Here is a 136833-nt window from a genome sequence, read left to right as displayed (position 1 = left end):
CATCGCGGGCCGAGGACGAATTTCAACGGAAGCAGAAGAAATACGGCCAAGATGTTGAAAGGAGGCTGGTAGGCGAAAATAGCATCGCCCTTCACTCCCTCCAACGTTAACACAGCTTTCCGAAACTGAATTTCTGCTGTTGCGTTCTTGACGATTGTGCTGAAGGTGTTGGAAAGCATCGATACGAGAATCGTGAGGAAGAGAGTGTTTCCCAAAAACGCAAATGCTACCATCAAGACTGGACCCAACAGGGGGTGAAAGTCGGCCTATGTCGTGAGTCAATCGATGTGGTCCGGAGCACGTCAGTAAACTTACCGATCGCGATATGCCGGTGCCGTCGAGCCCGAACCAGATCCACAACATCCACTTGCCAATCAGACTACCCCGAGTATGTCAGTATGCATATTGATACAGCGTTGGTCAGGCTGGCTTACACAGGAGCATGCTCGCCTTCTCCAGGCGGGCCCTCGCCGAGCCATAGAAGTGACAGGAGAAAGCCTCCAAAACACCAAGCTGATAAGAATGTCAAGAGAACAAAGTCCGACATCATGGAGCGTAGAGAAAGGAAGACAAGGTTGTCTGAAAGCAGGTTAAAAGCAAGCCGCGGCACTAGAACGGGGGCACCCATGGCTAGCACGTCGAGCGCCTGTTGCTTCGGCACCAGCTCGCCAGTACGGCCGCCATGGATACGAAGAACCGCATATATGGCGTAAAGACCGATGAAGCCCACGTCGAGGAAGGACCACAAGTTTTGGGTGTAAACGTGCCTGTCTGAAAGTCAGCAACAACATTCTGTTCCCATGGGTCGTCCACGCACCATCCGTGTTCCAAGATGGTCGCGAATTGGTCAAGAGACCATCCAAATGCAAAGACGGCGAAGCACCCCTCCAAAAGAGTGAAATGTTCGGGATTGCGCTCAGCCATTACAGAAAGGTAGAGGGCGAGCAGAACCATAAACTGGAAGACCTCGAGAATGTTTCTTGTGCGAGGCACCAGCAGCCGATATTGGTCGAGCAGAGGCCCCTCTCGTGGATTGTACAGCGAGATAGGCTTCAGCTTGTAATGATCTGGAATGATGTCCATGAAGCTGGAAGGGGTGTAGACGATCCGGCCTTCGTAGATGGCATCGACGCTTGGGGGACGGATTAGACTCTTTCAAGGCCCGACGAGCAAAAGAATACTCACACTTTCTGACAAGGGGTGGCGCTGAGGAAGTGTTTACTCTCAGTCAAGATAGCAATTTCCAGCGATGGCAGCATGCGATTGTAAGACCGATAAGTCTCAGTCGAGGCTGCCTCGCGAATCCCAGCCGGAGCATTCTGAAAGGGTTCGAATCCGGCGACCAAAATGTGCGATAGCAAGACGAGACCCTCTGGGCCGTCATTGTCCTCGCTGAAGCGTCTCAAGATACGCGTTGCCACGAGCTCACACAGCGTTGCACGACTGTAGTTGACATTTTGACGGCTGTTGAGGTGTGACTGCTCATGGAGAAACTGAGCGCGGTTGACAAGCAAGCAATAAACTGATGTCGAAACAAGTTAGCCAAGTCAAGGAAGGAAAGTGATGGCAGCCAAGGTGTGCCTTTCATCCCCTGAGAGGCATGTGAAGATGGCACGCGGAGACATCGAGCTGGACTCACCTATGGATATGTCATCAAGCTCGTAGAGTTTGTCAACTAGCGGACGGACAACGGCAATGTTGATTCTCACGTCACGGAGCTGCTCCAAGCTGAGGTAGTCCTCAACAATGGATATGATGTCTCTCCTGATGCGGTGGATATTGGTGTACACAGGCAGATGATTGTGAGGGTTGGTCATGCAGCCATAGAGCGGTACTTGAAACTGAGAAGCATGACTAGGGCGGTTCCGTTGCAGAAGCGGCCGTTCTTCCGGAAGCTGAAGACGCGTCCGGCGGCCACGGTCGGACATAGTAGTTTCTCGCTGATATGTGAACCCGGCGGCGAGGGTATGGTAGGCAAGGCGAGAATGCTCGGGGAACGGGATGTAACGCGCCTAGCCAGGGGTGCGGTGCAGCAAAGATATGCGTACGTAATGGTTGAAGCAAAGGATGTTTGACAGGTGAGGCCGGCGAGGACGGCGAGAAAACCAAGTCGGCCAGTCGCTTGGTCAGAGACACCGGACCGGGCCGGACCCAGGAGGTGGTAGACACTGAGTGGCAAGCAGAAGAAACCCCCACGCGGGTCGGCCGCAGTCCGAACGGTGTGGCTCGGGCTCCGAGATGGCTAGGTAACGAAGGGGTTTATGTCTGGCAAGGCATTCAGCAACGCAAGTGTTTCTGTCCGACAGTCTGGACTCTGCAGCAAGGGGACGATACGGTTGACGTTGCTGGTCGGCGGAGAACAATGTTGATATAGATGGAGGATGGAAGGATAGACGTGGGTACGCTTCGGCAGGACAGGGGGCGTCTCGTCTCCACGACCCCAGCGGGACGCTAAGAGATAGCACGCCTGCGTTTTTATTTGAATGCAAGCGCACGCTCGCGCGGGAGCCCGACAAGGTGGTCTGGGGTAGGCGATATGTCAGGCCAGGCGAGGTGAGGTAAAGACCAACAACGTAGGGAAGACTCTGTGCTTTGCATTCGTCAAGGGAAGGGAATGGATGAGCCTCAGACCTTGGCGCGAGGGAATGAGGAGTAAAGATGTCATGTGTTTGACGGCCCGAAGTCAATTGAAGACTTGTAGGTTGGCTGATCTTCGCAGGGAACCTAAGAATAAGAACGCTTGGAACATTTTATCTCTCTCATCGTCTGGTCTGGAGTTTCATGAATGACGACAAGCGCTCAGCGCAATGCCACGCCACGCGAACCCCTGTCAAGTCCGGACTGTCTCGTCCTTTCCATACTAGGCGTGCACCAGTTGCGGCCCAGCAGTGCGGTCTTGTGCTTTTGCCAAGGATTTTCTTTACTGCGGTACGTATTCCGTCCCCCCTCTCGACGATACAAGGTAACCGAACCGGCATTGGCTGACACTCCACGATACGAATGCCAATGCCAACTTTTCGTCCTGGCAATTCAAGGCCACACGGCCTAAGAGGATGTCTGCCGCAACTTTCTCGCTGCGACATGGCTCACCTTGCACCACACAGCCTGAAGCTCGACTTGCTGGTCCACAAGCTGAGTTGGCGGCTGCCCTGTGCTCCATCTCATCCTCTGTCGTGCTCCACTGCAGTACATGCTAGCTGGAAAGGGACGATCGAGATTAGAGCGCTGTATTACCTAAGGCGACCTTAACCTGCCCATACCAAAGGACCGCCGATGCTGAAGCGCCGCATACTGCGCCTATCTTGCGGTGAGCGACTGGCGGGGTTGCCCGACTTCACGTGTTGCCAGCTTGCCGCTCTCCATGGACATCCCCTGGCCAGATGCGGAGGCGACGTTGTCTTGCACATCGACAATTTTGCATTGCTTGATTGGGGAAATTGTACTTTTAGCATTCAAGTTAGGTAGGTACGGTAAGCTACGAGTTTCATCATCGGTGCTCCCATCCATCCCTCGCGTCTTTCTTTCAGCGCCAGGCATGTCTCATCAATTTTTATCCCATCCCCCAAGGCATATTGAATGAAGGAATTAGGTTTCGGTTTTGGTATTCATGTCAGGAAAAACTGACCCAGCTTACAGCTGGACAGCCTTGCGGAAGTTGGTACCGGCGTAGACGGCGTTGCTGCCAAGCTCCTCCTCGATGCGGAGGATCTGGTTGAGCTTGGCAAGACGCTCGGAACGGGCAGGCGCACCGGTCTTGATCTGGCCAGCGCGGATACCGACGACGATGTCGGAGATGGTGACATCCTCAGTCTCACCGGAACGGTGAGAAACCATGACACCCCAGCCGTCGGCGTAGGAGTCCTTGGCGGCCTGGATGGACTCGGTCAGGGTTCCGATCTGGTTGACCTTGAGCAGGAGAGCGTTGGCGGACTTGAGCTCAATGGCCTTCTTGATGCGGAGGGGGTTGGTGACGGTCAAGTCATCACCGACAATCTGGATGTCCTGGGTCTTGTAGAAGTAGCTCCAGGCCTCCCAGTCGTCCTCGGCGAAGGGGTCCTCAATGCTGACGATGGGGTACTTCTTGCAGAGGTCCGAGTACAAAGCCGCGAGCTCCTCGTAGGTGATCCACTTGGTAGGGTCGCTCTCGGGGTTCTTGAAGTCCAGGTCGTACTTCTTGGCGTCCTCCTTGTAGAACTCAGAGGAGGCAACGTCCATGGCAATGTTCATCTTGCCAGTGTAGCCAGCCTTCTCAATGGCATCGGTGATGAGGTCAAGAGCCTCCTGGGCAGTCTGGATATCGGGGGCAACACCACCCTCGTCGCCGACGTTGCCGGCGGACTGGCCGTACTTCTTCTTGGCCAGGCTCTTGAGCTGCTGGTAAACCTCGGCACCCTGGCGCATGGCCTCGGAGAAGGAGGGAGCGTCACTGGGCAGTACATGTCAGCCGGAGATCACATCCTCGCCTGTTCAGAGCTCTCAAGTCAAACTTACGAGGGGACGATCATGAACTCCTGGAAGGCCAGACGGCCACCAGCGTGGGAGCCTCCGTTGAGGACGTTCATGAAGGGAACGGGCAGGACGAAAGGCTTCTTGGTTCCGGCCAGGTCGGAGACATGGGCGTACAGAGGGACACCCTAGAGACGGTCAGACGAGGCAAAGCACACGATATTATGACGAGACCAACCTTCTCAGCAGCACCAGCCTTGGCAACAGCCAGGGAGACACCGAGGATGGCGTTGGCGCCGAGTTTGGTCTTGTTGGGGGTTCCGTCGAGGTCGATGAGGAACTTGTCGACCTTGGTCTGGTCCTTGACATCAAGGTTCTCCTTGATCAGGGCGGGGGCAATGATGCTGTTGACGTTGTCAACGGCCTTGGTGACACCCTTGCCACCCCACTTGGTCTTGTCACCATCGCGGAGCTCGCAAGCCTCGTGCTGGCCTGTTTAATGGATACCATCAGCCTTTGATCACTTCCATCTCTTCTTGGGGTATGATGAACCGGGGGAGGGAAAACGGCGGGGACGACGACGTACCAGTGGAAGCACCGGAAGGGACGATGGCACGGTGAAGGCCGGTCTCGGTGACGACGTCAACCTCGACGGTGGGGTTGCCACGAGAGTCGTAGACGTAGCGAGCGTGGATCTTGGTGATGGCCATGGTGATAATATGTGTAGTGTGTGATTCCTAGCGGAAGGAGAGGAGAGATGTTAGTCGATAGTTTGGGGGGAGGAGAAGGCTTTATATTGCAGGGAGCAGGAAAAAGACAAGTGGGTGAGTCAACAAATGGCAATGATAGGACCGATTCGGGGAAATTGCTAAGCTTGCGAGTGCTCCTTGACCGGACAAAACAATTGCCTCAGGGTGGGATGGCATGGTGGGGTGATTTTCTCGCAAGCTTCACGGCCAACGGCATACAGCTTTGACATGGCGGGGCAGCTGGTTTGATAGAGGGGGCTTGGACGTGGATGGAACACGACTTACTTGGGTGATTTTAGGATGAAGAAGCCGCGAACTGTACCTCAGCAATTGAGTTGGTGTGCAAAAATGAGGCTGCAGTGATGGAGGAGAGGGATGGTTGTGCCAAAGCAGTCGAGGGGAAGGGGACGAAGGTGGCAGAGGAGTGTTCAGTGTTTTGGAGGGGTCTTTCCCTTCCCACCCCACCTTGCCTACCTAAGGTGAGGTGAGCCCAGAGCGTGTAGGTATTCCCTGTCCAGCCCAGCCCCGGTCAGGTCAGGGTGCAGTCCATCCGGTAGGTAGAAAGGTAGGTACTGTAGGTACCTGCAAAGAGGTATCATGCCTTACCTACCTGAGGTACACCACCTCCTCAGCCCGGGGCTGCATTGTTGCTCGCACCTTCTTTTTGGTGGGTATCTCGACATCGTCCAATTGCTCGTTGGCAGCCGGACCCTAGAGAAGGCGGGGCATCGGCCCTGTTAAAGCGCTACATGGGTCTGGAGCTCCAAACAGGCCAAGAACGACCACAAAACAGCTTCGTTTCATGGTACCATTCTTAGCACCACCACCCAGCAAACACGACGACTGCCACGGCTTCTTTGGTGAGGGCCGCTCCTCAACAAACCGCGCATTAGAAATTGCTGCCCTGCCAATGCGACCAGACACGTTTCCGCTGTTGTCTCTCGCCATTGGGTCCTCATCTATTTTCGTCCCCAGCCACAGATCCAGCTTCAAAATCTCGCTTCACCCGTGCGCCTCCATGTCAAAAATCCTCGGTCCCGAACAGTGGCAGAAAGCTTTTGCCATTGGGTGTCTTGTCGATTGACACCTTTATGTCAGAACCATCGTCTGATTGGCCGCCCACACCAACGTCGTCTGCACAACGGCTTTGCAACCGTCCATTGTCGGGTGTCCAGTGGGCTCAATCTGGGCCTGATGCGTAAAAGCGCGTCTTCGACAATCTCCAGGTCCCGATTCCCGATCTTCAAGACGTCTTTTCCCCGGACCCCGGTCCAACGACGAGATGCTCATTGGCAATTCCCATCAGTGAATGGTCGTTTTACTCCACAAAACGCCTGGGACGCGCTGGCCGCCATGGATTATCCCGAGGATGTTGCTCGGAATAGCCAGGTGCTAATGCGGTTCTTCCCGATCATGGATCCCGACCCCGTCACCCCGTCCGGTAATGCCGGGGTAAGACATCTGTAGGCAAGTCATAGTATGGGAATTGGTACTTTTGACCTCTTTCTTTGAAGCCCAAGTGGGATGACGTTTGTTTTCTGTCCCGGGGAAGTGGTCCTTGGCGTGGGGAGTGGACGTCAGTCGTGTTTCCTCTTGGACTAACACCACCAACATGACTTCCTTTACCCGCGACTCGGCCGTCCTTTCGACCGAGCCGAAACTGATAGACAAAAACACACAGCATAAATGCGTTTGCATCTGCGAACATCCTTACAATCTACAGTTCAGTATTTGAACGCTGGCCCCGTTCTTTAGGGTCCGCCAATGCTGCATTCATACGCACTGGTTGTCCTGTGGATGCACGATATCTGGGGAACACCTCTCAGCTGAACCGGGATGGTGGCTATCCAGCCTAGATTTCCTGTCTTTGGACCGAATCACCGGCAGAAATTCGTCCATCTCCCAGATGTACCACTGTCTGATAAAATGGTGTGACCGAGATTCTCCGGACTCACAGCCTACCCAGCCCATCTGCAAGCCCCGATTCCAACCATGTCGCAACGCCTTTTGCCGGCGCACAATGGTCACAACTGTACAAACACAGCCCAACACAAACACTGCTTGCATGATACTTTCAGGCATGGACATGCAAAGTATCGTTGCTTCGGGCAGCCATCCAAAGTTAGCACGCGCACGCCTAGCACCGCTGGCTCAACGCGCAGAAGTGGTCACTAGCATTGGTCGTAGAATGCCTGGTGCACTCGTTTCCGGCATGCCCACTGGGACAGAGGCAAAGTTAATGATACTTTTGGGGGCCTCCAGGTTGTGAAGGTGGGCAGCGGAGTTACTCGCTGGACACCAATTCTTCAAGTGTTTGGTTGTCTGGTAAATGTTTATCCTTGTGGATGTTTTCCCACGCCAATGGCCGCACGTGGTCATTTCCTGGATTTCGCCCGGGCGACTTTCCGAACGGCGCCGTGGGTTCGGACATGGAAAACGTCACGGGAGGACCAGGGCAGAATCCGGGAGGATGGACGCTCGGAACGGCTGTGGGCCGGATCGGGTGGACGCGGCTTGGCGTGGAGCTCGGGCGGAGCAGAGAGCAGCACGGGTCGGTCACCTGAGGCAGAAGGTGGGGAGTCTTGGATTTGCGCATCCGGGCGAGCAGCGCGGCCTGCATCGGCGCATCCCCATGGCTGAGACTGGAGCCTCTGGAAGCTTTCTATCCCCCTTCCCCTCTCTGGAATTGGACCCCGCGTTACATGTACCTTCCTTAGACGTGCATAGCTTACCTTACCTCAGGTAGCTGGGTGCCCGAACTGACCGCTTTCGTTCTTTTGTTGCTCTGGCCCCCGCCCCCTCCTTCATGGCTTTCCGTTTCGTAACCAAACGTACGGTCGATTTGACATCACGCATCACATCGACCAGACGGCCACTTGCGCGCATGTGGGTTCTCCAGCTGGATTGCTCACCGGCAGCATACACCGCAGCAGGTATTCATTGGCTAACAACGAGCGATACAGACCATACCAGCTGAGAACATATAGTGCATTCTCAGCGCAACAAACCTCCACCTCCCGAGCTACCCCTCCCAAACGAAACGTTCGACTCCAAAATCCCCAGCGCCTCGCCGCCACACGACACTGCTCATTCAAACGAAATATGCGCAGGCACGGAGAAGCTGCCGGCGCAGGCACGCTGAACTACCCCAGGGAGCAGCTGCCCACCAACGTCGTCCCGCGCCACTATGATCTAACCCTCGAGCCCAACTTTGAGACGCTCAAATTCGACGGTCACGTCAAGATCGACTTTGACGTTGCCGAAGACTCAAACACCGTGTCCCTGAATACTCTCGACATTGAAGTCAAGCATGCCGCCCTGTCTCTGTCGGCCGAAGGCCAGCAAAAGAGCCTCAGTGACCCGGTCATCACCTACGACGAGCCCAAGCAGACCCACACCTTCGAGTTCAAGGACCGTCTCACAAAGGGCGCCAAGGGTACTCTCGAAATCAAGTTCGTTGGTGAACTGAACGACAAGATGGCTGGCTTCTACCGCTCATACTACCCCAAGCCTGACGGCTCCAAGGGCATTCTAGCTACCAGTCAGATGGAACCTACCGATGCTCGTCGGGCATTCCCCTGCTTTGACGAACCTGCGCTCAAGGCAGAGTTTACCGTCACCCTTGTTGCCGACAAGAGCCTGACGTGCCTGTCCAACATGGACGTTGCCGAAGAGAAGGAGCTGCCCGCGGGAAAGAAGGCCGTTCGCTTCAACAAGTCCCCCGTCATGTCGACCTACCTCGTTGCCTTCATCGTCGGAGAACTCAACTACATTGAGAACAATGACTTCCGGGTGCCTCTTCGAGTCTACGCGCCTCCCTCCGAGGATATTGAGCGAGGACGCTACGCGCTGGAGATTGGTGTCAAGGCTTTGGAGTTTTACGAGAAGGCGTTCGGTCTCCCCTACCCCTTGCCGAAACTCGACCAAGTTGCCATTCCCGACTTTGCCGCTGGAGCCATGGAAAACTGGGGTCTCGTTACCTACCGTACTGTCGAGGTCCTTTTCGATGACAAGACGAGCGGTGCCGCAGCCAAAGAGCGTGTCTCAACCGTCATCACCCATGAGATTGCTCACCAGTGGTTCGGAAATATTGTATCTCCCGATTGGTGGCACGCTTTGTGGCTGAACGAGGGATTCGCCGAGTTTGCATCTCGCTACTCTCTGAACGCGTTCTTCCCTGAGTGGAAGCTCAAGGAGTCTTTCGTCAGGGAGGATCTTCAAGCGGCCCTTGGCCTCGATGGCCTCAGGAGCAGCCACCCCATCGAAGTTCCCGTCCACAAGGCCGAGGAGATTAATGAAATCTTTGACAGCATCAGCTACGCCAAGGGCTCCTGCGTCGTTCACATGATTTCAGCCTTCCTGGGCGAGGATGTCTTCATGGAGGGCGTCCGTAAGTATCTCAAGCGACACGCGTGGGGAAATGCCACGACAAACGACCTGTGGCAAGCTCTCAGTGAAGCCAGCGGCAAGGATGTCGGTTCCATCATGAACATCTGGACCCAGAATGTTGGTTACCCTGTCGTTTCCGTTACCGAGACGGGCAACTCGATCAGCGTGGAGCAGCACCGTTTCCTAACTACCGGAGATGTCAAGCCCGAGGAGGACAAGGTCCTCTATCCCATTTCTCTCAATGTCCGCACCAAGGGCGGTGTTGACAAGGACTTGATGCTCACGACCCGCGACGCCAAATTCGAGGTCGCGGACGCCGACTTCTTCAAGATTAACGCCGACTCCACCGGATTCTACCGTACAAAGTACGGCATTGACAGACTCGAGAAGCTTGGCAATGCTGCTGAGCTTCTCTCCGTCCAAGACAGAGTTGGCATCGTGGCTGACACCAGTGCGCTGGCTACTTCGGGTTACCAGAAGACGTCTTCTTGCCTGGGTCTGTTCAAGGCTCTGAGCAACGCCGGCGAGGCAGAGTACCTGGTTTGGGACCAGATTCTCACTCGCCTTGGGTCCATCAAGATGGCATGGATCGAGGATGAGGAGGTTGTCGACAAGTTGACCGAGTTCCAGCGCAACATTGTCAGCGGCATGGCCCACAAGCTAGGCTGGAAGTTTTCCAGCGCTGACGGCCACGTCGAGCAACAGTACAAGGCCCTCATATTTGGTGCGGCCGGTATGGCCGGCGACGAGAAGGTTCTTGCCGCGGCGCGGGAGATGTTTGAGAAGTTTGCGGCTGGAGACAGGACCGCCATTCACCCGAACATCAGAAGCTCCGCGTTCTCCATCGTGCTGAAGTATGGTGGCGAGAAGGAGGTGAGGTTCTGGTCCTTTTCTTGCGATTCATCAACTGACCAAAATGCTGTAGTACGATGCCGTACTCAAGTACTACGAGACCGCTGAGACGAGCGACGAACGCAACAGCGCCCTGCGCACGTTGGGACAGGCTCGTGACCCTAAGCTCAGACAACGTACTTTGGATATGCTGCTGAGCGGCAAGATCCGCGACCAAGATGTGTACATCCCCATCGGCAGCCTGCGGTCTAGCAAGAGTGGCATCGAGGCTCTGTTCGACTGGATGCAGACGAGGTGGGACGAGATCTACACCAAGTTCCCTGCCCAGTCTTCCATGATCGGTAGTATCGTTAGCTACTGCACCAGTGGCCTCACAAAGCAAGAGCAGCTGGACCAAGTCGACAAGTTCTTTGCCGCAAAGGACAAGAAGGGTTACGTTCGAGCGCTGTCGCAGTCTACCGATTCCATCAAGGCCAAGATTGCATGGACCGCCCGTGACACGGAGGATTTGCGCAAGTTCTTGGGTATCTAGGGTTGAAGACGCCGTGCTATGAGCGGTTTGAGTGTTATAAAGGTCATGCCGCACAGCTGTTCAGAGACAGCCAAATAACCAAAATAATGAATTCGTGTAATTGTTTGGATTCCCAGCCGTGCGACCCAATTGCTCGATGCCTAGTAGGGACACGAACAGTGCAGCCCTGGTCGTAGTTGCTCACTGTCCAATCTCGAGCAGAGAGCGCTGTAGTCATGATGTTCTTCACCGTTGTGGACTACACTCAACCAAAACCCAAGGTCGGCGGTGGGCCCCATACAGGCTTTGCGTCAGAGGGGCTTGTACCCAGTGCGCAAGACACAAATCTCTGGTGTGCACCAAATGACTCCCTCTCACAGACATCCATTCGTCACAACACTCGTCAACCTGGTTGAATACTCGGAGCGGCCGCTGTCAGATTCGCTGCAGGACCGTCCAACTGCTTCATTCCCACCATGGCAGCCCCTCGCCTAGCTTCCTCGTGGCAAGTCCGCGCCGAGGCCGGCGAGCCCTTCGCCGTGATCCGCGTCCGCGACCTGCAGGGCACCATCCAGGCCGGGACCGACGCCTGGGGCCGCGAGAACAAGTCGCAGCCGGTCCGCGTGTCGGCGGAGCTGTCCATGGCTAGCCCTTTTGACGCCGCGTCCTCCTCGGACCGTGTCAGCGACGACACAGTGCATTACGGCTTGCTCGCCAAGGCCATCCTCTCTAGTCTTGGGGGTATCAACAAGAAGGTACAATCAGCCGGCAAGCCCTCACATATTCGCCTCCGGGACGCAGTTGGTCAGATCTGGGCCGATCTGACCGGCCTCTCTCTCGATGGACAGTGTGTCCCTGCCGAGGAGGGAAGCGTTGGTTTCTTGCGGGATAGGCTCTCGCTGGTTCGGTTCATGAACCTGAACGTCACGATGCCCAAGGCGTCTCTCCTCGGGAGCGCTGTTAGTCTGTCAGCGTCCGCCGTCTTCAGTCCCCAAGGGGGCCCGTCACCGGTCGATGTACGCAGCTCTTGCCTTCGCCTTCACGATCTGCGGGTGCCCACTCTTATTGGTGTAAACGACAATGAGAGACTCGCAAGGCAGATTCTTGCGGCGGACGTGGAGATTGAGCAGTTTGACGTGTCCGAAGACGTGTACGTCGGCATTGAGTCTATTGTTGTAAAGGTCAGTCTATCTCTTCTCTCTTGTATTTCTAATCCCTGGTCGTTTTAAACATTCTCCTATGCCCGTCTACAGAATGATAGCCTAACATTATCCGGGGCAAAGACGCTATCAGACTCGTCCTTTGAGACTCTCGAGGCCCTTGGCCCCGCCATCACACAGAGCATCCGCAAGAATATCAAAGGCGTTGCCGCGTCCTCTGCCTCGCAGGCACCGGGCTGGGTTATCAAAGTGGTGATGGAAAAGCCGACGGCCATTACAATGGCCGAGGCCTCGCGCGTCGAGTACAGAGAGCTCGTCAGTGCCCGCGCATAGCAAAACGAACCTTTCCCCACCGAGATCTTTGTTCCCTCGTTTTGTGCTCTCTGAACGTAATAATGCTGAAAATGACGGCGATACCGTGTTTGCTCGCCGCCGTTGCGGATCGTGAACCTTGCTCTAATGCCCATCTCCTCACCATGCACGAAACTTTTCGCACTGCGGAACATCTCCGTTGGTGATGTCCTTGATGAATTCGGCATCCGGGTCGAAGAGCATAACGTGGAAATGCTCGACCGCATGGACGGACTTGAGACTTCTCCAATTCTTGAACCAGATGACCTGATAAAGTGATTAGCCATCCGAGACTCACCCGGGCCACATACGAAGCACTCACCGAATCAGGCTTCGTCCTCGACCGGAAGGTCCTGTCCACGTAGGCCTCAATCTCACCCCTCGCCACCTCGGTCAAATCACCCGTCGCCAGATCCTCTTCCAGCTCGAACTTGGTCCAGACAACGAGGTGCACAATCCGTTCGTCAATGCCGTACGGCCAATCATTCACCAAAATTTTCAGATCCTCGTCGAGCTCAAACGGCTTCCCCTGGGACACCAACGGCTCCTCCCACCCCAGACGGCGCCTCAGCACGAAGTTCATGACGCTGCCGTGTTCTTGGATCAGCTGGTGGATGAAGAGCCGGTACCGGCGCAGCTCCGAGGGCACCCGCTGGAACAGGTCCAGCCGGTTCGTGGCGACGAAGCGCCGCACGGTCTCCCACGACTGCGGGACGTACTCGGCGTCCGGCGTGCTGAGGATCCCCACGTCCTTGGCGGAGAGATTGCGGAGGCCCTCTGGGCACTCTTCGGTCCGGTGCTCCGGCGGCACATTGACCTGCCAGTACGGCAGGGCCGGCGACTTGTAGAGGCTACCCATTTCTCGTTCGCTACTGGTTCGCGGGTGTTGCGGAGAGAGAGGATCGATTGGGCTGGGGCTAGTGTGCAGACGAGGTGGAGTTGACAAGGTAGAGAGGGATTTGGTGTGTTCTCGAGCATAAAAGAGATCCCGAGTTAAGAAGGGGGACCAATAGGTCGGTGTCCTCCTGGTTGCAGGGTGATCCACGGTTGTCAAAGAATGGAAGAGACGGCGAATGAAGGTCTCACACCCAGCATTAGCCGGTGGGACTTGATCAGGTCTTTGTTCGAGGCTTAATATATCATCCAGTCTCCCCCCCCCCCCCGTCGGCGAATCCGGACCAAAACTTACAAGTTAGAACAGGGCCTCTTCTCAACACAAAAACGCATGAGATTGTAAATGCTGCGGCGCGGAAACCGGCAGACCCCCCAAGTCATGCAATATTACCCGCCTTCGCAGGTCCGGGACAGGGACCCGTCATGCAGTCGCGCGCGTCCTCGTTCCTTTTCCCGTCCCTCACCGCTAGTCGGCGCCGATTGATATGGACTGCAAGCCAGGTAGGCCAAAGGCCAGCCTCCACCCGGAGACGGTCGGTCGCAATCCGGCTGGTGCACGGCTGGCAGCAGTCGCTAACCTTCCTGGACATCATTGCCGTGTCAGTCGTATTCGCATCACACCTCACGCGTTCACATCACATACAGCCTACATGGCCCGAAAGAAATTCCGTCAAGAGCATGAACACGCAGTGCTGCCTATTAAAATGCTATCAAATTCATACTACTACTGCCTCGGGCATGCAGGTGTGCCGCCTTTTTGGGGAACGTTTTTATTTCTATTATCCCATCGCGTTTTCAGAATGTCATCCAAGATGCTTACCGCGCATCGTGACCTCTGCTGTAAAATGCTCAAAATACACAAACCCGCCAGAGCCATTTAGTGCTCAAGCAGACGCAAGCTACCCTGGACAACCACGTTCTCGAGGATGGATCCAGGAGGGATGTCGATGGTGCTGCCCTCTGTAGCGACGATGATGACAGTGCCCTTGAGCGTCACACCGCGGCCGAGGTTGACGGCACCGGTGATGGTCAGGTGGTCCAGCTCGATGATCTTGGGGATGGACGGGATGTGCTTGGCGAAGTCAGAGACCTTCTTGAAGTCGCTGCCCAGCTTGATGAGAGGGGCGTCGCCGAAGCGGCTGGAGCTCATCTGAAGCTGGCCATGCTTGACGGTGTAGAGGTCAGACTTGACGAGCATCAGGTCGGAGGAGGTCTTGACGGGCAAGAAGCGGCGACGGGGAACGTTGACACCGTGCGCGTTCTTAAAGTGACGGATGGCAGCTCCGACGGCGGTCTCCAGCTGGATGATGGAGATGTCGGACTCGCCCTTCTTGTCGCCGGGGATGGTCTTGCCATTGGGGATGATCTCCATCTCAAGCTCATCGTTCTCAACGACGCGCTTGATGGCCTTCAGGTTGAGCCAGATGTTGTTGGTGTTGAAGTACTTGAACTTCTTGATAGACTTGAACTCGTTGACGTGCTCCTTGGGGACCTGGGCGATCTCAAGGAGACGGACAGAGCCCTCGTAGTCGATGATGGTACCACCCTTGACGTCGGCCTTGGTCTTGTTGGTCAACTCCATGATGTACTCGGCCTCGGTCTCGACCATGTGCTGGAGGACGCGGAGATCGACGACGGCGCCCAGGTTGTCGACGTTGGAAAGGAAGACAATCTCGATGCCACGCTCGATGAGCTTGTCGAGAATGCCAGAGTTGTACAGAGACTCGAAAACGTCACCGTGACCAGGGGGGTACCAGTCGCTGATGGCGGAGTCGTACGTCTTGGGGACGGGGAGGAGCGAGTCCTTGAGGATTCTGGGGTATCTTGATTGGTTGAAGGTGAGGATGTCGACGTTGTGGCCCTCGTACTTCTTGATGATGGCAGCAGTGTCGTCATTGGTGTTGAACGAGTTCATGAGGATGAAGGGAACGTTGACGCCGTAAGTGCGGTTGAGGTACTCGATCTGGCGGACGGACAGGTCCAGGAAGGACATGCCGTCACGAACCTCAATGACGGACTTGGGGCCGACGCAACCCATGGAGGTACCGAGACCACCGTTGAGCTTGAGGACGGCAAGCTTGTTGAGGAACTGAACGGACTCGGAGTTGGCGAGGTCCTCGTAGTCAACAACCTGGCCCTGAGCGGGGGGAGCAATGCGGTCCCAGTCACTGCATATCGTTCGTTAGCCTGCTCGATGCTTGTCCTTCTTTTCCGCTGTAGACCTACACGGCGTTGCCCTTGGCCTTGTCGTTCAAGTAGCGACGGAAGAGGGCGAAGAAGTTGTCCATCTCGGTCTCGAAGAGCTGCGGCAGGGGTCAGCATTGGGCGTTTCTTGTACAGGCGCTTCAATTATGAGTACTGACCTTCTTCTGCTCGGGGTCGGTGACCGTCTCGGAGAGGGTGGTGAGAGCATTGCGCATCTGGGCAGCGGCGACGCTGGTGGAAGTGTTCTCGAAAGCCTTGGAGGGATATCGTCAGTCTTCCATTGGCAAGTAGGTTTTGGGTATAATTGCGGCCCCTGTTGGGTGGGGCTCCATGAAGCTGTCGTCAAGTGATCTGCGGCGGGGCCAGTGTGCGATTACGGCCAGCTTGTTGTTTTCCCCTGAGACGCCATGAAGTCTGTTGCGAGCCGAGCCGACCCAACCCAAGCGCGTTTTGCATCGTCCTTCAGATCGCTAGAATCCATCAGAGAGCAAAACCACGCCCTGCGGCTTGTTTCGCTATGCCACTGGCTTGAAAGGCCTTTGCAAGATGCACTGCTCATACTAGAGACAGGCGGACCAGAGGCACAGAAGTGATTAGCAATGGCGCGAGCAGAGTGACACAAAGCAGCCAGTAGCTACTCGTGCTCACATTGCACAATTCGTTTCATGGCGTCCTCGTGAGAGAAGCAGAACCCCATCGTCACACTTCAATTGGCACTGCCCGGGGCCGCGTGAGAAGATGGGAGGAGCAGAGAGCAGTATATACCATGTGAGACCTCGTCTTGCCGTGGTGGCGGGAGGTGAACTCGGCGTCATCAGCCTTGCCCTGGCCTCCAAGAGGAGACTTCAGGTGAGTAGGCAGGGCGCTCTTGATCGCTTGAGCCATTGCGGGCGAGTGTTTGGGTGTTTCGCGGTGAATGAGGTTGGACTGGGGAGAAAGAGTGTCAGTAAACGCGACCGGGCTGTGAAAGAGCTCGAAGAGAAGATTCTGGCGGGCTCTCGGGGAGGGGGCGGGGGGGTGTAAAAGGCAGAATATTGTGGAAGGAGGGGAAAAAACAGGATGGGAAATCGCAGACGGCGGGGTAGAGCCTACGGTGACAGGGAATTGGCCGTGGGATGGATGGGGAGAAAAAGGGCTGGGACTAGGAGCTCAAAGGTATCTGTGTAGCCTGACGTAATTCTCGAGCTTCTCCATGTGACGAGGAGCAAGAATTTCGGTAGAGGCACAATCGAGCAGGTACAGTGAAGCTTGGGGAAGGCGGGAGGAGGTGATATGGCGGAGGAAGGGGGCGATGTGAGGTGCTTCTCGCCATGGGACGAACGCGAGAGCAACCTTGGCTTTCGGTTGGAGTAGGAGACGGGCAGATCAGCGGTGACAATAGTGACGGCGGTTGTACAGGTAGCAGCAGCAGCAGCAGCCAGCAGACGAAGACGGACCCAACTTACTTACAGTAGCAACGACGGCAACGGCAACGACAACAAACAAAGAGCGAGTGTGGATGGTTGAATTGGATGCAGAGAGAGGAAAAAGGAGAGATCCCAAGGGCCAGAGATGGATGAGGTGGACGGGGATTTCCCTTTATGTAGCGGTGATATCACTGTGGGAACCCAGTTCGCATTTGCCAATTTTCATTTTATCTCGTTCCCCCCGGGAGCCAGGAGTCTGGAGGGGACGGGACATACGCTGCACATTCTCATCCATTCACCCACCCACCGCAGCTTCGGGGAGGGGACCTGGAGGGGAGGGGAGCCCTCGGAGCCAGGAGCCCAAGGGGAGCCGGACAAGAATTGGGGGGGAGGGGCCGCAGTGTTCCATGCAGGACGCTGGACCTGGACGCACCCAACACTGGACCTCCACCATCTGCACCTGCACCTGAACAGCTGGCCTGGGCTGGCCTGGTCCCGGTGTCTGGGCTGCCACCTCCATCAACGGAACTCGACGAGAGGAAAGCTTGGTTATGATTTTGCACCAAAATGTCCACCTCTTCGTATTCATCGTCTCCATTTCATGCGAGAATACAGAGCACCTACCGTCCAACTCGACTGCTCGACCGACGACCGCGTCCAGGTACCTGGAGCTAGAGGAGAGAGAAAAAAAATTACCTGACGCATGCCCTTGAGCCCATTCCAGTCCATCTTGTTGCAACCCTCCGATGAGCTGGCCTGGGCTGGCCACCGCCTTCTCGACGACCCCTGTGGCGTTCCAGACTAGCGACGCCCAATGGAGGGAAGGCGGCGGCAGCTGCAGCTTACGCGGGAAGAGAAAAAAAATGACAACGATGATGACGGCGGCGAAAGCAAGAAAAGTCCCGAGATACGACCCGGAAGCTGATATTTATCTACGCATGTCTACGAACATCGAACATCAACCACCGACCACCAGCTGGCCCTGAGCCCAGCCCGGTGCGTGGTCGCAAGATGCAGATCCTGAAGGATGCGGATATCTGCCGCACGTCAAAACTGTCATGTCAACTCTCAACTCAACTTGGACCGCAGAACGACCTCCCCTGCTCAATGCGGCAAGGCCAGCTTCAACTCGGGGCGAGACATTCGGATGCCATGCCATGCCAAAAAGTCTGAGCACATTTCTGTGTCTCGGCCACGACACGAAGCTTCCTCGAACCTCTCTCCAGCAACCAACAACAACATCATGCAGGGACAGCTCTCTCTCCCCCCCCCCCTCCCTTCCCCGACGCATCGCGGCTGCGGGAGCCGTCCAAGACCTTCAGACAGACAGCCGCTCACTAAGGCACCACAGAACAGCCATGCGTGCACTAAAAAAAGGTACCAATATCCATCGTCTGCGGAGCCGGGCAGTCTTCTCGCTACATTGACTCTCCGCTACGCTAATCATGATTGGGATCCTGAAATACCACAACCCCCACCACCCAACATCCCCGCCGCCTGTGAGATGAGCTGTCGAACAGAACACCCGCCACAGAATGAACACCTTGCCTGGTACCCATTCGCTCACCTACTTTACCTCTGAGCACTTACGACTCTATTTGACTTCACCGCGCCTTTGCGCGCATGCCCCAAGGCCTTCCAGTCCCACTCGCCCGGAGTGCACCGCCATTTCACATCTGCAAGCAGCAAACCGTCCGGACATCTATGCTTTCGGTACGCCTTCGTCGCACCTGAAAGAAAGTTGGCTGCGTTGTCCGCCCGCCCGTACGTCGGACTCGCCAACGACGACACGCTCATCGGCTATAAAATCTCGCCACCACCCTGAACTCTCCGACGTCGCTGAATTGATCGCGTCAAAAAAGGCTCAACCAGCGGCTGAAAATGCGTGTGCAATTTTGCCGTCTTCTCAACGCCATGAGATGGCTGCAACCATCACCTCTGCTAACACCATCGAGATCGGCGGCAACGAGTTGTCTTCCAATGGCAATGGCCTGCCCAGATCCCACCGGGCCTCTTCGGAATGTTTCCCGAACGCTCGCGCTTCGCGATCCCCGATATACGGGACAACGTGACAGGTAACAGGTTTCTTGTAAGTTACCGCTGTGAACCGCCGCCCCCTGAGTACCGGCATCTGCGCCCCGGGCGGGCCAATTCCCACTTGGTCTCGTTTGGGTCGGCTCTCAGCCAGGAGAGTCGACGGGTCCCCGGTGAAATCCCTCCCGTCTGGTCCCGTCTGGTCGGGAGTTTGATTACCTATTGCTTCGTGGTGGGGGAACTTTGGGGCCTTTGGAGTCAGTCCAAGGCAAAGAAGACAACCTCTGCAACTGCAGCTTCGAACACGATCGTTCCATCTGGCTCGGCTCGAAGGCCAGGGGAACAAGGTAGCACCGGGCTTCGCCGGCCAGCACCGGGCTTGGATCACCTCCGATCTTGGTTTTTGCCCACCACTTCAGCCCCGGGAGCCAAGCCCACCGCCGTCCGTCCAACGCCAACACTATTCGTACCGGTGCCACCACCATCACGCTGGACCCCTGCCGCCGCCCGTCCAGAAGTGTTCCATAGTGCAATTTGCCCTCTCGACGCCATTGTCAATAATGGCCGTCTCTCCTGGTCTTCCCGACGGGCCTCGACTTGTCTGTCCACCTGCTGAACCCTCAAATGGGGCAACTGGCAATCTGCTTCAGGTCGACCTCAATTTTCCCGGTGCAGGGGTGGGCAAAGGAAACGAAACACAATTGGCGAAATGTCATCGAAAGCCCCCCTGGAAAAGCAACGAAAATAGTTTATGCTGCACCTGAACCCCCAAATTCGCACCTCTAAAGGTGACCTATGCAGTGTGATTGGGAACAGACCACCATCAAATGAGGCTCCCTCATGCGTCCCACGTGGGGGCAGCCCAGCTGTCCTGCTTTGAGCTTGTGTACACACGGCCAAAGGATCGTCCTGGTGGTTGGGCTGAAGTTCCAGGGGCTGCGGCGCTTGAGAAGGTCTGCCATTCTCGGCGACGAATCAGCACTCTGCAAGGCAACATCACTGCGATTACACTTGTTTATCACGATGAAGATGAACAGGGTATTTGGTTTTCTTTCTTTCTTTTTTTTTGCTTATCGTATTTGTCTCGCTGTTTCGCTAGGCTGCTTCGTGGCTCACTCGTCAAAAAAACATGCATGTATCCGTACCATAACGCCGAATAGCCATCCACCACCGGCCGACACCCTCTCAGTTCGGCCTCCAAGGGGTATAATCACTCTTGAGCTGCAGCCTTGCCCGACGCAGCCAGTCTCATTTCTTCTTCTGCAGCTTTTCCTTCTCCATATTCTCCGAGCACACGGGGCAGAACCATGTCCCATTAGGCTCGCTCTTAAGGCCGACGCATGACCAGTGGAACCACTCATAAGGGCAATCCTCATTGTCGCACGCCACCATGTCGCCAAAGCTGACATTTTGACACGTGCAGTACTTTTTGTCGTCGCCGGCCTCGTCATCTTCGGCGTCGAGCATGCTGTCGTCCCCGTCCCCGTCTTTGCCGTTACGCGCTGGTGTACCGCTTGCCCGGTCGGCCCTGCTACGGTCGCCGTCATCGCCACTACCACTCTCGGCATCCGACAACTCGCTGTCTGCTGTCGACGCCGGAGAGTTGCGGCTCCCTGCCTTCTTCACGCGGGACAACGACGACTTGTTGCCATTGGCAATGCTGCCCTTTTTGCGGTTTGCGGCGCCAGGTGTTCCTTTCCTGATGCCAGACACGCTGGCAGCCTTGGTTGATGACGACCGCGGCCCGGCGCTACCAGCCCGCACAGCACCGCCAGGGCCCGGGTTCGTGGCTCCTTTCGGAGTGCCCGGGCCGAGGGAGGAATGCCTCGCCAGCCCGCTCGAGGTCGCCGGCAAGCTGCCCAGTCCGGAGTTGGACCGCGGGCCCCTCTTAGGCGCGCCGCTTCCTGGTCCTGCCGAGCTTTCTCTTGCCTGGCGATTCATTATCATGCTGGCGGCAGCCGGTGTCGCGGGCGCCGAGGAGGCGTGTTGCTGCGATATTGTGTTGCGAACCTGCGGGTTGCCGACGCGCACGGTAGCGGGGCTCGACGAGTTGACGATCGGGTTCAACGGGGTCGCGGTAATGGCCCCGGCCAAGTGGCTCGCCGGGTTGACGGCCCTGGCGGACGGAGCTGAATGGTTTGCCGCGCTTGGGCGTAGCAGCGACGGACACTCGTCTGGATCGGTGAACCCAGGCTCGCTTCGATCGTAGAGCATCTTGATGTGCTGGTCCAGGTTCCGCAGATGCTTGTCCATGATGAGCTGCAACTTCTGGGTCAGGGCGATCTTCTCGGTGGCCAGCTGGTCGGCGCGCATGTAGTTCTCGCGCATCTGTGTCCTCATGCCGTCCTCGCGAGGATTCGTCTCGTGGCTCCCGTTCGCCTTGATCCATTTCTGTATCTTCCCATCGCGGTCCTCGATCAGCTTGACGCAGTCGCCGTACTGACGGTCCTTGTCGGCGATCTCATCTTGCAAGAACCGGATCTCCTCGGGGAGGTTCTGGACGCGGTTGATCCAGTCGTCGAGGATGATGGCCGGGTCAAGAGCCTCGGCTGCCGGCATCCTCTTGACGAAGTCGATGGACAGGTCGTCTCTAGGCATCTTGAGTCAACGATGCGCTCTAAGTATGCAGAAGCTGACGTAGGCAACAGAGCGAGGCAACAAAACGGCGGAGGCGGCGATGATATGCTTGGACAAGGGCGCAGGGGAGGGCGGCGGCAGGTGGTGGGATGAGCGCGCAGTGGAGGTGCTCGCCAAGCGAGGCAGCGGCGAGTATTACGACGGCCGGAAGCAGGCAATGTGGAGGGCAACGACTGAAGGAAGGTAAAGAGTGCTGAGACCGTCGTGACCCAAGGCCATCAGAAGAAGGAAGAAAGGAGATAAGATAGATAGGCAGGGCAGGTGCGGAGTAGAAGTAGAGCAAAGGCCCAACAGTAAGGTAGGCAAGTGGGAATAGTGGCACGCAGTATGACGGTGATGGCGCGGCAGCAGATCGGGGACCGTCGTGTGGGCTGACCGGCGGAGGTTCAGGGCCGCGGTCGACGAACCACAGACTACGGGCCGCGATCACGATGTGCGTGCTCTCAGTATACCGCAGTTGAAGACAGTGTGAAGGGAGGGAGGATAGCAAGAATCGCGCTGCCAGGAGCGTCGACGACAACGGAGTGCTTAATGACTGGCTTGGCTCACCTGGTTGAGGTTGGACCGACGGGCAGTCGACGGAGGCTCCAGACCAAATCCAGATCACACGCAAGGCAAGGCAAGGCAAAGGCAAGGCGGAGCGAGGCGAGTCGCGGCGACGGTCGGGCCCTGCCTGTGATCCCGGAATGTTTTTATTAAATAGTACGTCCCTGCTGGGAAAGCGACGTGAATTTTTTTCGACGCGCGAGGGTGGGGTTGGAAGAGGCTGGAATCACGTTTGTGGTTCCAGTTGCGGGTGTGTGGTGTGGTGCGGTGGCAGCTCTGGGTTTCTGTGAGGGAAATCGGCTGGTGCGTGTCGCGTTGGGTTCGGCGGCGGGCAAGTTTGCGAACTCGTTTCTCCCATCCAGTCCAGTCCAGGGCACTGAGCCAGTAAGCTGAGACGGGACGAGACTGGCGGAGACGGGAGTTTTAGCCTCCGACTGCCAGGCCACCTTTGGGCTCTGGCACGGAGCCTGTGGACATGTTCCACTGGGCATTGCAGGTTTTTAGCGGGTCCGCGGTGGTGCCTTTGAAGGCACGTACCTCATTGAATGGGCAAGAGCCTACATCCTATTCTTGCTAAGTTGCCATGTGCAAATACACACAGCAGGCTGCGTACTCTGTTTGTAGGTACTGTTATGTGGCATGCAAAAATCATGAGAGGAAAACTCGCACCTTGGGTATCCGGAAGGAACCAGAAACCTCGAGATTGAGCCACACTGAGGCTGGTGCCCAAAAGCAGCTAGCCTCTCTGGGTAGAGTGTGTCCAACCACGAACTTTGGTGGTCCCTGCACGCCACCAGCCACTACGACTCGACCTTGGTGCCCTCCGGCTGGGCTCGAGCTGCCTTAGTGGCCAGTAGCGGCTTCGTCCCAAACGCCTGTCACATCTCATCCAATCGAACCTGCACTCATCCAGCCTTTCGACGAAATCTCCCATTCGCATCGCAATCAACAACAACGACACCACGGAATTATAGCATAGCTTTTTCGACACATGCGTTTTCTCAGAGAATCACGCACATCTCAGACAAGACATTACCCGGATCTCCCACGGCGCAACCTCCCCACCCTGTCAATTTGTCATCTCCATCGCCTTCACACCAGGGTCAGCCAGTCTTGAGCATTGCGAAGCATCACAGCCAACACCAGGGCCCAATATCGGGAGCCTCGGCGGTATAGCCGTCACCTTCACCTTCATCATGGACGCAAACGCCTACAGATTTCGTGCACCGAAGCCTAATTATCTTCCCCATCGGGCCGACAAAGACGACATTGTCGAGGAGTACACACCTCTGGGCAAGGCCAGCGAGCTCGATGAAGCCAGGTATCTCAACAAATGCAAGCGCACCGCTCTCGAATCGGGCATCACCCGCCCCAAGGGATACACCGTCTCTTTCCACTGCAACCCCGAGATGGAGAAGCATCACTTTGGGCAGACCCATCCCATGAAGCCATGGCGCCTCACCCTATCAAAAAGTCTCATCTACTCCTACGGCATGTCCTTCGCCATGGACAACTACATTGCCCGCGCCGCTACTTACGAAGAGCTTAACGATTTCCACTCCGACGACTATCTGGACTTTCTGGGCACCGTCCTCCCTGAGCCTGTCCCGCGGGATGTTGATAACGCCAACCCCGATCTCAAGTTCAACCTCGGCGGCTCCGACTGTCCCCTCTTCGAGGGTCTGTACGACTACTGCTCCATGTCAGCAGGCGGCTCCCTCGATGCCGCGCGGAAGATTTGTGCCCAGCAGTCTGACATTGCCGTTTCCTGGGGAGGCGGTCTTCACCATGCAAAGAAAGCCGAGGCCTCTGGCTTCTGCTACATCAATGACATCGTCCTCGCTATTCTGCAGCTGCTACGCTGCTATCCCCGCGTTCTCTATATTGACATTGACGTTCACCACGGAGACGGCGTCGAGGAGGCTTTCTACTCCACCGACCGTGTCATGACGGTCTCGTTTCACAAATACGACCCTCTCAACTTCTTCCCCGGCACCGGCGGTCTGGACGACAACGGGCCGAAGAATGAGCACAACCCAGGTGCCCACCATGCCATCAATGTGCCCCTCAACGACGGAATCACAGATGAGCAGTACAAGTGGCTCTTTGAGAATGTTATCGGCCAGTGCATGGAAAAGTTCCGACCAAGCGCCATCGCTCTGCAATGCGGTGCCGACTCTCTCGCCGGTGATCGTCTGGGTCGCTTCAACCTGCAGGTGCAAGGACACGGCGCCTGTGTCGAGTTCTGCAAAAAGTTCAATGTACCCATGATCCTCTTTGGAGGTGGCGGATACACGCCAAGAAACGTGGCCCGCGCGTGGGCCTTTGAGACGAGTATCGCCATCGACTGCCAGGACAAGATCGATCCCATCATTCCGACGCACGCCCCTTGGAGAGAGCAGTTCAGATATGAGGAGCTTTTCCCGACCCTCGAGCAAATCTTGGGCGAGCCGCGCGCGAACCGCAACCCGCAAAAGCGACTGAACGACCTCGTTCAGCATGTGACGGAGCAGCTGAGGTTTGTCCAGGCAGCTCCGAGCGTGCAGTATCAGGTTATCCCGCCCGATCTGGGCGGTCTTAGGGAAGACGTCGAGGAAAAACTCAAGGAGGAAAGGGAGGCCGAGAACGACAGCATCAGAAAAGCACGCGAAGAGGCCGTCGGTTCAGCCATGGAGTATTAAATAACCACAGGCAGTGCTATGCTTGAGGTTATTGGGACTTCGCGTAGCCCATGCCGGCGTTGGGGGCGTTTTATGATACCGTAAAGAGTTGTCTCTCGCAACGAAATATACCATTTTGTTCAAAATGACCATCTCTTTCTTTCTGCCTCTCTAGCCCAGCCACGTTCATTTGTGGGGTTTGCGAGACTGAAAATCTCCAACTCTACGTGCAATATCTGCGAAGAGCGATTCCATATCGACCCCATAAGGCGCGGTGTTGAGCAATAACTGTGCTTCGGAATTCGATTTATTACGTTACGGCCAATGCAAGGGGTGGGAGCACTTTTGCGGTGTAACGTGCCAAAAGCCGGCGTCTCATTCGATCTTATTTGGCTGCCTAGAGCGACGCATCCACCGCCGAACACGATCGGAAAACAAGTCCAGCTGCCGCCCCATCTCCAGCCAAAGTTGAACGCGGAGACGCACGAATTGCCCAATCACACCGCACCTCTCAATGAGCACTTAAGCTTAATCCCAGCTCCGTCATGCGATGGGCCTGCAACGGGGCACCAATATTGGGTTGGACAAGAGAATTTTGTTCGGGAAGGATCCTGGTCGTAGCCCATTTCTTACTCCCCCGGATACGATGGCCTACATGCGGCTTAGTCCATGCTTGGAGTGACATCGCCGCAACCTCGAGCCGCACGGCATGTCCGCCCTCATGGCATTTATCAGATGGCACATTGGCAAGAAAAGCATGGCTGTCTGCCGGCGGGCCTGTTGTTTTACCTTTGAGCGGTCACATTGAGAGACGATTGAGTATCCCGCCCGGCCAAAGACCCAAGACTGTGACGGCGAAGGATTCTGTGGCGCGGTCTGACCAGAATCGTCAACTCGTTTATTGTCTCAGGGGGGCATGTTACTCTTCTGCCTGATTTGACCCATCCACTCCAATTGCATATATTAAACTGACGGCACATTCCAACTCCCAATATTGGTCGGTACGCCAAATCATCAGTCTTCTTCCCTCCACACGGCAAGATGGTTCTCTCCACACTCTCCCTCCTGGCTCTGGCGCCGGCCGGTATCCTCGGCCTCGCCACGCCGTCAGCCGGTCTCAGTCGCCGCGCAGTTGACTGGAGCAAGTGGAAGCCCGGCGTGTCGTTCCAGATCATCCTCCACGAGCCCATCAAGCACGACAGCACCGCCGACATCGTGCCCGCCAACGCCGATGTATGGGATATTGACCTGCAGCATGCCGATACCTACCGGGACATGATTCCCACTCTCAAGGTGAATACTCTTCCCTTCTAGCTCACCCCAAAGAGAACGTATTGGCTAATCCATGATCGCAGGCTGCAGGGAAGATTGTCATCTGCTATTTCAACGGCGGTGCAGTCCAGGACTGGGACAACGATATCGCCGAGTTTCCGGAGGAAGCTATCCAGAAGCCCCTCGAGGGTTACCTGGACGAGAGATACCTCGACATCAGGAACAGCAAGGTCATCGACGTGATGAAGGCGCGTCTCGACTTGGCCGCAAGCCTCGGTTGCGATGGTGTTGATCCCGACAACATTGATGCTTGGGCTCAGGTAAGCACTGGAATGTTGCCCATGTGGAGAGAGCACTTTATCTAACCAGACATAAAAAAGGACGACGAGGACCCCACAGGCTTCAACCTCAAGGCTTCCGACTACGCCTCGTACCTCAAGGCACTGGCATCCCACGCCCACTCCCTCACCACGCAGGAAGGCCGGGCCCTCATGATTGGCCAAAAGAACGCGCCCGAAATCGCCCCGGACCTGGTTTCCACTGTCGACTTTGTCGTCCTCGAGACGTGCCTGGGCACCCGCACCTCTGACGAGGTCGAGCCTTTCTGCTCTGAGTTCCAGCCCGTCATCGCCGCCGGCCATCCCGTGTTCCAGATCGAGTACCCCCTCAGCGTCAGGAACGGTGTCGCCATCAGCCAGGTCGACTACAATTACTTCTGCGTCAATAAGAACGGCAACGAAGGGTTCAGCGAGGTCATCAAGCACGCGAGCGAGCAGGTTGACGGCTGGGGACAGTTTTGCGGCTTGGGCACGACGGGTGGCCGTTTCGAGACGCCTACTTTTGACGGATAGGATGGAACAGCATCAATGGCTAGAGCGGAACAAGACATGACAAATGAGGATGACTAAATCATGATTCAATTCCTGTACCTACTTTTCTCACACACGAAAGAACATACGAGACAACTTTTCATACGTTGACAAATTTCCTCGACACCTGCAGGCCATGCGATGATACAAAAGCGCCAATGAAGCAAACGATATTTCAAGGAAAACATCCGTCACGAGCCCTACCATCAGTTGTAGCCAACAGCCGATTCGGCTTCCTGTTCCAGCATTTTCCGCTTCAGCCCCCTCGCCCTAAGAGCAACGTATCCAACCATCATGATACCAACGGCGAAGCCGGCCGAGAGCAGAATGACATTGACAGGAACGGGATCGCCTCCGAACGTCTCGTGGAACAGGACGTCCAAGCCTGACTGGAAGAAGTTGAAGAGGCCGGAAAGGCAAATGATGGTGCCGTACACGGTGCCAAACGTCTCGAAGCCAAAGACCTTGGCGGTGTAGTCCGACACCGCAGTGTAGTAGAAGGGGCGGTAGAGCACAAAGAGACAGATTTGGATGTACGCCGCCCAGACGTTGTTGATGACGCCCAAAACGCCAATGGTTGTGGCAATGGTCACGAGGGCGGAGAGCACTGTAACGGTGCTCGTGTGGTCAAGGAGCACCCCGATAAATGGGATAGATAAGATGCCTCCAACAGGCAGGGCAATATCGAAAAAGTTGTTGATTTGGACGGCCTTGTCGTGGTCTCTGAAAATGACCTCGTACTGTGACCTAATGGTGGCCACAAAGTAGTTGATACGGAGCATCTGGATGACGGTGAACAGGCAGATGAGGATGAACCAGGGAGACGCAATCTGCCTCAGAGCCGTCCGGTTGTGCATTACGCCCCAGACTCCCGAAATCTCGTTCTTCTTCGCCTCGTGGCGCGGCTGCTTGCCCGCCTTCTGGGCGCCGATGAGTTGCTCAATGTCAGCCACGACGGAGTCGCGGTGCTGGCGGCGCTCTTCGCGGAGCAGAGCCGTGGTCTCGTCGACCTGGTCGTCGTACGGGCTCGGGTCGGCATCGCTGGCCGCCGCAGCCTCCTCCTGTTGTTCAACCAATTCTCCAACCGTCTTGTAGGACTGCTTCGGCATAAGCGTGAGCTGGAAAACGATGATCAACACTGGCACAATCAGGTACACCATGAAGAACTTGTCGTGGCCGAACGTGCCGTCGGTTGCTTGGAAGATCAAGCGATACACTAGGAACAGGGCACTCGAAGCGTCAAAGGCGCCCGTCAAAAGGGCGAGGATGAGGCCCGAGTGCCTGGGGAACGCATTGGAGAGCTGGAAGGATGAAATGTACGTAAACGGACCTCCCAGCGCAAGCGATAGGTATCCGATCAGGAAAGCATCGAAAGGCAGCCGCTTGGCGTATGCCATCAGAAGAGAGCCCAAAATCAGAAACATGCTCCCAATGATGCCGCATACTCGGGGGCCGAAATGGTCGAGGATGGCGCCGACTGGTAGGGCAGCAACGTTGGTACCGACAGCTGCCACCGTGAACATCAGGTTAAGATGAATCTCGACGCAGGTGTCGTCCGGGGACGCGCCGGGATCTTCGGCGGAGCAGATGTCGCTGTAAGCACCTTCACGCTTGAGGACCGGCTTCAGCGCTGCGAAGCCAAAGGCGACACCGGCAGCAAAGAGACAGTAGACAACAGAAACGGCAACTTGGACTGTGCGGGCGGTCAGCGGCTGCTTCTTCCAAGAGACAATTGTTACATGTCGTCGGCTGGATGCGCATGTAAGCGCGGAACTCACGGATTCTCTTCCATTGTGGGACCTCAAAGGCTCCAACAGCGTGAACGGTGTCGGGCTTGGCTGCGGCAGGATCCCACTCGTCGGGCAGAGGGTTGAAGCTCAGCCTGCCAGCCCGTACACTGGAGGCATCGCTACCTCGCCTCGACCTCTGGCCTGGAGGAAGGAATTGGAATGTCTCGACGGAGGCAACGCGATTCAGCGACATGGCGACGATTGCTGCGCCCGGGAAGCAAAAGCTTTCAAGACGACGAAGAATTCCCAGCGAGCCTCGATTGTCTGTGTGAGGCGCTCTTCGAGAACGGCGCCTATATTGGAATGCGACCAGAAGCCGGTAGGCTGCCGCTGTGTCACTGACGGCAGCTAGGTCTATCGTGGCTGAGCTGTCTCGCGAACTTGAATCGACAGTCGGGCTAAAGATGCGGGGTGAAACAGGGATTCCGCTGTCTAGGTGGCACAAGGTGCAATATGATCGTGGGACCAGGCGAGGAAGAGGGAAAGGGTACTGAAGAAATAAGTAGGTTGCCGGTCGGCCAGGGGAGAAAAAAATCGACGTTACGCGTGAAGAGAAAAAGGTTTCTCGGAGGACGAGAGCAGTCAGGTGGCAACGAAGAGAAGTTCCGGAAGGGTGGGGGCCGATGGTCAAAAATATCGACTTGTTCTTCCTTGCGAGAGCTACTGCAATGCGATGCAATGCAATGCAAGCTTGGAGAAATTCAACTGGGGCCAAGGGAATGAAAAGGTGGAAGAAGACTGAGGCGGACAATGGCAGCAGAGAAATAGATTTGCCAATGGCAAGGTGTAAGCTGAACCACCCAAGGCGTCATCAGCGAATCCAGATGCATTGCTGCTCGCGTTTCTGGTGTTGCTTTCCCCTCACTCGCACCTATTGCATGGCCCCTGCTCCCGCTTTGTTTAGCCTGGACTTGATCAGACGCTGCGCTTGGCCTGCCCAGCACTGCTCTCCTTGTCCGGGCTGTGTTGAGGGGGATTGCCCCGTCCAAACAACCGCCTGGGATGACGAACGCGCGCATGGATGAATGGAAGAGGGATCACTTCGTCATGTGGTCTCCAACACATGACGGTCCGCATGGGCCCGGCCGGCTCGGCTGTGGCTTGACGATTTGGAGATTTGGAGATCCATTGTCTTGCTGGAGAACAACAGATGAATTAGATGCCCAACCCGTGCCCAGCTGCCAAACAGGCGCCGTTCGCCGATGGCCTGCCAGTCCGGCTGGGACATCAGAGAGAAGGAGAAAAATTCAAATTGTTCCTTGTTCACTGGCGTCGTTCCCTGCTGGACATACAGGGTAAGTGGCCGGGGCAAACCAACGGCGGCAAGATAGTGGGCTTGCAGTGTGGAAGTCGATACCCATGCCTTCCGGGGCGGATTCTCCACCAGGCGCACAGCCAGCGGCATCAGTGGCTACCGGTTCTACTCAACTCATTGGCTCCCGCATTTCGAGATGCCGCTTGTACCCAAAGCGGCTCAATCTGATCCGTCAAGCCATGCCGAAAGGCTGGTAAAAACCGTTTTACATAATGCCATCGAGTATTCAAGTCATTCGGCGCCGCCAACGAGCAGCAGTCTTACCCGTGACCATTATCTCCGGGCTTGGTACTACTTGAGCGTTGCCCGAAAACGACGGCTGAAAACTCTGAACCCCTCCATCTTCTCAGATGGGCGCCTGGTTGCGACTTCGGCCCGGATCCGGGGGGCCTTACTGCTCTAGGCCTGGCGATGGCCGGGTTCTGATGTGGGCCGGCCGGCGTCGGCGAGTTGCGGCGGCGGCTGACCGGCGACGTCCGACCTGCAGCTCCGAGATTTCAACCTCTACTCTCAACCACACATCGGCCCGAAGCGGCGCATCACTCGCTGCTTCGATGGAAGACGCGCGGAAGAAAAAAAAGGCTAGGTCGATCGTGAGCAATGAATTAAAAACTAACGTTGCGTCGGCAATACACGAAGCGGCTATAAGGGTCCCCCCAACGCCCGCGGGCTGTGCTCATCCATCATGAGACCGCTCGCGCAAAAGGATATAAGCATGGCAGGGCAAACAGCGACAAAGGAAACGATGCGTCAAGATGGTAATGCGCCGGCGAGGGCTACCGTTCTGTCCTTCCCCAATCTTCCCGTCCATTTTTATGCAAACTACCCGAGTCGAGTATCCATCATTATATTCTCCATGTAATCTTGCTTTCCAGTAAGGTCGGCCTGGCTTCCTCCGTTTCCTCCTCCGCGCAAAAAGGTGTGCCTCGTTCTCGAAGCAGTCGTCGTCGCAGGAACGTAATTCGTTGGCATTGGTCCGCTTGCTGGTAGAAAAAGAGATGACCGTCCGTCTCGCTCAAAGGGTTTCCGGGGGGGTAGTTCCAATTGCGCCGTTTGGCCGGTGAAGGCCGCAAGGCTGTTGACCTCGCCTCCAATCACTCCAACTTTTCCTCTCCAAACCCTTCTCCACAACATGAATATTATGCACAATCAATTAAAAAAGGCCATCACAGATCGTGTGCGGAAATCAGGTCTTTAGTCAATCCGCTGGTCGCGGTCGTGTCATGGCGATCCGTCGATATTCTTTGAGGTATTCACGAGAATCAAAATGCCCAAAAACCTCGCCAGGAAATCCCTGGTCGTGGCTCGCTCAGTAGAAGCGGATGATGGCAGTGCCGTCGCCGGACATGGCCGTCTAAACAATTGCTGTCAGCATACGCGAAATCGAGATATCGCGAGCGGGTGTTCAACTTACAGTACAGCCAGTGCCACCACCAGTGTAGGAGCCGTCGACGAGCGCGCACTTGCTGTTAACATCGCCAGTGATTTCAATGTTGAAGTCGAGCTTGGCGGTCGAGGTCGGGGCATTGTTGAAGATGGAGAGGTAGGTGTTGCCGTCGGCGCTCTTGCCAACACCAATGTTGACGGGAGCCCAGTTACCGGCAGCGAGGGGGTCGGTGGCACTCTTCCAGACGCAGGCATCCTCAACAGCGACGCCCTGGTTGTTGACGTAGTACTGGGCGGTGGTAGGGCTGTTGTTCCAGACGTAGTAGTCGGGAGAGTAGGGGTTGGTCAGCTCCAGCTTCTGGCCAGGCTCAGGCACGGTGGCGATGACCATGGCCTCGTTACCGGGGTAGTCGGTACGGCATACGCAGGAAGACTTCTTGAGGTCGTTCTGGACGTAGACGCCGCCAGCGCCCTTCTCGCAAAGGGTCTTCTTGGAGGTGCGGGTGAGCTCGAGCTTGCCCTTGGAGTTGCAGTAAAGTCCACCAACGGACTGCTTGGTCGAACCCTGGGCGGAGGGCCACTGGGTCTTCTGGTAGCCAACAGGGCAGGAGTACGAGCAGAAAGAGTTCTTAGTGCATCCGCCGTCGCCAGAGACAGCCGTCTCGATGAAGGAGATGGCCAGGTCACCGATGCTGTAGTTGGGGGTTCTCTGGATGCCGGTCCAGCCGTTGGTGCCGAGGTAGTCGACGGGGACGGCACCATAGTCGGACGGGAACGTGGAGCAGTCAAGCTCGCCGCTGGGGAACTCAGCGTTCACGCCAGAGCCTCCAGAGGAGGAGCTGCCGCCCTTGCTGGCGGACGAGGTGGAGGCGGGAGGCGCCTGGCTCGAGGAAGAGGGCGTGGGGGTCGGGGTCGGGGTGGGAGTAGGGGTGGTAGAGGTGGAAGTAGTCTTGGCGACCTTAGCCTCGAAGAACTGAGCATCCTGGGAGCTGGACGGCTTGGGAGCCTTGGAGGTAGAGGCGGGAGGCAGAGGCGTCGAGGACGGGGTGGTCTCTCCGACGACAACGAACAGGCCGTCGTTGATACCCTGCTTGGCCTCGTCTTCGCTGATGACCTTTCCTCCGAGCTCGTAGGCGGTCACGGTCGGGCCGGATTCGTATACCACGACGACATCGGGGTCGCGCTTCTCAACGGGCGAAGCGGTGTCCTTCTTGACATGGCGGTGTCGGTGGTTGTGGGGCTGCGCGACGACACCGACGGCCAGGGAGGCCGCGATGGTGAGGCTGACGATGGACCTCATTTTGTATATTGAAGATGTTCTGGAGGCGCCATGTGTTAGCGCATCGTGGACTTAAATCATGTTGTTGTTGTTGTAAGTCGGCGATTCAGGGAGAATCGACACAGTGAAGCAGCGCAGCGCAAGCAGCGAAGATATCCAGAGGCTTTCGTGCGATACCCTCCCAACAAAATCGCGTTCGCCGTCTTGTTCCCCTGGTCGCTGACACAGTTGATCATCTTCGCTGTAGTTGTTGTGGTGGCTGTGGTGTTGTGTATGTCCTCCATTGTGCGGCGCCATGGCCGAGAATCGTCTGATGCTCATCCCCGGGGTCTCTCCTCTGTGTCTCTGTGTGTTCTTACCCTTTATTATTCCTCGCGAGGGATCAATTAGAGTCGGAGCGAATGTTTCGTTCTATTCGCTGTGGTTGTCGGTGTGCGGGAGTCGAGGCGGAACCCGTGTAGGTGGTTGAAGGTAACGAATGTAGGTGAATTTGTTAGATTCAAAAGAGTGTAAGTGAGAGCGAACTCTCTAGTTGGAGGAATCAACGCGGTGAACGAGAAGTCAGACCTCGAAGACCGGAGAGCTGAGAAGAGGGAGAAGGAGAGGATGAAGTGGAGGAAAACAGGGTAAAGAGGGCCATGTCGTGGATCCCCTGGGAAATTAGGAGACCAGGTACATGAGGTACAAGCCACCCGGACCCCCAGGCGCTATTAGCAGAAGACGATCCGCTGCAGGTACGGACAGGGCTTGCCAACTGCCTGCGAGGACCCAGGCACAACGTCGCCCAGAGGCGCGCCCCCGGGAGGGAGGGACTGCACGTTGAGGTGGGAGTTGGGGGCTTGGGCTTGGACTTGGGGGGGAGTCGACGCCGTTGGCGCGCCTCCCCGGGAAGGGCAAGAAAGGGGGTTGAAGGGGACGTTCCCAAACAAGACTAGCGGTCCTGGGCAATTAAATGAATGGTTCCTGCCTCCATTTATTTACCTTGCCTTGGACATGGCACCGCACCGTGCACGTGAACGAAGATTGGGGGATCCTGGCAGCACCGAACTGGCAGGCACAGGCACAGGGCAGAGCAGACCAGAAGGGAAGGCGCGAATTCAAGTCGGAGCCGTCGTACGAGGATGCGATGAAGACGAATGCTGGACGGGAATAATTGAGTTGATGCGCACCGCTGCCCGCAGGACTGCCCGCGACATCCCTCCCAGCTCCCGCCCCGGGTGCCCCAGGGAGACTCCCCGTCGCAGACTCCTGTGCTGCTCATAGCCATGTGTAACACCACCTGTTTCTGTCGCTGTCGTCCGATCCTGCTGAGCTTCCCAGGTCCAGCCAGCCAGCCAAGGCACGAACACGACCCAGGCCTCGTGGCGAAGGTCACTCACGCATTGAGGTGCATGCTGTTGTGCTGTGCGTGTGCGGTTCATCCCAACTGACAGCAGCTACCTAATCTAACCTACCTAACTATTTCTAGCACATACACCCACGCACATAACAACCTCCGCTACTTATGCATGACACGCGCGAAGAAGAAACTGGAAAAGAAAAGGAAGAAAATGGGAAACGAAACCAAACCAAACCTAACCATCAACAGCCCGCCATCGGATACTACCTACCTACGGATGCCACCGTCCTTGCTGTCCGGTTCTCGTTGCCGCGACCTTGCCGCTCTCCCTTCTTTTTTTCTTCCCCTCTCTGCCGCAGACACAGACAGACTCAAAGTCTGGTTCGCCTGCTCCCTTACATCAAAGGGTTGAAATGATCTTCACCAGAAAATCGACAACGGCGGGCTGCATAACCACACCCAACCAGCCCCTATCGTCGCTCGTCGCTTCGAGGAGCAAAAGCCGGCTTGCGGCGGTCAACTGGTCCAAAACAGTCTGCCCAGCTCGACAGGCCCGGTCGGCCGAATGAAGATCACCACTACCAGTGCATGCGACAGCGACTGGATCCATCCCAACCCTGCTGGATGCGACGCAGCAACACAGCCAGCCCGTCGCCCTGTCCATCAGAGACGGCTCTGTTTTCCTCGTTGGTCTTCTCCACGGCCCTCGACCACCAGCGGTCGAATCAGATTCGCTTGGCCTAATTAGAGATCCCTGGGGGAGGTAAATCCATCCTTGCCCGTCGCTGACCAGCAATTGGCCTTGGTCAAATCTCGATGCTCCTCAGCAATCAATCTTTCCCAGCCGCCATCACCAATCGAGCCTTTTAGCACACCTGTCACCCTCGCGCTTTCATGTCGTCGTCGCCCGTCGCTGTTGTCGTCGTCGTCGCGGCAGCCGTTGTCGTCGTCACCTCCCAATCTCCATCTGGAGGGAATAGCATTGTTGTTCCCCAGGAACCTATGCCTTCTTGAGCCAGCCCACTCGACCGTGGTTCCCTTTTTGATGGGTCTTTTTTTATCTTCCATTGTTCGAGCCCGGCTCCTCTCCACGCTCTGCTGCAGCTACCGTGCGCTAGCCGCCAAGTGCTCATACGAGGCTCGGCTCTAAGCGACGTAGCCGTTGACCATTGACCATCGGCGCAGGAACGACTGTTGTCCTGGGCCATGGCCACCCCTATTCGTGAATCGTTCACCGTCAGGAGACACTTTCTCATCAGTCTGTTGACGAGCGCCACAGGCCATGGATGGGTTCGAGATCCGTCAGATTGGCGATGCCTTGCCCTCGCTCAATGCACGTGCATATCCATGCACATGTCCGCGTCGTGCAAAAGACACTGGCTGACCGGTGTTGCTATTCTGTCCTCTTTTGCACTAATACGTTTCCTGCCACAGGCAGCAAATGTCCTGAGCCCGTCCAGATGATGCACAAACACGATGGCCTGCAGATCTTGCTAGCCTGGGCCGACTGCGGCGGTCTCGCTCGCTCATTTGAACTCAGGTCGGAGTCTACGACGATTCCTCACATACCCCACCAAATAACCAATCAATGACACAATCTCATCAGTTGCGCCGGCGTCTGTCACCCAATGTCCCGATATCCAATATTCAATTCCCAGAAGCCCCGGGTTGTCCACAAAAATAAAGGGGTGGGGAACAGGAGAGATTTCGGCTTATCGGCCGCGCCTGTCAGTCATTTCGCCAGCGGGTGCCCAGCATGTTTCTCCAGAACGCTGAAGAAGGAGAAGCCACAGACACCTGGGCAATAACAATGAAAGCCACCAGAAATACCTTGCCTTAACAGCTACAGACGGGCCGAGCGATCAGCCAAGGGAAATCAACTCATTAGGTGACCAAGCCGAGGGCTTCGGTAGTCGCCCGTTGCCTGAGAGTCGTCTCTGTTGTCTGCCACACCTCATTTGCTCTGGATTTTCTCAAGCGTCTGCTTCCATTGCTTCTGATTTTACCTCCCGTCAAATCGCCGTCGTCTTCTCTTTGCCGCAGCAGGTTTGCTGGCGCCAAGGCATCGAACAATAAAACATGGATATCCAATCAAGCTTTGGTCACGACCACAATACACATCCATGGACCGAGACATTGACAAGAATTTGAGAGGAAAAGAGAGCAGGAAAGAAAAAAAGACGCGTGCTGGCCAATCTCATTTAGGACGTATCTGCGTACCTGAATCCGCGCAGGAGACCCCTACCCGTCCGCATATATTCCTTGGGCTGTGCGTCTTCGACCGTGCGATTTCTTAAATCTCATTTCAACCATGACGTCCGCAAATCCACCCCAATTTCGGAGGATACGATCGATCTGCGCTAAGGTAAAAAGCAAAAGGCTGTGCAACCACTAACAAGCAGTATCTTTCCACCTGAAACGTTGAAACATCGACAGCCTTCTGGGTCCTGGCCTGCAAGCTGCGTCGCTCACGACAGGGAAGCCCTTTGAAAGGCCTTCTAAAGGCCCGTGGCAGAGAGTCATGCTTTAAGGCCTTGTCCGACCAAGGCCCTCCCCCTCATCGGCTTTACAATGCCGTATCTGGCGGGCTTGCGTAACATGTCGGCGTTGGCGACGATGCCCTCAATTCTCCCACTTTACGTCAAGATGCTCAGATGCGTCCACTGCTGGCCGACGACGAAGCTGAGATTTCTTTGTACAGACAAACTGCTCAGTCGGCCCGTAGTGGCGGGATACCGGGAGGTAAAGGACGAGGCCTCGTTCTCTCTTGGCTTTACCAATGGCGCACGCCTCCCAAGACAGAGCCATTCCTCGAGGGTCTCCGATCCATGCCATCGCGAACTTGAAAAACAACACCACTTGCCCGCGACGCCACGGAGCCCTCGTCCGCGACGGCGAATTCGCAGACCGCGGTCGCATTCCATAGCACCGCTCGTCAGGTCTCGATTGTTTGGCCGCGCTCCGCCCAGCCGTCCAACCCCTCCTTGCTGTGTCTGGCCTTCTGAGCCTCGCGGGACGGGACCACCGTTGTTTTGCTTCGAGACATTGTGCAGAATCAGGGTGTGATGTTCAGGTACCAAGAATGACTGTTGCGGCACTTGAATCATGGGCGGCGTCCCCTCTCCTCTTCCGTGACGGATGGCCGTCATCGAGACATGGCTTAGCTACCCGCATCTGGCCAAGCTGCGTTCCATTGTCGCTGCCAATTATTTCTTGCGCAACTGCCTTATTTTTATTTTCCGTGTTTTTTTCTTTTTGTTTCTTTTCTGTTAATCTTGCCGCGCGCATGGCCTGATGACTCAAGTGGTCACATAACATGATGCGATTTGCGACGTTTCGCCAAGCTACACAATGTTGTCGCTCGAGCTCATGATCTACGATTGACGATGATGCCGAGTGGAGAACCTCCATTGTTTACCATTGTGTCACGGCATCTAGAGTTTGCAGGGCGGCATTCCATTTCATCTCCCGGTTCTGCGAGAAACAGCATCTCATGTTGTTGACTTCTCTGGGATGTGGCTGCCGCTGCTCTTGGGCAAGTCGTGACAGTCCAATGTGCAATGAGGCGTTGTTGGTGGATTGGGGCATTCACGACAAGTTGGCGAACGCTAGACCGCACCTGATGGAGAGAGCCCCGATTTGCCGTTGTGGAAGATTGTTCTACTTGAGGCGTCGCTGGTGTGTGGGTGAGCCACACTTTCTGTCTCATTTGCCACGATGAATTTCACGATTCCTCGGCATGGCACATCGGGCCCAAAGGGACAGCACCATTGCGGGCCTGTGCCTTTTGAGAACCAACGCCCGCGCCGGTGGCAGATTCTCCATGGCGTTTGCCTGTTGAAGGACCCTGCCAAATCGATAGTTGGTGAGGCCTAGCAGTCACCCCCGTCGCTAACCAATATTGAGCCGGAAGCGCAGGACTGGATCACGGGCTAGAACTGGTGTGTCGAGTTCTTTGCGGTACACCGTGAACTATGGGGTTCCACAGCGCCTAGAGGGTGGTCTGGGTCTAGAGTTCTCGTGTGTCTGAGGGTCGAGTATCGTGGTCCATCTCTGAACGACCACTCTCCCGGCTGCTTTTCAAAGTTCAATCATCTGGTGGCGTTCAAGTGTTGGATATCATCCTTGACGCACTCGTCCGCATCGGACATCGTGTCCCGGCTGCATGGTTCCGAATATGCGTCTCTGAGTGATGGCCTTGACTTGAGCTCTACGGTAATCTTGGAGCCACTCCTTTCCCGACTGAGAATTTCATTGTCATACCGTCGTATCCGTACAGCCTGTGATAAACTCCTTAGCACCTTGGCAACGGCCGAGAGCCTTTTGCTGAAGTAGTAGCCACATGAACTTGACGTAAACTGCACGGAAGTTCCATATATATTCAAAGTTGTTCACCTAATGGCAACTCACTCGGCTTAATATCACGTCAAGACACGAGCTGCTTTGCGAAAAAGGCAGAACCAGCAACGTCTGTTGACCATGGATTCTGACGATTTATGAGAGCGCTGTGTATTTGTGCCGGCCTCAGTGTACTTCAGATATTTCTTCTCGCAACGCAAGCTGCCCGGTAGACGGACGGAAAACCTTGGGCTGGCCGTTCTTACTGCAATCTACTGCTAAACGTCTCTATTGAGCCATCTGCGCTTCAATCTAGGGAACCCGATCTCGAAACCAAAAAGGAGAAATAACTCCGCATGGATTTGAAGGACAGATGCAAAGTCGACGAGGTAGGTGACACACACACGCTACTGTCGAGTCTTCGGTCTGGATGTCCCGGCCTCTAGAGTCAGTCAGATCTTACAAGTCGATAGATTGATTCCACCCTAGAAAACGACATGGTACTACATGATCATCGTCGTCTAATTGTGCAGTGATCTTTGACATGACAACCCAATGGCGAACGACGAGGACGATCTACTAGAAAAGGGGGGTATGAAGAAACATGTAGAACGAAGAGACTACAGAACGCGCCTTCAGTCACACGTGGCGACAGAAGGGGCTGCCGAAAGGTGAACAGGCGTCATCCTATCGAGATCATCGTCTTGGCAAGAAACTCCTCGAGTCACCGTCCAAGCTGGGCCTGACGGGGTGTACACGAATCGCATCATGGGCAGCCTCACCCATCGCTGAGGCGACCCAAAGACATACAAACGCGAGTACGAGGGTGGGCACTTGCAGACTGCTTAAACATGTTTATCTACCCGGCATGTAAATTGCACTATTTGCCTCCTTTTCGGGGAGGACTGACCATGTGGCCTAAACTCTGCAACGAACGCTATAATACATGAGGGGGAAACCCCTACCGCCGATTTGCCTCCAGAGAAACGACCAGAACCGGAATTGGAATTACCGCGGTGAGCGCCAGGCATACTTCTGCGACATGCCTGACTGCGAGATGCGGCCGAGGGGAAACCAAAAACTTTTCGTGTCGAGGTCCGCCGTTGCACTTCTGCCAGTGCCCCAGGAAAATAAAAACGCCTCCCACCCCGGACAGGTTGTCCCGCAAATAATATGGGTCAGAGAGGCAGAAGTAATGGGAGTAAAAAAGAGAGATGAGAAATCGAGACGCCGACAATGAGTGAAAAACGCCAATTTATCCTCCAGCCGCCAGGTGAGGCTTCCTCTGATCCTCTCCCGCCAATAACATGTCGTCGTTGTTACATCGGTGATAGGTTGTAGTGAATGGCGTGTAGGAGCCACTTGCTTGTGTCTGGATTACGCCTTGACCTCGGTCGTTTCGGCCTCACGAGCCTCCAGCTGCTTCTTCAAGCCAGTGACCTCGCTCGTGAGCAGCCCAATCTGTGCCTGCTTGGCGGTGTCCGCCTTTTCGAATGCCGTGATCTTATCCGACAATTGTTTGACTTTCTCCTCCAGGTTCTGCACGTACGCCCAGAGGCCGGGATCCGTGGCGAACATGTTGTTGCCGTTCTCTGTCCCGCTTCCAGCGCCGCGGGGGTGGGCCCCAGCCGGAGCAGCAAAAACTTTGAAGCCGGTCAGTACACACATTGAGAGTCAGCAGAGTGGAGGGTGTCGAGGAGTACGAACCTGGGGAGGTGTTCCTCTCCGAGGGCCTGCGGCCGAATTGTTGCTGCTGGAATTGCTGTGTGAGACTTGGAGATCGCTGCCTCGCAATGTTGGCCGTGTCATGTGCAGTTCCAGGGCTCAAAGGCTTTGGACTCTCTGTCATGCCACTTTGCGAGTAGATGGAACCACCACTTACGGGCATGGAAGACACGCTCGTGTTCGGCGTGTGGCCTCCGGCAATGCTGTTCGGCATGCTTGGGGATGTGTTGGTACTTGATGCGCCGCGGTCGACGTTCGGCGGATACAGTCCGCCGGTCGTTCCGGGCCGTGGGCCTGCCGGGGGATATGTCCGGGAGTGAGGGGCATACCCTTCCATATTGCCCTGTCCTGCTACGTGCTGAGCCTTGATGCTGGGCAAGCTCAGGCGTCTTTCTTCTTCCGTCATGTCTTCCTCGTTTCCGTAGACCACGCCGGCCATTGAGTCGTCACCATCGGCCATGCTCGGCCCGTCCATGTCGTCCGTCTCGGCGAAGCTGCCCATACTTGATCGGCGGCCGGCGCATCCGCCTGCGCCTTTGCTGTGCCTGGCCAGCGCGTCGCCGCGAGCGAACTTGCGATCGCACTTGGGGCACACATGGGGCTTTTCGCCGGTGTGGAGTTTGCTGTGGCGCTTCAAATCGTGAAGACGGCGGAAGCGCATCGAGCATTCCTGGCAAATGTACGGCTTTTCCTGACTGTGGGTGAGTAGATGGCTCTTCAGGTTATGGTGGCGCGTGAACTCGGTGTCGCAGAAAGGGCATTTGTGCTTCTTGCCGGAAGACTGAGTAGGGGATTCGTGACCGGGCGACGGCATGGGAAAGCTCATACCGCGCGCCGGCGGTGCGGGCATCATGGCCGCGGCTTGAAGCGACCCGGGGTAGGATAGCGATCCGGGGGTGGTCTTGTCTTCTTGGGCAGTGGCCGGGTGCGGCGGTTGGGGGGTAGCCTGCAGCTGAGGCTGAGACTGCTGCTGCTGTTGGGGCTGCTCGTTGGTCTTGTGGTCGACCTCCATGGGACCCGGGCTGGCCGTCACCAACGCGCCAGCTATGCTCGCGACACTTGTTGCGCTCTGCGGGCTGATCTCCGCGTTCTCTGCGGGCGCATTGTTGGGTTGCGGTATCGAGACGGTTTGGGGTTCCTTGGTAGAGGCCTCCATGGAAGCTGTGGGCGCCTGGGGCGCGTCGTCCGGACGACTCATGGCGGCGACACTGCCGGCGAGAACAGAGAGAACCGAGTGGCCCGGGTTGTCGCTGGAGCCGGGAGGGTTCAGGCGCTGTTCCCGTCTTCGCTCTTCGTCGAGAGCTTCGAGGGCGGCGGCAGCTGTCAAGGGCGTCGGGGAGCGGCGTGAGGAAGCCAGGGCAAAGCGGGCGGATTTGGTGGGCGAAGGAAAGTCGAAGGGCGCGATGACAGGAGCGGCAGCGGCGGGATCGGCGACGGGGTCGACGGCAGCAGACGTAGGGGAGGTCGGGGTGGTCTCGCGAGCTCTCTTGAGAGACTTTGAGCGAGCGGGATCTCCTCCGAGCACGAATGCGTCCGATGCGACAGGAGCGGACGCAGCCAGAAGAGGGGCTTCGGTCGCGATGGGACCGTTATCCGAGGCCATGGGCGGGCTCAATCATCAAACAGGCTAATTGAGTGTTGGAAAGGAGATTCGGGAGGGCGTATCGCGAGGTGGTGGTGGTTTGTTGTTGATGGTCAACGAGGATTCATGGGAGCTTCGGGTTATTCAGCCACGTGTGGCGGATGTCTTTTGCTTCTAGACGGGTTCAGGACCCCGAATATGACGGGACGGGCGGACGAGTCACGGTGGAATGTGGCGGGAGCAGCAGGTGGATTGAAGTCGTGAGGCTGGTGCAGCAAGGTCGTGGATGGAATAAGTTTTTGGGAAAAACCCGGATGCGCGTGTATTCCCGTGGGTGCAGTGACGACAAAAAGACTGAGGAGGCGAATGTGATGTTGAGGAAGGGAGGGAAAAAGAAGACTGAATTCGAGGTGTGGCAGGAGCTGGAGGAAAAGGGAATGGGGTGGAGGGCGTCGGCGGCGGCGGCGCGGCGGGTGCAGCAGAGCAGCAGAGCAGCAGCAAGCATCAGCAACACAAGAAAGAGACTGGACGGGGAGCAGAGGTGAGGCAGAGGGCCGAAAGTGAGAGTGTGCGTGTGTGTGTGTGTGTGGTGTCCCCGGGTACCCTAGGTGAGGGAGGTAAGTAAGGTAGGTAGGTAGGCATACCTAGGTACCTGGAGGAGGGAGGCAGGTGTGGCAGGTACATGGACTTTGGCCCGGCCAGGAGCTGACCTATGATGCGGTGCGATGGTGCCCGCGAACAGCCACAGGCCCTCGGCCACAGCAGAGGAGGGCGGGTCACTTTTCGCTGAGGTTCCATGGAGGAGGTACATACGTAGGTGGGCTGCGTAAGACAGCTCCGGCTTTGACGGCGGAGGGGGGGAACGTACCGGGGACAAGAGCACAGTGTGGCTACGTGCCTTAGGTAAGCCAGGTACCTGCAAGGTATAGGTAGTGTGAGCCCGGTGGGTGGTGGACGATGACGGACGGGTGGAGCAAGTGAGGTGCGGATGTGGATGAACTGCAGAGGGCCGCAGCAGCTGGCGATTGAACGGGGGTGGGAGCTGCTGAGAGTGTGAACACAACCCGCCATTCGGCCCAGTATTCCCGCCGCCGGGAACCCAAGCTGCCCAGCAGCCAGGCCCAGCAGCCAGGTACCTCCCTCCACACGCGACGGGCGACGCTGGGTACCTACCTTGCCATGCCCTGCCGTACCTGACAGCGCCGGAAAGGCTAACGTACTTGGTCAGATGCCTTTGGTAGGGAAGGTAGGTAGGCAGGCAGGCAGGCAGGCTTCCTACGGCGACAACTATCTCCGTAGGTACCTTACCAGGTAGGTCTGGTAGGCAGCTCATGGAGGGATAGGTATGTAAACAACGCGGGCGCAAGTCGGCCAGGCGGATAGATGGGTTGCGGAATACGGAGCACGGAGTACGGGCTTACACACTCGTCCGCCGCATTTCCTCCAGGTTGCGCCACGATGCACTTTAGGTTCTCTCGCGAGTTCCAGCCTGCGACGCCACAGCTGTGGAATCCGTCTCGCCTCGACACCCGGGCAGCACCTTGAGAGGCAGAGAATTAAGAAGAGGGGGACAAAAAAAAAAAAAAAAAAAAAAAAAAAAAACCTGGAATATGACACGGGTTTCTTGGTCTGGAAATTCAAGTGCTGCTTCCCTGAGGAAACGGAGCCTGAGGGGGGCCCGAGGAGGGGGGGGCTAAACAGGGCTTGATGGCCCCCGCGGTGGCTGTGCAGAGCCAGAGCCCCAGCCTCTCGCAGACCTGTGCTGCACCGGTGCTAGGTGATGCTGGTGCTGGTGCTGGTGCTGGACGCTGCTGCTTTCTTGGGACACTGTTTCCGTCTCCATCTCCACCTCACCCCGTCCCACCCGCTCCGGCCTGAATGCACCGTGAACCTGCCCTGCCTTTCCACCTCACCCTTCCCGTCCTGAACCGAATGCTGAGGTGACTGTCGCGCGCCAAGGTTCCATTCTCACACCTCGTAAACCTACGTGGCTTTGCATCCATGGTGCACATGGTTGTGAGGTAAGGTAAGGTAGGTAGGTTGGTGAGGTACTCTGTACTGCCCACACGTACCGCCCGCCCGTCTCCCCGCTGAGGAAGCCGAGGTCACTCACACTCAGCAGTCCCGTTCCCGCCAAGTACAGACAGGCAGGCACCTTACCTTAGGTAGTACCTTACGCAAGATCCGCGGCGCAAATGCCATCCCCAGCATGCGAGGTCTTTTTTTCCCACCTCAAATTGCACCCCAAAGACGCTGCACTGCGTTGATGATCACCACCCACGGCTCAACCCCATTCGCCGTACGAATACGCCTGCAATGCTTAGCTCCCTAGGTAGTAAAGCTACGAAGAGCTAGCTATCAACTGTTGAGAAACAACTCGTTGCTTCTGCTTGCTTCAGTCATGCGATACGGACGGATAGGATAGTCTCTGGCAATGGAACCACAACACTAAACAATACCTAGCCACAGCCACCGGACAACAATAACTCACAAAGTATGCCCGGGCAGTCAACACGAACAGCGGACCCAAGGCACCTTGGCTTGGGTGGTAATCAGCCTCGAACGCCCTCTCTGCTTGCTCCCGAGCCTTGTTTGCTGTGCCTCACTTCCCACTTCCTCGCCTCGCCCTGCCCTGCCTTATTGCACAATGGTTGTCTGCGACCAGAGGCATCGACATCCAGCTCAGATCAAATTGAACCTTCTGTACGGCGTGCAGCAGGTATCGACTGAGTACCTGTACGAACGCCCCTCGTCTGTCTACTTACCATGAAGTCATCGCCGCATCTCTTTCATCTCTTCGAGTCGGCCATCCCACGACGCATGGAGCGAACTGCGAGCCCAAGCTTCGCCCACCCGCAACTCAATTAACACTCCAGCATCGCCTGCGGTAAACGCGCGCCCACACGTGAAGCCCGCCGGCATCCCGTCCGTCCCTCTTGCCCGGGCCAATCCTCACCAAGTCACACATGGCTGGGCCTGTCGATCCACGCCGGACGTTGAGATTCCCGCCGCATGCGTTGCAAACCTCCGCCTGTTGCCTCGCGCGTGTTGTCAACCTAAGCAACCAAGCCCATGCTCCAAACAAATCGCCCAGCCAAAGACAAGGTACCGAGAAGAAGAGACGGCCGAGGGACAGGGTAGCCGACCAATCGATGGCACCTCAAATGCCCAGGTACTGCGTACCTCAGCTTTTGTCAGCTCTTCAACTCGCGACGCATCATTCGGAGCCAGTTCCGTCCTCATTCGGTCGTCAATTTCTCTAGTTTGAGGAGCTAGAGCCCTTTTCGTCACCCCTGAGGCTGGCAAGTCGCCTGAACTGGGAACTGTCCTTGCGGCACTTCTCCCAGGCGATGCGATGCGATGCTACCGTCTAGTACCTTACTTACGTCCTTGTGGCTGACTCTTTCGCTTCCCTTTTCTCCTCATGCTTCGACAGCTACTGCGTCCGCGGTGCCGGGCATTCTTGTGAACCAAGGCGACAGCCCTCCGTCCGTCTTCCGTTGCCCGATCTCTCGATCGGTTGGCCATGAGGTCGTGCCATACGCAGCATCCGCCCATAAAAACAGGACTATTGTCCCTGGGTTGGTTTGCGCTCCCAGTTCGGCACAGCATCGTCAGCCAACCACATTATTGGGACACCTTGCGACCGCCGTCGTGCTGAGCAGTATCCCGCCCTGCCGCCTTTCATTCGTCATCTTCCGCTCTCCAAAGTCCAAGCACCTCGCCTTCAGCCTTGGAAACTGGAAAATGTAACTGGAAACATTGGAGGGAGAAGATGAAAGAAACACAACCTCGACGCTTGCTGGCCCCCAAAGACGCTGCGTCAGCTGAGCCACGACCTAATCACAGCTCGACCTGTCCCCTTGCCTTGCGCCTCCCATTGGCCACATCCACTTGCGTCGCCGATCCCATCCCTCCCAGTGCCTGCCACAGCACGAGTCTGGGCTCACCTGAACCCCCTCCAGCTCTCGGCCGCTCATCGTCATTAATCATCCTGTCCACAGGCGGGCAGGCAGGCGAACTCTGAGCGGCGAACTGAGGAACCGAAGAATGATGCGCGCTTGACGAGCCAACCGCCACGTCCGTATCGGCGATGATCCCGCAGTGGCCAATCCATCTTCTCCAGAGGACGCATCACGTCACTCGCCTTCCATCGCTAGCCATATCCTTCTCTTCGGTGTTGTCAACATGAAGACCGCCCATCAACTGCTGCTGCTTCGAGCCTCACCATCGGCCAATTCTCTTCGCGTGCGGTTGAGACACTCCGGACGCCTCAGCGGCGCCTCCAGAATTCCACCCCTGCCAATGTCGGGCGCTGCTCGTCATCTTTCACCCTTTGCATCCTTTTGCCCAATGCCGGCAGGTGTTATATCTACTAGGAAAAAGTTCGACTAGCAAATCAGAGACCTGTCAGCCCACGGGGGCTACTCCCGATCCTACTACACCCGACACGGCGAGGCTGGCTGAAAGGCTCCAATGTCGTCCGACTGGTTTCATGCCTTCACCTTTAGATTGGCAGACTATTATGATTGAGCATTCTTGTTTGTCGCGGACCAACGTCTGTTTTCCCTGCCCTTTCAGTATGTTGCCGCTAGTTACAGACGCCACAACGTGGCGCTGGAAGCATCGTCTCTCAATGCCTGACGACGTGAGAAATCATGCCATGTCCTCCGGTGGACAGTAGGACAGAGAGCCGGCGCCTGCCCATTGAGCTGCTCGGTCCGCCGTCAGAGGTTTGCGCCCTGCTTTCGATGGCTCTTGTTGGTCGTGTAGTGTCTCGGCGAAGCACCTGGGATTCACTAGACAATGTGAGTGGTCGGAGACGGCATTCTGGTTTGGATCCATCTCACGGTAAGCATCCGAGATCGAGATTGGAGCTAAAAGCATCACACACCACGCGAGAGTAGTAGCAAGCAGTTCCGACTTGTCTGCACTTCGACGATCTGTGGCAACCTGGGAATCAAGCAATTTGATATGGTTCCGATGCCGACTTAGATGAATACGAGTGTGACAGACATTTACGTAGATCGAGTTGGACCTACGGTAGCTTCTGAATTATTTACTGACCTACTCGCCTGAGACCTCTTTCAGGATCTGTATCCATTGTCAAACAATGAAGACACCATAGCTCTCTTCACAGATAATTAGGCACAAACGCAGCAGAACCTCGAGTTGCCGCCGACAGGTCTGGCACGATCCCACGAAGCCAGTCTCTCCCGAGAAAGCCCAGGACGGCGAGGGTCACGATGGCAACCAGTACCGCCGTGATCCAGACGCCAGAACCTTGGGTATGAATCTGCGAAGCATAAGCGGCTCGTCCCTGGAGTAGTCAGTTTTGCATGCTTCAAAATAGCCACACATGATGCGTCTGGGAACTCCACTTACACTGTATTGCCAGTCCGACCAGACGGGGAAGAGACAGCGATACCAGAAGTGCGGCTGAGAGTACGGGTAACCCATCGCGTTCCATCTCTTGGTGCCGTCTCTGGAGGTCTTGGTGTACCAAGCGCCGCATCCCGTGTTCCAGACCGTCTTCTGCAAGGCGTCTTGGATGTCGTCGACGTAGCGTTGTTCGGCATCGCTCTTGATCATCGCGGTGGCCGACCGTCCTTTCAGGACAGGCTTGATGACACGCAAGGCGTAGTTGATGCAGTTTTCCAGAGCCATGACGGTGGACGTGTGTCCTGTGACGGAATTGGGGCCTGTTATCAACGTCATTATCAGTTTGCTGGGCCTCGTCGTCTCGAAGCGACTCACCGAGAAGGAAGAAAAAGTTTGGAAACCCGCTCATGGCCGTGGTGTTGTACGCCCCCTCTCCCCCGAGAGCCTCCCAGCGCGACTCGAGAGTCTCGCCGCCGCGGCCACGGACGTCGATGCCTGCTGCGAACTGGTTGGTGTGATAGCCGGTTGCAAAGATGAGCACGTCGGCCTCGATGAAGCCGTTGGCCGTTCTGACACCGTCGGGCGTGATCTCGACAACCTTCTCATCCGTCAGGTCGAAGTTGTCGGCATGTATGCTCTGGAGGTAGCCCGGGTCAAAGATTCGTCTCTTGCAGTTGACCTCGAAGTCGGGTATCAGCATGTCATGGTACTTTGCGGGCGCCGCGGCCCTCATGTAGTCCTCCGACACCTTCCTCTGGCTGGCCCTGAACTTCTTGCCCCCGTCCGTCATGCGGAAACCTCGAAATGAGTTTTCCGCGACGCAGAAGATCATGAGCCGCTGGAGCCACGCCACGGCGGGCACCCATTTGAGAACCAGACGCACCCACGGCGGGACGTCGGCGTCGAGGGACGGCATGATCCAGTGCTTTGTCCGCACAACCTGGGTCAAGCTCTTCGTCTTGTGGACGATGGCCGGCACGACCTGGGAAGCCGTACACCCGTTGCCAAACATGATGACCTTCTTCCCTTCGAGGTCGATCGGGCGCCACTTGCCCGTGTGCACGACCTCGCCCCTGAAAGTCTCCACGCCCGGCACGTCGATCTCGCGGGGGGTGACGAGGCAGCCGGTGGCGGCAAACAGGAACTGCGACTCGTGGTAGTAGGTGGTGTCCGACTGGCGGTGGCGGATGGTCAGCCGCCAGCGGGATCGGTCCTCGATCCACTCGCAGCGCTCGACGGGCGAGTCGAAGGCCATCTTCCTCACGAGGTCGTAGTCGCGGGCCACCTTGTCGAGGTACTCCCAGAGCTCAGAGTGAGAGGGCATGACCTTGGTCCAGTCGGGGTTCGGCGCGAAGGAGATGCTGTACAGCGCGCTCGGAACGTCACAGGCGCAGCCTATGAGTGTCAGTCAAACGAAGTCCGCCACCGTGGGAGTGTATTCATACCTGGATACTTGTTTATGAACCATGTCCCGCCGAGCGAGCTGTGACGCTCAAAGAACTGGATGTCCTCGATTCCATACCACCGTTTGAGCTGTGCCCCGAGGGCAATGGCCGCGAAACCGGTTCCGATACAGGAGAAGAGGCTGTAGCTGACCTTTTCTGCGTCTGGATTCATGATGCTTCAAATCTGCTTGAGACTACGATTTTGGCAAGCAAGATGCTGTTGATACGGCAGTGAAGTCACGGGAGATGTGAGTCTGGGAGCGGGGTAGCATTTCGTGCTCGCGAGGGCCTGTTCCTCAGACATATATCTCAGATCTCGATACCAGTCACACGAGGAAAAGGTTATCCAAGATTATAACAAACTTGCACACGCAATACGAATGTCCCCCACCATGGACGTATAAGTGACGGCGGAGGGATTTTCATTGGACTGTCAAGACGGCTTGACTCCGGTGCCTCGGCAACTACTCGACGTGCTTCCAAATCAGTCGAGTCTGTCGACGAACAAGATACCTGTTGGCGTTGTACGCAAGACGTTTTGGTGTACGCATGCGTCTCATGACGATGAATTGAGGGGAAGGCATGCCGGTGCCAAGGTAGTTTGGTTAAAGTGACAAACGGCGATTGGCCTCGCCTCCAATGCTCAGCATATGCGACTGAGACAGTTTCGGTTGATTCAGCGTCAAAAAATGGAGAATACCAGTCCATCTTGCATTCGGTTTTGCGTTGGAAAGCTCCCAGATGTTCAATCATCCCCGCGACCCGTCCCGCTCTTGTCCCGCAAAGCCCACATCTGGTGTTTCCTCGGGACCCCCCCCTCTCTCTCTCTCTCTTGCCACCCGCATGCACCATGGCGGGAAGCCCCTCTTCTGCCGATAGTCGACAGTAGCCGAAGGCGACACATGCAGCCCGAATGCGACCTACCACAATTGATATGTGCTGCATAATGCATAGCGAATGGATTTTCTGTTTATAATCTTTGAGGAAAGCTTGGCAACTGTCTCGACGTCTAGCAGTACACATGAGCTCCCAATTCGGTTTGGTCATGATGATGGTAAAACTTATAGAGAACAGCAAGCTGACACTCTTCGCTGAACCATGATGAACTCATGGTTTTATGGATTGAAATCCACCATTTCTAGCACTTGAGTGATTAGTTCCTTTCAGGGTCAGCTCGATTGTAGACAAATTGTTGGGGTAAACCCGTCCAAGCAGACGAGACTGTGGATATGTTCTTGTTTTCTTAACCATAATCAGGTTGAACTCAAGAGCATGCTATATCCACAGCTGTTGTCTTATCGAGCCATCTGAGGAGGTGTACGAAGCAATTGTTATCCAGATGCCATGCGTGCAGGCCGTAATCCGCACCAATTACGGGGTGTCAGCTTGCTGACTGAACCCGAGGAAGCATGTTGACAATGAATCTATTTCGAACTGGTGATAACTGAGGCCCTCTGGTGTCAGCCTTAGTGACCACGAGAGGCGTTGCAATAGACGAGCGAGCTGGGGTGCACGCAGCTTCGATTCTGTTGATTGATAGTGATGTTCCATCTATGATGACAGTTCAATTTCTGTCAGAGGAGTTTGCTTGCTCTGTTAGGATGTTGCCTCGAGGAGTTAAGGGTTGAGACTGATACCGAAAAGCTGTCTACGGTTCTGAGATTCCCACATGCTGTTGATGTCAGCCAGGCACTTCAGATGCAGAGAAACTTGGGTGGAATAGGTAGAATGACGTGGCTTTGACACAGTCACTTGGCAAAGAGACTGTAACTATGCTTTGCAGCTAGGAGAAATATCCTCTTCTTCCAGAAAGCTTAACTCCTCTTTGCTTTAGATCGCTGCATGTCCTCTAAGGAAGGGTGCTATCACTATCTGGTTGGTCATGGCCATCTCTAGGTTATTCGCCACGTTGGTAAGACTGTTGGCTGTCGTGGACGTATTGGACATGTACCTCTCAATCAAGAACCAGGAATATGTAAATTATGGAGGAACAATAGCGTCAACCTCTGGTTTACTGCTGCGCTTGAATCTGGCAGTCGAAAACGACGCTCGACTTGAATATGATGTCTACACCACTCCTTCTGATCGAGGGTGTCAGTAAAAGAAACAGAGCAGTTTCCAGGGAAAATGTTAGTATTCTTCTATACTTCGAATCACGGGAAGCTGTTGGTGACATGCCAAGCATTTCTTGCGGTGATAACTAGCGCTTTGACCGGTGTACCTCTCGACATCAAATCAAGCCAAGTACATGAGTGACGTTTTCTTTATTCTAATAAATGGGTATCTAAAAAAGCATCTAGTTTATTGCAGGATATCTTAGTCAACCCAACAAAATCACCTTCAGTTCTGGCAACACATTGTATGTAAGGGCGAAAGATGTGGGCTTCCTTACAACTAGATGAGTTACCCAGGAGAAAACCTCGCTAATGATACTGAGCACGTAGAGAATCAGAGGGGCAGAAGCTATAAAAATCAAACGGAGTGATGAATTCGGACTTGACTCTGCAGGTTTAGCTAGCAACTGAATACGAAACCAACGGCGACAGCGGACTGCCTCCACAAAGGCCAATAGATGTTAGAAATTATTGATATGACATTTAAAAGCTCGGTGAGCAATCACATAATGAATAGATCACGACACACGCTCTCTGGAGATTCGTATCATTCTGGCTTACATTCGCGGAGGCGTGAGGGTTTTTTGACGCACTCTTTTGCCCTCGCTTTTGTAACCAAGCTGTTTCTGTTTCTGGCTGCTTAAACAGACAGCAAAACTCTGCAAAGACGACCAGCGTCTGATGATGCTTGCAATAAACTCCTTGAGCGAGTATCAGGCATGCTTCTGGATGTTGCGCTTGACGGTTATTTGGCAGATGAAGCTATTACTGTCGTCGAGCAGTTGGGGGGAATCGACCCAGATTGGTGCAATTGAAAAGTCATAAAAAGTGAGCCCATTCGCCAAGCAACTGAGGGAATCCAAGGCGTGGAACTCATTTCGCCATTCGAACTACGCGAACGGCGAGGGATGTCCGACTCCGGGCCGGACCTATCCCCGATGACCCACACTACACCGGGAGGACCGAGTGGATCCCGGCGAACCAAGACGGCCGTCCGAGTCGACCAGCTGGCACGGGCATGTCTCAAATCACAATGCATTTTTTCTCTGCTGTCCTTCCATGGGGTGCTTGGCAGTGCCACACTCAAAAGTTAAAGGACGAGGTGATGGATGTTAGTACCGGCAGTTGACTCGTGCCTCAAGGATGGGCCAAAGACATTGGGCAAGCGCCTACAGCGTTTGCAATCGTGCAGCAATCGGTACATGTGTCGATATTTTCAGACGCGGCGGCGTGATAGCCGACGTGCCAATGTTGCGGCAGCCGTGGCAAACACAAAGGGCCAATCACAGGGCACAGCAGTTACGGAGGAGGTGCGAATCATGGCCGTGGCCTTGGGCTGGCGAGTGTAATCTCCCAGGGCGCAGGAGGTGGTAGCAAGAGTGGTAACACGTGTTGCCGCAGGTGACCGGGAAGGGCAAGATGCAGTAGGCGGCAGCAGCACGATGAAGATCCCTGGCGGCGCTATGATGTTGTGCGATTGCGACGGGACAGGGTGGGATGGGTCAGACAGGCAGTGTACGGCGGCTCTTTGGTGACGAGTGAATCGGGTAGGGCGGTCTCCGGCGACAGGCAGCGTCGTGGGAGAAGAAAAGAGAGGGACAGCATCGGGAAGAGGCGGTAAAGATGCGTTGGCAAGGAATGAAGTCGCAGCTGTGGTGGTGGTGGTGCAGTTGAATGAGAGCTGCACATGGCGACATGGAGGGGGCGAGTCGAGAGCTGATGCCCACATGGATTGGAGGGGAGGGCGGGAGTGGCACTCGGTGGCACCGGCTCAGCGAGCTGGTCTGTTTCTGACCGATCAGAGCGGCGAGTGGGTGGGTGTGCGAGTGTGGCGGACGGCAGTGTGGGAGGTGTGCTGTCATCTGAGGTCTGAGACTCGGGGGGCTGCCTGCTCGGTGACGAGGATTCGTGATTCGTCTTTGCTGCTGTTGCTGGTGGTGGTCGAGGAAGGGTTTATGGTCGATGTGGTTCGAGCCACCTGTGATGTGGTGATGGCCAGCGTCTGTCGTACACAGGAGTCGAGAGTCGAGACTCGAAAAAACAGGCAGACAGCACGACGCAATATCCGTCCAGTGGTTCAAAGTATTGCAGCAATGGAGCCTGGAAGTGAGCAGTATCCGTACATAGGTACCTGTAGGTAGCTTGAGCTCGGAGGCCTGGAGGGGGTCTTGTTTCAACCAATCCTGGCTGTTTCCTCGCTTCTCCTGGTCCCCGGCTGCCAATTTTACGCAGCGAACATGTCCTCGTCTCGCCTTGTCCCGTCGCGGGCGGCGGACTGAGGTGCTGCTGGAACTTTTACAGTGGATTCAGCATCAGGCCCAGGTCTCCCCCTCCATCCCTCCCCCAAAAGGCTCCAACTTGCCCCAAGCCTGTCCAAGCAGACTCCTCCGCTCCTCCCACCCTGGACCCTGAACCTGGCCGATTACGAGCAGCGAGGTTGGCCCGACAAGTCTGGGTTAGTGCAGATTGCAGCTGCTTTTTCAGCACTCAGCACCCAGCACCATCCAGCACCACCCCCGGCGACCCTGACCCCTTCTCTTCCACCATCCAAACCATCCACCCACCCATCGTCCCAGAACAGATCCCCAGCCACCCTCCTCCCCCACCCGGCCTTTTTTTGCCAATCTTCTGAACCCCCAGGATGAGCTTCACGGCTTGTCCCGGCCGCTGCTTACTGTGAAAAACAAAACAATAACATCGCCAGATTATCGCAATCAGCCTTGCAACAGCCCCTCGAACATCGTTGCGCCGACCTGAAGGACCCCGCGCATACATCTAGCAACCGTACAATTAATTATCCCGTCATTCAATCGCGCGCAAACCAATCCACGACAAATGCGCACCACGGGGTCCCAATCGCCGCTTCAACCATGATGCGTGGTGATCCACGTCGCCGGAGCCCGGATAGCTCTAGGCGGCGAAGAAAGGACCGGCGTGATTCTCGCGAACAGCTTGCCTCCGCCGCCGACACCCCCTCCACTGTATCCAGCATGCCAGGCCCGTCTGCTCAACCACAGCAGTACCCTTATTCGCAGCAGCAGCAACAGCAGCAACAATACCAATACCAACCCCAGACATACTCTCCGTCGCAATACTCCCAATCCTACGCCGAACCCCAAAGATACCCCGATCATGAAAGCTACGCTCCGAGACCTGAGCGATACGAACAACAACAACAACAACAACAACAACAACAACAACAACAACAACATCATCATCATCAACAATACCAACAGCAACAATCGTACGGGAACCCCCAGAGATACCCAGAACCCGAGCGATACGCCCAAGCTGAGAGATATTCTGAACCCCCCCAACAATATGCCGAACGCGATCGATATGCCGGCTCCCAAGCATCAGCATCGGCATACACCGAGCCTGCGAGAACGCGCCCGCGCGGCGGCTCGAGTTCGTCCGCCTCGTCATCCACTTCGTCGTCCCTCCTCAACGTTTCGGCCAAGGCTCCAAGGTTCGGCGGTGTCTTTAGCACTTTTTGGAGGGCCCCCTCGGAGCAGCGTGAGCGACGGCGGAGGAAGAAGCAAAAGGCTCGCATCTTCTTTGCTACGAACTCGTCTTCGTCCTCGGTCAACTCCGACCTGGCCTACGGCCGCGGCTACATTGAACGCGACAAGAGCCAGGGTCCAACCCCCGCGGCTTCTGCTTATGCCAGTCCCGCCATGTATCGGAATGAGCCTGCGCCTACTGAGGTCCGTCAGCAACCACCACCGCCGCCTGAGCCGCGGCCCAAGACCGACGATGAAGAAATCCTCGAGATTGGCCGCCAGTTGCAGGACATCGCCAGGAGGCAGAATGAATCCGACAAGCGCGCCGCCGGCAAGTCCCGTGCGTCCCAGCTGGCTGGTGCCGCCGGTATAGCCGGTGCAGCTGCTGCCTTTGGTCACTTCCGCAATCACAAAGCGGGCGGCAAGAGTCAAGCGGGACCTTCGTCGAAAGTGCAGGAGTCTTCCTCTGACGACGACTGGGAATCCGCGTCCGAGGATGAATCGTCTACGGATAGTTCCGACAGCTCAGATGGCGGCGGCTTGGCTTACGGCTTTGACAAGCCGTCCAAGTCTGCTAGGATCTCGGCCGAGCCTCCTGAGCAGATTCAGCCGCCTGGACGGAAGAACACCGTCGTCGACCCGCGTCTCTTCGGCCCTTACAACTCTCTCCGCGGCGCCGTCAAGAGCCCCTGTGGCTTTGGCGAACAGGACGACCCTCGATCTGCAGGCTCGTTCCGCCGTCATCACGAGGAAACCGTCGCGCAAGTCCAGTCACCCAAGACCGAGAAGAAGCCAGTGCAGCAGCCGATGCAGCATGTGTATCCCGTGCCAACTTCGGATCCAGACAAGTTTGACTTTGACCGCGCTTCTGTGACCGCGTCTAGGCAAGACCTCCCACAACAGTCCCGACCCGCCCCTGTTCCCCTGCAGCAACCTAAGCCCATTGTCCCGGTCTCATCCAAGGTTTATGATGCGGACAGATATGTAGAGCCCCGGACTTTCAAGCGCCAGACGCCCACGGGCAGGAGCCCTGGTAGGATCCCCGTCGAGACAGCCATTGCCGGTGCTGGGGCCGCGGCCGCGGCCATTGGCGTGGCCATGGCTAACCGTAGGGACTCTGCCGATCACGTTCAACGTCACGACGAGCGCCGGAGTGAGGCCTGGGAGAGGCGAGACCACCCCCGCGAGTCTCGAGACAGCCGTCGACCAGACGAGCGGGTAGATCAGCCTGTCAAAATTGAAATGGATGACCGTGAACGCCGCGATCGCAGCGAACGCCGGTCATATAGGCATAGCCCCGTCGAGATCATCGACCAACGAGACAAGAACCGTACCGCCCGCGGCGATGCCCCTCCCGAGCCGACCAAGAAGCCGGAAGCACGTCCAGATGCCCGTCCAGATGCCCGTCCAGAGGTGTACCGGCTGCCGAAAGGTGACGAAATTCGAGTAGAGTATGACCCGGAGGAAGATCGACAGCGCCGAGAGAAACCCAAGGAGCCACGTAAAGATGAGCGTAAGCCGGAAGTCGTCGAAGAACGCCGGGATGCGAAGCGGGTAGAGAAGCAAACTGACTTACCCCGAGATCATCATGGGGTGGAGCAACCCGAGGTCCCCTTTACACAAGCCCCTATTGACCCTTTCCAGTTCCAGGTCGCTGACGACGCTTTCCAAACACCGAAATACGCGACGCCCAAGAACGCCACGCCCAAGAGGCCGCTGACTCCCCAGGTCGTGACTGTTGATCGCGAGCCTAATTTCGACGATTCGCCCCCGAGGAAGCCCGACTACTCGGATTCACGAATGAGCCGCAAGGATTCTTTCGAGCTCGAGCAAAGGTTGGAGCAGTACCAGCAAGGCTTCAGAGACCGCTCGAGAACGCCGGAACCCCGCCGTCGCAGAGACTCGTTCGAAGAGGAGAAGCACGCCGCCAAGGCAATTTACGACGAGGTCAAGCATGCCACTGCGCCCGTCGCCGCGGCCGCTCTTGCTTCTGCAATTGCCGTAGAGGAACAGAGATCGCGAAAACATCATAGTGAACATGTCACCGAGGATGGCTCGCGTACCAGCTCCCAGGCTGCCAGAGACGCCGTCCAGGAAGAGGCCGACAGGCATTACCGGGAGACCGTCCTTGCTCGCAAGATTGCCGAGGACGAAATTCGCTCTCGCAGCTCCTCGCCTCATGACGGGTCCGTTGTAGGCAAGTACGATGACGACAAGCGACCTGAAGTTGTCACCATCGTGACACCCCCGGAGATGGACCATCCTCACGACAAGAGCCCCTACGACGCGCCAAACGCGGATGTTCGTATCGACCACGTCATAATACCAGACGAGCTCGCCCGTTTCCGTCTACCGGAAGGCCAGCTTGGTCCTGGGTCCACGCATGTCTTCCGGTCTCGCGACCCCTCTTGTGAGCGCGAGCGGCCCCTATTGAATCTCGTCCTCCCTACACCTAATATCACCCCCCGCGCCACACCTGCCCCTGAGCAGCAGAAGGAGGCGAACCGTGAAGCGAGACAAGAGGAAAAGCCGAAGAAGAGCACACGTGAAGTGCCAAAGCCTAGATCCGTAGAGGTGACTGCAACTCCCGCGGATATCGCCCCTGAAGTCGTTCCTGAACCAAAACAAAAGGTTGTCGAGAGACCAACGACACCCACGGCCAAGTCGGTGACCTGGGGCGAGAACGAGACCAAGAGTTTTGAGATTGAGAGCCCGGAGCCTCCGAAGAGCGTGCCCTCATCCACTTCTCCCAAGAAGTCGAAGAAGCGCTTCGGTAAGAGCACCCCGTGGGGCGTGATCGCCGCAGCCATCGGCGGAGCGGGCGCTGCAGCGGCAGCTACCTCCGAGGTTCACGATCCTTTCGAGGAGAACAAGACGACGGAAGACAGGGAGAGACACAGCCCACCGCAGTCTCCCAAGTCCCGAGCCGTCGAGCCTTCCTCGGAGCCTGCCGTTTCCCCCATCCATTCCAAGGTCACCACCTCGTTTGAGGATGACTTGCCTCCTGCGCCAGGCCCGAAGCCGTCCAGTCCACAAACCTCTCAGATGCCCGGGGCGTTTGCGGATGATTTGGAGTTCGCGTCCGTCCTCGCTGCTGGCTTGCAAGACACTGGATTTGACCCCAACATTGTCATTGACAACCCTACCTACATGCGGCGTGATAGTCCGCCGGGCCAGAATGAGCCAATCTACCAGCAGCCTTACGTAGAGACGGTAAATGACCTGGGAATCTACGGTCCTGAGAATATCGGGCAGCCCACAGCCACCCGCGAGCCAGGCCACGTCATTAGCGAGGTTCAAGACACCCCTGTGGAGAAGGATCTGAAAAACGGCCATGCTGCTTTCGATACTCTCCCTAGAAAGTATCGTGATAAGGGCAAATCCAAGGAGACTGAAGCCTTGCATGAAGAGCCTGCTGGCGACGAATCTGAGCCTGGTAGGAAGCTCAGCAAGAAAGAGAAGCGCAAGCAGAAGGCCGCCAAGAGACAGAGCGTCGAGAGCGCGCCGGAGGAGACAACAAAGGCGGTAACACCGCTGGATCCTTTCTCACAAACGGCGTCCGAGCACGATTGGAACGACGACAGGTCTCAGAGCCCCTCAACCGTTGTATCAACCGTTGTGTCGGTCGGTCCCAAAGTTCGCGACCCTCTTGACGACCCCCTTTGGAATTCGCCGTCGTTTTCCCACCGGGATCGTCCTGTTGAAGAGCCAACATACGATTCCCGCCGTTATGTTGACGAGCCAACTTACCAGTCCCGCCGCTCTGATGAAGTGCCAACGTATGACTACCGCCGTTCTGCTGACGAGCCAACTTCTCGGCGCCAGTCTGAAGAGCGAAGATCCCCCCCGACCACCCGATCCATGGATGATTCTCCTTACGCTGGCACCTCTTTTGACGAACTGCCTTCCATCCAAGACACAAGATCCTTTGACGAGTCTTCTTCTCTCTACTCTCAGCCTTCTGAGGCGCCAAGCTCTTACGTACGCTCCCGCGATGAGCCATCTTCCCAGGCGCCGGCGTCATCTGAGACACCCAAAGCAGATGACGACGCCGCTGCACCGACGAAGTTGAGCAAGAAAGAAAAGAAGAAGAAACGGTCTTCCAGATCAGACATTGTTGTGGTACAGGAGGATGGGAAAGAGCCGCAGGAGATCATCGTTGAGGAGCCGCGCAGCTATCGCGAGGAGCTGCCCGAGCACAACGACACTGCTCCGACAGAACCTCGCGAGAAGGACGACGACCCGTTGGACTCGCCAGTGAAGAAGAAGAAAAAGTCCAAAAAGTCCAAGCAGAGCTCTGACGAGTGGACCGACGTCGAGAAGCAGATTGAGGACGTCTCTGCCGGCGGGAGAAGCTCGCCCACCAAGCCTGTGGACGACTGGGACGATCGTCCTGCCAAATCGCGGCGAGATCGATCTAGGATCGACGACCAAGACACAGGCTCTGTCGTGTCCGATTCGACACCGCGGCGCAGCAAGTCAGATCGCCGCTCCAACGGCAGCCGTTACGAAGAAGACGACGCCAAGTCTGTGGCATCGGACGGGTCCGGCCGTAAGAGACGTAGCCGCGACGACAAGAAGAGTGTCAAGGACGATGACAAAAAGAGCACCAAGGAAGAAGAGAAGCGCGGCAGCAGCGGGTTCTTTAGCCTGTTTAGACCGGGAAGCGGGAACAAGGACACATCTGGAAAGGAGGAGAAGTCTTTTTTAGATAATGCCGGCACCCTTGGCGCGGGTGCCGGCTTGGCGAGCGCCGTGGCAGCTTTGGGCTCCATGATGTCCCGCTCCAACGCCACCGAACCTCAACCGGAAGAGTCTGAACATTCTCGTTCTTTGGAAAGGACCGCCAGTGCTTCCTCAGACGTGGACATTCTCGACCCCGAAATCACACAGCGGACAATCAGGCCAGCCATCGACCCGCAATATGGCGACCTCCTTCCCCTCCCGCCTAGTCCTATGCCGCCGAGCACTCCTGGTTCTCCAACGGAAGAGCTCGACGACCTCCCTGCCCTGCCCGACAGCCGGCCAGAAACGCCCCCAGAGGAGCGGAGACGACAGCACGAGATGAAGACGCATGTCCGGCGCCGCAGCAACTTGGACACCCCGCACAAGAGCCCAAGCCAAACTGCGGTGCCCTTCAAGCTGCGGCTCGGACAAAGGTCCAGCCCATCATCTCCAGGTAATCTGGGACATGCAATCTCTCCCATGACTTCTCCGACGGCTCCAACGGCCCCGGAGAACGCCCTGTCCCGGCGTCCTTCCATCAGACCATTCTCGTGGGAGAGCAGCAAGGAAATTAAACCGCTCTACCTGCTCGAGCAGGCTCGCCAGGAGCACGCCGCTCAGTCTACGGAGCCACACGTAGACTTTCCGGGGCTGCCACCCAGCGAGCCCTCGTCCCGAGAGTCCCCTGCACCGCAGTTTGCTCTCCGCGAGAACGACGTGGAGTACTTCCGCCAGCTTCAGGCCTCACCTTTCGAGCCTGATGAGCTCCGTGTCAACAGGGATGTGTTCCGCTCTCCGGGTGCACGAGACCAGTTCAGCTCGCAGGAGACAACGCCAAATGCCGAGCAAGCACTGCACCATACTCGTGCCATGTACCGCCCTGAGTCCCCTGCTCTACCTGTCGTTCCAGACCTAAACAGACAACTGGAGCTGTCAGGGCGTGACCTGGCTGCGCTACCTGTTGTCCCTGCCAGCCCAGCAAGTACGGTAACTGAGCATGAAGCTGCAGTGCCTGCCGAGCCGTCTTTGGAGCGCGCAATAGCAGATCTACCTCCTCTATTTGACGATCCAGAGTCTCAGCCTGGGTTGGCAGAGAAGCCCACAGGCCCTGTTTTCCTCCCTGAATCGCCCGCACTTCCCGGCATGCCTGATGCAGCCAGGCAACTGGAATCTTTCGAGTATGGTCCGATGGACCTGCCATCTCTTCCCGCTAGTCCTGTGACAGATCAGGCGCCTTCTTCTGTTATGCAGTTCCACGACGCGGAAGATTTCCCTGCTCTTTCCACAAGTCCATTGGCTGAGGACGCGTACGAAGCGCCGCATACTGTCCCCAAATTCCTCCCTGAATCTCCTGCTCTTCCGCCCGTCACAGAGACCCCTCGAATCGATCTCCCAGACCATTACTTTGAGGCTTTGCCTGTTTTACCTGCTAGCCCCAAGCTGGAGCCTCGAGCTTCGCCCAAGAGCGTCCGCTTTGCCCCCGAATCTCCTGCGCTTCCTATCATCCCAGACAACGCCGAAGGTTTTGGTCTCCCAGCACATTACCTCGATGAATTGCCTGCCCTCCCCAGCAGCCCTGTAGCAGAGTATCAGCCAATCGCAAAGGGCGTCAGCTTCGCACCCGAGTCGCCCGCACTTCCCTCGGTTGTAGATGCTGCACGGCTAGACATTCCCGAGTACGATCTTGCAGAGCTGCCCAGCCTTCCCGCCAGTCCGGTCCTGGAACACCGGGACCGCGATATTGGCCCTAAGTTTGCACCCGAGTCTCCAGCTCTGCCAGCGTCCCCAGACAAGTTTAGAGATGTCGTCTTCCCGGTCGACTCAGTAGACCAGTTGCCTGCTCTGCCTGGCAGCCCTATGCTAGAGCACCATGAACCTGCTCCTACCATCAGCTACGCGCCGGAGTCTCCATCCCTTCCCACGTGGCCAGGCACAGGCTTCCGCTTGCTAGAGCAGCTCGAGACAGACCTGCCTGCTCTTCCTCTCAGCCCTGTTTTAGAGCAGCAGGACCCTCCAGCAACAATCACCTATGCTCCAGAGTCCCCTTCTCTCCCCACGATTCCAGAGACATTTAGGCATTTCGACACACCAGCTTACAATGTGGATGAGTTGCCTTCCCTTCCCGCCAGCCCTGTGGCAGAGCACGAGGCCGTCAGACATATCTATGCACCCGAATCCCCGGCTCTCCCCTCATTTCCTGGCGCGAACTTATACTCCCCAGAGCAGCAGCTAGAGGATTTGCCTTCTCTTCCCGGTAGCCCTCTGGCGGAGACTGAGGCCTCGCTGAAGAAGTTCGCCTATGCGCCTGAATCCCCTGGTCTTCCCTCAGTTCCTGACGCGAGTTTCTACTTTCCGGAGCAGCAGCTAGAGGAGTTGCCTTCTCTTCCTGGTAGCCCTGTGGCCGAGGACGTGTCGAAGAAATTCACGTTTGCACCTGAATCGCCCGCTCTTCCCGCGGTTTCAGGCGCAGGTTTTTACTTCCCTGAGCAGCAGTTAGGAGAGTTGCCTGCCCTCCCTGGAAGTCCTTCAATGGAGCCTTTTGTTACGGACCGTGAGGAGATCGCCCCTCCAAGGGTCGTCTACGCACCTGAATCGCCGGCTCTTCCCTTCGTCCCAGACACGGCTATCTACTTTCAGGAGCAGCAGCTGGACGATTTACCTTCCCTTCCCGGAAGCCCTGTAGCGGAGCCCCTTGTGATGGAGCGTGAGGAGCCTGCCCCTCCTAAGGTTGTTTTCGCACCTGAATCGCCTGCTCTCCCTTCAGTCCAAGATGTGGGTTTCCACTTCCCAGAGCAGTCTTTGGAGGAGCTACCTGCTCTACCCAGCAGTCCTACAACGGAGCCAATTGTAATGGATCGTGAAGGGACGAATGCCCCAAGGATCACCTTCGCCCCAGAATCCCCCGCCCTTCCCCCACAAGCCGACTTCTACTTTCCAGAGCAGCCCATGAAAGACCTACCTGCTCTGCCTCCTAGCCCTGTGGCAGAACCTGAGGATCATTCAAGAGGCCCTATTGCGCTCGAATCGCCCGCGCTTCCTCATCTCCCGCACGCATCTCACCAGCTGTATGCCTCTGATCACCAGCTAGAAGATTTGCCTGCTCTGCCGACCAGCCCTGAGACGTTACCGGCGGTCGGAACACATCCAGAGCCAGAGCCAGTTGATGTCACCTCCAAGGACAGAAGTTCGTATCTCCTGCACATGACGCCCCCGTCTATCGTCAAGAATCTAATGGAGGGTGACCTTCCAGACACACCGCCGAGCCCCACGCCCACCAGGTCTTTGGATAGATCCGAAGCGATGGCTAAAGTTGAAGAGGAGAGTCTCTCCGATGCGCATGACGTCGCTCTTGGCGCCGTTGCAGGCGGTGCGGCAGCCGGGCTTGCTACGACTATTCTCAGCCATGGCGACCAGGCCGAGGGCAAAAAGCAGTCTGACCCCGACACCCAAAGCTTGGAAAACTTTGGAATGTTCGAACCGGCAGGGCCACTTGCTGGAACGAAACTGTCCAAAAAGGCTAAAAAGAAGAGAAAGAGTAAGGCGCTGTCTATGGACGAGGACGCTGCCCCGACGGAGGCCGCCACTTCTACCGAGCCACCAGCCGAGAATGCCGCCTTGCCGTCGAATGATAATGCTCCTGTCAGCCCGATTGACAAGGACCGACGGCAGTCAATCGATGCTCCTCGCGAGATGCCCGCAGAAGAGTCTGCACCTCCTTCTGGTGAGGTTGGCACCGAGGCCCCAGCTGAAGCTCCCTCGACAGAGGCCATCCCGAGCGAAGCCGCTCCCACTTCGGAAACGCGCGCTGCTGAGGTTCCCGCACGTGAAGAGGCGCTTTCAACGGAGGCTCCATCGGTTGTGGCCCCTCCCGATGAGGTCTCCATGCCCATATCCCCTTCATCTAAGCCACATGAAGAAGATCTCCCCTCATCGACTCACACCAACCTTGATCCGCCTGCCAGCAGCAATGTCTTGTCCAACGACAATACGCCTGTCTCAATCGCCCCAAGAGATGGTTTGCCCCCACCGGTCGAATCCATCCAGCGTGAGACTCCTTCAGATGACGTCGTCCGTGGGATCGAGAGCCTACTATCAAGCGCCAACGACAATGTGCGCGTTGAAGACACTCCTGGGGAAACTCAGCCTGAGATGTCCACTGTTGAGAGCAAGGCGCCCGTTGATGCTGAGGCCTTGGAGACTGCCCCTGTTCAGCCTTCTACAGCAGACGTTCCCGCCGAAAAGAAGCTGTCCAAGAAAGACAAGAAGAAACTCAAAAAGGCTCAGGCTCGGGCGTTGGAGCTTGAACATTCTGCGAAGCCTGACGAGGAACGCGACCAGATCGAGTCTGCCACGGAACCAGTGCCAGATCAATTGCCAGAGGACAACTGCACATCCTCCCTTGCCGAAGACACGCTTCCCGCGCCTGAGACTGAAGCACATGACTCTATGGTTGAGGTGGAAGCTGCTGTGGCAGACGCTGATACTGGTGGTCCAGCCCTTGAGACTGAGCAAGCATCCCAGCTGCCTGAGCCACAAGCCGCGACTTGGCTTCCCAAAACCGAAACCACCGTTCCCGCTTCTGTGCCACAGACCGACGAACCGGCTCTCTTGCCCGGCACAGACGGTTCATCCTCAGCGCCGACTTCCGGCGAGAGCAAGGACGCCAATGAAGCCGAGCAGCCTGTTGCGCCTTCAGTCACCGAGCCTTCATCTCCCGAGACACAGAAGAGTAAGAAAAAGAAGAAGAAGGCAAAGAAGGCACTCGATCTGGATGGTGAAGTCAAGTCAACGTCTGAGGCCAGTGAAACCATCCCCGTTGCCTCCGAGCCAGTGACGCCATTCCCGGAGCAGGAAGTGTCGGCCAAGCTGGATGAGAGCCCCTCCACATTCGAGCCCACAGCACCAATTGCCCCGTTGCCCGACTCGGAGTCTCAACTTCAGCACATTCCTATCTTGGAACAAGATGACAACCAGTTGGCGCGGGGAGATGATGTGGCAGACTCGTCGGCTCCAATTGAAGAGGACGTGGAGAAGACAGCCAGCATCGACGAGCGTACATTGGAGTCTAAGCCTACCGTTCAAGCGGAAGAGAAGCCTGCCACTCTCGAGAACACTTTGTCTGGTCATAGCGAGGACGTTCCCACATTGCAAGACGCGCCTGCTGATGGTCAGCCTTCCTTGGGGCCACAAGTTTCAATTTCTGGCTTGGAAGAGAAGTCGGTCAGCTTGGACGACGATTCGGCTCCACCAAAAAGGGCCCCCGGTGAAGACGAGGCAAAGCTCGGCAACACGGAGGACGACTTGCCACTGCTGCCGACTCTGCCTTCGGACGATGTCCAGCCTGCGCAGGAACCAACGAGTGCCGTCCGTGAGATCGCAGAGCCGGCAGAGACATCGCCCACCCCCCCTCTCAGGGACCAGAACCTGTCTTTGGCGGCTGAGAATGAACACGTTGAGGCCAAACCTGTCTTTGAACAGGAAACTCCTGTTGCAGACGTCCATGCGGACCTTGCCGAGAACCCTGAATTGCCTTCTTCAGAATCACGTGGATTGGATCTGGAGGCTACGCCCACCAGCCCCATGGAAGCTACTTCAGACAATGTCTACTCCGGCACACTCGAGGACAGGTTCCCCAAAGTATCGCAGCCCACAACCAGCGAGGCAGAGACCGCTAAAGTTCCCGCGGCGGAATCTGGCCCCAAAGAGGATCTCCTCTCTACTTCTGAGCCTATTGACAATGTCCCTTCCACGACCCATAGCGCAGCTGAGCTTCCCGAGCTTTCCGAGCCTGGGCCAGCGAGCACGCAAATGCCGTCCGCCGAATCTGCTCAGCCTGAGCAATCGGAAAAGAAGAAGAAGAAAAAGAAGAAGAAGAGCAAGGGACCCTCCCTATCCCAGCTGGACGACATCCTGTCTATGGAAAACACACCTGTTCAGACCCCAACGACGGAGACACCTCCTGTCGTTCCTCAAGCTGCTGACACTCCGTTAACAGAGACTCCAGCTGTTGAGACTCCTTTAGTCGATAATCCTGTAGTCGAGACTCCAATCGTTGAGACTCCTACCGGTGAGACTATCGTTGAGACCCCAGCTGTCGAGACTCGTGACCTCGAGGCTCCTGTAGTTGATAACTCTGTAGTCGAGACTCCAATCGTTGAGACTCCTAGGGGTGACACTGCTGTTGCTTTCGACGAAGTAGACACGGCTTCCCAGACTACTCCAGCCCCTGCTGAGGACCCTCCTGTTGAACCCCCTGCTTCCAACACTCCATTTGGTGAGACTACAGTCGTTGAGACTCCTGTGATCGAGAACCCCGTAGTTGAGACTCCTATTGTTGAGACTCCTACAGGCGAGACTACTGTTGAGACCCCGGCTGTCGTCGACAACGCTCCTGTCGAGATTCCTGCTGATATCGAATTCTCCACCGAGGAGACCAACCTTGTTGTTGAGACTCCAGCTGCCGTCGAGACTCAAATCATTGAGACTCCGGCTGCTGTTGAGACTCCGGCCATGGCTGGTGCGCCCGAGGAAAAGGCGCCAGATTTCACAGAAGAGCCAGCCCCGGATACGGTCTCTTCGATCGAGAAGGGATCCGACGAAGCTCAGGGCAATGACCTGGATGCTGCAAAAGAGCATCTGGCCGTCACCACAGAGACTCAAGAGCTACCAAGCAGCACGTTGACAGAGTCAGTCGGCCAGGCTGACAATGTATCTCCCCTGTCAGAAGAGCCTTCACCATCTCGCAAGAACGAGGTCTCAGAATCCGACGCTACTACTATTATCCCTCAAGATGAGTCCATGGAGCCTGCAGCCATTCCCGAGCAAGCCACCATGGCCGAAGAGACGGCGACAAAGGAACCAGACGAACCGGAGACGGCTATTCGCGAATCTCAAGAGCCTACAAACGCCGAAAGCAACGATGAGGCTTTTGCAACGCCGCCGCAACGCCCCATCACCATTGAAATCGAGGATGACGCGCCTGGAAGCCTTTCGCAAGAGCCCACCCTTCTCGACAGCCAAATCGACGCGGTCGATACTAAGCCGCAAGAGCCGTTCATTGAGAAGGAGCAACCCCGCGATGTTGAGACGCCAGTCGAACCCGACTCGCCAGTTGAGTCCAAGAAGAGCAAGAAAAAGAAGAAGAAGGCAGCGGCAGCAGCAGCGGCAGCCGCCGCGGCTGCAGCCCTGCAAGCAGCCATTGAGGACACTCCTGGAGACCAGAAGGACCAGAAGGAGGCAAAGGACGAGACGATCACGGACAAGGGCACGAGCATCACACAAGACAAGACGGGAGACACGGAATCACCGCCGCCTGAGCTCCCGACAAGCGGAGAATTCGCTACGGACGTCAAGATTTCAGAGGAGGCGGACGCAGGGCCAGCTGTTACCAAAAAGGGAAAGAAAAAGAAGAAGGGCAAGAAGTCATCAACCTTGGACCCGGAGCCTGAGAACAGCCCGTCCACAAGTATCCCCGAAAGCACGGCAGATGTAGCGAATACAATGGACAAGTCCGCTTATGTTTCCTCTCCGCCGAGAGAGCCTGTCAGTGACGAAGCTCGTTTCCCGCCAGCAGAAAGCTCGACCGAGGCCGAACCTGCTGCAATTATGGGCGAGCAAAGACGAAAATCCGTGACGTGGGCACCTGAACTGGGATCCGCCGCGAACAATTCCGATCTTCCTCTTCAGGAAGCCGGCCACGGCTCGGAATGGCAACCTGAGGCGGCGACGGCCCCGCCCCCAGCCACCGGAGAGCTACAAACGACGGAGCCAAGCGAACCTGAGGATCGATCGGAGGCGGAGAGCCCGCCTCGGGCAATTGGTGAGGAGATGCAGGGTTCGGACACGATGGCTGTCGACGAGACAAGCGAAGGTGTGGCGCAGAAGGATCTCGACCCAGAAAGCCAAGCTCAAAGGCACCCTGCAAGCGAGACCACCCAGGCGCTGCCCCAACAGCACGAGCACGAACACGCGCACGACATTGCTGCTGCTGACCCCATCGACTACTTCCCGTCATCCTCTGGGCTGCACGCAACAACGCGGGGAGCCACGAGGAGCGACGCTTCAATTCCCACCGCCCAGCAGGCCTACTTCCCCTCCGCCCACAGAATGCTGCCCGCAACTGGCTCGTCCAGCAGTGGTGCGGCCAACCGGAAGGGCGGTGAGACACTGGAGGGCGATGAGCAAGCGGAGCAGGTGGCAAGCAGCGAGGCTGATGCAACATCGGACGCCGAACATGCTGAACAGGCGGGCCGTTCTGGTGCCATTAGCAAACCATCTGCGACAGCAGACGCCCAAACGGGAGAGGTTGGCACCAGCGACCCCAGCCTGCATGCCATTGTGGAGCCGGACAGTGGGCCAGGGCACGACAAATCACTGGTCGACACGCAAAACGGGCGGATGACGGATGCAGAACCCGTGGGACCGGCCCTCACCGACTCGGCCCTGGAGGCTGGTGGCCCACAAAACACCCCGGTCCAACCCTTGGCCAACCAAGACTCTAACCCGAAGATCCCCCAGCCTTTGCCCTCCCACGCCGCCTCCAGCAGCACCTCGCCTTTGGACGAGGTACCCAGTCCCCGTCCCCGTCCCCGTCACACTCCCAGCAGTCCCAGTTTGTTGGAGCGTGCCAAAAATTCTGACGCGGGGATTATCGATCCCGCCGCCGCCGCCGCTGCGTCAGCCGAGTCTCGCCCGGAAGACTTCAATCTCAACGACTCTCCCTACATTGGGGATTCCAGAGAACACAAGGCCGAGGAAGAGCAGCACCCCGTTCCCCGCGCCACCGATGCTGCACTTCCGGGTCAAACTGCCGCCCCGGAATCACTTGGTGAATTCATCGCCTCGGAGCCGCAAGTAGACTCATTGTCGGAGACCGTTCCAGGCCCTGAACCCACAGGGATTGTGAATGCTGGGAGCACCATCCAGAGCCCCGACGAGACTGAGACACAGCCCGTGGAGGGAGCTGACGTCTGGTCCGAGCCCGCAACCCCAAGCAACATGTCCAAAAAGGACAAGAAGAAGGCCAAGAAGGCAAAGGCCGCCGCCGCCGGAGAGCCGGACGATGTTGAAGACACCCAAGCACTGGATGTGGATGACAGCCCCTCAGCTGCTGAACCCGGTGCCTCGGCACCGATTGAGTCATCGGCGCAGCCGGAGCCGGCTTCCATCCCGGACGCTGCCAACGCTCCCGGCGCAGAGGACATTGCGCTGTGGGCTGGTGATGACGGATGGGCGATCCAACCTAACAGCAAGAAAAGCAAAAAGGACAAGAAGAAGAAGCGCGCCGCAGCTCAGGCAGCTGACGATGCTGACGCGGTTGTAGCGCAGCCCGAAGAGTCTTCCTCAAAGCCCGAAGAAATTGTTGCTGAGCAAGCGCCCCCGTCCTCACCAGCACAGGAGGATGAGAGATCTCCAAGTCTGGAAGATGCAGTAAATGAGCACCAGACTGCCGCTGAGACTTCCGACGCTCCCCTTGAGACCTCTGAGGCTGTTGTCGAAGGCGTGCCCGAAGATGTTCCCGGCGTGTCCCGTGTTCCTGATGCCCCGCATGATACAAGCGCTGGGGACGAGCAACCGCAAGCACCTCAAGAAGCTGATGATGCTGGTTTCGAAGTACCAACAAAGAAGAGCAAAAAGAACAAGAAGAAGAAGCAGCAGCAGCAGAGCTCTGGTGGCGAAGAAGCCCAAGGCAGTCTCCAGGACCCAACACGGCAGGACCACCACCAGCCTGGACATGGGGAAAGCACATCCACTCCCGCGCCTGCCCCACCTGTCGACACCTTGCCCGCCGACGCAGAACATCTCCAACTCTCCAGGGACCCCCAACCCCTTGACGATACCTTGCCCGAGGATTCATCAAAGGCCTCGACCCAGGAAGACACCCTCATTCTCGACCGCCCAGAAGACGCACCAAACCCAGCGTCCGTCTCTCAACCGCCGCCGGATGTTGAGGCTGAAGTTCCTCAGGAAGCACAAACAATGCCTTCGGATAGCATTGCCGACACCACTGTTCTGGCAGAAGATGAGTTCCCCGTCGTGACCAAGAAGTCGAAGAAGGACAAAAAGAAGAAGAAGAAGGGCCCCGAGACCCCAGATGAGCCGACTGTGACGCCGGCGACGGAGCCAGTCGTCGAACAAACAAGCCCGCCGCAGCAGACTCCAGCGCCAGAGTCACAACCCGCCCCGGCTGAAGTTCCCGCCGTCGACGAGCCTGCCTTTGAGCAAGTCGACTCGTCTGAACAAGCTCGGGTGGTCGAGCCTGATGCACCATCCTTCAGCACGCCTATGCCCGCGGAAGAAGCCCGTCCGTTGGAGGAGGAGGAACCCGTCTCCCCAAAGAAGTCAAAAAAGGACAAGAAGAAAAAAAAGAAGGGTGCTTCCGCCGACATCCTCGCAGAGCAACCCCTGCCTACGGAGACGGAGACCCCCCCTGCCCCCGAAGCCGCCCTTATTGGACAACCCGAACAGATGGTGATGCCAGAGACTGAAAGTACTCCCCAGCCAACAGATGTCTTCACTGAAGACGCGACTACTACGACTGACGAACCCCAACCCCTGCAAGAGGAGGTAGCGCGCGAGCAACCCATGGACACCGCGCCTGATGACGAATCAGTCAGACAAGAGAGCTCTATTCATGACGCCATTGTTGATGAGGCCACCCCACCTGTGATTGCTGAGCCTTCACAGCACGAAGATCCCATGGATCTGGATGTTGCTGCAATGGAAGAGCTGTCCAAGGCAGATGTTCCCCCCGTCGCCGAGACCGCCCTAGCGGACACTGTTCTTGATCCCACGCAGACAGCCGAGGCGCCGCAGCCGGTCACCGTCAACGCAGAGGATGAGTTCCCTATCCCGGAGAAGAAGTCGAAGAAGGATAAGAAGAAGGGCAAGAAGGCCCAGGAGGCTCAGGTGGAGCCAGCACTTGAGGCTGAGCCTCCGGTTGAGCAGTCTCTTCGGGAGGAAACAGTGGCCGCCGAGCCCGAGCCTGCGAGTGCCGCTGTGGAGCCAGCCGAAGAGATTCCAATTTTGGAGGAGGAGAAGACGCCGGTTCAGGCACCCGAAATCATTGAGACAAGCCAGCCAGTGGTTGCCGAGGATGAGTTCCCGCTGCCAGACAAGAAGGCCAAGAAGTCGAAAAAGAAGAAGGGACAGGCTCTTGAGATGATCAAGCCGCAACCCTCACTCGAGGCTGCTGCCGAGTCTGCCGTCAACCCTGTCACTGAGCGCTCTCTTGACATTCCTTCGGACAATGTTCCCTCGGCGGAAGACATCTCCCAGGAGCCACCAACGGACACGCCGGCTGACCTTAATGATGTCCAAGAGCCTGCCACCGAGGCCCAAGATGTTCCGCTTCCTGACGCGGACACGCTCATGGAAGACGTTGCCCTCGAGGCAGATAAAGCGCGCAGTGACGAGGCAGACACATTTGATATCATAGATAATGAGCCCTCTTCGCCCAAGCTTTCCAAGAAGGACAAGAAGAAAAAGAAGAAGGCCAAGCTGCAGGATGATTCAAATGTTCTTTCTGATGCTACGCCGACAGTGGAGGTTCCCGAGGAACCTCTTCCCAGCGTCCAAGAGGCGGCACAGGCTGACATTACTGCTCCTCCACTCGAGTCCACGCAGCCGCCTCAGGAGACATCTGCTGATCTTATCGAGTCCACACTGCCGTCTGAGGAGGTCCCCGCTGATCCTGCTTCTAACGCGACAGGCCTCACAGCTCCCGCGACATTACCAGCCGAGGACTCCATGGATGTGATGCCTTCGCAATCGGCCGAGACGGATGTCGTCCACACCCAGGAGTCCACGGCTCCCCAGCCTGAACAAGAGATTCCCTTGACGCCCAAGAAGTCAAAGAAGGACAAGAAAAAGAAGAAGAAGGGCTTGTCCATGGACGATGTCGCTGTTGAACAAGAAACCTCGAGGTCGCTGCCTGTTGCCGACGGCGCATCCGACGATCTCCCCGCAGCAGCAAACTCGCCAGCGGCTGAAGCGCCTACCAATAACCCTGCTGAGGCTTCTATCCCGGCTCCCATCGAGCCTGTCGTTGAGAAAGCCGAGTTTCAGGATGAAATGGACATCGATGTAAAACCACCCACAACTGTCGAGCAGGCACCGCCTACGTCAACGTCGGACGCTCCCGTCATCGTAACGGAAACTCTGCCCGAGCCGGCCCAGCCGGTGGAAGAGATCGTTCCGGTTGCCCCGATTACTGTAGACCAACCGACAACGACATCAGAGCCAAAGCTTGAAAGCGTCAATGACGTGCCCTCTGCCAGTCTGGAGGATGCCATACGGACCAAGGAAGCCGCCGTCGCCCTGCCAGAAGATGAGTGGCCCGAGACATTGCCTGCCAAGAAGTCAAAGAAGGACAAGAAGAAGAAAAAGTCTCAGGCGCAAAACGACCTGATGGCGTCTGAGGCTGCCACCCCTGCGGGACCGGCGGTGGAAGAGTTTAAGGAAGAAGAGCCGGCCGTCTCCACTATAGAGGAGGCCAAGATCCCCGACATCGCCGCACCCGATGTTTTCCCAGATGAGAGAAACCTCTCCGAACCCCTTAACGTCGATGCCAACATGGGCCTGGTTCGCGAGATGGAACGTCCCCATTCTCCCGCAGACAAGATCCTGGGAAAGCAGGAGACAACGCCGGCAGAAGAGAAACAGCAAGATGCCGCGGCTGACGCTGCATCTTTCGACCCTCTGGCAGCTTGGACAAACGAGTGGTCGAGTGCTCCGACAAAGAAGAGCAAAAAAGACAAGAAAAAGAAAAAGCGGCAGAATCAAGTACTTGAAGATGCCAAAGTTGCCACTCCCCAGGAGGACGATATCACGTCATTCAAGCCAGAGAGCGAGCCGTCCACCGCTGCCGATTCTTTCAATAACCCCCCTACAATCGCCGAACCCTTGGATGCCATCTCCAACCCCCCTTCACCGGCGCGGGCCCGGACACCAGCTCTTGCGGAGCAATCCATTCTTTCAGTCAGGTCTCGATCTCCTGACCTCAAGGAGCACTCGGTTCTTTCGAGAAGGTCTGAATCGCCTGATCTTGCAGAGCGCTCGCTTCTTTCTGGGCGGTCCCGAACCCCTAATTATGCCGAGCAGTCAGTTCTTTCTGGACAGTCTCAATCTCCTAATTATACGGAGGGCTCACCTCGGTCAAGAAGGACCCGGTCTCCTGGTTATACGGAGGGGTCACCTCGTTCGAGAAGGACCCGGTCTCCTGGTTATACAGAGGGCTCACCTCGTTCAAGAAGGTCTCGGTCTCCGGGATATACGGACGGTTCATTCCTTACCAGGCGATCTCGATCTCCCAACTATACTGAGGGCTCACCTCGTTCAAGAAGATCTCGTTCTCCTGGTTATACGGACGGCTCATTTCTTACCAGACGGTCTCGATCCCCTACCTATGGGGATCGGTCGCTTCTTTCTGGACGGTCTCGGTCTCGCAACTACACAGAACGCTCACTTCTTTCAAGAAGGTCTCGATCGCCCAATTATACAGAGGGCTCATTTCTCACTAGGCGGTCTCGATCTCCTAACTACACGGAGCACTCGCTTCTTTCTCGACGGTCTCGACGATCTCGATCCCCTAATTACACGGAGCATTCCAACCTCTCTGGACGATCTCGATCTCCCAACTATGCGGAGCGCTCGATGCTTTCAATACGGTCTCGATCTCCTGATTTTGCGGAACGCTCAATACTCTCCGAGCGACCGACCGAGAGTGTTGCGCAGGAAGACGACGAACGGGAGAGCAGACATGACAACAGCAAACCCCAAAGCCCCGCAGCGAAAGACCGAGCCCACTCAAGTGCAAGTCATCGACAAGACGTCAATGTCGACGCCGATGGTTCGCGTCCCGCCTCGCCGACGGCAGCCTTGGACACTTCGAGAAGTATGGACCTCCCAGAAGCCATACGATCTTCTCTGGACGTGGTCGACCTCGGCGCATGGGACGTTCCAGTGACCAAGAAGTCCAAAAAGGGAAAGAAGGGCAAGAAACAGTCGATTCCGGTTGACGTAGAATCTCCACAAAACATCGACCCGACGCCTGCGCCAAACGCCGACCAGAGCCTTGCGCCAGAGGGTGCCGAGAACGTGGGATACTTTGACAAGGAACCCCTCGAGGAGAACAGGAGTGCGTCCGCGCCGCCTCCTCCCGAGACAGCAAGTACTCTGCTGACCCCAGCGGACACCCCTCGGCCAGGCGATGCTACAACGCCCTCTCCCAAATCATCCACGTCGGCGGATGTTGACTTGACGCCGGCGCAAGAGACAAGCAGAGTCGTGCACGAAGTGCCCTACGAACAGCCCGACAAGCGGAAGAAACTGAAGACCAGGGAGCAGTCCAACACACTGTTGCCGGAACCAATCTTTAGCTCCCGCGATATCGCAGCTGTGGACCTTGAGGACCACGGCAGCCAGGAAAACAACGCTGCCGAGCAAGTTGGCACGATTGCAGATGTTTCGTTGCTTCCGACATCCGCGCCGGACGCCCCTGAACACCAAGGCCCTTCGGAGCCAAACGTAGACAGGGACGTTCCTGAAGATCATGCTACATCAGCGCCGGACGCCTCTGAACACCAAGGCCACCCGGAACCAAATGTAGACAAGCAGGTTCCTGAACACCCTTCAGGGACTACATCTGCTCTCGATATTGCCGCTTCATACCTCGAGCACAAGACTGATCACGACCCTATTGAGATTACCCGGGCCGCGACCCCCGAAAAGCAACACCAAGATACCGGCTCATCGAAACTTGGTGTCGCGGCTGGCGCGGCGGCGATTGCGGCGGCAGCAGCAACCCTCGCCAAGTCTAGCAGCGCCAAGAAGAAGGGAAAGAAGTCCAAATACGCAGACAAACGCAGCTCGCAGGAGGACGACTTGTTTGACGATCCATCACTGTGGGAAGGCGCCGACAAGAAGCACGTTAGTGAGGCTGCAAACGCAGAGGTTGAGAAGTTCTGGGGCGGTGAAGAGCCGCAGAGTGCGTCTGCTCAAGAGGCGCCAGCCGAGCCGGACACTACGAAGGATGAGGAGCATTACAAAAGACAAGACACGGCGATGGAGGAGGATGATGTTTTTGCTCCAGACACGAAGCAAAGAGATGGCCCGCCCATTCAACGGAACCCAGTCGAATCTGGCGAATTGCCGTCACCGAAGGAGAAGGAGGAATATTCAAAAGGGATGCCTAGTCTGACAGCGTCTCTGAAGGAAAAGGCCCTGGACGACAATGTCGAAAGCCCTGTACTGGGGCGAGAGGAAAAGCCTGAAGAGATCCCATCGGCTACTGAAAGGGACACTCGCCAATCGCTGGATCCAGAGCCAAGCACGATGACCAGTGATCTGGACGAGGCCGTTGATCGCGGCTTCGAGGCCGAGTCTCGCCGCGATCTTTTCAGCGTTCTCTCATCCCGAAGCCCCGAGCCATTCTACGAGACAGGAGGTTTCCGAAGCCCGGTCCCAAGCATCCTGCCACCAGTCCAGGAGGAGGCTCACGAAGAAGCTGAACCTCAGCCCAGATCTCTCCCCAAAACATCATCTCGGAGGGCACTACGCACACCAGAGCCCCATCGTGACAGCGCGCTGAGCTCAGGCTCGTCTCACCCTTTCCGCAAGAGTGGTCTCGACAGCCAAGTCGAGCGAGACAGCGGTGTCATGCGCGACTGGCAAGAGACAAGTTCGCAAGGGCGCGAGGCTCAGCGCACGCCCGAGCTGTCCAGTCACCGTGAGAGAAGGAGATCTCGTGAAGCAGAGAGGGCAAAATCACCATCGGTCAGAGACCTTATCCGACGATCGCCTTTCGCTGAGGACGAGACTCGCGACTATCCAATGTCCAAGACGCCTGTTCTGCGCGACCCTGGCAGTCGGCAACTCGATACCCCAACTCCGGAGCCGCACAAGATGCGGCGCATCAGCCCAGAGCTGGAGAGGAAGCGATCCAAGTACCAAGACCTGGCCTCTGCGGCGCTGGCCGGGGCTGCGATCAGCAGCACGTCGTCACCGCGCAGCACGCCCCCGCCCGGCAATCGCAGCGTCTCGGAGCGTGTTGCACGGCTGCAATCGCCAGCGCCGGTCGAGCCCCCTGTAGCGCGCAGATCCATATCCAATAGCAGCCTCTCGCGGCACAGGCGGGCCATGGGCTCACAAACACCGGAGCCACTCAAGTTCCGGCCTGAAAGCCCAGGCATCATCTCTCGCCCAGCCACTGCCACCCCTCCTCTCCGCCGCAGGACAGACAGGCGCATGAGCGGAGACCTGCGATCTCTCAGCCAACGAAGTCAGCAAGACCTCACCCAGGACCCGACCAGCTCGTCAAACACCCCCGTCGCCAACGAGGGTCGTGTCCGGACCAAGGACATGGCCGACGTCTTTGTAAGTTCATCCCATCTTTGACATTTCCTTTCCCGCACAAGCCATCCCTGCGTTTGTTTCATTCTCGTGTCTTGCCTCCCCGACCGTCTGGTTCCAATTGAGTTTTGGCCTGTGCAGCCTTGCTCAATCCTCACCGACTTTCCACTGACCCGGCCTCTGTAGGATGGCTTTGGCGAGGGCCGCATCGGCTCCCCCCGCTCGCCCACTAGACCACACAGCATGCGTCGCCGTCAGAGCATGCAAGTCCTCGAGCTCGAGTCTCGCGTCGAACAGCTCCTGGCCGAGAACCGCATGCTCGCCGATGCTCGAACCACCGCGGACACCACCACCACCAGCAATCGCGCTTCGGCTTCAGGCATCCTAGCCGAACGCGACGCCGAGATCGACGTCCTCAAGCAGTCGCTCGAGTTCCTACAAAAAGAGGTCGCTCGCTTGACAGAGGTCAACGAGGGCCTCAACAGCGCCAATGCCCAGCTTGCTGCCCAACACAACGAACGCTACCGTTCATTGGAGACGCAGCATGCAGACACGTCGCGACAGCTGGACGAGGTTCGCAACGAACACGGCCGCTTCCAAGAGTCGCTGTCGCAAAAGGATGCCGAAATCAGCAAGCTGCGCTCCGAGCTCGACGCTGCCAAGGACAAGATCCGCCAGATGCAGCGCCAGATTCTGGCCGCCAAGGGCGCCGACGCCGACTTTTTGAACGTCAAGGACGTCGACCATTTCGACCACCGATGCCAGCAGCTGTGCTCCCACGTTCAGCAATGGGTCCTCCGGTTTTCCAAGTTTTCCGACATGCGCGCTTGTCGGTTGACGAATGAAATCAATGATGAGAAGGTCATTGACCGACTCGACAACGCCATCCTCGATGGCACTGATGTGGATGCCTATCTCGCCGACCGCGTGCGACGCAGAGACGTATTCATGTCCATGACGATGAACATGATTTGGGAGTTTGTGTTCACCCGTTACCTCTTTGGCATGGACCGCGAACAACGACAGAAGCTCAAGTCGTTGGAGAAGCTCCTCACCGAGGTCGGCCCTCCCCAGGCCGTCCGACAGTGGCGCGCCGTCACCCTGACGCTGCTCTCCAAGCGCCCGAGCTTCAAGCACCAGCGCGACCTCGACACCGAGGCCGTGGTCCAGGCCATCTTCCAGACGCTGTCCAAGGTCCTCCCTCCCCCGTCCAACCTGGAGGACCAGATCCAATCACAGCTGCGCCGCGTGATGAGAGAGGCCGTCGACCTCTCCATCGAGATGCGCACCCAGCGAGCCGAGTACATGATGCTCCCGCCGCTGCAGCCCGAATACGATGCTGAAGGCGAGCTCGCCGAGACGGTCACGTTCAACGCCGCCCTCATGAATGAGCGCAGCGGCGACAAGTCCCTCAACAACGAGTCTCTCGAAGGCCAACACGCCGTCGTCCGCATCGTCCTGTTCCCTCTCGTCGTCAAGAAGGGAGACGACGCTGGCAACAACGATGACGAGATCGTTGTGTGTCCCGCCCAGGTGCTGGTGGCTCGGCCCAAGGGCAAGTCTGTCCGCCTGTTCACGCCCGGCAGCGAGGTTGGCGGGTCGGTGATTGGCGGCAACGCGGCAGCGACACACAGCGAACTCAGCATGGGCACTTTCCTGCCCGAACAAGCGTCGAACGTGCGATCCAACTAAACATAAGGGGGAGAGTGTGTGTGTAATTATGGGAAATGGTCGAAAGGCCCAAGGAATAGAAGGAAACGGGTTGGTACATTATCACAAAGAAAACGAAGCTTACGACACCTGAGGCTTCATGGGATGATTTGGAGAAGGGGGGGGACAAAAGGTGGTTGCACAACGATACCTCTTGGGTTTTATTTTGTTTTGGTCATGACGATTTTTCCTACTGCGCGATGTCACTTGCTTCCTTCGCGGTAATTTCTACTTTTGTAATTGGGCCTTTCTAGACCGTAACGAATAATGATGAGCTCATTGAACGAGTGCCTCTTGTTGCCCGTGATGGGATTTGATCACTTTTAGACACTTATTGACGCATATTTGACCTTGATCTTCTGCATTAAATGCCCCAAACGGCCTACGAGTCTACCAGCAACCCTCTCTGTCATACACACGACTACTACAAACCTGCGCGGTATCCTTTTTCTCTATTATCGCAACCTCGGACAAACTCTTTGCCAACCACTGCATCACGCAAACGTATCCCAACCGTCACTGTCCTTTTATGTTTCGTAAAATACATGCAGACCCTGTGCATTACGTATGTGCTAAATGTGTACTTATATATGTATGTGTAAATCAACATGTCAGAGATGGGTGTCTGACATTTTTGCTTGTCGTCGCTCAACGTAAGTTTAATCAATGAAGATCGAGTGCCTGTTGTTGGCCCCAGTGGAACCCGTTCAGGCCCAGACTCGGGTCGTGGAAACCGGAAATGTTGAGCTCGCCAGTGCTCGGGTCATGCGGGAACAGGTTGTTGATAATGTCCTGCACCATGAGTTAGCTTCGTGACACTGCAAAGACAGAAGAAAAAAAGACATACCCAGTCCACGCCTTCGAGCGAGTTCACCATGTTCATAGGAGCCTGCGTCGTCCTGTGTCCGGCAACGCTTGCGCCGTCGCAGCTGCTTTCCGGGCTATCCGCAGTGACCGGCTGCACACTCCACAGCGCCTCGCCGTTGGAGACACCCGCAAAGACAATGTTGGGTGGAGGACCGCCCATTTGGCCTCCGGGAGGGCCTCCTGGGCCGCCCGGAGACCCCATCCCCGGAGACCCGACGCCGCTGACGGGAGTAGGCGGTTGCAAGCCGGCTGCCATGCCGGTTTCTGACTTGAGACCCATCGGCACATTCTGCTGGTACTGTTGAGGGGATGGTTGCATCGTGGGGCTCTTGACGCCCACAGCGTTCTTGTTCGGAGCGGCGCGTGATGTTCCGGTGGGCGCGCGCATCTTGCGCATGCCCTGGTAGATGGAGGTCTTGCTCATGATCTCGCCCAAGATTTGCAAACCCTTGATCTCGGGCGGCAGAGTACGGTCCGTCTGGAAAACGTAGTCCAGACAGTTCCAGATGCGGGGGGCTTCTCGACTTTGGGGCCTGTAGTATACTTCAGTGGCCAGGAGCAAAGCGATCTGGAACTGCTGGTAAGCACCCAGGTACCAGGCCCAATCCTGGTATCGGGGTACAGTCTCGAGCTGTATGGAAATTTCGATAATCATGATACCCGACATGATGAGGATGTTGTTGAGGCGATGCGGCATGGGACTGTTGGCGTTGGCGTGGTAAGGGTGCAGGACCATGGCGTAGAGACGGTACAGGAGCAGGTTCATCACGAGCTTTGCGTACCGTTGCACAGGCACGTCGCCGTCGAGGTATTTCTCGTACTTGTCCAGCATGCGCTTGCGAAAGTTTTCAATCTTTGTGAGAACGGCAGTCAGAGTCGTCCGCCGACTCTCGAGCCTGCGACGGTCCAGCCAGATGATGCGCATCATCTCGTTACTCTCGAACCGGATGAGGGAGAACAGAGTGGAGGTCCACCGTTCTGCCGGCTCCGGAGGCGGGCCTGTGGCGTAGAGCTCGTCCTCCTCGCAGTTGAGCGGAAGCTTGGTGTCGTAGTCTTCTCGGCGGATGGCGGGCCGCGGGCCCTGTGCCTCACACGTGCGGATGTCTAGGAAGCACAGCTGGTGCCAGATGAGCCTTCTCACATGAGTGTCGAGGGGGTTCAACCCGTATGTCTCCCCGTCCCTGTGCAGACCCATACACTCTGCCATCCTCACCGCGGCGCCCACGAGCACGGAGTGAGCTCTGGACACCTCGGCTCTGCACAGCGGAAGCTGCATGCCAAGTCAGCAGTTGCAAGCACAAAAACAATTGGGATAGGACGCACCATGTACATGACGAAAGCCTGCATCGTCTCGACTCTCGTCGTCCTCAAGAAGTTGGCTTTTCCCAGCGCAGTCTCCGTCGCGGCCTTGAGCCTGTCGATCAAGGACGCCTTGGTAACCCCGAACAGGCGGTAGACCACCTGCTCATCCATACTTACCGCGGCGCTGAACCACGCCGCGAACATGATGGCCTGCGTGGACGGCCGTGGCTCATAATTGCTGTAGATTTCCTCCCAGAAACCCTGGTAGTCGTTCTCAAACGATGGGCGATGCACGCATCTCGCAACGGGATGGACGGCGTGGAAGTATTGTTGAAGAAGACGGTCCGCGGCTTCCCTAGTGGGCAATAAAGACTCCAAAGACTGCACCTCGGCCGACTGGCCAAAGAAGAAGCCGCTCGAGGGAGGAATGTAGGACTCACCCGGCCTCAAAAAGTCGGGGAGTGAGCCGTTGGAACCTCCGCTGACGGTGGACATGGCATCCATGCCCGGCGGTGGGCCGGGGAAACCGGGATACCCAGGGGGCGGTCCACCACGGGGCGGCCCGCCACGTCCGGCTCCGCCCATTCCTCCCATTGCGCCCATCATTCCTCCCATGCCTCCCATGCCTCCCATGCCTCCCATGGCCCCCATGGGTGGAGGGCCGGGAGGACCTCCTGAACCGGGAGGCCCGCCAGAAATGCCGGCAGAGATCTACGAATTGCGGTTAGAATGTTGCCCAGAACTCGGACGACTGTCCAAATACGCACCTCTTCTGCTATCCTAGGCCTGGAAAGGCCGCCGATTCGCTCCGTGATGCGCATGCGGCCAACTTGAACACCGAGATCAATGAGATCGTCTGTGCCGTCGGCATCTTCATCGTAGGTGACATCGAGCGCCGTCATGTCCGTGGGCTCGAGATCGCGCTCCTCGGCGAACTCATCTTCGACGTCATCGGCCAGGATTGCTTGCTGCTGGGCAGCGCGGGAGGTCGTTTTTGCAACGTCGCGCTCCAACTGGCGCTCCAAGGAGCCGACCTTTTCCTTGATCTCTGTTAGACGAAGCTGGCTGGCCTCGTCGAGCTTGGGACTGAGGTAGACACAGTCGCGCGAGAACTTCATGCAGTTGACGCATGGTTGCGACTTGTTGCATTTGAGCTTGCGGCGGCGGCACTCGAGACAGGAAGTGATCATGCGCATGCGCCTGCGGATGGGCTTGGAGCTGATGGCGGAGCCAGCGACCGAGGCGCCGGGAGAGGTAGCACCGGCGGGCACACCCGTCTTACCTGGCACAGAAGATGTTGCTGATCCGGGCGACTGGGGAGGGCCGGGCATGAGATCTGAGTTGGGAAGTACGCGCGGGCTTGCCATGGAGGGGCCGGGCGCGGAGGGGCTCACAGGATTCATGGGGTAATACTGTGGCTGGCCATGGGGCGGCGAGTGAGGGTTGACGGGCGAGTGAGTGTGGTGCTGATGTGGGTGGGAATGCGGAAGCTGTTGATAGGCGTGAGGGTGGCCCGGTGCCTGGGCCGAGTAGATGGAAGCACCGGGCGCATGACGTGCAGCGGAATAATGGCCTTGGTCCATTTGATTGTTGGTCGGCGGTCTTGTTCTGTCACTTGTCGTCTTTCTGTCAACGGCGGAGCGTGCGAGGGCGGGTGATATGAGTTCCTGTTAAGGTTCGACGACAGACAAACAGCGCGGTCATTCGTTGGGCGAGGTCGAGATGGCGATCGAAAGAGGGTAGAGACTGGGAACGGTTGAGGATCGGCTGGGTCGTCCGGGGGGAGTTACGGACGTAAAAAAGGACGTGGGCTGTTGTATGTGCAGGGCCACTTGGAGCAGGGTGGTCGCCGGAGATGTATGCGCGCGTGTGTGTGTGTGCGTGTGGGAGGAGCGGGCGGAATATGCAGGAGGTGATTTTTATTTAGACTGGGCCCCGGTCTGGCTGCTGCTTGATTGTGGTGGTGTCGAGCAGTCGAATCGTAGTGGTGGTGGTGTTGTGTAAGAGTTCGGGTTGGCGTGGTGTTGGCAGGTGGTGGGATGTGTTGGCGGTCGAGAGAGAGGACTCGAGCAAGAGGACGTGGAAGGATTCGAGAGAGTTGGAGTGCGGGTTTACACAGGACTATGTATCCATGTAAGTGTACAGCAGAAGAGGAAGAAGAATAAGCAGCAGCTTCCGCCTTCCGGCACAAAAGGCAACAAAAAAAAAAAAGACGGGGTGTCGTGGATTTGCAACTGGATTTGGATTTGTGCGCCGCGCTATGCCGTGTCCAACAACGGACGAACAGAGAGAACGAGGAGCAGCAGCAGCAGCAACAACATGGGATGAAGGTAGGTAGACAGACAGGCACAGTGTGCAAGGGGTGTGCGTATGCGAAACCTTCCTTACCTGGCGGCAGCCGGCGACGAGGGGTCCCTCGTGGGGTCTGGAGGCGCGACCCCGAGGTGAGCAACAAGTGACGGTGGAGGTGAGGTGAGCACGCACGCACGCACAGTGGGGAGGGCAGTGTACCTAGGCACCTAGGTAGCCAGTACTTCCGGATGCGGGGGTTCGGCCCCCCCTGGCGTCTTTCTCTCTGCCCAAGACACACCTCCACGAAGGGAATGGTTCATCGCAACATCACGCAACAGGCACACACCTCAGCGCCAGCGCCGGCTTCGCTAATCTGCTTCTCGCCTGGCCTCTATTCCTGTCCCTCCACGCTGCGCTCGAGGCGACGGAGCCTTACGTTAGGTCAACGGAGATAATCGTCTAGTTTCTGCGCCTTGGAGGGACCTTGGAGGAAACAGGTCAAGGACGTGATGCTGTGCCTGCGCGCTGTCGAAGCATCGATGCATCGGTCGAGAGCTTATCTGTCCCGGCCTCGACAGTGCCGCGCCCTATCCGTGAGGCAGTCCCCTAGCTGCCGAGCCCTGGCCTGGCGCCGGCGTTTGCCCCGTCCGTCTCGAGTCCCTGATCCTCCTCGCCAGTCGTGTCGTGCTCATCGTTGTCTTGTCTCGTCGTGACCGGCCCGTCTCGGTCTGCCTCTGTGCCTCTGGCACTGTCTCTGTTCCTTGTTCAGTTCTCTGTCTCTCTCTCTCTGTCTCTCTCTCTCTCTTCCTCTTTCTCTTCCTCTCCGTCACTGTGTCTCTCTCCCCATGTGTGTAGGTACAAGCTCTCGACACACAGACAGTGGGCAGGCAGACGGACACATGGACAGACAGATAGACAGATAGACAGCAAGACACAGGCATAAGCAGGGTTGATGGGTCGATCTGTCTCGTCCTGCGGTTGCTGCTGCTACTGCTGCTGCTGCTGCCTGTCTCTGCGAAATCTGAATGGAACATTCCGCAGGGCACTTGCGGTGCATGCTGCATGGATGGGGAAATGCCCAATCCCATTGTCCACGGCGATATAGGCCCAACCTCCATCTAATAAGGCCATGTGAGCTAACGCCAGCTAGGGTTATCTTTACAGCGATTGTCAGTCGAGTTCGATGTCATCCACCTCGCGAAGCAACCTCGACTGGCGCCAATCCCACTCAGTTTTTCTTTTTCTTTGCTCATCTTCCCCATCCTCGCTGCACGTAATAATTAGAAGCAAGAGGAGAATTACGCCTTGAGAGAGACCCTCCGCGGCCCAGCACCTCTTGGCCCATGGCCCTAGTGGGCAAGCGGGCAAGCAGGCTGTGTGCTATGTACTTGGACTCGCCGAATGCCTCGGCCGAATACGCCAATTGCTTGCTGCATCACCCACCACCACCCCTGGTTACCCCCCCACCCCGCGGACCTCGCACTTCTTCACTTCCAACAAATCTACGCCGGGCATAGGACACGGCACGTTCGCCTTTCTTGCAATCACTTGCTCTGGCCCTCAGATTTGGTTGCATAGGTCATATTTCTTACCAAGATGAAGGACCACCATCCCAGCAACCAACAGCTGCTCGGTACCAGAGGGGCTGGATAGACGGACCAGATCCCTCGATGCCGCTTCCATCTGCCTTCCAGCCATTCCAAACCCTCGTCTAGAAGCATCTCCTATCAAAACCCACAGACACCCTCCACGACGAACAGAGAGCCTCAAGAAGGAGAACGCTAAGCCTCGACGTCCCAATGCAGTAACAGCAGCACTTACCTCTTGGAGCCACACCCGAGTCTTCCGACTTGCCGTCTTCTTTCACGTCTGCTTGTTTCTGTTTCTGTGCCTGGGGCCTTGCCTTGCAACCTCGTCGTGAACCCCTGGTCGGCGCAGCTTTAAGCAAACACACAGTATACACACATGAGCTGCATTATCCGTATATTACATATCTAGGTTAGGTAGACATACAAGCAGATTGCACACAGTTCGCCCCCTTTCTGCTGCTTCACCGCCACCACCTACCCAGCCACTGTCCACACCGTTTGGCCCTTGCCCTGGCCTTTTGGGCCGCAAATGACCGTGGTCAACCCTCCGGAGTCTGGCCGGCGCGGCAAACCCTTGATCTCGTCTCTTTTGTTGCATGTCTCGTTTTGCCCTTTACCCGCCCGCCCGCGCAAACACGTGGGAGACGGATCGGCCTGCCGCAATTGTTCTTACCACACGCAGCACGCGCACCGCCCAAACAAGGTTTTCCTTGGTGATGAAAAAAGTTGGGCCTGTCTCATGAGGCCGGCCAGAGACATCAGAGTCAAGAGTACAACAGACAAAGGGTTTTGTGGGTTGCTATCCGGTGGGTGGTTCCAATGGGGGTCACGACACTCTCGCCGTACGCATGCGGCAGAGACATCCAGCGCACTTTCTCCTCGGGCCCGGCCGATGGTGGTCCTCCGCTTCAATGACTGAATAGATTCCAATGCCGGAATCTTCGTGGCCATGTTTCGCATCATACACCATCCACCATCAACCGCTCTGCCGCTCCGGCCCATGATGCCTCGTGGCGAACGAATGTTCTCCCGACACGAAACATTGTTCATTGCAGAATTCCGTACATTGCGCTAGTATGCCTCTTCTTTGCAACTCTGCACTCTCTCGTGTCTCACCTTGGGAGGGCCTCCCTTCAGGCACCACTGCCGTGGACTCGCTGCGCTAGACTCGATGCCCCAGGCCCCATGTCTCAACGTCTCACATTCCCTTCACGGACGCCTGATTGGGGGGGACACACATGACTTCACAGTGTGTTCCATCCTCCGACGAGACCCTGCTACCCTGATTTCGCTTCCTCCGCACGCTCGCCCGAGGCAACGTTGGCCTCCCTCCACCGTTGCAGTCTTCGAGCAACGAGCCGCCTCTCCTTCTCCCCTCCGTGCTCCTCGATAATGTCCAACACCCAGGATATCCGACGCGTCCTCCCAGGCTCGCACCTCTTGAGCTCCCGCAAGCCTACAGTCACCACCGCCAAGACCACCCTGTGCTCGAGCTCGACCTCATGTGCCCTGAGCCACGTAACGCACCGCCCCACGTTACGTAGTATGGTGCTGTCAGTGAGATGTTTTGCCTCTGAAAACCAGACTGCCATATTCTGAATCAGCTCGATCCTCGTCTTCTTCCATCGCTCTGCCTCTGCCAAACGCCGCTCGTACGGCAGCTGTCGTGCTACGTTCTTCCGTGTATCGACCCGGCGCCAGTCCTTCTTCCACCGAAAGTCGGCCACGGCCCCACTGCGTACCACTTTCCAGACGATGGCGGGGTTGATGGACTCATCCTTGATCATTCCCTCCACGTAGCGCGGCCAGGCCTTCCAATCCCATTGTTTGAGGATCTGCTTGTCCCTCTCGGACTGGGGCAACCACTGCCACCATTGCCGCTTTTTGCCATCCAGGCGATCCGCATGGTTCTCCAATATCGAAAGTGTGGTAAGGGCGAAACGGTGATCGCCGCCCGCCTTGGCCAGCAGCGAGAACGGAATGATGGGGATGCGTGTGTTGACTTGACAGTAAGCTCGCATGGAATCAAACAGTTCCTCTTGACGCCCGAAGCGACGCAAGAATTTCAGTAGGCTTAGCAGGATCCATACGGTCTTGGCGATGTAGTTGAAGGGGGTGTTGTAGCCGATTTTGACGACCAGCGCGGCCAGGCTGAGGTCAGGACGGCCGGCGCAGTCGCGTGGCCATTCAGCAACCCCCTCTCCATGACTTTGCAGATACCCACGGCTCGTCCACTGGTCAAAGAGAAGCTCGCTGAGATGTCGGCCGGCGGACCCAAGCAAGCACTGGTCGAAGTAGGCCGATCTGACGCAAGCGTCCAGCAGGTAGTCCTGCCTTACCAGCGGCATGTGCGCCAAGATCTGCAACCAATATAATTGACGCGTCTGGTTCCGAGTCTTTCTCATACCTTCGTGAATGGCAGTTTCCAACTTGCCGAGTAGTGCGTTGTGGTCCTCGGGACATAGCCTGCGGAGCGCGACGCCAATGTCCGCGGGCCGCGTGCGCCACTGTAGGCTGGTCGCGACTAGGCTTTGCACTGCCGCAACAACGCCCTCGTGGACATCATCGATGTAGGAGAGAGGAATCGCATCGAGTATGGTTTGAACCAGCGGCAGACTTGTGCGCCCCCCGAGCAGCTGAGATGCCTGTATTAGGACCATGTTCCAGAAAGTGTCTTTGAGATCCGCAGCGCTGAAACGACTGGACGATTTGATGCCGCTGACCACGGCCGAGAGGAATTCCCTAATGGCAATGTCGACGACCTGCCGGTCGGCTTCTGCGTTGGCGAGGGACAGTGGGAATGTCGAGACAGCCATCACCATCGCATCGGAGTCCAGTGCGCCCGACTTGATGTCCTGCTCAAGGTGCCGCGTGAAGCTCCAGAATGCCGGGTCCATCGCTTGCGGTGTAGAGGCAGCAACGGCCGATCGAGCCTGAGAGAGCCTTTCCATAAGGGGGTCGGCCGGTAGAGTTTCCCTCCCGTCGTCTTCTTGGGCTTTTTCTTCACCGGCAAGGGTCCTCATCATCTTCTGTATCACCGTCCACGGTGTGGTCGACGCTGCTGGTGCCGGCCGGTCTTTCTCGACGTGCAGATCGTTTCCCCCGCTCGACTGACGAAGAGTCGGCGGTTGCCACTTCCACTTGCTGAGGTCGACGGGGAGTTCCATGGCCCAGGGCGGCAGGGTTGACTGGTGATCGAGGTACATGGCCGTCATCTTCCGCTTCCCAAGCCGCTTCCGGCTCTCCAGCGGGCCGGGCGTGGAGCTCGAGTTCCGTCGCGCGAGGTGCGATACATGGCAGTATCGCTCAAAGGCGCTCGTGAGCAGCCCATCCGTGATCCATATCGCTTCTGTCGGCGCTCGAAGCTGCTGGACGGCTCGGGTGCAGCGCGCGGTCGGTCGGGAGGACATTGGGACGCTCGTTTCGCATCTGACTGTTCATTGATTGATGGACTATAATGCGCCTGTTCCATGCCTAGCGAGCAAGGTCAGCAGCGTCAATTCGGACGTGGGTTTGGCGGTCAATTGGGTCGCTTTGGCGCGTTTGAATCGCTGTATCGGTGGAGTTCGAATTGGCAGGGAGGTCAGCAAGTTTGGAAGAGCTTGTATTCGCCGGCCCACTATTCGTTGCAGCCACGACCTCAGTGCGGTCGGGTGTGGCTAAGCCGCTCCGGCCGGCTACCTCGGCGACGGGACGCCCTGCGACTGGACAGGACAGGGGGGAAGCTTTGGCGGGGTTTTCAGCGGTCGCGGATTACGCGGGGCATCTTGCATCTAGAGAGGATCTACACCGGCACATCCAGACATCACAGACGCCGGCCGACCAGACAAGATGGAGTTGACATTTGAGCCATTGAAGAACGACCTGCTGCTGCGGGCAGCGCGCGGTAAGCACAAGCTTTCAATCGCTGCAATTGAGACGCAGACTAACATGACGATGCAGGCGAGACGGTCGAGCGCCCGCCATGCTGGATCATGCGGCAAGGTAAGGACCCCTCGGACCAGCACCGTAGACAACGAAGAAAAGACAGCAGCTTACTCCAGACAGCCGGTCGTTATCTCCCCGAGTACCACGAGGCCAAGGGCAACCGCGACTTCTTCGCCTGCTGCCGCGATCCCGAGATTGCCAGCACATTGACCCTGCAGCCCATCGAGCGCTTCGCCGGTCTCCTCGACGCTGCCATCATCTTCAGCGATATCCTCGTCGTTCCCCAGGCCCTCGGCATGACCGTAGAGATGGTCGACAAGAAGGGACCGCACTTCCCCGACCCTCTGAAGAGCCCTACGGACGGCCAGTACGAGCAGGTCATGGCCAAGAACGTCGACGTCGCCGCCGAGCTCGACTACGTATACAAGGCCATCACCCTCACGCGCAAGAAGCTCGCCGGCCGCGTGCCCCTGATTGGCTTCTGCGGCGCCCCGTGGACGCTGTTCTGCTACATGGTCGAGGGTGGCGGCACCAAGCTTTTCATCCACAGCAAGACGTGGATCTACAGATACCCCGAGGAGTCCAAGAAACTGCTGCAGAAGATTGCCGAGGTCTGCGTTGAGTACCTCGCCCTGCAAGTCAAGGCCGGAGCACAGGCATGTCTTCTTTCCGCACTGCGACGTCTCCCTTGTGACTGACAGCTGTCCCAGAGCATCATGGTCTTTGACTCGTGGGCTGGCGAGCTCGGCCCGGCTGCCTTTGAGGAGTTCAGCAAGCCTTACCTCTCCTACATCTCCGCGAACCTCCCCAAGAAGCTGCAGGAGATGAACCTCGAGCGCGTGCCCATGACTGTCTTCCCCAAGGGCTGCTGGCATGCCCTCAACACGGTCTGCGACATCGGCTACGACGTCGTCGGTCTCGACTGGATGCAGAGCCCTGCCGACGCCGTCAAGATTCGTGGCGACAGACACATCACATTCCAGGGCAACGCCGACCCCGGCGTCCTCTACGGCACCCACGAGAACATCACCAAGGCGGTCGAGGAAATGGTCAATGGCTTCTGGGGCCAGAAGAAGGGGTGGATTGCCAACCTCGGACACGGTGAGTCGATACACGCATTGCGTCGCAAAAGAAGAACGAGCGTAACTAATCCTTGGCAGGCATCACTCCGGGTGTCAACCCCGAGGACCTCAGATTCTACTTGTCTGAGATCCACCGTCTGACGAAGAACTAAAAAGGTGTTAGGGTACGGAAGAACACATGAACCATTATTCGAGAGATGTCACGGGCGTATAAAAGGTGTTCGTCTGGGAGGGGCACATCTCTACTGGTCTTACTAGAGACGGCATAGGTATAGACCAAAAATCGCATCTCAATATCATTTGTTGCAAGCCAAGAGCTGCCGGGCAATATGTGGACAGCATGTGATGCTTTTAAATGAGAGAAGTGACGACATGAATATTTGCTTTTCCTTTCCGTGCCTTGGTTTCATCAAATAGCTGCATATGGTATCGTAAACTTTTTTTTGTGTCATTTCAACGTTTTTCGTTGCCCATTCCAAACGCCCCAGGGAGACCATCTTTGATGTCCTTTCCTGTTTCCAATCCCCAAACTCCGTCGCCAATGTGCATGACCCGACGTCCCCAGAAGGGGCGGATAAGTCGAATTGGTCATTATCATAATCGCTTGAAAAGTTGTGCATGGAAAGAAAAGAAATAGAGAAGAAAGCGCTTATGCCTTCTTGGTCAGGTTGTTGAGCCACTGCTTGCCCTTGGCGGCGAGGCCGTTGCCGTCCTCGGGGCTGCGGAGGCCGCCGGTGGGCGAAGGCGTCTTGCGCAGCGAAGACTCGTCGTCCTCGACGGCGGCCGTCGCCTCGGCCTTGGCCTTCTTCGCGGCGGCCTCCTCCTCGGAGCCGGTCTTGAAGACGTTGGCGGCGCCTCCACGGCCGTAGTGGGTTGCGCCGTTGCTCTCTCGGCGGGGGACGCTGTGAGGGGAGCATGTTAGTCGCAAGGGTGCTTCTTGCGGGCAAAAGTGGCGGATGGGACTCACCCCTCGACGTCCTGGCGCAGACGGGTCTCGTAGGGGTCGGCGTTCTTGGCCATGTTGCCGGAGCCGCCGCGGCCGGTGGTGACGACGGAGGTCTTGAGGGTCGGGGTCTCGAGGTCCTTGGGGGTGACCTTGGGCGACTTGGTGCTGTCGGCCATGTTGCCGGCACCGCCGCGGCCGTGGGAGGCAAGCATTGTGAGGATGCGCGAGGAAATGTCTGGTTTTGGTGCTTGGTGTCTGTCGGGTCGCTTTTGCGAAGCGCGAGTCTTTTGCTTGGGGAGGTATGTATGAGTCGTCGATGAGCCGGGCTTCGTCGGAGTAAGACCGGGGCGAGGGATGACAAGAACGCGAGGAGCGTTTCTCGGGACAGAGGGCGATCGATGCGGTGTGGTTCGAGAGTTGATGGCAAGATGAGAACGCAGAAACACTGGAACTCCTGGAATCAAATTCTGGTGACAGTGCAATACAGGTGGGTAGTGTACCGGCGGCGACGACGGACGGGAGACAAAGGACTTAAATAGGAACGTGGAGGCACAGCAGTAGGCAGTTTTACTCGGTCTTTGTTTAAGCTTCGTTTGGTGGTGGTGGTGGGAGGACGGAGGCAAGGATGGCATTGGCATTGGCATTGGCATCTCGGTCATGGCCGCAAGCAGATGTTGCGCGACCTTTCCCATGTACGGCGTAAGCACATCCTTGGCCTGCTCCTCCAGCCAGACGTAGGTTGCGCCAACAAGTGATCACAAGGTCGCTGAAATATTTTTTTCTTTCCCTCTTGGTTTTGGGGCCTTGGCTCAAGTGGCTTTCCCCACACCAGGGGCACGGTCTCGGTGATGTTTAGCCTGGACATGGACAACATGTGGGCTTTTTTTTTTCTTTCCCCCCAATTTGTATTTTCTGCAGTGGATACCTACAGAACACACAATGGCACATGGCCGTGAGAGAAAGAGGGGAAAGGATAGAGAGCCCGTTGCCGGGAGGTTTTGCAGCGGTTGAGAGGCCAGAGGCATCGCGCGTTGGCTAGCAGGGAGTGTGGACGTCTAAAGAAACCGCGGGGGCCGGGGAGCCAGTCATTGACAAACCAAAACGTAATGAAAACAACGACATCCAGCCAAAAACACCACGCACCCGCTGAACCGACAGGCACGACAGCACCCTCTTCCCAGCCCGGCCCCAAGCACTCGCCCTGGGTCTTTGGGTCCCTGTCCCTCTGCTCTGGACCCCAAAGCTCCGCCCTGTCTGGGATAGGCAAAGTCGCTGGTGGTGTCATTCAAGCTACGCGTGTCACTTGATCGCAATCTGCGAATCGCCGGCTCTAGGCCATGGCAAACACGCGGGGTGGATGTGGACGTTTTCCAACGACGAACGTCTCTGTCTTTGTTCTCGGGCTCGCGAGGTTGACGATGAAACCAGATTGCAAGGCGGAGATGCAGAAAACGAGGCTGGCAAGGCCTTTCTGTGACTGGCCGAGCTGTGCATACTTCGAAAGGAACCAAGGCGTGCAAGCGGTTGAAAGTGCGACTCTGAGTGATATTGTTGCTGTTGCTGCACGTTGTGTCGGGTCTAGAACCAGGGGCAACTGGCGGCAGCAGCAGGGCTTCAGGTTACCCCAGGATGTTCTATTCGACGCAACAGAGCTGCGGCCTCGTCCGATGGTCTTGTGACCTGGTGTTGATGATTCCTCCCAGCCGGCTGTAACGTTCCCAGGCGGGAGGTCTGGAGTCTGTATGCGCACATTGATCGCAAAGCGACTACGTGCTTGGCATTGGCACGAGGGTGAAAAAACTTGCCCTTGGATCCACGCCAGTAGACTTGTGCTCCGTCTCCTTTGCCTCTGGCCACCGCGGCAGGTTTGTCTGCCGGCCCTCGGCGCTGCCCTAGAGCCGATGGACAGCAAACTCAATTCGAGTTGCCTGAGTAAAGAAAAACCAGAGGATGCCGTGTCATTTAACCGCGCCGTGACTCGTCTGGGCAGCAGTGACGTTTGCCTCGTTGCGCAAGTGTCTTTGGGCTCTGCACTTGCTCCGCCAGGCTGAAACTGGTGCATGATTGTGACTGGTAAGAATGCACCCCGGATTTTCGTCCAAACATCGAGACCTTGCAGAATGCTCAAGCCAGTCACATCTCGGCCTTTTCACATCGGTCGGTCATCTCCAGCCCCGTGCCAACACAAGCCTCGAGCAGAGGGCCGCAGCTCTTTTCTTGACCTTTGCCCTCTTGCCCCTGCTTAGACCGATGCACTCTGGTTCTTGAAAGTCCAATGAATGTCGCAGGAACCAGTGCATGGGATGTCAACGAGTGTCGTCCTGGCATCCAGACAACCTTGAATGCAGAATTTGGCCCGGATTTGGCCCGGAAAGAGCAAAGTCTCCCTCGATGATTGGCCCATCTCGAATTGAGACCATCTGAAGAGCCGGCGGTGGCAATCCTGAAAATCTGGTTGGCCTGTCGCGGCGGAAAGAAAAAAGTTTACCATGCGCGCGGGCATTGCCGCTAGAGTCCTTTTTTTGACAGCTCGGCAAACGGCGATCTGCATCTGCGAATAAACTCCGATGGCGAATTCCTGTGGATGACGCGCATTCAGCAGACCGTTCCTAGCCCCGAGGATATCCAAATGCTTGAGATGCGATGGCCCGGAGCCGAGGTGACGCCGATGACTGTTGGTCCCATTGTCATTTAAGCCATCCAAGCCAATCTGGTCTTGAAGACTGACTACCGCTAAAGAGAGGTGGGCAGGGATGCTAGACGGAAGGATCAAGCTTTCTACACTAGAACAACTCAAAGCCAGGGCAAGTCTGTTCCATTAGGGACCTATCTGTAGTGCAATGATTACGACGTGGGGCTATTCCATCCCTTGAAACCCAAGGTTGTGACTGTGAGTATAAGCACTGGCTATGCATAGGGTTCTGTTCGGCTGAGCTGTTTGACGTCACGACTAGATCTTAACTTTGGATGCGACCATGCCGTTTCGTTTGAATGGTTGCACGGCTCTGTTCCTGGACACCTCGGCGGTTCAGATGAGAGATCAGGCGTATAGACTCTGACAACTCCGGAGACTTTGAGCCTGTAGACACATTGAACGGCATTGTCTTGCCTCTTTATCCGAGATGAACCTCGCACTTCAGACGAACAGCCAGGCGAGCGCACATCATGGAGAGGGCCCACGCCCGTGCTAGCGCGGCAACCGGATCACCTCCGGGTGCCCTAGACCTTGTCTGCTGTTAGGACAAGGTCCCCTGATTATCCACCTCGCGTCTACGACGTGTGCCTGCATCATCTACCGGCTTTGGCTCAGGTGCCGGGAAGCGGACTGAATGTGGCCAGGAGGTCGCGAGATCGTCGATAATAATCTCGGTGCCAGTCCATACGCACTCGTTGCGTCGTTGGGTTTTTGATGTTCGTAAGAGAATTGCTGTCTGGTGTTCGGCCATGCGTTTATCTAGTACAGAGAAACCGGGTTGGTATGTGTTCCGGCCTTTCGGTGGCCACGACCACTCTTACGAACGGCGGATGCTTTGTAGCCGAGAGTTCGTAGCGTCCTGCCTTGCTGGCCGAGGTGAAATGGGTGTTACAACGTCGCAACTCATGGTTGCAGTAGGTGGAAGATGTAAAGAAACGACGAGCAGCCAGGATGTATTATCACAAGGTCTTATGACCCCAGGGCCTCCTTTGATAGACGTCAAACAGCCCCGATAGAGAAAGTTGCTCTGATAATCTCGAGGAGCGTGCTCACAGTTATTTGTCAAAGGACAAGGGTGCCAGTTAGCTGTCAAGCTGGCTGCCGTGGCTGGAGGTAAGGCGGAAATCCGGCTTGGCGAACACAGCCAGAAACCGAGCCTGGCAGCCTGTGTGCTATTCCGAAGCTGCAGCGTAATATTTGACAGGAAACGGCAAAAGGCGCAACGCATCGGAAGGTCTTGCGCATAGACCACAGCTCCCACACCGCAATTCGGGCGGCTCGCTCCAGGGACATGGCTTGAGGACTCTGATAACAGGGGAAGATGAGCAGATGCCATGGCACCCGGTTGTTGCTCCTGGCCGGCGCGGAGCGAACAAAAGGACGTTGGACGGTTCAGCCAATGGAGAAGAGGCAGATGGCATACGATGGGTAACACAGCAGGCGGGGATACTGCAGGTGAAGTTCCGGCCGGGTGCGGATGGCTGGCGTACGAATGGAAGATGCGCTTTTGATTTGCACCAAAGCGCCCAGAAACGACCCAATGTGGAAGTTTGCTTTCACGGGCTAGCGAGAAGACGACCGTGGCCAAGCACGTTGGGGCCAGGTAGGCGCTGTCAGTTGTCAAGGGTGAGATGTGGCACGGAGGAGCTCCCAGTGGTCAACGGGCAGGCCTGGGTGGCGCGCCCCCCCCCCTCCCCCCTTCTTCTGCGAGACAGGAGGAGGTGCGGCTGAAGCAATGCGCCGAGCAGGCGTCGGGGAGTCGGGTTGTGTCAATGGGCACCGAGGGAATGGTTTGGCATAAAGTAGGCCTGCTGCTAAGGCCGGGACCGATACATGGGCGCGGAAATGGTTCGTGGACCATTGTGTCGGGTTGGGGTGGCTGTTGGGCGGGATGACGAAGGAGGGGGGCCGCTCGACATGTCTGGTTTCGGCATGATTCGCCGACTCTCATTGCCCGGCCTCGTGCGTTCGTGTCATGGAAAGCAAAGCCGGCCAGAGACGAACGACACGAGACGGTTGACGGACGGGAGATTAACTCCAAGCTGCCATGTTTTCGAACGAGATCGGATCCAAGACATTGTGGGCAGATGCGACGGGCGGGGTGCCAGACGGGACGGAAGTGTGTGGCATGTGTGTGGTAACACACGGGTCGACGGGTTTTCTGTGCGGGAGGACGTGAGGAGGAGGAGGACGACGGATGAGTTGAGCTGCAGAGCAGGCGTCCTGCGTTCGAAAGGATACGTCTGCCATCCGAGACTGGCGATGTTCGGGCATCAAGCTGGTCGCCGATGGGTCAATCAGAACTGCAATCAGGTACGCATTAGTGAATCCCCGCCGCGAGGTGATGGATGATCTTGGGTAGGCAATAACGAAGTCCACCTTAGGGTGTCTCTGAGCTGAGCTGGCTTTGGCGTACCTGATCCTTGTCGACTTTTTTGCCTGCCCCGTCGCTAGCTGCTGTTTCCGTACCGGCAATGCTGCAAAGTGCCAGCGGGGCCATGTACTCAGACACACAGCACTGGCTCGTCATGCCGAGAGGAGAGAACAATAGGAAAACAAAGAACCCCGGGAGGAAGGGGCTGGCTCCGTCCGCATTGTCAGTATCCGAGGTCCCCGTAGAACGAAGCAGGCGTCTTCCAACATGGCATCGTGTCTTTGCACTGCGTGTGGACGAGTTGACGAGGTGGCATGGCAAGGTGACTTTGTCCATGGGTACGTTACCCACCCGGAAGAAGGAGGCAAGAGGCGCGCTCGTCTATTCTATTCGTACAGTCTGCGGATGCTCGAGCCAGAGTCCGGCGGATGTTAAAAAAGCAGAGGATGGCGGGCCATGGCCCATCACCCGTTCCGCACTCTAGCACCGCGCATCGCGCATCGCTCGTATCCACCGCGACGGCAACCCTGGCACTCCATACTGCAGAGTACATTCAGGGAAAAAAAGCAAAGAGGAATGGAAGGAGCCGGCGCCAGTGAGAGCGAGACCCAATGCCCAGTGATCTGAATGTACGGACAGGCACAGGTAAACCCCGCGCTGGCGGTCGTGTCAATGGTGGTCGATACCAGTCGTCCACCCAAAGTGGGCTGCCGCACAAACCGTCGGTATATCTGCATCAACGAGCGTTTGCCAAAAAAGAAGAATGGCGGCTTGTCTCATGTACGAGGGCGGAGGCAGGCGACGTCGACTCTGTTGCTCTGCCCAACAACGGAACCCGTGGGCATGATGTACAGCACGAGCACAGCACAGGCACGACAGCACACGACAGACACATGGCGGTCGCTCAACCAAGAGTCCCAAACCAAAGGCACCGACCCGACGACCTGCGGACTGTACTGTACTGGACTGTGCTGTGAATGTGACGACCGCGCAGAGGTACAGCATCAATCAGCTGGCAGCGATCCAATCCATGGATGGGGGCCCCTCCCTTGGTCTTGGAGCACCTGGGACCCTGCAAGCCCTGGTGCTGGTCTGCCGCCTGCTATCCCGCCCGCCCAACCGTGCAAGACAAACTCGACCTGTCTTCCCGCGTTGCCGCCACCAACCGAGCGTGCTGCGGTATTGCAAGGCGGCGCCGTGCCGTGTCGTGGTGTCGTGCCGTGCTAGTGTCGGTGTCAGTGTCAAGAACGTCGGGTCTTTGCTTCCAGGTATTGCTGCACCTCTGCTTTCTGCTGTTCTTCTCTCGAGACTTGCTTGCGGGCTGGGCACCGAAGCAATCCAATGTACCTACAGTGAGTGTAGACCGTGAGGTGACAGAGAGCCAGTCAGTGTACCCGGCAGGTACCTCCGTAGGTAAGGTGCAGACCCACCCCACGCCCGCCCACAACCAGGAAGATGCACACAGACCACCATTTGCACCCCTCCTCCGTCCAGAGTGCCCCCCTCTCTCTCCCCCATTTCCCATCTCCAATTGCCCAGTGACTTGCGTCGGTAGCTGCTTAGTTTTGTCGAGCTCCCTTGTCCGTCCATGTTCGTACACTTACGCATGTGCAACCTTGTTCGGCCTTCCTTGGGTTGCTGCCTTCCTTCCACTTTCCTGTGGTACCGAAGAAAGCGTCCTGCGGTACTGCACCTGCGGCCTCTACGCACCTGCACCTTCAAAGCTCGAGCACCTTGGGAACCTAAAACATCCTGTCCTTTATAACGAACCCGGCTGCCCTGACCCGTTTCCTTCCTCGACCACCATATTTTCTCGAGACACGGAACCACGCTTCTCTCGAGTCTGGCAGTCCATCCCGCTAGGTACCGTGCAGTCCCCCTCTTGCTGCTGCACAATCTTCTTCTTCCCGAGCCCGCGTCCGTATCCCGCAATTATTCCGCGCTTTGCTGACCCGGCGTGTAACGTAGCCGTGGCCTGCGATAACTTTCTTCTGCCGCTCTCGCCCCCCCCACCTCCGCTCCGCGACGAGAACCCACGATCGAGCTTCGCAAAGAACCGCCGAAACCATGAACTACGACCAGCAACATCCCGCCTCTGGTGGCTACCACCATCAGCAGCATATGCCCCCGAACCCCTATGCTCAACAACAGCTTCCGCCTCCTCACCAGCAACATCATTCACAGCACCCCCAGCAGCATCCGCATCATGCCCATCCCTCAAGCCAGATCCCACAGCTTCCCCCCATGTCTTTCCCGCCTCCTGCGCCAGTACCATCTAATATGCCTCCCAACGGTGTCCCTCCTCAACACCCTCCCGCCGTCTCTTCTGGCCCCGCCGCCTCGACTTCCGCGAGCCAGGGCCAGCCCCCTTCTTTCTCCAGGACAGACGACCTGGGCAGGCAATACGAGTTCGTCAAGCGTCCGAGCAAACCTCTCGAGATCATCAGCTTACAAAGTCCAGGCTTGTGGTTGTCCAGCAACCCCAGAGAGCGCGCATGTGCGGATTCGGTGACAAGGTGAGCAAGCCCCCTGTTGAATACTTGCCATCGTCGACACTCGTGCTGATGCTTCGTCTCGACAGGACCGCCGCCCCATTACCCCTCCGCCGTGTATCAGAGTAAAGGTCTTCAACCCCGAAACCGGTCGCGAGTTCAGTGTAAAGTTAGTTAGCCCCGCGTCTTCCAAGTTGGACATTGCGCTGACAGCCTGATAGCGAGGTCGAGCATGGGCATTTCATCATCAATGTCGACCTGTGGGACGAGAAGGCACAGCACGAGGTGAACCTCGTCAGGCACTCGAGCACAACGGCCTCCATTTCTACCACAACCCCGACTCCCTTCCACACGCTGAGGCAAGACCCCCCGGGCATGCCTCCGTACGCAGACCTGATACCCGGTTACGCGGCCGGTCCTGCGTATGGCCAGCAGCAGCAGCCCCCGCCGATTCCAGGGTACCAAGGGTACCAGCGTAGGTCTCTCGCGGCCAGCTGCATCAGTTCACGTGCTGACACGGGAAACAGCTCCTCCGACTGCATACACATCTACCAACGCCTCGTTTGCGCCCCCCACTCAATATTTCCCGAACCATGCCGCCAGCACCGTACCATCGCAGGCTGACATGACGTACGGACACCGCCAGTCCATGTCGATGGCGACAAATCAGCCCCAGGGCATGTTCACCAGAAATCTTATCGGCAGCCTGGCATCTAGCGCATTCCGCCTCAGCGACACGGAGGACAATGTCGGTATCTGGTTTGTCATGCAGGATCTGAGTGTCAGGACTGAGGGTCTTTTCCGGTAAGTACGCTCGCAGAAAGTCTCCTACATTGCTAACCCGTCGAAGCTTGAGGTTCTCGTTTGTGAGTGTGGCGAAGCGTGCCGGACAGCCCTCCGCAGCTGGCTCTTTGGTCAACATGGGCAAGAGCAATGTCCTCGCTCAATGCTGGAGCGACGTGTTCCAGGTCTACTCTGCCAAGAAGTTCCCCGGAGTGTGCGAAAGCACCCCTCTGAGCAAGTGTTTCGCTCATCAAGGCATCAAGATTCCCATCAGGAAGGATGGTCCTTCGGACGGGAAGAAGAACAACGAAGAGGACGAGGAGTTTTAAAAGGGTATTCTCCGTCGCATCACCGAGGCCATCCTTCCGCGCGATGTGGGAGTCGTCCGCGCGATGAAGTAATGTTGCGTTGAATGGGCACGAAGCGCAGCTCTAGTAACGAGGCACACCCGGGGAAAAAGAGGCTACCAGTATGTGGGCATCTGCATAATCTAAAGTGCCTGAGTATTTTGATTAGCACTCTTCCCGTTGAGGAATCTAGTATAAAAATCCCTATTCATTTAGAGCGCTTTTGTTTTGAACCTCTGAGCCATTGTTGCTGCGTTGCGAGGTTCTTTTATTCAATGCCTTGACAACTAAATGAACTGATATGCATGGCTGTGGCTTAATTTTACGCCCTCATGTCACACGGCTCTGTCTGCCGTAAGTTCTTAGTCTTACCTACAGCACTTCTTGCCCCGATCATTATGTGCTCTCGTTGACGACCTGGAGACAAGGCTTTGCTGCTTCCATTCCGGCTTACACACACTTCAGCTTCAGGCCAACGAAAGGGACAGGAAGGGTGACTTTTGCCTTCGGACCTGGGCCCGGAGTACCCCCCCTCCCCCTCACTCGGCCGGGAGAGCAATCCCCACTCGGGTGCATACACGACGACGGCGCGGGCGGCCAAGCAGCAGCAACCCTTCCCTTGCGAACAAGTAGCCCGAAAGTACTTCTGTGAAGGAAGACTTCCCTTACCTTAGTTCCCGTTGGGCGTGTGGAGAATTTCAGCCCCCAAACGTGCCGAGGGGGTCTAGGTAGGTAAGTGATCTCTGCCTGCGCCGCAACAGCTGTCACGCACTTTTCCCGAACGAGGAGTTGCGTCTGCTTCTTTTCGCGGCGCTGGAACCCCAAAGTTTGGTGATACTTCTTCACTGCCCTTGCGCGCGCGCGCGCGCGTTCCAGAGCGCAGCGGTGAGGGAGACAAGATTAGACGAACCAGAGCCAGAGGGGGTTTCCGTTGGGCCCTACCTTCAACGGGCGCCTTGCATGTGAATACGGACCCTGTAGCATCCGGAATCGCCAAGTGAACGGTGATGGACGCACAAACGAATGGGTTGGCTCGACGAGATATCTCTAGTTTCGGCGGTTGGTGTCCGGTCGCCAATCTCGGGTGGCTTGAGTGTGTTCCGCAGCTACGGCACCGGAGTCTACCCTCCTGCGCCCTCGTCCGCCCCGTCCCGGAACCGCAAGCATGGCGTTGGTAAAGCCATTGCCGCGCGGGAAGCCGCAGCGGTGCAGATTATCCCCGCCGGATGGATCATGGGATGCTGTCGTTGGCGAGGCTGAGTAGCATCACCCCGAAATAACCGGAAGCATTCAAAAACGCGCGAGAGACGGCAAGGTCTAATTCCGACACATCCTTTGGATATTGAAAAACTACAAAAATGATGCCTGCAGTCCCTACTGCATGGCTCCAACGCCGACACGCCCAACCCGGGCTCAACCAACAACGCTCAACGCTCCCAAAGTTTTCATTGCTGATCCTTTCTTCTTCGTGAGAAGCCGCCAGTGACGTACATCAGCTGACATGGTCGCATTCCATCCGTCAAGACCTCATTATGTCGCCTTTATCAAACGCCATCTCGTTTCCATCTCGAGCAACAAAAGGGAAGAAGGGAGAGAGAAAAAAAGAAGCCGGGAAAAAAAGGAGCTGATAAACTGTACATGTTGGGGGCTTCCCCCTCCCCTGACCTTTATAGGATCAATTCCATACCTCTTTCCCTGAATCATTCGTCGACCAGAGATCTCTCTTCTTTTTTTCATCATGTAATACATGCCGCGGGAGACTGAATTGTCTCCCGGCTCATCTTGAGCGCGCAAGCAACCGTCAGCGCGCATGTGCCCGACTGCACGCAGACCTTGGCCTGCCTATGGGTAAAGGAAAAAAAGGACTTTTGAAAACGCCGCCGGCTGTGCGTATGCAAAGGGCTCTAGGAATCGGCCAGTTTCGCAAAGTGCTTGGACCAAATCCAACCAACTTGGTCATCAGGATCGTCTTGGTTCTTGGCAAGCCACAGCTCACCCTTTTCGGCAATGACATCAAAGATCTATGTGAATCACTGTTAGCCATCTGTGGATCTCAAGACAAAGACGGGGCCAGCCACTTACCTCGCCAGCTTGGTACGTGAGATAGGGGTACCCAGCCTCATGCTTTGTGGTTTCAATATTGAACTCGAACAATGACGCTGCTAGCCAGAGCACATTATAGCCGTTGCCTGCTGGCACCCGCTCTCGGGACGATGCTCTGGACGATCTCTGGCTCTCCTCGGTGCCGTCTGGCATGGGGAGTGCTGAGTGGAATAGGCCAGAGAACCGGCGCGACTCGCCACCTGCGTGCTGGGGGGTCTGATGAGCGGGATTTGAGTCTCTCCTCGTGTGCACTGTAGATTCAGAGCTCTGTCGGGGAAGGCCATTGGACTCGAAACTCTTGCCTGTTCCAGGCCGCGTCAACGAAGGAGGGATATTAGGGCGAGGCACCGGAGACTGGTCTCCCGTGACCGGAGATGGTGCCACCGACGGTCGGTGGCCATTGGCACCTGTGTAGTAGTCTCGGTAGTAGAACTGGTGCGGGCTGAGCGGAGTGGTTGATGGCGACAGGGTGAACTGCCCGCTGTGGCGCTTTGCAAAGTCCGGGGTGGGCAGCATCGGGGCATGGTCGCCGTTCACTGACAGGCCTCTGGGCCGGGGGGAGAGCTCGGCGGGCCGTGGTCGGAGCTTCGACGTGGCGGTGACGTCGTCGGTGCTTGCCGTGGTCGACTGTGACGTTCTGCCCTTGTATGCCGGGTTGAGAATGCCAATGTTAGTGAACATCTCCTGGGCGTACTTGTAGTCGCGCTGGAACTGCGCAACAATGTCTGCAACCTCGGGCGGCGGGCCCGTCTCTCCGGTGACCTTCTTGACCTTCTCCACCCAGATCGAGTACCAGTTGGCTTGAATGTTGACAAAGTTACCCAGACAAATGTTGCCAATCTTCTCGGTCAAGGCCGACAGCTGTGGCAGCTCCTTCTTCAAGGTCTCGTTCAGGGCGTCATACTGCTCCACCAGCTCCTTAAGCCTAGCGTCGACCGTCTTGCCGCCCTTCTTGAGCTGCTCGGACCGCTCGAAATCGAGGCGGCGCTTCGAGCGCTTCTTCATCGCGAGGGATGGGTTGCCGTATGCTTTGATGACATGCTCGAATGGCTCGATAACATGCTTTCTCACTTGTTGGAGCTGGCCGACTGTTAGATGGGGGGGGATGAGCAATGTCTCGAACGTTGTACTCACATGTTCTTCAAGGGCAACCTTCTCAATATCCCTCATGGACACGTTAAACTGGACCCATTTGCTTTCCAGCTCCGGGTAGCTTCCAGGTTGGAGTCGCATGACGAGTTCCATGGACGACAGATATTGCAAAAACTCGTGGACGTAGGCGCTGACTTGTCGGGTGTAAAACTCGACATCTCTGAGCACAACCTGCAGTCGGAGGTAGTCGTCTCCGAACTTCTCGTGCAGCTTTGCGTACACGGCATCCTCGGGTATCCTGGAGCTGGCAGCTTGCAGCTTGTCCACCCTCTTGCCAAAAGCTCGAGCAAAGCCGGCCTTGACATCAGACTCCTTCCTCTTGCGGCCGACGATTTGTCCCACGAGCTCAAAGTTCTTCTTGGTCTTGTTGATCTCAATGATGGCCAGTTCCAACACTTCCTTTGTCGAGATGAGCTCCGCTCGGTCAGGGTGGTCCTGAGGAGTGTGTGCCAGGAGCGTCATGATCAGGGTCGGGTATTTCGTGATGCGCTGCATGGGCTTGATGAGGAGAGAGTCCAGATCCCAAGCTGCCGTGAGGTCCTTAGCCACTTCGTTGCACTCGTTCAGCCATACCTTGACCGTCGGATCTTGCTGGATCTGGATCAACCGCTTTGCGGCGTGATCGCTATTCCTCAGGAACCCTTCATGCGCCACCCTCATGTCCTCAATGTGCTTCTTGAAGACGGGACCGATCGCCGTGGCTCTGTCCCTGTCGTCGCTAAGTTCAGGAGCAGCGGAGCCGTTGGATGACGCTCCCTCGGCAGCAGCCGCCGCGTCCTCTCTCGGCAGCGGCGACCGACGCGCATGAGGAACATACACTGACACCACAGCCTCCTTGAGCTGGGTCAGAAAGTTTGTGTGGAAGCTGATGATTTCGTCAGTGTTGCGGAAGATGAGCTTGATCGTCTTGTCGTCGAGTCTCGGGCAGGCCTCTGCCGTGCCCTTGTAGATCTCCTCCACGATGTTCATGTCCCTTACAAAAACCGCCTCCGTGTCGATGAGCTCCTTAATGACGTTTCGCCGCTGCACAAGCCGGTGTCTTTCCTTTCCAGTGGGGCCATCCTTCAGTGGTGTCGATGTCGGCTCTATCGGGGTTTGACCGCCAAGAGATTGGTCTCTGGTCTCGATGGACATATGATCGATGGAATGCGGTGTGGAAACGGGCCGTGATCCCTCCTCACTTTGACGACGAGAGCCGACCAGGGTGCTGCCGGGAAGAGTGTCGGCGTAGAAACTGCTGACTGCCGTGCGTCGCGCATCGTATCCAGCCTTGGACGCGGGCACTGGCGGCGGCTCATGCTCGGGGCGCGGTACAGACTTGCATTCTTTGCGTTCCTTTGGAGGCCAGGGGTAACTGGCGTCAGGATACGGGACAGAGAATCCTTCCCCGGTGTCCAGCTCGGGCAGTTGATGGATCGTAGCTCGTCCCACCGGCTGGGCCTCTCCAGATTCCGCCGCAGGCTGCGCTTCCGCTTGCGTGGTCGCGGGCTCCAAGGGCTGAGCGTTGGCGAACTCCGCGGGGGGGATATCGGGGCTGTAGTGCTGGCTTTGACGAGCGGACGAGTCTCTGCTAGAGGCATACAGCGAGTCAGTAGCGTACGGCGGCTTGGGCATGGGCAGCACGTCGTTGAAAGCCGAGATCCGGTGGTGCGGCGGGTCGTTGCTATCGACAGAGAAGTCGGTCCACGCGGATTGCTGGCTGACTCTATTCGCAGACGGGTGTATCGATGGGACCATCAAGCTGTGAGAGGTGTCGGGCGTTTGCTGGCTCTCGAGGCTCGTCTTGTGGAGGTCCTCTTGCGCGTCTGAAGACTCACACGTCGATGCCCGCTGGGACGAATCGTTGTCCTTGTGGTGATCGTGGTAAAAGTCCTCTGGCCTCTCAAGCGTATCGCTGGATGCCTCAGCAAGCTCCGTCTCGGCCTGGTCTGGAAAGTAGGATACATCGCAGACGGACTCGTCCATGTCGTCGACCTGACTGCCGCTGTCAACGTCGTCGTAGGACTCCATTCTTGGGAATGGGACAGTCTCTTGGCGCGGAGAGTCATACTCGGATTCCCGGCGCAGGATCTTGACCGTCGTCTCGTAGGGAGGGCTCGAGAAGGGCACCGGCTGATAGTCTTCGGAGATGGGGCGGGAGTTGGTGAACGCGCCGGGGATAGAGGGGTCATCGAACTCGCTCCTCGTGGGAGTCGGCTCAGGCGACGGCTGCGGGGACGTCTGGTCCAGCGAGATTTTGATCGAGACCTTGTCGTCGGCTGCTGGCTCGTCCTCGAACGGGTAGTGATACTCGGCCCTCTCCGGCGTTGGCGCACGGCGTACTTCCTCAATATGCGCCTGCTCGTGGTTGCCATCAGCTTGAGCAATCGTCAGGCCGAGACCAGTTGGTGCAGGTGTCTCCAACTGGATAGGCGGAAGAGTCTGGGGCTCAATGTCAAATTCCGTCGTCTCCGTAGCCGCCGAGACTGCTGACTGCGGCACATCGTCCACGGGAGGGCTCAGGGCAGGGAAGCTGCCCGGGATGCCCAGTGTGGGGGAGTCGATGGCCAGCGATGGAGGAGCCGCGATGGACACGACGGGTGGCACTGCTGTCGAGATTGTTAACGACTGGGGCGGCTGCTCAGACGGCGTAGGCTGGGCCGGCGGTTCCGAATCGTCGACAGCTTCCTCGGGAGCCACAGCGGGCTGAGTCTCGGGTGCTTCTGCTGGTGCGTCCTCGGGCGGGTCGGGTATCTTCTCGGTCGCATTCGCGTCATCCAGCTGTGGCAATTCCTGGCCAATCGTGGGCACCGGGGGTATTTCGTCCTTCTCCTTGGCGGCTGCTGCTTCTTGCTCCTTCTTTCGCTTCGCAGCTTGTTTCGCATCCCGAGCCTGGCTATCGCGAATAGACTTAGTATATGCGAGTCGGATATGCTCCCGTCGCTGCTCGAAATCGATGGGCCCGACGGATATCCTCCGCCGCCGGGACGTTGACTCCTCCGCCTTTGACGACTGCCTAGGCGCATTCTTGTGCGGGGATTTGGCCCTCTCGACGGCCTTCAGACGCGAGCTCGCGGTCGTGGCCGTCGATACCGACTGCCGGGGGCGGGAGCTGCGCAGAGGAGGGGATAGTTTGGGCGGCGGCGCTGCCACAAACGCTGTGAGACGCGTGTTGTTATTCGGGGTTATGAGACCTCTGGGGGCGGGCTTGCGTCCACCAGGCGTTGATTGCGTCGGTGTCTTTGCCCGGGTCGTTGGTGTCTTGGCACGGTTGACGGGCGCCGTCGTCCGCGGTGTCTTGCTTGATGACGGAGGAGGGCGCTTGAACGTGGACGGGGAGTTGGCCCTGGAGCTTTCTCTCGTGGAAGGCGCGCTTGTCGAATCGCTCGGCGTGCTCAGCTTTCGAACCGAGACAGGGAGGCGCGACGACGGCGACGCAGCCCTCTCGGGATGCACGCCTTCTGGCGTCGGACGCGACGGCAGCGCCTTTCGCACCATTGGTGATCCGGTTTTTGACGCAGCAACGTCACTGTGCGCCCGAACATGGCTCCTCGTGTTATGGGCGGAGCGTCCTGTCGCGCCGTTTGGTTGTGTGGCCGCGGAGCGGTACCAGTCAGTAGGGGACGCCGGCTCGAGGTCGGGATCTGATTTTGTGCGTTGGTGTAGCCGAGCGACGTGGATGCTGGACTCTGAAGTTCTACGCGGGCGCGCACCGGAGCCTTCGATGCCGAATCCTGCGGTTGGAGTGTCGCGCTGGTCAGGGAGGATCTCGCCAAACAACAGGCCTGGCGCTCGTGGGGAGGAAGGGGGCGACAGAGTCGGCGACTTGTGCTGGAGGTTCGTCATGGATTTCGATGCGTTGGGGGTGCCGGTGGCCGACGGCGGGTTTCGCGGTTTGGCAATACGGCTGGCAAAGGATTGGGAGTTGTTTGACAGCTGGTCCTCGGCGACGAATTTTGTCCTCTGTGTACCCCGGGCAGCGGTGCCTCGACTGGAGTCTGTCGTCAGCTCGCGGTTCGTCGAAGTCCTCAAGGTGGAGTATGATATTGACCCATTCACACCGGGCGTCGACTTGTCACTCGTCGCAGTCGCAGATCTACTGGGCCGTAACGGGACACCTCGAACAGGAATCCGGGGACCGGCGGACGACGACGACGATGAAGGCTGCTGGTCGAATCTCTTTGTCAGGTCCTTGACGCTAGGTTTCCGGTTCGTGTTCGACCTCGGGGCACCGACGGGGGGTTCGATTGGGGCAGAGGCAGATCGCTGGGAGGGACGCAGTGCAGCTCGGGCTGCAGGCGCAGGCGGGTTCTTGGGGTTAGTGCCATTGCCGTTTGACCGCACGGACGGGTTATCGCGGGCTCGGGAGACTGAGGTCGCCATGTAGTCGTTGTCTGATGAAAGGGTTCGATGATGATGGTTTGACGACGGTCCGCCTCGATAGCTTCGGTAAAAATCATCCGGGTTTACGATGTCGTGAGCATGACCATCCGCAGCGAAGGCCTCAGCCGTGTCGGCGGCAGAGGCATCCAATGTCTGATGGGGATGGAAACCGTTCGCTACAGGGCTCGTAGGGAGGTAGTGGTGATGACGGGTATCTGAAGAATGTTCGGACGGGTGGCGGTAAGGGTCGTAGTCGTCGGCGTCGTGGTCGAGATCGGGCTCGTGGTACTCGTAACTCGTCTCGAAGTTTGGTTGTCGATGAAGTTGGTGATGAGCGTAGTGGGTAGTTTGTTGCTGTCGGTGCTGCTGTTGCAGGACGGTGGCCAGGCGGTCCTCCTCTTCTGGACTGCCAGCTTCCATTGTGGCCTGAACATCCGTCAGGCGTGTTGGGTGGACTGGCTCGTCAGGATTCCCATAGACCCATGCAGGCTGTGTGGGATGTTTGGGTTGGGAAGCATTGATGTGTTGGCCTGCAAGCTGAGTGGGCAGCGACAGTTTGGAGAGGCGACGGGCTGTCCCTGGTTGGCGAGCGTTGGCAGTGTCCGGGGCCTATCGACAGCAAATCTTAATGCATGGATGGGTGGCCACCGCAGGAGTACCCGTGGTGCGACTTTTGCTCTGTGGGGGTTATTATGGAGATTTGGATTTTTTTTTTTTTTGTCTTTTGGCAAGAGTCGAGACGAGATTCGGAAGGCTTGCGAAAAGTAAGTTTGTGACCTCTCTCTTGGGGGTTTTTTTTTCGGGGTCTTTCCAGTTGGTTGTTATGATCGAATCGGACGCAGCGAGATGGGATGGCAAGAGGTGAGATTTGGTGGTGTTGAAGGTGAAGGTAGGGAGAGACAGGCGCAGGCGCACACGCGCACGCACTACTCTTTCACGGGTAGAGAGCCACTCACTCAAACACACAAAGGCGAGAGAGCGAAGCGGGAAGGATAGACGGAGGTGTAAAAGTGAGGAGACAGATTGGGGGGGAAGGACGGCGGGAGGCGTATGCTGCTTTAGCGGGTGTAGACGTAGCGATTATGGAAGGGTGAGATGGAGAGGAGGCGGCCAGCCTTTACGCAGTAGACTACTGGAGTTTGGGGGGGGAAGCAGGCGCAATCCAATGTGCAGAATGAGGTGCAGGAGTGGGCAGGAGGAGGAGAATTAATTTTTGGCGCAGCGCCTTCCTCGTCTTGAACTGGATCGAGGTGAATTGGCGTAGCTGCCTAGGTACTTGCCGCACCTGCTTCGTGTCCAGTCCTGCTTGCCGTGTTCAAAAAGCAAGCAGCCTACGAATTGATTGACAAGAGGAAGGAGGGTGCTTTCGACGAGAAAGAACGAGGTAGCCCGAGTGGCTAGATACCTCAGGTACTTTACCTTGGGGTGAGAACTACCCCAGCAAGTCACCTTACTTGAGGGAAGGAAGGAGGTACCTACGCAGCAGCTAAGGAAGTCGCGGTGGATAGGTTCACAGGTGAAGAGGAGCCTTGAATGGCGAGCTGAGACGGGAAGTGGGACTTTGCAAGAAAAGGTGAGGGCTCTGGAAGCTGTCCAATCGGTCTAGATGGGGTCAGTTCGGTCTGGGTTGGCATCCAGGACCGCAGGAGTCAAGCAGGATTGGACGTCGTGTGCAAGGTACGGAGCACAAATTGGTTAGGCTCCTTGGCAGGCGCAGCCAGGGGAGAGGGAGGGACGAGTGGGAAGGGGGAGGGGGGGCCAAGCTACGGGGAGGGGAATGACGGCAGGTGCAGGTGCTAGAGACAGTACGGCAGGCACGTCCGGAGACTCGGGAAAGAGGGAGCGAAAGCCGGACGACACACCGGTCCTGGGGCTCCATGGATTCAACTGGACCTGGAACCGAAGCAGCAGGCATGACTCCATCCCGCCTGCTTTTCCCCGGGCGGAAAATAATTTCTGTCTCTAAAACTGCCCAGCGACGAGGATAAAAAAAAAAAAGTCCGAGTGAATGAAATTGACTTTGCCAACGGCCGACCTTTGCCATGCGTGCTGGGTGATGGAAACGGCCTCCCCCGTCCGGACCTGGACAAACAAAGAACTCGACGACAACGTGGATCGCTCACCTTACCCAAGCAATCACCCTTTCCCATTGCTTCCATCTGCTGGAACCGACGGATCCAACTGGGCCCTGCCGTCGACTCCGATCCATCCTACGGGCTGGAGAAACCAAGCCTCAATTTGCAGTTGCGATGCCATTCCTTGCTTGGCCACTCCACCGGATTGTTTGGACCTTGGAAAACATGCCCGGGATATGGTTGCGAATACAGCCCCAGAGAAACAAACAGCCAGCTCCACCACCACCGCCGCCAGGCCAGTGCTTTGTTTGCAGGCATCTCGGCCGTTGTGTGTGTTGTTGCCGCAATCATTTCTTCGGCCGGTTTGTATTCGTTCTTCCATGACGAAAAATTCCTGTGGACCAGGGTGATACAGAAACTTTGGTTTCTTTTGTTTTTCTTCTCAGACAGAGATCCGATGTTGGTCTCTTGGTCCTCGCTTCGTCCCGTCTCAAAAGGTCTCGTGAGCGAGCAGACACGCCCGAATGCAAGACATGAGATATTAGAGGACTGGAGTGCATTGAGTTCCCCGTGCCTAAGCCTCCCTACCCGCAAAGTCAAAACGGCACTCTCTGCTGGACTGGCATTTAAGACTCGAGGTAAGCTTGGAGTGCCAAGGAGGCACGGCCACCAGACGTCACATCCAATCGGCCAAACCTTTGGGCGCCCACCGATGGGAGCGAAGAACGATGGGGGGCGCGAGTGTGCAGCCGTCGGATTGGTCATTGGGGGCTGCGCTCGCTGCGAACGCACCTCCAAAATGACGGCAACATGTCACCCATTCCAAGAGGGGAGGATCCATGCCAAATGCCTCCATCTCCGCCAGCACCGCACCGCACCGACCCATGAGACAGCGGCAAGTTAACGTGCCTTGCGTCGCTCCGAGGCGAAATAGATTGAACGGGTCGAGCCCTCACGTCAGTCTCCAGCGAGGCACATACCAGGGAAATCACTTCACGACGGCCTGCGTGGGCAAATATCACGGCAGCGTCGCATCCAGCAGGTTCCGGGTTGAAACATCCGAGAGTTACTTGCCCTCCAACGTCCCAACTATTTTCTAGGTTCGTGTGCGAAGCTCCGCTACCCGTTGCTTTTGCGGCGTTGCCTCGTCTTATTCGCTCGTCCACTATCGTCCATCACTCGATATCCAACCTCTGGTGGACAATCTGCCACATCGGCCTCTCAAATCATTTCAATAGCCTCGGTGCCGTAGAAGCCATTGTCACGATAGAGGGCGACTGCTGCTGATTGCAGGTGCAGACATTGATGGCTACAGGAACAAGCCCAGCTCGTGCCATGGGAGACGCGGCGAAAGACCATTTACGAGCAGGGAAGTTCCCCAACTGCAACTCGTCAGGCGTCTGTGCCTATCTTAAGACCTGCAATATGATGCGAGGCAAATCAACGGATATGTGGTAGCACTGTACCGGCCGCAGCTCCCCCGCCTCTACCAGCTCACGTCAGTAACGACCGAGGACTCGACATTCCTTGCCTTAGTCAGGGCCGGTGGGCTTGGCGCGCGGGCTGTATCTGAACGGCGGCAGCGGCAGTGCAGCCATCACCGTCGTGAGGTTGTTCACGAGCTTTTCAGCCTCTTAACCTCCACCTTGGCGACGTTAACATCCATCAAATCATCTCGCATGTGGATTCGACGCGCGAGCTGCACGCCTTTAGGTCATGTCAGCAGCCAGGGGCTTGGTTGACGGGCCTGGAGATCATAGATGTCGGTCCATTTCCCTTGGCTCTTTTCTCCCTTTCGGCCCTTGAGTCGCAAGCCCCTTACGAGGCGCAAGTGGCTGAGAGCGTCTCATTCACCCAGGTTGAAACCCACAACCCATTCGTCTTGCTTACCGCGGAGGCTCAAGCCCTCGTATCTGGATTGTCTGTACAGGCCAACGTCGACTGGTGCCGTGTCTCTCGTGGACAATGTGTGCTTTCCCCCCAGGTGTTTCCTCCTCCCAAATTATTGGACACGCGGTACGACGTCGCACCGCATGGCTGAGAGTCTTCGTGGCCAGCCGCCGCCCGCTTTCCGCTTTGCAGTCGCCCTTGCATCTAGCTCCTCCCCGCTGGCCCAGCCTTCGTGCGGAGCGGCAAGTGACGGTGCATATTTTTATCGACGTAGTGCAAAGGTAGTGCAGCGCAGCACATTGCATCGCAGGTTCCTGTTGAGTGCAACGGAAGAAAGGGCCGGCTTGAGATCGGACTGGAGCTGGTGGCCCTGATGAATTTCGACTGCTGCAGGCAACGGGAGCACTGCTGTAGCGGACCCCCACGACCGTATTTTCGTCTCACCAGGCTGGGGGACGCCTTGGCGCCCTCGCCCTTGTGCGCCCCTGGTGGCTTGAGCGCCGATGCTGCCCAGTGAGCGTCTGCTGAAGCCACAAAGCCACCGTTTTGAGACGGCGCCCGTGTTCGGCAGATCACTGGACGTGCGCCGTCGTCCCACCTCAATGAGATGCGCCTAGACCACCGCGCCGGCGTCTTTCTTTCTGTTATTCGCGCTGGAGTAGCGCACGATACGGGGCCACCGTTGCGGCACTGCTTTGTCTCCGTAGCGTCTCTGTCTCTACCGTCTTAGACAAAGACGCGTCGCGCTTGTCAACCTCAACGTCGACTTCGTATGTGCTGCCCCCCGTCTCTATTCCACAGACACATGGCCGCATGTTCACCCGTAATGACGTTCTCTAGCGCCTCCTCTTGAATCTTGAATCCTGATTGCGCAACCAACGCGCTGGGGAATCGGAGTGTCACCTCGATCTTGCGTCCCATGGGAGACGACCGGGGGTCAAACGCACTTACAACCCGATGTTGACTTTTGGATGAGATCCAGCCACTACGATGGCGCCCAAGAGAAAGGCAGAGCCGCAACAGCGACCGGCCGAGGGCCGCTCTGACTCCAAAAGGCTCAAGGCTGGCCGAGCCCAAAATGCCGTCAGGCAGTCGGTCCTTCTACAGTACTACGACAATGCGCAGAATCTCCGCGAATACCTGCTGTCTAGGCTCCCGAGCTCATCCAGGCTTCGCCGCAAGAAGATTGCCTCCATTGGACTATCACGCACATCCCTGGCCAAAGAAGCGCTCCCGGCAGAAGCCGACCTGTCAAAACTGCTAGACTCGACGCTGGTATGTATGCACCGTCAGACTAATACAAGGGCTGAATCTCGCTGGGAAAACTGGCGATCTTTCTCGCAAAAGGGCAATGATTCAAAGTGCGACGATTCTGTGATGTCACTGTCCGGAGGGCTAGCTGGCGCGACTTGCTCGCAGTCGGAGGTCGGTGCTGCTCCTGTACTCCTTTGCTGTCCCATCTTAACAACGTCGGCAGATTGTAAATTTTGTCATTTGGCAACTCTTCTCCAGCAATCAGTCAGGTGGCTGGCCCAGGCATCTTCTCTGCGATGGCTTCCGAAGATACGCGCAAAACGCCGGCAACCCGCGAGAGCCCAGAAATGGCGAATGGCCGTCCGGTCTGTACCCGGTTCATCCCAACCATTTCGTCCAGACCCTCAAAGCTTCTCCGTGGCCGCAGCTTCTCATGCTGTTGGGGAAATCAGGCGAACAAATCATGATTGACCTTCTCATTGACACGGCCATTTTCCTCCCTGCGCAAGCGGGTGTAGGGAACATGTACCAGCTCAGCGGTACGCCAATGTTCGCTGCAGACACGGCAAGATGGGAGCCGGCTGCGGCACAGAAGCCTGCAAAGGACTCGAATCTTGAAGACGAGAGGCTGCCGTCAGAGCTGCCATTCATGAGGAATCGCATGCTGTATGCTCGGGCTGCTCTCACTGGCCGCGGGACTGTTCACTACGGATTCAGGCATATACGTGAGTCTCTGTCACCGTCATCAAACTGCGGCTAACGTTGTCCTAGATGTTCTCAGCCGTTGCCCAAGGGTGACAGATTGCGCCCAGGCCGACCCAGATCAAAAGACGCGGCTGGATCAAAGCAATGAGCAGAACACGCTCAAGGTGATGATGTACATCTTCCCTCGTCAGTTTGGACTGCACAACGTTTTCAACTCCAAGGTCGACCATCTCAAGACCGCCCAGAAGCTCCCTGACTACACCCTCCGCGAAGAGGAGATCAACTCGCTGTTCAAGGATCAGAAGATTCGAACGCCGAAAAGGCTACGAGGAGACGTCAAACGACTGGTCGAGCACTTGCAATCGCTTCATGGTCGCTGCGCGTACGCCGAACTGCTGCGTCACCACTGCCCTTCTGCAATCGATGGCACGACTCGGAAATCTGCGCACAAGAAGCCGGCCAAGCCGTCAGGCACGCAGCTCTCGCTCACCTATACACAGGCGACAGCACCCGCCAGTCGAAGCGCCGTCACGACAAAGCATCGCCACAAAGCTCGGCAACAGGCCCCTTCGATACCAACGATCAAGTTCGATGCCGTCACTGATCTGGCGACGCCGACACCCCACGTGTCCGCCTTTTGCCGCGCCGTGCTGGCCAGACTCATACCAAACGAATTCTGGGGCAGCGGTCCTGATCAAGCACATAATCGTGATTTGGTCTTCAAGAGAGTTGACCACTTTGTCAGACTGAGAAGATTCGAAAGCATGTCCCTTGAGGAGGTGACTGACGGGATAAAGGTAAGCAGGTCTGCATCGTTGTTGAAGGTTCTCGTTAACAGCATGCTAGGTCACAGCCATGGATTGGCTGGCACCACCAAAACTGAAAGGCATGAAGACCAGCCAGTCGGACATGAAGAAGCGGCTCGAGATCCTGCACGAGTTTCTCTACTATGTTTTTGATTCCATTTTGATACCCCTATTGCGCAGTAACTTTTACATTACGGAGTCGAGCTCTCACCGCTATCGGCTGTTCTTCTTTCGCCACGACGTATGGCGTTATGTGGCCGAACCAGCCATGGCGACGCTAAGAGCGAACATGTTGGAGGAGATGAGCCTAGGCGATGCAAACCGCATCCTTGCATCGAGGAGACTAGGGTTCAGCCGCATCAGACTACTCCCCAAGGGCAAAACCATGAGACCCATCACAAATCTGCGGAGGCGGGCAGTTGTCCAAGGGAGAAACGCACTTGGGCCGAGCATCAACTCCGTCCTCGGTCCTGTCCATTCAATGCTCAGGCTGGAAACTGTAGGGTGCCTCCGTGTTCCAAATCGATAGTGCTAACGACTACCAGGAGCGTAACACATCCAAGCTCGGCTCGTCCATGTTCTCCGTGGGCGACATTTACACACGGCTCCGTTCATTCAGCGCAAGCTTTGGCGAGGCAAGTCCGACCTTTTACTTTGCAAAAGTGGACGTGCAATCCGCCTTCGACACCATCCCTCAAGATGCCGTCGTTAGGCTCATGGGAGGCGTCCCGAGCCAAGCGCAGTATGTTATCAAAAAGCACCTCGAAGTCAAGGCCGGTTTGGTGGACCCTCGGCTCCAAAGGCGCCCTGCTTCGAAGCTTACAAGGCGATGGCACTCGCTCGCCAGCACCCGAGATGACCCAGCCGGCTTTGCGCAGGTTGTCCAAGAGCGCCTCGGCCCAAAGAGAAAGAATGCCGTGTTTGTGGGTAACATTTCGCGGAAAGAGCACGCGACAAAGTACCTCATGGAGTTGATGGAGTCGCACATCCAGCACAATCTCGTCAAGGTCGGCAAGAAGTACTACAGGCAGAAGAAGGGCATCCCGCAGGGTTCTGTCTTGTCATCGGCTCTCTGCAACTACTTTTACGCCGACCTCGAAGCAGAGCGTCTTACTTTCCTTCGCGGCAAGGATTGCCTGCTTCTGAGGCTCATTGATGACTTCCTCCTCATTTCGACGAGCCAGAAGAAAGCCCGCAAGTTCGTCATGGTCATGCACGGTGGTATTCCCGAGTACGGCGTGGCAGTCAACCCCAACAAGACGCTGGTCAATTTCGATCTGGAGCTTGGCGGCGTGAAGGTATCCAGGGCACTAAAAGCGAGCCCATTTCCCTACTGTGGCTTGAGTATTGATTGCAAAACGCTTGACATTATCAGGGACCACGACACGGCGAAGGGGGCTGCAATCTCGAACGCCCTGACTGTCGACTACGGAGTCAAGCCAGGGCAAAACTTCCAGAGAAGGGTCCTGAGTAGGTCATCCGACCGGAGTCCTCTTTCCTTTACTGACTCTCGCAGACGCCTTCAAGATCCAGTCCCATTTGATGTTCTATGACACCCGACACAACACGCTCGAGACCGTCTTCTGCAACCTCCACAAGGCCTTCACGGAGACGGCAGAAAAGATGCTGGCTTACTGGCGCTGTCTGCCTGCTGCGAAGCGACCCAGAAGCCGCATGCTCACGCGTAGGTGTCTATTGTTACGACTGGTTGTCATTTGGCTCACATTCTTTCAGAAACCATCAACAGAATCATCGACGTGGCATTTGTGCTCCTCACAGGCAAGGCGAGGAAAGAGAAGCACCCGGATTACAGCTGCGCCATGGAGAAGACGCACGTTACCTGGTTAGTACACTTTCGCGCGTTCACAACCACAGCAGGCTGACATTTGACCAGGCTGGCACTTGATGCCGTGAGAAAGGCCTTGCTGAAAAGGCAGGCGAACTTTTCACCGGTCCTTGGGTGGATTGATGCCGAGCTGAGCAGACTCGACACAGCGAAGACTGCACGGGTAGAGAAGTACATTAAGTAGTACAGGAGCAAAATATAATCTTGCGGAGACTTCTGATGCGATCCACAGCTCGTCGTGTTGCCGCAGCCAGGGTGTCATGATGTCTTATTGGCGGCCTATCCCCGTGTCACCCTGTGCGATCCAGTTTGCGTGTGCCAGGCGTTTTCGAGGCTGTCGGCATCCGGGCGACCTGCCACATGTGTCACAGAATGGCCGTACGTCTCGAGGAGCACTGCACTCTTCTCGAGGCTGTCGGCGGTGATGGGAGGCATCTTTGGTCCTCTGAGATGCACTGATCAACCAGACTCCCATCACCAGCATTCGGACTCCGCAGTGAATACATCCGTTCCAATCCGTCACGATGGACGAATGCGAACGCCTGTTCCTTGAGAAGATCGCCGTGGCAGAGACATATCCTGACTCCTTGATACGCCAGGACGAGCGACGCCCGGCGCTTCGGTCATGCCTCGAGCACTATGCAGCAAACAGAGACGCAATATTTGATGGGCCTCCGTCGAGGATCGATACGCCGTTGATCATCATAGACTTTGACGACGCCGAGTCATGGAGCAAAGAAGAGGGGCCGAGACGGGTGAATCTGCACATCATCCGTAACGTAATTGGGCTGCGCAGGAAGCTGGCGTGGCCCAGCCCGTCCGAGATTACGATGGAATCGGCGACGCTCGTGAGGGATCCGGCTCTGAGAATAGTGTACGCCGCTACTCGGCTTCAGAAAACTGCCAGCTGACGGAAACACCAGGCTACTGGAACGCTTGAGCCCGACGTCGCTGCTGCTCAACCTCAGCGAAAAGGTCCTGCTGGAGCTCCTGACGTACCACCAGGTCCCGTCCTGCCTGCTCAACTTCCTCACGAGCGGCGGCGAGTCGTGGAGTTTTGCGAGCAGCATGCGCTTCGCTGGGTTTCGGGGCACGACGAGCCTGGCCTCTAAACAGGGCGTGGCTGTGCCGAATCTTGGCCGGAGCGGCTCGCACATTCAGCTCTGCTTCACAGTGTTCAGCATGCGGAGGTACCCCCTCCACGCGTGGCCCAAGGGCGAAGACCCGAGCAAGACGTCGCGTTGGCAGCCCCACGCGGCGGCGGTGTACGTCCACTTTGACGTTGTCGAGGGCACGGCGGTCTGGCTGCTCACGAGCCCGCGGAGCTACCACCGGGAGAAGGGGAAGGGCACGCAGAATCTCCTGTGGGATACGGTCAAGGAGAGGTTCGAGGGGACACTGGAGGGGATGAGCGCTCTAGGGGTGGCCGACCGGTTCCGGGTCAGTCTGGAGAGCCTCCTTGCTGTTGTCGAATGGGCTGTGGAAGAGCTCTCACCGCATTTCCAGGATCTGGAACTGCATCTGTCGAAACTGGTAGGTTTGGGCTTGTTGATCAACGACACGAACTGCTAAGAATTGGTCTGCAGACAAAGCCGTACCTGCATCCCTTTGGCGACGAAGACGACGCGCAGACGGATGCCATCCACGAAGTAGATCTCCGTCGCATGGCGTTCCTCATGGAGCAGCGTCACCGCAGCGCCATGAGGGTCGACAGCAACCTCCGCGTCCTCCGACGCCTCCGAGAATTTCTCACTGAACAGGTCAGCGACGAGCTGGACAGGCTTGATCTTCGCCACGCAGGCGAGATGCAGGCGCACTTGGACAAGTTCAAAGGCGAGCTATCGTCAGCGATGGAGGAGATGGAGGACTTGATGCAGCGGGCGCAGGCTCTGGACCAGCTGGCCGGGAACCGAGAGGAATACGTGAGTCGTGAACAATGCCCCCCCCCCCGGTCGGGGTCCGCCGAGTAACGCGTTGTCAAAGATTCAACGGATGCAGACGCATCATGCGAACCAGCAGATGAAATCCATCGCCGAGTTGACCGCAGATGACTCGGCCGCAATGAAGCAGCTCTCTTTCATAGCATTGATCCTGCTGCCAGTGACTGTCGTATCGGTGAGTAACAAGACCCCGAACGAAAGCAAGGTGTTGGGATGGACAGCCGAGACGACGGCATGGGCTGATCGGATGAGCACAACTCGTTTGCGCGAGTTAGACCGTCCTGAGTACAGACATTGTAAAGTTTCAGGACCTTCCGAACGAAAACGAAAGCGCTTCTGCCGCCGGGGAGGGCCCTCCCGACGCGCCCGTCCCGGTGTACAGCTTCTCGGTCGCGGCGTTCGGGACATGGGCCGTCGCGAGCCTGGTCATGACGGTCGTCACCCTCGCCATCGTCAAGCCGCTGGGTGGGAGGCGGGGTGCGAACAGGAGGACCAGATTGCGGCTCCCGCGGCTATCGATGCCTTGGAATCTTGGAGGCGTGGCTCACACGGGCGAGGGGCAGACGACCACGCCACCCGAGCCAAGCCCGGTTGCGCGCTCGATCCACACGGCGCCGGCGGTGGGCAAGACGGCATCACAGTGTCCAGAAACTCCGGTAGTGGGTGTGGGGGGTCCCGTCCAAGCCGGGGCCTCCCAAATGCTGACGTCGATGGGACGGTGGCTCAGGGGGGCTTGGGGGACCCTGTGGCGGTGGCAGACGAGCAGGACAAGAGAGACGACGTCGACGACTGCGGCGGCGGGGACTGGTTTACCCCGTTGAACCGTAAAAGACAAAAGGAAGCGCCGTTGTCCGAACGTTTGATGGTGGTGGGCAGAGAAACTGGTTGAAATCGCGGGGAGGGTTTAGTGCTGCATCATGTCATTAGCACCGTCGAATTAAGGTGTGATGGTTGGGTAGCAATTTAGATCGTGATTGCATTAGGGGGGAGGGAATCGAGTGCCGGGGTGGGCAGATTGACAGCCCAATTGGCAGATCGATTGGCCCCCTTGATTTGCGATATCCTTCCAAGGTTAAGGCGTACATGTTTGACACCGTCAGCTCCGATGAGCCTCACCTTGTTTTCGCTTCTCGCTTGTTTGCTTTGTGTCGTCGAAAAGTGGATTGTCGTGCCGGTGCTTCTCTTCTCCATCAGATTGCCACTTTCGACCTCGCATGATGCGGTCGGTGGTGATTGGGAGGAGTCCATGATGGGATTTGGTGGGAAAATGCACCCAAGCATCCGCGGTTTCCCACGTGAAGCGCCCCTGCGACTCGTCCCGAGGGCAAAAGAGGCAAGTCGTGGCAGTGCCCTGGCCCGAGTCGGCGTCGTAGGTCGTAGTCCCGTACTCGTGTACGCTTTGCTGTTGCTGCTGCTGCTGCTGCTGAGCTGAGGTGAGAGACACTGGATGGACCAGACTGAAGCAGAGACCGCCCGCCGGAGGCGCTGAGGGTCCCCGGCGGCCAGCGAATCAGCCCACTACAACGCACCGTGGGTGGGTGAGCGAGTCCGCTGCAGCGCCCCGCCATGATTCGTCGTCTTCGGACCCGGCAGGGAGCCACCTCGCCCACCGCTGGTCGCCTCCAGGGGCCACCCCATCACCCGAGGCAGGACCGTGGGTGGGTGGCGGCCCGCCTGGCTGACGTGGGGCGAGTAGCATGCCGCGCGCCGGGACTTGGATCGACCGGAGACTTGTTGGTTGACGTCAGACGAAAGTTGATGCGGCGACTCGACTCAAACATGCTTCTCTTTTCTTTCGTCTCGTCTTTTGGCCTGCATTTATTCCACATCACGCACACATCTCTGCCTTCCTTGCTTATCTCTGGCATATCTCTCGTGCTTGCTTCCTCGCCGCGGCCGCACCCCTGCTCGCATTGCAATGTCATCCCATCCCCCATGATGTCCTGCTACCTATTTGAGGGAAGCGTTTTGTTTCCAAAGCGACGAAACGGATCTTCGACTTGAGAATCGCCTCGGGGGGGTTGACACACCTTTACACACCAACTCGTCTTTCTCGCCCTTGCTTTCCATCCTCTCTCTCTCTGTGTCTGTTTGTCTGGAGGAGCGCTATTACCACCACCCACCACAAATCGCCGCACTCTTACTCTCGCACACACGCCACATGTCGCATAACCTGAACCCGACGCTTTTGTCCACTTCCGAGGCCTTAAATCCCCCCATTCCCTTCACTCTCGCCTTCGGATAGGGCTTTCCACGTCCCCCGTGCTGTCCTCCAATCGTAATCGGGTTCGGTTTCTCGTCGTCTTTCGTCCCGCCTCCTTGCCTCCCAACCGGGGTCGTCCAAGCACGACGGGAAGACTGCGGGGCGGTGGATGGTGCGTTGGTTGCGGGATGCTGTAAGACGTTCGGGAAAACGCAGCACAAAATTCTCACGACGGCTCATGAGCCTTGGTCGTAAATACAAAAAAAAAAAAAAAAAAAGTCCGTTAGCTGGAGAATCCCTGGTTTCCGGCCCTAGTCGCCGCTTCTTTGGCTTCCCGTACTCGGGGCGAACCGGCGGTGTCCTCGTACATCTGCGTGCTATATCCGAGTCAGACAAGCCACGCAGAGGCGGCTGACAATGTTTTATTTATACTACCGGCCCTTCTCCTGAACATTGTCACTGTCTTACGATCTCCAGGCCAGTCTGATCAGTCTCCCCCCGCCTTCTCTGGACATTGAACGTAACCTGTCACGGTTGATCAGAGACATACCTCGTCCAACATGGCGGCTGCCATCACAGCAACACTGGGCGTGCCCAACATGACGGCGCCCATCCTCGCCAACTTCTCCAAGCCGGCCGCGGACCTCGTCAACGCCAGCACGCCGCTCCTCGCCGCGGTCGTGCGCGACAGCTACCGCGCCGTCTTCAAGGCCCGCGTCGCGGCCGGCGTCTCCAAGCCCTTCGTGCTGCCCTACGGCATCTTTGGCACCTTTATCCTGCCCATCCTGTATATGACCATCCCGCACAGGAAGCGCCCGTGGGTCTACGCCGCGAGATGGCTCGTGCTGGCCTTCATCATCGCCTTCAACATCAAGATCATGCGCGAGACCTCCAGCACCAACATGTCCATGGGCTACACGAGCGGCCTGTCTGCGTTTTGGGGCATGCTGTCCAGCGTCACCAACCTCGTCTTCACCGCCCCGCAGTTTGACTTTGAGAGGGTGGCGAGGAGGAAGGTGAGCAAGACTGCTACCTCGTCGCCCAAGCCCTCGAGGAAGTCGAGCCGATCCAACTCGCCTGCTGCGCGGTCAAACTCCCAAGGCGGGCTGCGCAAACGGGCCGGCAGCAAGAGACGACGGAACAACAAGGCCACGGCACCGGACGTCAACGTCGACAAGTACGAATACTACTGGCAGTCATACCCGGAGAACGGCACCTTTGTCAAGCGTCTGGGCTGGGTCGTGGACTTGTACACCAACTTCCGAGGCGTCGGTAAGTGTGAAGCTTCTGGAGGTACTGTACCGTATACTGACAATAACAGGATGGTCGTGGGCTGTTTCGTCCGTACCTAGCCCTGCTCCGCCTGAGCACCCGCACACCGAGGAGCTCGTCAAGATGGAGACGATCCCGCTGGAGACCTTCGTCGGCTGCCAGACGTACAAGGACGAGCGCGACTTCTTGTGGCGGAAGCTCATCCCCGTCTCCCTCGCGTACATCATCCTCGACATCTTCAAGGTGAAGAGCACCGAGGACCCGTACTTCATCTTCGGCAGCACGCCGTTCCCGCTGCCTCCTCACCTGGCATCCACCCCTCACTGGCTCTTGTCCGTCTACCGTCACTCAGGCATCATCTGCACGTTGTACTCCTCGATTGTCATGGTTTTCTCTGTTCACGATCTATTCCAGTACTATGTCTTTAGCAAGGTCTTTCCCATGCGCGGCGAGCTGTGGCAGTACTCCTCCGTCTTTGGCTCCTTCTCCCAGGTCTTTGACAGGGGCCTGGCCGGGTTCTGGGGCGCCTGGTGGCACCAGACGTTCCGCCACTCCTTCTCCGCCCCGGGAAACTGGCTCGTACAGCACGGGTATCTGAAGCAGGGCACGACGACGACGAAGCTTATCATCATGTCCATCGCCTTCTGGCTCTCCGGCCTCCTCCACGGCGCCGGCAGCGTGACGGCGATCCCCGAGACGAACTGGCTGAAGCCCTGCTCCTTCTTTTGGGCGTCCGGCGTCGGCGTCCTGCTGCAGAAGGCCTTCTGCACGACCTTCAAGCCCCAGATCGCAAAGATGCCCCGCATCGTGAGGCGGTTCGGAAACTTGATGTTCGTCCTCGTGTGGCTGCAGGTCACCGTCAAGCCCCTGGCGGACGACTTCGCAGAGACCGGTCTGTGGCTGGTCGAGCCTGTGCCCGTGTCTGTTGTGCGGGCGCTGGGTTTCGGTCGTGGGGAGACGTCGTGGTGGAAGCCCGACATGGAAGCGATCGGACGTTGGCATACTGGTGAGCATTGGTGGGAGAGCGGTTTCGGTTACTAGAGCATCGGCGCAAGCCACCTTCATGATCATGTTGCGACGAAGTCATGTACTGTTTGTTTGATAGACCTCAAAAATACTCCTTTTTTATTTGTTCGTCCGTCTTGGATCCGATCTGTTGCCCGTCAGTCGACTTTTCTGGTTCCGTCTTCTCCCCGGCCAGGTCACAATCGCCATGACTGACTTCGTTGGTGTTGCGTAGGACCTCAATGTCATTCTTCTCCTTTTGTGTCATGCTACGAGGGACACGGACGTGCTACGTGCAGTTTTCCGCGTGCTTGGTCAATTTGTCAGTCGACTAATCAATGAAACCGGCTCCTTGGCACTTACAAACGTGACATCGAATTTCGAGGAGGGGTTATCGGGGAATATATCTTTCAGGCCCTTTTCGAGATCTTTCTTCTCCAGTCCCGACGCGTGGAACTTCTCTCGGTATACCCAAGCCATGCTTGCTTCCTTTCGTGTTGATCGCCATTTGGCTAACATGCCTGCGTGTGCCCAGGCTGGCGTTCGGACTGGTGTAAAGAGATGCAGTTGAAGCAGAACAGAGTCGAAATTCGCTGGCAGTCTGTGGTACTTGAATGGTGGAATGTATGGCCCAATGTTGGTTTATGAGTCGGTAAAGTCGCGTGGCAGTCGACGGGATTGTGAGTTGGTTGGATGAGTGGAGTGGAAAATTCGGTCGACTCCTTCCCTCCAAACGTCGAAGTGGCTCCTTCCTCAGTTTACTGGGCAAAAATTACTGTCCCGACTTTTGACACAGATTCTGTCAAAGGCCTTCGCTCAGATCGATGTAAGCAACAGAACAAGGTCTCCAGTCTTCTATTTGGTGCTGGTTTGCTCATGATTAAGTATGAGTCCTCTGGAAGCTTCGATTCAAACAGCGACACACTTCGACTTTGGCTTACTTTTGGCAATCATCTTTGACTATCGGGAATCCTAACAGTCCATCAAACCATGCCGAGTATGCGTCACCTTCGAGTCGCTTCCAGAACCAAGTGTGTCCACAAAGGCGGATAGCCTCATCACCAGTTCGCCTTCAACTTACGAGAAGAACAATCGAATCGTCAACCACCACGCCGCCAAGCAAAGTATCGATGACTGTATCAATATTCGAGATCTAGCCTATGGTACAAGAAAGAAAGGGGTATCTTAAGCCAAGTAACTGACCCAACCCTCTCCAGTCTCCAACGCCGAGACGTTCCTCCGGGAGACGAAAAAGGGGGTATAATATCTGGTAAAAGCGAAACCAATTTAATCCTCCGTCGAAACCACCTTGCCACTCCCCGTCATAGGGCAGATCCATCTTGGTAGCAATGAATCCGTTTGCTGAGCTCGCACAAAGAAAAAAGAATGAAACGAAAGTGAAGTAGAAAAGAAAACGCAAACTGTAGCAATGAGAGTCGACAATCATCGATAACGTTTGAGCCGCGTTGATGTCTTCGTCATCATGACAGCGACCTAGTCATGGCGGAAGCGAAGCCGTCTTGGAAATGCTAAGACGCGTCAGAGTTGCGTTCAATTGCGTAGTAGTTCCAAAAGCGGGAGATGTTCCTTGACTCTCATAATGTCGAGAAACGTGACGCGTCTGACTGCCCTTCCTGATGGCTTCGAGTCATTGTTGGACCGTTGGAGTCGACTTGATGCAAACCTCTCGAGAAGTGACTAAACGTGATCGTCAAGAACGGATTTGTTTTGTGACGAGGGCGTATTGCAACAGTTGCCTGTTGAGCGAGCCAGACCCCAGCAACGATACAAAGAACGTGCTTGTTCGAGTGGGAGCTCCAGCCATCTGTGTCCCAACTTGCAGCTTGAGAGAGGCACAAGTTACATGAAGCGGCGCTTGCCACGCGGGTTGTAGACCTCGTCGTCAGGGTTAGACTCAACGTCCTCATCGCCGGAGTCCTGGTGGCGATGCTTGCGAGCATGGGTACCAAAGTCCGGCTGAGCGATGTATTGGCGCGCCGCGGCCTGGTGGCGCATCCTCTCGTAGGTATTGATGGAGGAAGTACGGACGGGGCGGGAGTTGGCCAAGCCAACATGTCCAGCGTACTGATCCAAGGCGGAGAAGCCGCGGTCAGCAGCCTTGGCGGCCTTCTTACTCTTGCGCTCAGACGAAGTGGGAGGCTTGTAGTCGTCCTCAGGGCCGTTCAAGTCGTTGTCGTCGTAATCATCGGAGGAGATGGTGACATACGTCTGCGAGGTCTTCTTGGTTGGGGTGAAGGGAGCAGCGCTCTCGATCTGAAGGAAGAAGATGGGTCAGCGGAGATTCAAGGATGGCAGAGCGGATCAGCTTACCGACTGCTTCATGGAGCCAACTGAGCGGTCAGCAGCATCGGCCTCTTCCCTTTCTCGAATAGCTCTGGCCTTCTGGGCAGCCCGAACTTTGTCCATGCGCTGGATGGGACGCATCTTTCCCCAGTTGAACTCATCGACGTGCATGGGCGTGTGGTTGCGGAGCTTGGTCATCTTTCCGTCGTAGACGCAGTTGCGGCAGATGACGTACGGACACTTCGTGCAGCGTTGGTGGACCATTGTGCCAATGGCACGCGAGTTGCAAATGTCACACTTCGTCGTATTTGTCGGAGCCGGCGTCCAGGTCTGGTGGAGGGCGGGAGCTGCAACTGGAGCGGAAGGCTTTCCAGTCTGCTTGTCAGGAGCAGCGCCAGAGTTTGCAAGGGCATCCAAACGAGGAGTCTGGAACTGGTGGGAGGCATCGGCCTTTGGCTCGAAGTCCAGCTTGGGCTGGATCTCACGGTACTTGGTGGTGCCCTGAGGAGTGGACTTCTTGCCGCGAGCGCCCTTCAACTTGAGCTTCGGCGCAGGCTGATTGTAGTGGTTTCCCGCGGTGCCTTGAGCAGCGCGCTTGTCGTTGGTGACCTTGCGTCCACGCGCAGCGGGAGTGGGGCTTTCCTGGTGGTAGCGATCAGCAAAAGGGGTACGGTCAGGCGTCAGGACGGGACGGCTATCGCGCGCGTTGATTGGAGTCCAGCCGTGGGTGTTGTTGCGAGACACGGAAGACTACCATGTTCAGTTAGCGATGAGGCGACGGCGAGGTCACACTAAAGTCATACCTGGTGGTCATGATGGTCGTGGATAGGGGAATAGTCCTGGGAATGGATGTCGTCATACTGAGCCGGATAAGCGACACTACCTTGCATGTAGCCATGATCGTAGCCATGCTGCTGCTCGTGGGGGTAGTAGCTGTGGCCATCATGAAGGTGACGATGGCTCTGCGAGTACTGGAGAGGAACATAGTCCTGCTTGCTCCGAGGAGAGAAGTAACTCCGAATATCCTGCGAAGGATAGCTCTTCATGTCTTTGCCACGGACATGAGAAGTGCCACGGTCCCCAAAAGTGTTGGCAGGCTTGTCGAACGGGAATCGAGACGTCTGCAAGACGGAGTCAGCTCACACACTGGGGCGAAACGATGAGGATACTGATCATCGAAGGGCTTACCTGGCACTCATCATAAAAGGTGCGCGGCTCTCGCTCATGCTCGGGGTGGACTGGAGCAGGGGGGCCGTGATGAACGTGACCGACGGCGTTGGAATGAGGGTTGAACGGGGTCTCGGTGGCGGCGGCGCCCAGAGTCGAACCGTTCATGCGGTAAGGAGAGGACTGCAGAGGCAAGGGCTATGAGTAAATTTGACGCTGATAGAGACAAAATATCGGGGAGAATCACTCACTTGACGCTGCTCGCGGCGAGCGGTGCCAAAAGGGCCCATGTCCGCAACCTCGGCCACAGCGGTCTTGTTGCCATCGTAGATATTCCGAAAAAGCTCGCGAAGAGGCGGGAGGCGGGGAGCCATCTCGGCGCGCTGATGATCGTTCTCAGCAGCGGCAGAGTTGGTCGGAGGAGGGGCGGAAAAGCCACGCTCGCGACGGTAGGGAACTCCCGTGTCCATGATGTCAGTACCCTGAATATAGGGGTTGACGACACGCGAAGCCGGGGTAGCAAGCAAGGCCTCGTTGTAAGAGACCATCTAAGGTATGATGTCCTGTTGTGTTGTTGTGTGGCGAAGGGCAAGGTGAACACCAGAATTTCTGAGTTGAAGGTGTAAACAAAACGAAAGCAGGTGCGGGAGAAACGAAACGTGAGAAGAAGGCCCTGGCCTGAGAAGAGTCTGGAGCGGAGAAGGAGTGTTTAGATGGTTATGCGTGTAGTTGACGTGCCACTATCAAGACTCGCGAGTAAAGGGCGTAGGGGTTGGTGGACTGACTCGATCATGTCGACAGCTTCACGCGAGAGAACCGGAGCCTTTTGTAGATGAAAGACACGGGGCTTTGATTTAGTGACCTTGGGTCTTCGTGATTCACAGTCACCTTTGGCAGCCCCTTTTGTCTCCTTGGGTGTTCTGTCAAAGTGAATATGTGGACATGATGTTGGGATGACAGTTTCAACACATGGAGTTCCAATGATGATTGATATAAACTGCAGGTAGTAGCTTGGGACGAAAGATTTCCATGCAATGAACAACGCATGGGAGCTGGTCGAACTGCCTTCTAGAGGAATTACCATAACAGAGACAAGTCGGGTTAGCACCGTGCTATCTCAACTTTGTTGATAGTGAGGAGATCGAAGCCTAGATTTTAAAGCCATGCCTATCAGAAGACCGCTGTTGGATATCACACACTCGACGTCTAACCATGACGTGCTTCGATGGGATTCAAAAATCCGAAGACGAATCTGCCGTGCTAGAGAACACTTTTCCCCAGGAGTGTCCTCAACACATCTTGGAAATGTTTTAAGGCTAGCTAGCCCTCGTCGTCTTAAGTGCTGCCTTTCCAAATATAAGGTATAAGCTTGTAAAGCATGCGTAACACGAACTTGACCAAGATGAATGCCAATGAACGCCCACAACAAAGCCATCATGTCCCACGATAGCTGAAGTCGTCAGACGGCCATACGCGGCTGGAAAGCTTTCTTTGGTTCTGATGAGTAACGTCAAGAAGTAATGTACTCGCTTTTGCAATATACACAGTCTGTATCAGTTGCGATACACTACGAGACGTATTGACGGATGGAGCAAACGTGAGGCATTCATACTTTCCGTTAGACGGCTCTCGATTGGCGAGAATAATCCGCCTGGACGGGAAGAACTCTGCCGCAGACTCACATCAAGCAGTAGAAGTGTTTTACCGCCGAGAATGGAATATTAGCAACGGAGCTCTCGAGTTGCTAGGACCTGGGCGATGACAACGGCGAAGCGCACATCACACAGCAACGGCACCCCTTAGAACTCACGGCAATCGAGTCGTTCGTCATTATCACCGTCACGAAATAAAGCGCGGTATGCGCAGCGCAGCATCCGGGAGAGGTGGGGTTTAAGTGCTTGCAGCATGAGCAAGAGGGGAATCCTTGACGTTGCGTGAGACCAAGATGCACTGAGCTGAGAAAGGGAGAAGTGGGGGCCCGTCTAACCCGAGACCGACAGTCCAGCGTCACCGCACCCTCCGGACAGTCCATCCTGTTGTTGGTCGTCCGTCCCGTCTGCCAAGGGGCTTTCGGGCATGGCGGCGAGTCAGCTGTCGGGGCCTGCATCGGAGGCAGGAATGTGCAATGGGGAAGTTTAGCCCCCACCCGGCGATTGAGTCTCGAGCCGTGTTCGCGCTGTATGCTCGACTTGTCTTTCGCGCTCTTGGCGAGCAAACCATGCTTCGACGGGATGTCACCGCCAACGAGCCCGTGGCATGTGTTGGTGTCAAGTCGCTGCAGGCGCGCGGGTCGGGTACTGTCATCGACCACACGTGTGCGTGCCTGGGGAAATCCCTGAACCAACTATTCTCGGTCTTCAGTTGTGCTTCTTTTAGGCGCTTGCGAGGAACATGGAGGGCCAGTGGTCTCAAAAGACGGAATTATCCTAAAAAGGATTCAACTTCTGTTTGCTGGTCGGCGAATGCGCTTCCTTCGTGATACGGTTTTCCGCAGTAGACGGCAGCCGTGTTTGCTGTTCAACGTGGCATAAGTCGGCTGAGATCCGGAGGGGCGTGGCCGGCGGTTGTTCGTTTCGATAACCGCCATGTGGCTCAGACAAGTCTCGACCGCTCATGTCTTGTTGCAAGGTGATTTGAGACCAATAAAGCAGGCGGTGTCAAAAATCTGAAATGCTGAGATTTGACCTCCTGCGTCTGGGCAGTGTGGGCTGAGATTAAAGCGACTTCGCTGATTGATTCCACACCGACACGTGCCACTTTGAGGAATGGGTTTGGTGCTGACCAAGATCCTCATAGTTTTGGTTGGGCAAAACAGGCGTGGGCATGATAAAAGTCGACCTGTCGAACGGCCTGTTTGATAGGGAACGGAGAGGTCGGCAACTGGCATTTGGTGGCCGGGAGGTGTCAGACTTTCATGCTGCGTTAGCCTGCCCTGCCTCAATAGGCTGCGTGTCCGAGAGACTGCTCAAGCCCGCGGGGCTGGGGTTCCAATTTGAATGGAAATGGAAGCCCTGTTCTGTTGCTATTGTCGTTGGAACAGCGGTAGATGGATGCCGAAGCAAACGAGTGTTTGCGGTGGTGGGTGTGTGCGCGCTTCACTTGGACGGCTGTCACCTAAACTGCCATTCAGGCAGACAAGGGTCGGCGCTCTGAATGTGTCCCGTATCCAGGCTGTCGAACGTAATATTGCAGCGCTTCGTGGCCGAGCTGACCCTGGAACCTTGCAGAGAGAAATGGGAATATGAGACGAACGTCTGAAGCATTAACCATGATGGCTTGCGGACAGTGGCCATTCAATAGCGAGTATTTGTTGGGTTACTCGACGTGGTGCAAAGCGACTTTGGAGGGGGGAAACGACTGACAAGGAGTGACATGAAATGGGCCACAGGCCGGGGTGTTTCTATCTTAGCGCGAACCAGGGTTCAATGATCATCGCGGGGATCTTGCTGGCACTGAAGCGAATCAGAGACGGGGTTGTTGACCAAAAAGGGCGCCCGCCAATCGATAAGTCCTGCTCACCTTCATTCTGTGCGGGTTCGAGCAGGGGCATGGCTGGGACACCCCAACGTGAAGCCGCGGGGTCCTTGTTCTTTTGTCGTGTCTGCCCCTGTGAGGAAGAATGGAACTCATGATGACGTATGTAGCTGGATGGAACACGGCCAAGTCAAAAAAAATTGACAAAAGTGCGTTGCAGTCGTAAGAGTCGAATATGCGTGGAAGCTGACGATATAGTCCACGCATCGGCAATCTCACGTCGAGACTGCCTGTGATGGAGATCAACCAAGCATGGGCCCGTGGCGATCAAGGCCTGCGTCGAGGTGTGCGGCCGGCGCCAGTGGGAGCCAGGCTTCCGGAGGTGGTGGATGTGTCTCTGTCATGACGGCAGTGGTTGGTGGTAAAAGTGTGGTTGGGTCGGGTGTCAAGGGTTCATTTGCTCGGCGCAAACGCTCCATCCAACTCCAATTCAAGGCCACCACCAGAGCCCCGCCCATTCATCCGCTCAGTGTCCACCAAGATATGCCGCTGCCGCCAGGTATCGGGCCAGTCTGTGACCGCCCGAATGACGGAGCGCGAGGTCGCATGGGCCAACAAAGACCCCGAGGAAAATGGCAGGGAAAGGAATGTTAGTCCCGTTAAGCGGAAGATAACACGCACAAGATGTCACGGAGGGGTAATTATTGGAAAACCGAGCCTTCCCCTCTTTATCGTTATCGTGGCTCCCGGCCGGCAAGTCGGCGGTCGGTCGCGAAATAGACGTGCCACATGTTGCGTATTAGAGCCTGGGATAATGCTGGGCCGATGGCAGTCTTCTGCTCTGTGCACAAACGAAGGCTGCGACGCCGCCGCCGAGATGTTGGTGTTGATTGGTTTCTGGCACACTTTGTTTCTCAGCCATCATTTTTCCCTCATTGCGTCGCCTGATTCCCCGTGCGTCGTCATCTTCCCTTGAAGGTAAAATACGATTCATTCGTTTCTTCGCGAGAGGCGGGCGCTTTCCGCAGCGGGCCAGAGTTCCTGCAGCCACCGAGACAGCGTAGACGAGCTTGCCGCCACCCTTGCGAGAGAACATCTCGTGTACCGGAAGAATTTTTTTCTTCTCGTCTGGTGCAGGCCAGGGCTTCCTTCACGCAGTGCGGTGGCCGGCGAGAAGAAGCAGGGTGTCCGTAGCATCGTGGGGTTTGCCAGGCCTCCCCTGGGGGGTCATGCTCAAGGCGGGTGTTCGGCGGAGGGGTCAAGCTGCGGAGCTATTGCACTAGAGAAGCATATCCGTTCGCAACGACCAGGAAGAGAGATGGTCGGAAGAAATGCTCGGAGCGATCGATACCGCAGTAAACGGACAGCCTCAGGCGTGCATGAGCTGGAACGAGCACAAACAGGCAGAGGAGAGGTTGGCGACATGACGGCTTAATTTAAGCAGCATAGCCCTCTCTGGCCATGTCCCTCCCCCTCCGTCCGGTCCAGCGTGGTGTCGTGAAAGGTCCTTATCCCGTCCAGTTAAATGTTTTGGTGGGGTAGAGCGACCTTGGCCAGAGGGGTTCCAGGCCCGGGGTGTGCATCAGTCCAGGGTCCCGCTTGCCATTCGTCGAATGAGACGGGCATGGTGACTAAGGCACCTTCTGGTAACGGAAGGCGAGGAAAGCTGTGCTCCAAGCTCGACAAGCCGGGTGGTGTTAAGGCCTCCATCATGTATAACAAGCCGAAAACATACTGGTGCTGCGAGCCTCGACGAGAGTGCGTGCGACTGGCCCGTCGCCTTGGGCTTGTAACACCTGACAGGCCTGCCTTAGTTTTTGTTAGTCTCAACCTGTTGCGCGCGCCCAGCTTGCGCCAGCCGGCCGACACACAAACGCAAAGGCGACGGCGTAGAGCTTGCTCCATGCTCCCACACCGGAAGCGATGGTGGATCGAGCGGGAATACTGTGAGAATCAAGCACCGGGCCTTGCTAGCCAGTATATAGTCGCTCTGTGTTGAGGTTCGCTTGCGTCTGTGGTGGCACCAGGCCAGCACACCTTATTCGCAGGGACCAGACCGACATGGATGTTGAGAAGTTGGCTTCGCTCGCTTCTTCCTTCGTACAGGGCCGCCAGCCTCTCAGAGCTTCTTTGCACTGCAGCCCAGCCAAGCCATGCTGCCCTGATAACCCTGTCCGCGGTCCACGACCCAACCAGCCAGCAAGGTTGTGAATATGCGCAATGTCCTGGGCAGAATGACGGAGAAAGTGGCTAATCATGAGCCAAGGATGTTGCTGTTTGATAACATGTCCTGCAATCGTGCCTGTCGTGGATGGAGCACTGTAACCTACTGACACGCCGGCCTTGGGCTTGGTCCTCGCTCGCTTCCCAGCTCGCAACTTGCATGCCTTGCCCTTGGACTGAAGCGGTGACCGTGATGGATATTGAATGATGAAAGAAACCACGGCCTCACTTCCGACCCGAAATGCCCAGGCGGAGCCGACGACAGCGTGAGAGGTGGGTTCAGCCAGTCCCGGTCTGATCAGCGGCCATCGGATAGCAAGGTACAAAGCGGGCGACGACACTGAAGCAAGCCGGAAGAGCGCGGGCAGCTGACGCCTTACATAGATGGTGCACCTGACGCTTGCGGAGAGCAGCGGGAACGAACTGACTGATCGAAATGCTGGTGTGATGGCCGCGGGCTGCCATCAGCGCCCGCTTTTTCTGATACACCGTCCCTCCCCCGCCCTCGTAGCCCGGGCGAGGGCAGAGACGATCGTGGAAGGGTAATCAATGTCCTTTGGAAGGAAGCATGCCTGGCTTTTCTATGCGCTTTGCCCCCTGAAGCGGAGCTGCAGACAAAGCCGCGGTTTCCAGGTGTGTCCAGTGTCATCCATCCACATTTCCGGCTTGGTTTCGATGAGATAAAATGGTGCCCTGCAGACATGTAAGCAGTCAACTCCCATACCACCGCCGCCACCATGTTGGTGCTTGTGACCTCGCTCAATGTTCCTCTTTGGCAAGGCGCCTTGCCGCCAACTGACACCCGTGGGATCCGAACAGACAGCGATTGCCCAAACACACCCGCCGTCTACCCTTGTCCGGCAAGGCCATCTGGGTCACAACTATCTCAACTTTGACTCTCTCAATCCTCACCGCGCCAGCCAGACCCCAAAAGTAACGGTAGAGTGTCATAAAGGCGAGGACGAGGAGAATCGCTGCCCGCCAGCTCTGTTCCTTCGACGTGAAGATTTGGGTAACTTTGCCTCTGCGTCTGCATCCGTTTCCGCATTCATTTGCTGCTGTTTGTTGATTCGCGGACCCGGTCGTCCAACCCTCGTTCGATGCTGTAGTTGTCGTCGCCATTGTCACATAGCCTGCCCCTCCACCGAGACGGAGTCACGCACAACCCAGGGCCGGCCACGCTTACAGGTGGAACGTGATGCGATGTAGGATACTGTAGGGATCATTGCGTGTGCAAAGGCAGACCTAGAAAAGGGCACTTGACGACATTGTCGTGCCGTGTTAGTAGAGCAGCATCAGCATCGCAATCACCACCTCACCAGCAGCTGCAAGCGTTGTCGGAACCTCCACCGCATCCACCCGACCACACCGAGATTTCTGGGTTGAGATGGCTGCTTTGCTGCCACCGCCCCCCAGTCGTCGTCTTGTTGGTGAGAGCAGCGTACAAGTCCATTTCTTTGGTCGGGACCTGGGATCGACTGGGAGCTGGAACCGGTGCGCATGGCCCTGCAACTTTCCTCAACTCGGCGCTCGCCCGTTCGCTTTCACCTGGCGAGGTGGGCTGGACTCTGACTCTGACTCTGACTCTTGCTCCTCACTGCTGTGGTGTGCATTCTCACTCGCCATGGAGGCGGCTGGCCCCAGTGTATTCTCGCACTCCTCCCCTGTTCCCGACATGCCTGTCCAGCTGGCTGTCGTCTTCCCCATTGAGCGCAGTGCCATGCCGCCGCCGCACCAAGGCCTGGCCTGTTCTGCCCATGTTGTGCTGTGCTGTGCTCTGCTGGGTGTGCTGTGTTGTGTCAGGTGCTTTGCGGCACTCTGCTTCGCTGTCTGCAGACCAATCCAGTCCCCGTACCGCTCCTTTCCCCTGAACGACATGGACATTGGTGACTTGAACATGGACATGGGCATGTCATGGCCGTGGCAAGGACCTCTGGCGGTGGTCGTGGTAGTGCCAGCCCAGTCGCCCCAGTCCGGACCAGCCTAGGCTCTGGCAGTGTCTCTTGTTGCTCCCGGTGCGGTGCGTTGCGTTGCCGTACATAGGTATTGGCTTGGAAAGTACCGGACGTCCTCTGCCAACCGGTTAGAAACTAAGCTGCCTCACCCAACCTACCTCACATCATCTCACCTTACCTCGCTTCTGCTGTCCCGTACCCACGTCAAGGTTATGTTGGGTACGTAAGTACGGCAGAGAGAGGAGCACAGCAAGCACCCTGACTCTGCAAATGTGCCGTCTTCCTGGTCCGACGCCAATCTTGTCCAGTCTGAGGTGTGAGACGCAGAAAAATAAAATAAAGCGAGCGTGTTAAAGGAAAGAGGAGACAATTTGGGCTTTGCTTTGGCTCTCGGAGCAGCAGGAGCAGTACCAGCAACAGGTGCGGTGAGGTGTCCTTGCCTTCCTTACCTCACATTGCTTGCCTTCCTCGAGGTGCCTTCCTGCCTTGGGTCCTTGGGCGGTGCCTTGAAGGTGCACTTTCTTGGATTGCTCGCCCCTTTCTGTCCATTGTCTCTCTTCCCGTTTCTGGTCCCAGTGCCTCCGTTCATGGGCCATGTCCAGTCCCCCCAACCCATCACCCATCCACATACATCCACATACTGTGACATCCACATCCTCTTCCTGGCTGGTTTGGCTTGGTCTCTCAGGCCGGCGTCTTGTCTGGCTTTTTGACTCCGTCCCTCCTCCTGCTCCTTGCCTGGCCTGGCCCTCACATACATACGCCTACGCCTGCGTCTACCTTACGCCTGCGTCTACCTTACACCTACGCCTACACCTACACCTACTTTTATTACTCCTCTCGTTCCCAAGGTTCCTTCCCTTATGCCTGCGACGAAATACAAAACCAAGACGGTCTGCCCCCCTCCCCCTCCTCTGCCGTGCCTTCCCTCCCCTCCCCGGCGTCCCTTTCTCGTGGTCGTCGTCTCACCGATCCTCTTCGCCGCCTTCCGACCGCTCTGTGAACCTTCCTCCCTTCTTCTCCTCACTCGACCCTCGACTCTCGACTACCCGCCTCCCTTGCTCGGCGACATCGGCTTCACGACAAGCCAAGTGCATGCGGACCCCTCCTCGTCTGCCACTGCCGCTACCTCAGTGTTAGCAGCAACCTAGCAGCCACGCTCACGCACCCTCGTATTCCATTCAATACTGCCTGCTACTTATATCCCTCGACCTCGCTGCTCACCCCCACCTTCGCCATCCACGCACAATCCTCTTACACGCTCACGCTCCTCCTTCATCCCTACTCTCCCACCGCCTGCGACACCATAGCGAGGAAGCAAACCCAAGACACAGACCGCCTGCTTTTCTTGCTGCGAGCACGAGAACCGCCAGCTGCCTTCCTGCCTCAGCATAAACTACCACCACTTACACCCGGCTGTATCTTACCCGTTACGGCCATTCGAGACGCCTGCATCTCGCCCTTTCTTGAACGACGCACCCGCACCCGCACTCCTCGCTGCTTCGCCGAATGCGGGTATGAACCAGCGACCCGTCCGTGTCTTAACCATCGCCCCCTCTCTTCCTGACTCTTGCACCTCGACACTGTCTCTGCCTCTGCGGCTCACCGACTTTGGTCTTGGATTTTATTCGGGACACGTCATTTTGCAAGCATCACTTACGCCGCCATATCGATGGGTAGAAGGGAAAGCCGTGGACCTGAGTATCTGATAACCGCCGACCGATAAAACCAGCACCCCTCGGTCGAACCCCTCATCTCTTTCTTTACTTACGGCCGCCTCAACGACCAACCCAAGCCCCTCCTTCGGTCAGTCCACGACGACTCGCCAACGGACCACATTCGCCGACATCCCCACTGCTGCGACCGTTTGCCTCGACCACCGGCAACCTGTACGACGACTCGCCCGCCCTGGTCAGAACAGAGGACTCGGGTAAAGCAAGCGAGCGACGCCGTGCAGGTGCATGCAAACGGGAGATTCAGCCGACAGTCGTTGTTTTGGGTTGGGAAAAGAATCCGTTGCTATCCGACGCCTCCTGAGGTCTAGTTTTCGCCTTTGGCCATTCTACGACAGCAGTACGGCATCACCGCTATGGATGAGACCATGGACTACGTCTACCACCACGCAGAGCACCCGAACCACGGCCAGCTTCCGTATTCGCAACAACGGTCAAGATGTCCCTACTTCAACAGGGCAGACGCTCACGGTCACCCGAATGCTCCACCACACAGATCGACGCCGCACTACGACCCCGTTCATGCGTCGGCAAGTCACTGGCAATCACAAGCACAGCTTCCACCGCACCACTGGCAGTCTCAAATGCTGGGCCACCGCGCAACGTCTTCGCCGTATCATCGACCGGCCAACTCGGTCCCGGAACCGCCCTACTACAACCATGCTCCCGTGCCGAATTTCGGTCTGGCTGGGCACCAGGGCCCTCCGCACGACATAGGCGGTATTCAGGCCATGCACCCGCCGTTCCCCGTCCCTTCGCTCCCCCCAATGAGATACAGCAACCCGGCGCCCATCCAGCCAAATCCGCCCAACGCCAATCAGCCCCCGATGGCCCCTCCTGACAGAGGCTTTGGACAACCTTCTGGGCTTCGTGATAACAGCCACTTTGGCGCATATCCTCCCGTAGTTGTAAACTTGCCTCCGTCAACCTCCAGTACCGAAGGCCCTTCCTCGCCCGAAACGTCGCCTCCTGATTTCCCGAGTGGCCCGGTCCAGGCGCTGCCGGCGAACCCCAGCATCCAGTTCGGGTCTGCACCGCCCTCGTCAGCCCCTCAACCGAACCCCGCCTTTACACCGTCGTCGTACTGGCCGCGCCGCACAGCTTCAGGAGGTGAGAGCTTCTCAAACGCATCAAACAGCGCGCTCTTCCCTGGCTCTGCTCACACTAGACCAGCCGGGTCGTCAACCGGGTCCTCGAGCTCACCAAACATCCCGGTGCCAGTCGTCCCAGCGGTGGAGCGCCGTAGAGTACCGGCTCTTGGACGACGTGGGATGAGGAGACCGTCACCGCCACCAGACCGCGATCCGGACCAGGAGAGGGAGTTGCAGATTCTCGAAAATTTCGTACTCAACCCGCATGGGCACCCGGGTCGTGATTTCGATGACATACAGATAAGAGCTGCTCAGGTAATGCGTGGATCCGTGACAACGAAGATGGTTGCATCCAACTCTGCCATTCAGTCCCTGCAGAGCGTGGCAATTTCGGATCTTTCCGAAAGCGAAAGAAGTGAGTTTCAAGCACTTGAGATGAGAGAAGGAAAAGAGCTAACGAACCGTAGCGTGCGTCATCTGTTACAACGACTTTGGCGTCGAGACGCCCGAAGGTCTTAAAGAGGCACCTCTGAGGCTGCCCAAGTGCAAGCACGTGTTTGGAGATCATTGCATCAAAAAGTGGTTCGAGGAGTCGGATAGCTGCCCGTACTGCAGAGACAAGGTGCCTTCGGAGCCAAAGGTCACCTCCCATATGTTGTCGGGCCTGTTCCGCCGTTCTAGGGAAAGGGACTACAGCCAAGGCCTCGACGAGCTGAGCAGAAATCTAGCGGCCCCCATTCACGGCGAGCGTCGGTCGCCGCCGACTGACGGTGGAGAGAGTCGACGAAGGGTTCGGTCTCGACACGGCAGCTTCCGCGGCCCGGGCTCCCCACCTTTCAGCGGCGGTCGCCCGGGGTCCTTTGGTGGTTCATCCTCGAACGGCTACGAAAGACGAGTACACCCGTTCGCGGCCAGCCGGAATCACGCACCGAACACAATGAGCAGGGCAGGTGCGGGAGTGCCACCGCCTGTGCCGTTTGCTACGGGCAACATTAACCGTTATCATGCGTCGCCGAGCTATGTGGCACACACGGAGAGTGCATCATCAGCGTCGATCTCGCCGTACGCTCCGCCCATCCACAGCGTTGCCGCACCGCCACTAAATCGAAATTCCCTGCCGGCTCCGGCACCAGGCAACTGGCACAACGGGAGTGCATCAACTCCCGACGACACGCACCGGCGTATGATGCTCGACGACAGCACTGCTACGCCTCAGGCTGGTGGACCAACTTCGTGGGGACCGCAGTAGTATGAACGTTACATAGCGAATTCCACGACCTTGGCTGGCATCGCATGGCGTGCTCATGTGGAGCGGCACAGGGTGAGGACCATCATTATCGAGGCCATTCAGCGGATTCGACAGCTATACGCCAATGACCCTGATCTTGGATGGCAAGTGGCCTACATCTTCTTCTCTCATCTTTTTCCTTGAATTACACAGGTTTATGCTGGCGTCGGTTTGGGTACGGTTAATCATGGCGTTGTTTTTGGCGTTTCGGGATTGGAGATCAGCATCACCACGATGATCTGAGACGGGAGTCGATGGTGCAGGATTTTTACTTCTCTTCAGGGCATCTTCAAGCCCCTGTGATGGGAAACGGCGACGAGCCCAAGGGAGTTGGCCAGCGGGCATTCTGACAGGAGCCATATTGCGCAAAGGAAACACGCCTGCAGTGGGCAACGATGCTGTAGGCCAGCGTATTAGTAAGCGAATGAATGTATGAAGGTATCCCAGTGTGTTTTGGTGATTGCTGTTTGAATTCGGAGAGACAAGTGAAGTACAAGTGGGGAGACAAATACAGGTCTCGTCGCAGCCGAAAGATGATTGGTTGCGTGCGTTTGACTGACGGTCGGGGATAGAGGGGCAGGTCAGCCGCAGACCGGCAGAACGGAGTTTTATCAACGGTTGCTCAAGACTCCGACGGAACGGGATTGTCCCTCGGTGATTTGATTGACCCGGTGGGAGCGGAGAAGAGAGCAGGGCTCAGCACAGAGTCGTGGAGAGTGACGAAGGGTCTGAACGCCAGGAATGGCTGGCTTTCTGCGTTGATTTAAGTATCTGGGGTGCAGTGGAGGGATATCCGGTGGGATCCTGTCACTGACGAGACCTTTGGGATTTCCTGATGGAGGGGGGCCTCTGATGGGCTGAATGACACGGAGGACTCCATATGGTCTGCTTTAGAGGAATCTCTCCTATGGTAAGGGTTCCTTTCTGGGACGTATTTGGCATACGTCTGCTTTGCTGGGCGGTATTCATGCGCCGAAAAGTGTATTTTCACAAATCATTCAGGTGGGCGGACATCAGATGGGGGGTTCCCAAATCGAGGAAGCGATGAATGGCATGGGAGAGAGAGGATCGGCTTTTAGTGGAGCTGGAACGGGATTCGAAGAGATGCAAACGGACACGGACGAAGGACGGCCTGCCTGCGTTAGCCTCGTGGCTCCTCTGGCCGGTGATTTCTTCATTTCTTTTTCGTCATTCAATCGACTAGGCCCGCATAACGTTAAACGAGTGCGAGGATCGCTCGGAATCTGGGCCGACCCAGCGTGGCCAATCACCCGCGAGATGTAGATTAGCTACAGAAGTGCCAGGCAGGCAGGCTTGGAGGAGCA

The 136833-nt window shown here is 56.9% G+C and overlaps 24 protein-coding genes across 24 annotated transcripts in view; 11 read left to right on the top strand and 13 right to left on the bottom strand.

The window, feature by feature from the left end:
• COL26b_003067 (uncharacterized protein) overlaps positions 1-1817 on the bottom strand; it is a gene marked incomplete at both ends in the record, with an annotated part of 3070 nt that extends 1253 nt beyond the window's left edge. Inside the window, 6 exons of the mRNA XM_053175972.1 lie at positions 1-266; positions 316-379; positions 435-767; positions 818-1132; positions 1186-1522; positions 1640-1817. The exon at positions 1-266 is cut by the window's left edge and continues 567 nt beyond it. Of these exons, the coding sequence (XP_053040139.1) occupies positions 1-266; positions 316-379; positions 435-767; positions 818-1132; positions 1186-1522; positions 1640-1817 (1493 nt within the window). The remainder of the gene's footprint in view (positions 267-315; positions 380-434; positions 768-817; positions 1133-1185; positions 1523-1639) is intronic.
• Positions 1818-3630: 1813 nt separating this feature from the next.
• Positions 3631-5156, bottom strand: EMP7 (Enolase; the record flags this gene model as incomplete). Its single annotated transcript, XM_053175971.1, has 4 exons — positions 3631-4426; positions 4492-4634; positions 4685-4938; positions 5033-5156. The coding sequence occupies 4 exons, from the start codon at positions 5154-5156 to the stop codon at positions 3631-3633; spliced, it is 1317 nt and encodes a 438-aa protein (XP_053040138.1).
• Positions 5157-8297: 3141 nt separating this feature from the next.
• On the top strand, positions 8298-10968 carry COL26b_003065 (uncharacterized protein; the record flags this gene model as incomplete). Its single annotated transcript, XM_053175970.1, has 2 exons — positions 8298-10457; positions 10510-10968. The coding sequence occupies 2 exons, from the start codon at positions 8298-8300 to the stop codon at positions 10966-10968; spliced, it is 2619 nt and encodes an 872-aa protein (XP_053040137.1).
• A 455-nt stretch (positions 10969-11423) lies between these two features.
• On the top strand, positions 11424-12440 carry COL26b_003064 (uncharacterized protein; the record flags this gene model as incomplete). Its single annotated transcript, XM_053175969.1, has 2 exons — positions 11424-12128; positions 12231-12440. 2 exons carry the CDS (start codon positions 11424-11426, stop codon positions 12438-12440), a joined length of 915 nt encoding a protein of 304 aa, XP_053040136.1.
• Positions 12441-12578: 138 nt separating this feature from the next.
• Positions 12579-13317, bottom strand: COL26b_003063 (uncharacterized protein; the record flags this gene model as incomplete). The annotated part of the gene is made up of 2 exons (XM_053175968.1): positions 12579-12725; positions 12781-13317. The coding sequence occupies 2 exons, from the start codon at positions 13315-13317 to the stop codon at positions 12579-12581; spliced, it is 684 nt and encodes a 227-aa protein (XP_053040135.1).
• Positions 13318-14229: 912 nt separating this feature from the next.
• On the bottom strand, positions 14230-16442 carry FYU1 (putative UTP--glucose-1-phosphate uridylyltransferase; the record flags this gene model as incomplete). Its single annotated transcript, XM_053175967.1, has 4 exons — positions 14230-15520; positions 15579-15655; positions 15716-15811; positions 16323-16442. 4 exons carry the CDS (start codon positions 16440-16442, stop codon positions 14230-14232), a joined length of 1584 nt encoding a protein of 527 aa, XP_053040134.1.
• Positions 16443-23376: 6934 nt separating this feature from the next.
• Positions 23377-24861, top strand: COL26b_003061 (uncharacterized protein; the record flags this gene model as incomplete). Its single annotated transcript, XM_053175966.1, has 1 exon — positions 23377-24861. One exon carries the CDS (start codon positions 23377-23379, stop codon positions 24859-24861), a length of 1485 nt encoding a protein of 494 aa, XP_053040133.1.
• Positions 24862-25881: 1020 nt separating this feature from the next.
• On the top strand, positions 25882-26963 carry COL26b_003060 (uncharacterized protein; the record flags this gene model as incomplete). Its single annotated transcript, XM_053175965.1, has 3 exons — positions 25882-26133; positions 26196-26432; positions 26493-26963. The coding sequence occupies 3 exons, from the start codon at positions 25882-25884 to the stop codon at positions 26961-26963; spliced, it is 960 nt and encodes a 319-aa protein (XP_053040132.1).
• A 224-nt stretch (positions 26964-27187) lies between these two features.
• On the bottom strand, positions 27188-28964 carry COL26b_003059 (uncharacterized protein; the record flags this gene model as incomplete). The annotated part of the gene is made up of 2 exons (XM_053175964.1): positions 27188-28674; positions 28721-28964. 2 exons carry the CDS (start codon positions 28962-28964, stop codon positions 27188-27190), a joined length of 1731 nt encoding a protein of 576 aa, XP_053040131.1.
• A 2431-nt stretch (positions 28965-31395) lies between these two features.
• COL26b_003058 (uncharacterized protein) lies at positions 31396-32772 on the bottom strand (the record flags this gene model as incomplete). Its single annotated transcript, XM_053175963.1, has 2 exons — positions 31396-31440; positions 31501-32772. The coding sequence occupies 2 exons, from the start codon at positions 32770-32772 to the stop codon at positions 31396-31398; spliced, it is 1317 nt and encodes a 438-aa protein (XP_053040130.1).
• A 7033-nt stretch (positions 32773-39805) lies between these two features.
• Positions 39806-41756, bottom strand: COL26b_003057 (uncharacterized protein; the record flags this gene model as incomplete). Its single annotated transcript, XM_053175962.1, has 2 exons — positions 39806-40071; positions 40136-41756. The coding sequence occupies 2 exons, from the start codon at positions 41754-41756 to the stop codon at positions 39806-39808; spliced, it is 1887 nt and encodes a 628-aa protein (XP_053040129.1).
• Positions 41757-46869: 5113 nt separating this feature from the next.
• Positions 46870-48734, bottom strand: COL26b_003056 (uncharacterized protein; the record flags this gene model as incomplete). The annotated part of the gene is made up of 4 exons (XM_053175961.1): positions 46870-47055; positions 47121-47437; positions 47493-48512; positions 48563-48734. The coding sequence occupies 4 exons, from the start codon at positions 48732-48734 to the stop codon at positions 46870-46872; spliced, it is 1695 nt and encodes a 564-aa protein (XP_053040128.1).
• A 5074-nt stretch (positions 48735-53808) lies between these two features.
• On the top strand, positions 53809-76946 carry COL26b_003055 (uncharacterized protein; the record flags this gene model as incomplete). Its single annotated transcript, XM_053175960.1, has 4 exons — positions 53809-53920; positions 53947-71932; positions 72800-75278; positions 75441-76946. 4 exons carry the CDS (start codon positions 53809-53811, stop codon positions 76944-76946), a joined length of 22083 nt encoding a protein of 7360 aa, XP_053040127.1.
• A 681-nt stretch (positions 76947-77627) lies between these two features.
• Positions 77628-80536, bottom strand: COL26b_003054 (uncharacterized protein; the record flags this gene model as incomplete). The annotated part of the gene is made up of 4 exons (XM_053175959.1): positions 77628-77756; positions 77812-79101; positions 79155-79844; positions 79901-80536. 4 exons carry the CDS (start codon positions 80534-80536, stop codon positions 77628-77630), a joined length of 2745 nt encoding a protein of 914 aa, XP_053040126.1.
• A 3755-nt stretch (positions 80537-84291) lies between these two features.
• Positions 84292-86424, bottom strand: COL26b_003053 (uncharacterized protein; the record flags this gene model as incomplete). Its single annotated transcript, XM_053175958.1, has 1 exon — positions 84292-86424. The coding sequence occupies one exon, from the start codon at positions 86422-86424 to the stop codon at positions 84292-84294; it is 2133 nt and encodes a 710-aa protein (XP_053040125.1).
• A 421-nt stretch (positions 86425-86845) lies between these two features.
• HEM12 (Uroporphyrinogen decarboxylase in heme biosynthesis) lies at positions 86846-87639 on the top strand (the record flags this gene model as incomplete). The annotated part of the gene is made up of 2 exons (XM_053175957.1): positions 86846-86900; positions 86957-87639. 2 exons carry the CDS (start codon positions 86846-86848, stop codon positions 87637-87639), a joined length of 738 nt encoding a protein of 245 aa, XP_053040124.1.
• An 18-nt stretch (positions 87640-87657) lies between these two features.
• Positions 87658-88175, top strand: COL26b_003051 (uncharacterized protein; the record flags this gene model as incomplete). The annotated part of the gene is made up of 2 exons (XM_053175956.1): positions 87658-88042; positions 88102-88175. 2 exons carry the CDS (start codon positions 87658-87660, stop codon positions 88173-88175), a joined length of 459 nt encoding a protein of 152 aa, XP_053040123.1.
• A 497-nt stretch (positions 88176-88672) lies between these two features.
• On the bottom strand, positions 88673-89181 carry COL26b_003050 (uncharacterized protein; the record flags this gene model as incomplete). Its single annotated transcript, XM_053175955.1, has 2 exons — positions 88673-88925; positions 88991-89181. The coding sequence occupies 2 exons, from the start codon at positions 89179-89181 to the stop codon at positions 88673-88675; spliced, it is 444 nt and encodes a 147-aa protein (XP_053040122.1).
• Positions 89182-96105: 6924 nt separating this feature from the next.
• On the top strand, positions 96106-97642 carry COL26b_003049 (uncharacterized protein; the record flags this gene model as incomplete). The annotated part of the gene is made up of 5 exons (XM_053175954.1): positions 96106-96554; positions 96655-96703; positions 96744-97005; positions 97058-97334; positions 97381-97642. The coding sequence occupies 5 exons, from the start codon at positions 96106-96108 to the stop codon at positions 97640-97642; spliced, it is 1299 nt and encodes a 432-aa protein (XP_053040121.1).
• A 1922-nt stretch (positions 97643-99564) lies between these two features.
• COL26b_003048 (uncharacterized protein) lies at positions 99565-105697 on the bottom strand (the record flags this gene model as incomplete). Its single annotated transcript, XM_053175953.1, has 3 exons — positions 99565-99681; positions 99743-100843; positions 100898-105697. The coding sequence occupies 3 exons, from the start codon at positions 105695-105697 to the stop codon at positions 99565-99567; spliced, it is 6018 nt and encodes a 2005-aa protein (XP_053040120.1).
• Positions 105698-110232: 4535 nt separating this feature from the next.
• COL26b_003047 (uncharacterized protein) lies at positions 110233-114037 on the top strand (the record flags this gene model as incomplete). The annotated part of the gene is made up of 8 exons (XM_053175952.1): positions 110233-110517; positions 110762-111221; positions 111268-111998; positions 112048-112479; positions 112553-113477; positions 113524-113691; positions 113742-113850; positions 113902-114037. 8 exons carry the CDS (start codon positions 110233-110235, stop codon positions 114035-114037), a joined length of 3246 nt encoding a protein of 1081 aa, XP_053040119.1.
• A 340-nt stretch (positions 114038-114377) lies between these two features.
• On the top strand, positions 114378-115823 carry COL26b_003046 (uncharacterized protein; the record flags this gene model as incomplete). The annotated part of the gene is made up of 3 exons (XM_053175951.1): positions 114378-114727; positions 114777-115386; positions 115440-115823. The coding sequence occupies 3 exons, from the start codon at positions 114378-114380 to the stop codon at positions 115821-115823; spliced, it is 1344 nt and encodes a 447-aa protein (XP_053040118.1).
• Positions 115824-118556: 2733 nt separating this feature from the next.
• COL26b_003045 (uncharacterized protein) lies at positions 118557-120309 on the top strand (the record flags this gene model as incomplete). The annotated part of the gene is made up of 2 exons (XM_053175950.1): positions 118557-119268; positions 119318-120309. 2 exons carry the CDS (start codon positions 118557-118559, stop codon positions 120307-120309), a joined length of 1704 nt encoding a protein of 567 aa, XP_053040117.1.
• Positions 120310-122133: 1824 nt separating this feature from the next.
• COL26b_003044 (uncharacterized protein) lies at positions 122134-124214 on the bottom strand (the record flags this gene model as incomplete). The annotated part of the gene is made up of 5 exons (XM_053175949.1): positions 122134-122547; positions 122605-123327; positions 123381-123698; positions 123766-123927; positions 123996-124214. The coding sequence occupies 5 exons, from the start codon at positions 124212-124214 to the stop codon at positions 122134-122136; spliced, it is 1836 nt and encodes a 611-aa protein (XP_053040116.1).
• Between the last annotated feature and the right edge of the window lie 12619 nt (positions 124215-136833).

This window comes from Colletotrichum chrysophilum, assembly GCF_026319265.1.
Source record: "Colletotrichum chrysophilum strain AFK26 chromosome Unknown scaffold_16, whole genome shotgun sequence".
Taxonomy (NCBI): domain Eukaryota; kingdom Fungi; phylum Ascomycota; class Sordariomycetes; order Glomerellales; family Glomerellaceae; genus Colletotrichum; species Colletotrichum chrysophilum.
This window is presented reverse-complemented; position numbering and strand designations above follow the sequence as displayed.